Source organism: Rhinichthys klamathensis, unplaced genomic scaffold (genome assembly GCF_029890125.1).
Source record: "Rhinichthys klamathensis goyatoka isolate OS25496 unplaced genomic scaffold, OSU_Roscu_1.1 h1tg000720l_1, whole genome shotgun sequence".
Lineage (NCBI taxonomy): Eukaryota > Metazoa > Chordata > Actinopteri > Cypriniformes > Leuciscidae > Rhinichthys > Rhinichthys klamathensis.
In genome coordinates, this window is record NW_026607135.1 from 1 (window position 1) to 115,428 (window position 115,428).

At 40.8% G+C, this 115,428-nt stretch overlaps 174 non-coding genes across 174 annotated transcripts; all 174 read right to left on the minus strand.

Moving 5' to 3' along the window:
* Window positions 1-2,099: 2,099 nt before the first annotated feature.
* On the minus strand, window positions 2,100-2,193 carry trnai-uau (transfer RNA isoleucine (anticodon UAU)). The gene is made up of 2 exons: window positions 2,156-2,193; window positions 2,100-2,135 (listed from the first exon to the last, which is right to left on the minus strand). It is a non-coding gene; the product is annotated as a tRNA-Ile (tRNA).
* A 367-nt stretch (window positions 2,194-2,560) lies between these two features.
* trnai-uau (transfer RNA isoleucine (anticodon UAU)) lies at window positions 2,561-2,654 on the minus strand. The gene is made up of 2 exons: window positions 2,617-2,654; window positions 2,561-2,596 (listed from the first exon to the last, which is right to left on the minus strand). It is a non-coding gene; the product is annotated as a tRNA-Ile (tRNA).
* A 268-nt stretch (window positions 2,655-2,922) lies between these two features.
* Window positions 2,923-3,016, minus strand: trnai-uau (transfer RNA isoleucine (anticodon UAU)). The gene is made up of 2 exons: window positions 2,979-3,016; window positions 2,923-2,958 (listed from the first exon to the last, which is right to left on the minus strand). It is a non-coding gene; the product is annotated as a tRNA-Ile (tRNA).
* Window positions 3,017-3,382: 366 nt separating this feature from the next.
* Window positions 3,383-3,476, minus strand: trnai-uau (transfer RNA isoleucine (anticodon UAU)). Its single transcript has 2 exons — window positions 3,439-3,476; window positions 3,383-3,418 (listed from the first exon to the last, which is right to left on the minus strand). It is a non-coding gene; the product is annotated as a tRNA-Ile (tRNA).
* Window positions 3,477-3,743: 267 nt separating this feature from the next.
* On the minus strand, window positions 3,744-3,837 carry trnai-uau (transfer RNA isoleucine (anticodon UAU)). The gene is made up of 2 exons: window positions 3,800-3,837; window positions 3,744-3,779 (listed from the first exon to the last, which is right to left on the minus strand). It is a non-coding gene; the product is annotated as a tRNA-Ile (tRNA).
* A 367-nt stretch (window positions 3,838-4,204) lies between these two features.
* trnai-uau (transfer RNA isoleucine (anticodon UAU)) lies at window positions 4,205-4,298 on the minus strand. The gene is made up of 2 exons: window positions 4,261-4,298; window positions 4,205-4,240 (listed from the first exon to the last, which is right to left on the minus strand). It is a non-coding gene; the product is annotated as a tRNA-Ile (tRNA).
* A 267-nt stretch (window positions 4,299-4,565) lies between these two features.
* Window positions 4,566-4,659, minus strand: trnai-uau (transfer RNA isoleucine (anticodon UAU)). The gene is made up of 2 exons: window positions 4,622-4,659; window positions 4,566-4,601 (listed from the first exon to the last, which is right to left on the minus strand). It is a non-coding gene; the product is annotated as a tRNA-Ile (tRNA).
* A 367-nt stretch (window positions 4,660-5,026) lies between these two features.
* On the minus strand, window positions 5,027-5,120 carry trnai-uau (transfer RNA isoleucine (anticodon UAU)). The gene is made up of 2 exons: window positions 5,083-5,120; window positions 5,027-5,062 (listed from the first exon to the last, which is right to left on the minus strand). It is a non-coding gene; the product is annotated as a tRNA-Ile (tRNA).
* Window positions 5,121-5,487: 367 nt separating this feature from the next.
* Window positions 5,488-5,581, minus strand: trnai-uau (transfer RNA isoleucine (anticodon UAU)). Its single transcript has 2 exons — window positions 5,544-5,581; window positions 5,488-5,523 (listed from the first exon to the last, which is right to left on the minus strand). It is a non-coding gene; the product is annotated as a tRNA-Ile (tRNA).
* Window positions 5,582-5,849: 268 nt separating this feature from the next.
* trnai-uau (transfer RNA isoleucine (anticodon UAU)) lies at window positions 5,850-5,943 on the minus strand. Its single transcript has 2 exons — window positions 5,906-5,943; window positions 5,850-5,885 (listed from the first exon to the last, which is right to left on the minus strand). It is a non-coding gene; the product is annotated as a tRNA-Ile (tRNA).
* Window positions 5,944-6,309: 366 nt separating this feature from the next.
* trnai-uau (transfer RNA isoleucine (anticodon UAU)) lies at window positions 6,310-6,403 on the minus strand. Its single transcript has 2 exons — window positions 6,366-6,403; window positions 6,310-6,345 (listed from the first exon to the last, which is right to left on the minus strand). It is a non-coding gene; the product is annotated as a tRNA-Ile (tRNA).
* A 267-nt stretch (window positions 6,404-6,670) lies between these two features.
* Window positions 6,671-6,764, minus strand: trnai-uau (transfer RNA isoleucine (anticodon UAU)). Its single transcript has 2 exons — window positions 6,727-6,764; window positions 6,671-6,706 (listed from the first exon to the last, which is right to left on the minus strand). It is a non-coding gene; the product is annotated as a tRNA-Ile (tRNA).
* Window positions 6,765-7,131: 367 nt separating this feature from the next.
* On the minus strand, window positions 7,132-7,225 carry trnai-uau (transfer RNA isoleucine (anticodon UAU)). The gene is made up of 2 exons: window positions 7,188-7,225; window positions 7,132-7,167 (listed from the first exon to the last, which is right to left on the minus strand). It is a non-coding gene; the product is annotated as a tRNA-Ile (tRNA).
* A 268-nt stretch (window positions 7,226-7,493) lies between these two features.
* trnai-uau (transfer RNA isoleucine (anticodon UAU)) lies at window positions 7,494-7,587 on the minus strand. The gene is made up of 2 exons: window positions 7,550-7,587; window positions 7,494-7,529 (listed from the first exon to the last, which is right to left on the minus strand). It is a non-coding gene; the product is annotated as a tRNA-Ile (tRNA).
* Window positions 7,588-7,854: 267 nt separating this feature from the next.
* trnai-uau (transfer RNA isoleucine (anticodon UAU)) lies at window positions 7,855-7,948 on the minus strand. Its single transcript has 2 exons — window positions 7,911-7,948; window positions 7,855-7,890 (listed from the first exon to the last, which is right to left on the minus strand). It is a non-coding gene; the product is annotated as a tRNA-Ile (tRNA).
* Window positions 7,949-8,315: 367 nt separating this feature from the next.
* trnai-uau (transfer RNA isoleucine (anticodon UAU)) lies at window positions 8,316-8,409 on the minus strand. Its single transcript has 2 exons — window positions 8,372-8,409; window positions 8,316-8,351 (listed from the first exon to the last, which is right to left on the minus strand). It is a non-coding gene; the product is annotated as a tRNA-Ile (tRNA).
* Window positions 8,410-8,676: 267 nt separating this feature from the next.
* trnai-uau (transfer RNA isoleucine (anticodon UAU)) lies at window positions 8,677-8,770 on the minus strand. Its single transcript has 2 exons — window positions 8,733-8,770; window positions 8,677-8,712 (listed from the first exon to the last, which is right to left on the minus strand). It is a non-coding gene; the product is annotated as a tRNA-Ile (tRNA).
* Window positions 8,771-9,137: 367 nt separating this feature from the next.
* On the minus strand, window positions 9,138-9,231 carry trnai-uau (transfer RNA isoleucine (anticodon UAU)). Its single transcript has 2 exons — window positions 9,194-9,231; window positions 9,138-9,173 (listed from the first exon to the last, which is right to left on the minus strand). It is a non-coding gene; the product is annotated as a tRNA-Ile (tRNA).
* Window positions 9,232-9,498: 267 nt separating this feature from the next.
* trnai-uau (transfer RNA isoleucine (anticodon UAU)) lies at window positions 9,499-9,592 on the minus strand. The gene is made up of 2 exons: window positions 9,555-9,592; window positions 9,499-9,534 (listed from the first exon to the last, which is right to left on the minus strand). It is a non-coding gene; the product is annotated as a tRNA-Ile (tRNA).
* A 367-nt stretch (window positions 9,593-9,959) lies between these two features.
* trnai-uau (transfer RNA isoleucine (anticodon UAU)) lies at window positions 9,960-10,053 on the minus strand. The gene is made up of 2 exons: window positions 10,016-10,053; window positions 9,960-9,995 (listed from the first exon to the last, which is right to left on the minus strand). It is a non-coding gene; the product is annotated as a tRNA-Ile (tRNA).
* Window positions 10,054-10,331: 278 nt separating this feature from the next.
* Window positions 10,332-10,425, minus strand: trnai-uau (transfer RNA isoleucine (anticodon UAU)). Its single transcript has 2 exons — window positions 10,388-10,425; window positions 10,332-10,367 (listed from the first exon to the last, which is right to left on the minus strand). It is a non-coding gene; the product is annotated as a tRNA-Ile (tRNA).
* Window positions 10,426-10,792: 367 nt separating this feature from the next.
* Window positions 10,793-10,886, minus strand: trnai-uau (transfer RNA isoleucine (anticodon UAU)). The gene is made up of 2 exons: window positions 10,849-10,886; window positions 10,793-10,828 (listed from the first exon to the last, which is right to left on the minus strand). It is a non-coding gene; the product is annotated as a tRNA-Ile (tRNA).
* Window positions 10,887-11,616: 730 nt separating this feature from the next.
* Window positions 11,617-11,710, minus strand: trnai-uau (transfer RNA isoleucine (anticodon UAU)). The gene is made up of 2 exons: window positions 11,673-11,710; window positions 11,617-11,652 (listed from the first exon to the last, which is right to left on the minus strand). It is a non-coding gene; the product is annotated as a tRNA-Ile (tRNA).
* A 267-nt stretch (window positions 11,711-11,977) lies between these two features.
* On the minus strand, window positions 11,978-12,071 carry trnai-uau (transfer RNA isoleucine (anticodon UAU)). Its single transcript has 2 exons — window positions 12,034-12,071; window positions 11,978-12,013 (listed from the first exon to the last, which is right to left on the minus strand). It is a non-coding gene; the product is annotated as a tRNA-Ile (tRNA).
* A 367-nt stretch (window positions 12,072-12,438) lies between these two features.
* trnai-uau (transfer RNA isoleucine (anticodon UAU)) lies at window positions 12,439-12,532 on the minus strand. Its single transcript has 2 exons — window positions 12,495-12,532; window positions 12,439-12,474 (listed from the first exon to the last, which is right to left on the minus strand). It is a non-coding gene; the product is annotated as a tRNA-Ile (tRNA).
* Window positions 12,533-12,800: 268 nt separating this feature from the next.
* Window positions 12,801-12,894, minus strand: trnai-uau (transfer RNA isoleucine (anticodon UAU)). The gene is made up of 2 exons: window positions 12,857-12,894; window positions 12,801-12,836 (listed from the first exon to the last, which is right to left on the minus strand). It is a non-coding gene; the product is annotated as a tRNA-Ile (tRNA).
* Window positions 12,895-13,261: 367 nt separating this feature from the next.
* trnai-uau (transfer RNA isoleucine (anticodon UAU)) lies at window positions 13,262-13,355 on the minus strand. The gene is made up of 2 exons: window positions 13,318-13,355; window positions 13,262-13,297 (listed from the first exon to the last, which is right to left on the minus strand). It is a non-coding gene; the product is annotated as a tRNA-Ile (tRNA).
* Window positions 13,356-13,623: 268 nt separating this feature from the next.
* trnai-uau (transfer RNA isoleucine (anticodon UAU)) lies at window positions 13,624-13,717 on the minus strand. Its single transcript has 2 exons — window positions 13,680-13,717; window positions 13,624-13,659 (listed from the first exon to the last, which is right to left on the minus strand). It is a non-coding gene; the product is annotated as a tRNA-Ile (tRNA).
* A 367-nt stretch (window positions 13,718-14,084) lies between these two features.
* On the minus strand, window positions 14,085-14,178 carry trnai-uau (transfer RNA isoleucine (anticodon UAU)). The gene is made up of 2 exons: window positions 14,141-14,178; window positions 14,085-14,120 (listed from the first exon to the last, which is right to left on the minus strand). It is a non-coding gene; the product is annotated as a tRNA-Ile (tRNA).
* A 267-nt stretch (window positions 14,179-14,445) lies between these two features.
* trnai-uau (transfer RNA isoleucine (anticodon UAU)) lies at window positions 14,446-14,539 on the minus strand. The gene is made up of 2 exons: window positions 14,502-14,539; window positions 14,446-14,481 (listed from the first exon to the last, which is right to left on the minus strand). It is a non-coding gene; the product is annotated as a tRNA-Ile (tRNA).
* Window positions 14,540-15,113: 574 nt separating this feature from the next.
* On the minus strand, window positions 15,114-15,207 carry trnai-uau (transfer RNA isoleucine (anticodon UAU)). Its single transcript has 2 exons — window positions 15,170-15,207; window positions 15,114-15,149 (listed from the first exon to the last, which is right to left on the minus strand). It is a non-coding gene; the product is annotated as a tRNA-Ile (tRNA).
* Window positions 15,208-15,475: 268 nt separating this feature from the next.
* On the minus strand, window positions 15,476-15,569 carry trnai-uau (transfer RNA isoleucine (anticodon UAU)). Its single transcript has 2 exons — window positions 15,532-15,569; window positions 15,476-15,511 (listed from the first exon to the last, which is right to left on the minus strand). It is a non-coding gene; the product is annotated as a tRNA-Ile (tRNA).
* A 267-nt stretch (window positions 15,570-15,836) lies between these two features.
* On the minus strand, window positions 15,837-15,930 carry trnai-uau (transfer RNA isoleucine (anticodon UAU)). Its single transcript has 2 exons — window positions 15,893-15,930; window positions 15,837-15,872 (listed from the first exon to the last, which is right to left on the minus strand). It is a non-coding gene; the product is annotated as a tRNA-Ile (tRNA).
* A 367-nt stretch (window positions 15,931-16,297) lies between these two features.
* On the minus strand, window positions 16,298-16,391 carry trnai-uau (transfer RNA isoleucine (anticodon UAU)). Its single transcript has 2 exons — window positions 16,354-16,391; window positions 16,298-16,333 (listed from the first exon to the last, which is right to left on the minus strand). It is a non-coding gene; the product is annotated as a tRNA-Ile (tRNA).
* A 267-nt stretch (window positions 16,392-16,658) lies between these two features.
* Window positions 16,659-16,752, minus strand: trnai-uau (transfer RNA isoleucine (anticodon UAU)). The gene is made up of 2 exons: window positions 16,715-16,752; window positions 16,659-16,694 (listed from the first exon to the last, which is right to left on the minus strand). It is a non-coding gene; the product is annotated as a tRNA-Ile (tRNA).
* Window positions 16,753-17,119: 367 nt separating this feature from the next.
* trnai-uau (transfer RNA isoleucine (anticodon UAU)) lies at window positions 17,120-17,213 on the minus strand. The gene is made up of 2 exons: window positions 17,176-17,213; window positions 17,120-17,155 (listed from the first exon to the last, which is right to left on the minus strand). It is a non-coding gene; the product is annotated as a tRNA-Ile (tRNA).
* Window positions 17,214-17,481: 268 nt separating this feature from the next.
* Window positions 17,482-17,575, minus strand: trnai-uau (transfer RNA isoleucine (anticodon UAU)). Its single transcript has 2 exons — window positions 17,538-17,575; window positions 17,482-17,517 (listed from the first exon to the last, which is right to left on the minus strand). It is a non-coding gene; the product is annotated as a tRNA-Ile (tRNA).
* Window positions 17,576-17,942: 367 nt separating this feature from the next.
* On the minus strand, window positions 17,943-18,036 carry trnai-uau (transfer RNA isoleucine (anticodon UAU)). Its single transcript has 2 exons — window positions 17,999-18,036; window positions 17,943-17,978 (listed from the first exon to the last, which is right to left on the minus strand). It is a non-coding gene; the product is annotated as a tRNA-Ile (tRNA).
* A 269-nt stretch (window positions 18,037-18,305) lies between these two features.
* trnai-uau (transfer RNA isoleucine (anticodon UAU)) lies at window positions 18,306-18,399 on the minus strand. The gene is made up of 2 exons: window positions 18,362-18,399; window positions 18,306-18,341 (listed from the first exon to the last, which is right to left on the minus strand). It is a non-coding gene; the product is annotated as a tRNA-Ile (tRNA).
* A 267-nt stretch (window positions 18,400-18,666) lies between these two features.
* trnai-uau (transfer RNA isoleucine (anticodon UAU)) lies at window positions 18,667-18,760 on the minus strand. The gene is made up of 2 exons: window positions 18,723-18,760; window positions 18,667-18,702 (listed from the first exon to the last, which is right to left on the minus strand). It is a non-coding gene; the product is annotated as a tRNA-Ile (tRNA).
* Window positions 18,761-19,127: 367 nt separating this feature from the next.
* Window positions 19,128-19,221, minus strand: trnai-uau (transfer RNA isoleucine (anticodon UAU)). Its single transcript has 2 exons — window positions 19,184-19,221; window positions 19,128-19,163 (listed from the first exon to the last, which is right to left on the minus strand). It is a non-coding gene; the product is annotated as a tRNA-Ile (tRNA).
* Window positions 19,222-19,489: 268 nt separating this feature from the next.
* Window positions 19,490-19,583, minus strand: trnai-uau (transfer RNA isoleucine (anticodon UAU)). Its single transcript has 2 exons — window positions 19,546-19,583; window positions 19,490-19,525 (listed from the first exon to the last, which is right to left on the minus strand). It is a non-coding gene; the product is annotated as a tRNA-Ile (tRNA).
* A 367-nt stretch (window positions 19,584-19,950) lies between these two features.
* Window positions 19,951-20,044, minus strand: trnai-uau (transfer RNA isoleucine (anticodon UAU)). The gene is made up of 2 exons: window positions 20,007-20,044; window positions 19,951-19,986 (listed from the first exon to the last, which is right to left on the minus strand). It is a non-coding gene; the product is annotated as a tRNA-Ile (tRNA).
* Window positions 20,045-20,322: 278 nt separating this feature from the next.
* On the minus strand, window positions 20,323-20,416 carry trnai-uau (transfer RNA isoleucine (anticodon UAU)). The gene is made up of 2 exons: window positions 20,379-20,416; window positions 20,323-20,358 (listed from the first exon to the last, which is right to left on the minus strand). It is a non-coding gene; the product is annotated as a tRNA-Ile (tRNA).
* Window positions 20,417-20,783: 367 nt separating this feature from the next.
* On the minus strand, window positions 20,784-20,877 carry trnai-uau (transfer RNA isoleucine (anticodon UAU)). The gene is made up of 2 exons: window positions 20,840-20,877; window positions 20,784-20,819 (listed from the first exon to the last, which is right to left on the minus strand). It is a non-coding gene; the product is annotated as a tRNA-Ile (tRNA).
* Window positions 20,878-21,957: 1,080 nt separating this feature from the next.
* On the minus strand, window positions 21,958-22,051 carry trnai-aau (transfer RNA isoleucine (anticodon AAU)). The gene is made up of 2 exons: window positions 22,014-22,051; window positions 21,958-21,993 (listed from the first exon to the last, which is right to left on the minus strand). It is a non-coding gene; the product is annotated as a tRNA-Ile (tRNA).
* Window positions 22,052-22,418: 367 nt separating this feature from the next.
* Window positions 22,419-22,512, minus strand: trnai-uau (transfer RNA isoleucine (anticodon UAU)). Its single transcript has 2 exons — window positions 22,475-22,512; window positions 22,419-22,454 (listed from the first exon to the last, which is right to left on the minus strand). It is a non-coding gene; the product is annotated as a tRNA-Ile (tRNA).
* A 267-nt stretch (window positions 22,513-22,779) lies between these two features.
* trnai-uau (transfer RNA isoleucine (anticodon UAU)) lies at window positions 22,780-22,873 on the minus strand. Its single transcript has 2 exons — window positions 22,836-22,873; window positions 22,780-22,815 (listed from the first exon to the last, which is right to left on the minus strand). It is a non-coding gene; the product is annotated as a tRNA-Ile (tRNA).
* Window positions 22,874-23,240: 367 nt separating this feature from the next.
* trnai-uau (transfer RNA isoleucine (anticodon UAU)) lies at window positions 23,241-23,334 on the minus strand. Its single transcript has 2 exons — window positions 23,297-23,334; window positions 23,241-23,276 (listed from the first exon to the last, which is right to left on the minus strand). It is a non-coding gene; the product is annotated as a tRNA-Ile (tRNA).
* Window positions 23,335-23,602: 268 nt separating this feature from the next.
* On the minus strand, window positions 23,603-23,696 carry trnai-uau (transfer RNA isoleucine (anticodon UAU)). Its single transcript has 2 exons — window positions 23,659-23,696; window positions 23,603-23,638 (listed from the first exon to the last, which is right to left on the minus strand). It is a non-coding gene; the product is annotated as a tRNA-Ile (tRNA).
* A 367-nt stretch (window positions 23,697-24,063) lies between these two features.
* Window positions 24,064-24,157, minus strand: trnai-uau (transfer RNA isoleucine (anticodon UAU)). Its single transcript has 2 exons — window positions 24,120-24,157; window positions 24,064-24,099 (listed from the first exon to the last, which is right to left on the minus strand). It is a non-coding gene; the product is annotated as a tRNA-Ile (tRNA).
* A 268-nt stretch (window positions 24,158-24,425) lies between these two features.
* trnai-uau (transfer RNA isoleucine (anticodon UAU)) lies at window positions 24,426-24,519 on the minus strand. Its single transcript has 2 exons — window positions 24,482-24,519; window positions 24,426-24,461 (listed from the first exon to the last, which is right to left on the minus strand). It is a non-coding gene; the product is annotated as a tRNA-Ile (tRNA).
* A 267-nt stretch (window positions 24,520-24,786) lies between these two features.
* On the minus strand, window positions 24,787-24,880 carry trnai-uau (transfer RNA isoleucine (anticodon UAU)). The gene is made up of 2 exons: window positions 24,843-24,880; window positions 24,787-24,822 (listed from the first exon to the last, which is right to left on the minus strand). It is a non-coding gene; the product is annotated as a tRNA-Ile (tRNA).
* Window positions 24,881-25,247: 367 nt separating this feature from the next.
* trnai-uau (transfer RNA isoleucine (anticodon UAU)) lies at window positions 25,248-25,341 on the minus strand. The gene is made up of 2 exons: window positions 25,304-25,341; window positions 25,248-25,283 (listed from the first exon to the last, which is right to left on the minus strand). It is a non-coding gene; the product is annotated as a tRNA-Ile (tRNA).
* A 268-nt stretch (window positions 25,342-25,609) lies between these two features.
* trnai-uau (transfer RNA isoleucine (anticodon UAU)) lies at window positions 25,610-25,703 on the minus strand. The gene is made up of 2 exons: window positions 25,666-25,703; window positions 25,610-25,645 (listed from the first exon to the last, which is right to left on the minus strand). It is a non-coding gene; the product is annotated as a tRNA-Ile (tRNA).
* Window positions 25,704-26,070: 367 nt separating this feature from the next.
* Window positions 26,071-26,164, minus strand: trnai-uau (transfer RNA isoleucine (anticodon UAU)). Its single transcript has 2 exons — window positions 26,127-26,164; window positions 26,071-26,106 (listed from the first exon to the last, which is right to left on the minus strand). It is a non-coding gene; the product is annotated as a tRNA-Ile (tRNA).
* Window positions 26,165-26,442: 278 nt separating this feature from the next.
* trnai-uau (transfer RNA isoleucine (anticodon UAU)) lies at window positions 26,443-26,536 on the minus strand. Its single transcript has 2 exons — window positions 26,499-26,536; window positions 26,443-26,478 (listed from the first exon to the last, which is right to left on the minus strand). It is a non-coding gene; the product is annotated as a tRNA-Ile (tRNA).
* A 367-nt stretch (window positions 26,537-26,903) lies between these two features.
* trnai-uau (transfer RNA isoleucine (anticodon UAU)) lies at window positions 26,904-26,997 on the minus strand. Its single transcript has 2 exons — window positions 26,960-26,997; window positions 26,904-26,939 (listed from the first exon to the last, which is right to left on the minus strand). It is a non-coding gene; the product is annotated as a tRNA-Ile (tRNA).
* Window positions 26,998-27,266: 269 nt separating this feature from the next.
* On the minus strand, window positions 27,267-27,360 carry trnai-uau (transfer RNA isoleucine (anticodon UAU)). The gene is made up of 2 exons: window positions 27,323-27,360; window positions 27,267-27,302 (listed from the first exon to the last, which is right to left on the minus strand). It is a non-coding gene; the product is annotated as a tRNA-Ile (tRNA).
* A 267-nt stretch (window positions 27,361-27,627) lies between these two features.
* trnai-uau (transfer RNA isoleucine (anticodon UAU)) lies at window positions 27,628-27,721 on the minus strand. Its single transcript has 2 exons — window positions 27,684-27,721; window positions 27,628-27,663 (listed from the first exon to the last, which is right to left on the minus strand). It is a non-coding gene; the product is annotated as a tRNA-Ile (tRNA).
* Window positions 27,722-28,088: 367 nt separating this feature from the next.
* Window positions 28,089-28,182, minus strand: trnai-uau (transfer RNA isoleucine (anticodon UAU)). The gene is made up of 2 exons: window positions 28,145-28,182; window positions 28,089-28,124 (listed from the first exon to the last, which is right to left on the minus strand). It is a non-coding gene; the product is annotated as a tRNA-Ile (tRNA).
* Window positions 28,183-28,450: 268 nt separating this feature from the next.
* trnai-uau (transfer RNA isoleucine (anticodon UAU)) lies at window positions 28,451-28,544 on the minus strand. Its single transcript has 2 exons — window positions 28,507-28,544; window positions 28,451-28,486 (listed from the first exon to the last, which is right to left on the minus strand). It is a non-coding gene; the product is annotated as a tRNA-Ile (tRNA).
* Window positions 28,545-28,911: 367 nt separating this feature from the next.
* On the minus strand, window positions 28,912-29,005 carry trnai-uau (transfer RNA isoleucine (anticodon UAU)). Its single transcript has 2 exons — window positions 28,968-29,005; window positions 28,912-28,947 (listed from the first exon to the last, which is right to left on the minus strand). It is a non-coding gene; the product is annotated as a tRNA-Ile (tRNA).
* A 278-nt stretch (window positions 29,006-29,283) lies between these two features.
* trnai-uau (transfer RNA isoleucine (anticodon UAU)) lies at window positions 29,284-29,377 on the minus strand. The gene is made up of 2 exons: window positions 29,340-29,377; window positions 29,284-29,319 (listed from the first exon to the last, which is right to left on the minus strand). It is a non-coding gene; the product is annotated as a tRNA-Ile (tRNA).
* Window positions 29,378-29,744: 367 nt separating this feature from the next.
* Window positions 29,745-29,838, minus strand: trnai-uau (transfer RNA isoleucine (anticodon UAU)). The gene is made up of 2 exons: window positions 29,801-29,838; window positions 29,745-29,780 (listed from the first exon to the last, which is right to left on the minus strand). It is a non-coding gene; the product is annotated as a tRNA-Ile (tRNA).
* A 268-nt stretch (window positions 29,839-30,106) lies between these two features.
* Window positions 30,107-30,200, minus strand: trnai-uau (transfer RNA isoleucine (anticodon UAU)). Its single transcript has 2 exons — window positions 30,163-30,200; window positions 30,107-30,142 (listed from the first exon to the last, which is right to left on the minus strand). It is a non-coding gene; the product is annotated as a tRNA-Ile (tRNA).
* Window positions 30,201-30,567: 367 nt separating this feature from the next.
* Window positions 30,568-30,661, minus strand: trnai-uau (transfer RNA isoleucine (anticodon UAU)). Its single transcript has 2 exons — window positions 30,624-30,661; window positions 30,568-30,603 (listed from the first exon to the last, which is right to left on the minus strand). It is a non-coding gene; the product is annotated as a tRNA-Ile (tRNA).
* Window positions 30,662-30,930: 269 nt separating this feature from the next.
* trnai-aau (transfer RNA isoleucine (anticodon AAU)) lies at window positions 30,931-31,024 on the minus strand. The gene is made up of 2 exons: window positions 30,987-31,024; window positions 30,931-30,966 (listed from the first exon to the last, which is right to left on the minus strand). It is a non-coding gene; the product is annotated as a tRNA-Ile (tRNA).
* Window positions 31,025-31,391: 367 nt separating this feature from the next.
* trnai-uau (transfer RNA isoleucine (anticodon UAU)) lies at window positions 31,392-31,485 on the minus strand. Its single transcript has 2 exons — window positions 31,448-31,485; window positions 31,392-31,427 (listed from the first exon to the last, which is right to left on the minus strand). It is a non-coding gene; the product is annotated as a tRNA-Ile (tRNA).
* Window positions 31,486-31,752: 267 nt separating this feature from the next.
* Window positions 31,753-31,846, minus strand: trnai-uau (transfer RNA isoleucine (anticodon UAU)). The gene is made up of 2 exons: window positions 31,809-31,846; window positions 31,753-31,788 (listed from the first exon to the last, which is right to left on the minus strand). It is a non-coding gene; the product is annotated as a tRNA-Ile (tRNA).
* A 367-nt stretch (window positions 31,847-32,213) lies between these two features.
* Window positions 32,214-32,307, minus strand: trnai-uau (transfer RNA isoleucine (anticodon UAU)). The gene is made up of 2 exons: window positions 32,270-32,307; window positions 32,214-32,249 (listed from the first exon to the last, which is right to left on the minus strand). It is a non-coding gene; the product is annotated as a tRNA-Ile (tRNA).
* A 267-nt stretch (window positions 32,308-32,574) lies between these two features.
* On the minus strand, window positions 32,575-32,668 carry trnai-uau (transfer RNA isoleucine (anticodon UAU)). Its single transcript has 2 exons — window positions 32,631-32,668; window positions 32,575-32,610 (listed from the first exon to the last, which is right to left on the minus strand). It is a non-coding gene; the product is annotated as a tRNA-Ile (tRNA).
* Window positions 32,669-33,035: 367 nt separating this feature from the next.
* On the minus strand, window positions 33,036-33,129 carry trnai-uau (transfer RNA isoleucine (anticodon UAU)). Its single transcript has 2 exons — window positions 33,092-33,129; window positions 33,036-33,071 (listed from the first exon to the last, which is right to left on the minus strand). It is a non-coding gene; the product is annotated as a tRNA-Ile (tRNA).
* A 267-nt stretch (window positions 33,130-33,396) lies between these two features.
* Window positions 33,397-33,490, minus strand: trnai-uau (transfer RNA isoleucine (anticodon UAU)). Its single transcript has 2 exons — window positions 33,453-33,490; window positions 33,397-33,432 (listed from the first exon to the last, which is right to left on the minus strand). It is a non-coding gene; the product is annotated as a tRNA-Ile (tRNA).
* Window positions 33,491-33,857: 367 nt separating this feature from the next.
* On the minus strand, window positions 33,858-33,951 carry trnai-uau (transfer RNA isoleucine (anticodon UAU)). Its single transcript has 2 exons — window positions 33,914-33,951; window positions 33,858-33,893 (listed from the first exon to the last, which is right to left on the minus strand). It is a non-coding gene; the product is annotated as a tRNA-Ile (tRNA).
* Window positions 33,952-34,219: 268 nt separating this feature from the next.
* On the minus strand, window positions 34,220-34,313 carry trnai-uau (transfer RNA isoleucine (anticodon UAU)). The gene is made up of 2 exons: window positions 34,276-34,313; window positions 34,220-34,255 (listed from the first exon to the last, which is right to left on the minus strand). It is a non-coding gene; the product is annotated as a tRNA-Ile (tRNA).
* Window positions 34,314-34,680: 367 nt separating this feature from the next.
* trnai-uau (transfer RNA isoleucine (anticodon UAU)) lies at window positions 34,681-34,774 on the minus strand. The gene is made up of 2 exons: window positions 34,737-34,774; window positions 34,681-34,716 (listed from the first exon to the last, which is right to left on the minus strand). It is a non-coding gene; the product is annotated as a tRNA-Ile (tRNA).
* Window positions 34,775-35,042: 268 nt separating this feature from the next.
* trnai-uau (transfer RNA isoleucine (anticodon UAU)) lies at window positions 35,043-35,136 on the minus strand. Its single transcript has 2 exons — window positions 35,099-35,136; window positions 35,043-35,078 (listed from the first exon to the last, which is right to left on the minus strand). It is a non-coding gene; the product is annotated as a tRNA-Ile (tRNA).
* A 267-nt stretch (window positions 35,137-35,403) lies between these two features.
* On the minus strand, window positions 35,404-35,497 carry trnai-uau (transfer RNA isoleucine (anticodon UAU)). Its single transcript has 2 exons — window positions 35,460-35,497; window positions 35,404-35,439 (listed from the first exon to the last, which is right to left on the minus strand). It is a non-coding gene; the product is annotated as a tRNA-Ile (tRNA).
* A 367-nt stretch (window positions 35,498-35,864) lies between these two features.
* On the minus strand, window positions 35,865-35,958 carry trnai-uau (transfer RNA isoleucine (anticodon UAU)). Its single transcript has 2 exons — window positions 35,921-35,958; window positions 35,865-35,900 (listed from the first exon to the last, which is right to left on the minus strand). It is a non-coding gene; the product is annotated as a tRNA-Ile (tRNA).
* A 268-nt stretch (window positions 35,959-36,226) lies between these two features.
* On the minus strand, window positions 36,227-36,320 carry trnai-uau (transfer RNA isoleucine (anticodon UAU)). Its single transcript has 2 exons — window positions 36,283-36,320; window positions 36,227-36,262 (listed from the first exon to the last, which is right to left on the minus strand). It is a non-coding gene; the product is annotated as a tRNA-Ile (tRNA).
* Window positions 36,321-36,687: 367 nt separating this feature from the next.
* On the minus strand, window positions 36,688-36,781 carry trnai-uau (transfer RNA isoleucine (anticodon UAU)). Its single transcript has 2 exons — window positions 36,744-36,781; window positions 36,688-36,723 (listed from the first exon to the last, which is right to left on the minus strand). It is a non-coding gene; the product is annotated as a tRNA-Ile (tRNA).
* A 268-nt stretch (window positions 36,782-37,049) lies between these two features.
* trnai-uau (transfer RNA isoleucine (anticodon UAU)) lies at window positions 37,050-37,143 on the minus strand. The gene is made up of 2 exons: window positions 37,106-37,143; window positions 37,050-37,085 (listed from the first exon to the last, which is right to left on the minus strand). It is a non-coding gene; the product is annotated as a tRNA-Ile (tRNA).
* A 367-nt stretch (window positions 37,144-37,510) lies between these two features.
* trnai-uau (transfer RNA isoleucine (anticodon UAU)) lies at window positions 37,511-37,604 on the minus strand. The gene is made up of 2 exons: window positions 37,567-37,604; window positions 37,511-37,546 (listed from the first exon to the last, which is right to left on the minus strand). It is a non-coding gene; the product is annotated as a tRNA-Ile (tRNA).
* Window positions 37,605-37,873: 269 nt separating this feature from the next.
* trnai-aau (transfer RNA isoleucine (anticodon AAU)) lies at window positions 37,874-37,967 on the minus strand. Its single transcript has 2 exons — window positions 37,930-37,967; window positions 37,874-37,909 (listed from the first exon to the last, which is right to left on the minus strand). It is a non-coding gene; the product is annotated as a tRNA-Ile (tRNA).
* A 367-nt stretch (window positions 37,968-38,334) lies between these two features.
* On the minus strand, window positions 38,335-38,428 carry trnai-uau (transfer RNA isoleucine (anticodon UAU)). Its single transcript has 2 exons — window positions 38,391-38,428; window positions 38,335-38,370 (listed from the first exon to the last, which is right to left on the minus strand). It is a non-coding gene; the product is annotated as a tRNA-Ile (tRNA).
* A 267-nt stretch (window positions 38,429-38,695) lies between these two features.
* Window positions 38,696-38,789, minus strand: trnai-uau (transfer RNA isoleucine (anticodon UAU)). Its single transcript has 2 exons — window positions 38,752-38,789; window positions 38,696-38,731 (listed from the first exon to the last, which is right to left on the minus strand). It is a non-coding gene; the product is annotated as a tRNA-Ile (tRNA).
* Window positions 38,790-39,156: 367 nt separating this feature from the next.
* trnai-uau (transfer RNA isoleucine (anticodon UAU)) lies at window positions 39,157-39,250 on the minus strand. Its single transcript has 2 exons — window positions 39,213-39,250; window positions 39,157-39,192 (listed from the first exon to the last, which is right to left on the minus strand). It is a non-coding gene; the product is annotated as a tRNA-Ile (tRNA).
* A 367-nt stretch (window positions 39,251-39,617) lies between these two features.
* On the minus strand, window positions 39,618-39,711 carry trnai-uau (transfer RNA isoleucine (anticodon UAU)). The gene is made up of 2 exons: window positions 39,674-39,711; window positions 39,618-39,653 (listed from the first exon to the last, which is right to left on the minus strand). It is a non-coding gene; the product is annotated as a tRNA-Ile (tRNA).
* A 267-nt stretch (window positions 39,712-39,978) lies between these two features.
* Window positions 39,979-40,072, minus strand: trnai-uau (transfer RNA isoleucine (anticodon UAU)). The gene is made up of 2 exons: window positions 40,035-40,072; window positions 39,979-40,014 (listed from the first exon to the last, which is right to left on the minus strand). It is a non-coding gene; the product is annotated as a tRNA-Ile (tRNA).
* A 367-nt stretch (window positions 40,073-40,439) lies between these two features.
* On the minus strand, window positions 40,440-40,533 carry trnai-uau (transfer RNA isoleucine (anticodon UAU)). The gene is made up of 2 exons: window positions 40,496-40,533; window positions 40,440-40,475 (listed from the first exon to the last, which is right to left on the minus strand). It is a non-coding gene; the product is annotated as a tRNA-Ile (tRNA).
* Window positions 40,534-40,801: 268 nt separating this feature from the next.
* Window positions 40,802-40,895, minus strand: trnai-uau (transfer RNA isoleucine (anticodon UAU)). The gene is made up of 2 exons: window positions 40,858-40,895; window positions 40,802-40,837 (listed from the first exon to the last, which is right to left on the minus strand). It is a non-coding gene; the product is annotated as a tRNA-Ile (tRNA).
* Window positions 40,896-42,876: 1,981 nt separating this feature from the next.
* trnai-uau (transfer RNA isoleucine (anticodon UAU)) lies at window positions 42,877-42,970 on the minus strand. The gene is made up of 2 exons: window positions 42,933-42,970; window positions 42,877-42,912 (listed from the first exon to the last, which is right to left on the minus strand). It is a non-coding gene; the product is annotated as a tRNA-Ile (tRNA).
* A 268-nt stretch (window positions 42,971-43,238) lies between these two features.
* On the minus strand, window positions 43,239-43,332 carry trnai-uau (transfer RNA isoleucine (anticodon UAU)). Its single transcript has 2 exons — window positions 43,295-43,332; window positions 43,239-43,274 (listed from the first exon to the last, which is right to left on the minus strand). It is a non-coding gene; the product is annotated as a tRNA-Ile (tRNA).
* A 367-nt stretch (window positions 43,333-43,699) lies between these two features.
* On the minus strand, window positions 43,700-43,793 carry trnai-uau (transfer RNA isoleucine (anticodon UAU)). The gene is made up of 2 exons: window positions 43,756-43,793; window positions 43,700-43,735 (listed from the first exon to the last, which is right to left on the minus strand). It is a non-coding gene; the product is annotated as a tRNA-Ile (tRNA).
* Window positions 43,794-44,062: 269 nt separating this feature from the next.
* trnai-aau (transfer RNA isoleucine (anticodon AAU)) lies at window positions 44,063-44,156 on the minus strand. Its single transcript has 2 exons — window positions 44,119-44,156; window positions 44,063-44,098 (listed from the first exon to the last, which is right to left on the minus strand). It is a non-coding gene; the product is annotated as a tRNA-Ile (tRNA).
* Window positions 44,157-44,523: 367 nt separating this feature from the next.
* On the minus strand, window positions 44,524-44,617 carry trnai-uau (transfer RNA isoleucine (anticodon UAU)). Its single transcript has 2 exons — window positions 44,580-44,617; window positions 44,524-44,559 (listed from the first exon to the last, which is right to left on the minus strand). It is a non-coding gene; the product is annotated as a tRNA-Ile (tRNA).
* A 268-nt stretch (window positions 44,618-44,885) lies between these two features.
* Window positions 44,886-44,979, minus strand: trnai-uau (transfer RNA isoleucine (anticodon UAU)). The gene is made up of 2 exons: window positions 44,942-44,979; window positions 44,886-44,921 (listed from the first exon to the last, which is right to left on the minus strand). It is a non-coding gene; the product is annotated as a tRNA-Ile (tRNA).
* A 367-nt stretch (window positions 44,980-45,346) lies between these two features.
* Window positions 45,347-45,440, minus strand: trnai-uau (transfer RNA isoleucine (anticodon UAU)). The gene is made up of 2 exons: window positions 45,403-45,440; window positions 45,347-45,382 (listed from the first exon to the last, which is right to left on the minus strand). It is a non-coding gene; the product is annotated as a tRNA-Ile (tRNA).
* A 268-nt stretch (window positions 45,441-45,708) lies between these two features.
* trnai-uau (transfer RNA isoleucine (anticodon UAU)) lies at window positions 45,709-45,802 on the minus strand. The gene is made up of 2 exons: window positions 45,765-45,802; window positions 45,709-45,744 (listed from the first exon to the last, which is right to left on the minus strand). It is a non-coding gene; the product is annotated as a tRNA-Ile (tRNA).
* Window positions 45,803-46,169: 367 nt separating this feature from the next.
* trnai-uau (transfer RNA isoleucine (anticodon UAU)) lies at window positions 46,170-46,263 on the minus strand. The gene is made up of 2 exons: window positions 46,226-46,263; window positions 46,170-46,205 (listed from the first exon to the last, which is right to left on the minus strand). It is a non-coding gene; the product is annotated as a tRNA-Ile (tRNA).
* Window positions 46,264-46,532: 269 nt separating this feature from the next.
* trnai-aau (transfer RNA isoleucine (anticodon AAU)) lies at window positions 46,533-46,626 on the minus strand. Its single transcript has 2 exons — window positions 46,589-46,626; window positions 46,533-46,568 (listed from the first exon to the last, which is right to left on the minus strand). It is a non-coding gene; the product is annotated as a tRNA-Ile (tRNA).
* A 367-nt stretch (window positions 46,627-46,993) lies between these two features.
* trnai-uau (transfer RNA isoleucine (anticodon UAU)) lies at window positions 46,994-47,087 on the minus strand. Its single transcript has 2 exons — window positions 47,050-47,087; window positions 46,994-47,029 (listed from the first exon to the last, which is right to left on the minus strand). It is a non-coding gene; the product is annotated as a tRNA-Ile (tRNA).
* Window positions 47,088-47,354: 267 nt separating this feature from the next.
* trnai-uau (transfer RNA isoleucine (anticodon UAU)) lies at window positions 47,355-47,448 on the minus strand. Its single transcript has 2 exons — window positions 47,411-47,448; window positions 47,355-47,390 (listed from the first exon to the last, which is right to left on the minus strand). It is a non-coding gene; the product is annotated as a tRNA-Ile (tRNA).
* A 367-nt stretch (window positions 47,449-47,815) lies between these two features.
* trnai-uau (transfer RNA isoleucine (anticodon UAU)) lies at window positions 47,816-47,909 on the minus strand. The gene is made up of 2 exons: window positions 47,872-47,909; window positions 47,816-47,851 (listed from the first exon to the last, which is right to left on the minus strand). It is a non-coding gene; the product is annotated as a tRNA-Ile (tRNA).
* A 367-nt stretch (window positions 47,910-48,276) lies between these two features.
* Window positions 48,277-48,370, minus strand: trnai-uau (transfer RNA isoleucine (anticodon UAU)). The gene is made up of 2 exons: window positions 48,333-48,370; window positions 48,277-48,312 (listed from the first exon to the last, which is right to left on the minus strand). It is a non-coding gene; the product is annotated as a tRNA-Ile (tRNA).
* Window positions 48,371-48,637: 267 nt separating this feature from the next.
* On the minus strand, window positions 48,638-48,731 carry trnai-uau (transfer RNA isoleucine (anticodon UAU)). Its single transcript has 2 exons — window positions 48,694-48,731; window positions 48,638-48,673 (listed from the first exon to the last, which is right to left on the minus strand). It is a non-coding gene; the product is annotated as a tRNA-Ile (tRNA).
* A 367-nt stretch (window positions 48,732-49,098) lies between these two features.
* trnai-uau (transfer RNA isoleucine (anticodon UAU)) lies at window positions 49,099-49,192 on the minus strand. The gene is made up of 2 exons: window positions 49,155-49,192; window positions 49,099-49,134 (listed from the first exon to the last, which is right to left on the minus strand). It is a non-coding gene; the product is annotated as a tRNA-Ile (tRNA).
* A 268-nt stretch (window positions 49,193-49,460) lies between these two features.
* trnai-uau (transfer RNA isoleucine (anticodon UAU)) lies at window positions 49,461-49,554 on the minus strand. Its single transcript has 2 exons — window positions 49,517-49,554; window positions 49,461-49,496 (listed from the first exon to the last, which is right to left on the minus strand). It is a non-coding gene; the product is annotated as a tRNA-Ile (tRNA).
* Window positions 49,555-51,535: 1,981 nt separating this feature from the next.
* trnai-uau (transfer RNA isoleucine (anticodon UAU)) lies at window positions 51,536-51,629 on the minus strand. Its single transcript has 2 exons — window positions 51,592-51,629; window positions 51,536-51,571 (listed from the first exon to the last, which is right to left on the minus strand). It is a non-coding gene; the product is annotated as a tRNA-Ile (tRNA).
* A 268-nt stretch (window positions 51,630-51,897) lies between these two features.
* On the minus strand, window positions 51,898-51,991 carry trnai-uau (transfer RNA isoleucine (anticodon UAU)). The gene is made up of 2 exons: window positions 51,954-51,991; window positions 51,898-51,933 (listed from the first exon to the last, which is right to left on the minus strand). It is a non-coding gene; the product is annotated as a tRNA-Ile (tRNA).
* A 367-nt stretch (window positions 51,992-52,358) lies between these two features.
* Window positions 52,359-52,452, minus strand: trnai-uau (transfer RNA isoleucine (anticodon UAU)). Its single transcript has 2 exons — window positions 52,415-52,452; window positions 52,359-52,394 (listed from the first exon to the last, which is right to left on the minus strand). It is a non-coding gene; the product is annotated as a tRNA-Ile (tRNA).
* Window positions 52,453-52,721: 269 nt separating this feature from the next.
* Window positions 52,722-52,815, minus strand: trnai-aau (transfer RNA isoleucine (anticodon AAU)). The gene is made up of 2 exons: window positions 52,778-52,815; window positions 52,722-52,757 (listed from the first exon to the last, which is right to left on the minus strand). It is a non-coding gene; the product is annotated as a tRNA-Ile (tRNA).
* A 367-nt stretch (window positions 52,816-53,182) lies between these two features.
* trnai-uau (transfer RNA isoleucine (anticodon UAU)) lies at window positions 53,183-53,276 on the minus strand. Its single transcript has 2 exons — window positions 53,239-53,276; window positions 53,183-53,218 (listed from the first exon to the last, which is right to left on the minus strand). It is a non-coding gene; the product is annotated as a tRNA-Ile (tRNA).
* Window positions 53,277-53,544: 268 nt separating this feature from the next.
* trnai-uau (transfer RNA isoleucine (anticodon UAU)) lies at window positions 53,545-53,638 on the minus strand. The gene is made up of 2 exons: window positions 53,601-53,638; window positions 53,545-53,580 (listed from the first exon to the last, which is right to left on the minus strand). It is a non-coding gene; the product is annotated as a tRNA-Ile (tRNA).
* A 367-nt stretch (window positions 53,639-54,005) lies between these two features.
* Window positions 54,006-54,099, minus strand: trnai-uau (transfer RNA isoleucine (anticodon UAU)). Its single transcript has 2 exons — window positions 54,062-54,099; window positions 54,006-54,041 (listed from the first exon to the last, which is right to left on the minus strand). It is a non-coding gene; the product is annotated as a tRNA-Ile (tRNA).
* Window positions 54,100-54,367: 268 nt separating this feature from the next.
* Window positions 54,368-54,461, minus strand: trnai-uau (transfer RNA isoleucine (anticodon UAU)). The gene is made up of 2 exons: window positions 54,424-54,461; window positions 54,368-54,403 (listed from the first exon to the last, which is right to left on the minus strand). It is a non-coding gene; the product is annotated as a tRNA-Ile (tRNA).
* A 267-nt stretch (window positions 54,462-54,728) lies between these two features.
* Window positions 54,729-54,822, minus strand: trnai-uau (transfer RNA isoleucine (anticodon UAU)). The gene is made up of 2 exons: window positions 54,785-54,822; window positions 54,729-54,764 (listed from the first exon to the last, which is right to left on the minus strand). It is a non-coding gene; the product is annotated as a tRNA-Ile (tRNA).
* A 367-nt stretch (window positions 54,823-55,189) lies between these two features.
* On the minus strand, window positions 55,190-55,283 carry trnai-uau (transfer RNA isoleucine (anticodon UAU)). The gene is made up of 2 exons: window positions 55,246-55,283; window positions 55,190-55,225 (listed from the first exon to the last, which is right to left on the minus strand). It is a non-coding gene; the product is annotated as a tRNA-Ile (tRNA).
* Window positions 55,284-55,551: 268 nt separating this feature from the next.
* On the minus strand, window positions 55,552-55,645 carry trnai-uau (transfer RNA isoleucine (anticodon UAU)). The gene is made up of 2 exons: window positions 55,608-55,645; window positions 55,552-55,587 (listed from the first exon to the last, which is right to left on the minus strand). It is a non-coding gene; the product is annotated as a tRNA-Ile (tRNA).
* A 367-nt stretch (window positions 55,646-56,012) lies between these two features.
* Window positions 56,013-56,106, minus strand: trnai-uau (transfer RNA isoleucine (anticodon UAU)). Its single transcript has 2 exons — window positions 56,069-56,106; window positions 56,013-56,048 (listed from the first exon to the last, which is right to left on the minus strand). It is a non-coding gene; the product is annotated as a tRNA-Ile (tRNA).
* A 278-nt stretch (window positions 56,107-56,384) lies between these two features.
* trnai-uau (transfer RNA isoleucine (anticodon UAU)) lies at window positions 56,385-56,478 on the minus strand. The gene is made up of 2 exons: window positions 56,441-56,478; window positions 56,385-56,420 (listed from the first exon to the last, which is right to left on the minus strand). It is a non-coding gene; the product is annotated as a tRNA-Ile (tRNA).
* Window positions 56,479-56,845: 367 nt separating this feature from the next.
* On the minus strand, window positions 56,846-56,939 carry trnai-uau (transfer RNA isoleucine (anticodon UAU)). Its single transcript has 2 exons — window positions 56,902-56,939; window positions 56,846-56,881 (listed from the first exon to the last, which is right to left on the minus strand). It is a non-coding gene; the product is annotated as a tRNA-Ile (tRNA).
* Window positions 56,940-57,207: 268 nt separating this feature from the next.
* On the minus strand, window positions 57,208-57,301 carry trnai-uau (transfer RNA isoleucine (anticodon UAU)). Its single transcript has 2 exons — window positions 57,264-57,301; window positions 57,208-57,243 (listed from the first exon to the last, which is right to left on the minus strand). It is a non-coding gene; the product is annotated as a tRNA-Ile (tRNA).
* Window positions 57,302-57,668: 367 nt separating this feature from the next.
* On the minus strand, window positions 57,669-57,762 carry trnai-uau (transfer RNA isoleucine (anticodon UAU)). Its single transcript has 2 exons — window positions 57,725-57,762; window positions 57,669-57,704 (listed from the first exon to the last, which is right to left on the minus strand). It is a non-coding gene; the product is annotated as a tRNA-Ile (tRNA).
* A 269-nt stretch (window positions 57,763-58,031) lies between these two features.
* trnai-aau (transfer RNA isoleucine (anticodon AAU)) lies at window positions 58,032-58,125 on the minus strand. Its single transcript has 2 exons — window positions 58,088-58,125; window positions 58,032-58,067 (listed from the first exon to the last, which is right to left on the minus strand). It is a non-coding gene; the product is annotated as a tRNA-Ile (tRNA).
* A 367-nt stretch (window positions 58,126-58,492) lies between these two features.
* Window positions 58,493-58,586, minus strand: trnai-uau (transfer RNA isoleucine (anticodon UAU)). Its single transcript has 2 exons — window positions 58,549-58,586; window positions 58,493-58,528 (listed from the first exon to the last, which is right to left on the minus strand). It is a non-coding gene; the product is annotated as a tRNA-Ile (tRNA).
* Window positions 58,587-58,853: 267 nt separating this feature from the next.
* On the minus strand, window positions 58,854-58,947 carry trnai-uau (transfer RNA isoleucine (anticodon UAU)). Its single transcript has 2 exons — window positions 58,910-58,947; window positions 58,854-58,889 (listed from the first exon to the last, which is right to left on the minus strand). It is a non-coding gene; the product is annotated as a tRNA-Ile (tRNA).
* A 367-nt stretch (window positions 58,948-59,314) lies between these two features.
* trnai-uau (transfer RNA isoleucine (anticodon UAU)) lies at window positions 59,315-59,408 on the minus strand. The gene is made up of 2 exons: window positions 59,371-59,408; window positions 59,315-59,350 (listed from the first exon to the last, which is right to left on the minus strand). It is a non-coding gene; the product is annotated as a tRNA-Ile (tRNA).
* Window positions 59,409-59,775: 367 nt separating this feature from the next.
* On the minus strand, window positions 59,776-59,869 carry trnai-uau (transfer RNA isoleucine (anticodon UAU)). Its single transcript has 2 exons — window positions 59,832-59,869; window positions 59,776-59,811 (listed from the first exon to the last, which is right to left on the minus strand). It is a non-coding gene; the product is annotated as a tRNA-Ile (tRNA).
* A 267-nt stretch (window positions 59,870-60,136) lies between these two features.
* On the minus strand, window positions 60,137-60,230 carry trnai-uau (transfer RNA isoleucine (anticodon UAU)). Its single transcript has 2 exons — window positions 60,193-60,230; window positions 60,137-60,172 (listed from the first exon to the last, which is right to left on the minus strand). It is a non-coding gene; the product is annotated as a tRNA-Ile (tRNA).
* A 367-nt stretch (window positions 60,231-60,597) lies between these two features.
* trnai-uau (transfer RNA isoleucine (anticodon UAU)) lies at window positions 60,598-60,691 on the minus strand. The gene is made up of 2 exons: window positions 60,654-60,691; window positions 60,598-60,633 (listed from the first exon to the last, which is right to left on the minus strand). It is a non-coding gene; the product is annotated as a tRNA-Ile (tRNA).
* Window positions 60,692-60,959: 268 nt separating this feature from the next.
* On the minus strand, window positions 60,960-61,053 carry trnai-uau (transfer RNA isoleucine (anticodon UAU)). The gene is made up of 2 exons: window positions 61,016-61,053; window positions 60,960-60,995 (listed from the first exon to the last, which is right to left on the minus strand). It is a non-coding gene; the product is annotated as a tRNA-Ile (tRNA).
* Window positions 61,054-63,034: 1,981 nt separating this feature from the next.
* trnai-uau (transfer RNA isoleucine (anticodon UAU)) lies at window positions 63,035-63,128 on the minus strand. The gene is made up of 2 exons: window positions 63,091-63,128; window positions 63,035-63,070 (listed from the first exon to the last, which is right to left on the minus strand). It is a non-coding gene; the product is annotated as a tRNA-Ile (tRNA).
* A 268-nt stretch (window positions 63,129-63,396) lies between these two features.
* On the minus strand, window positions 63,397-63,490 carry trnai-uau (transfer RNA isoleucine (anticodon UAU)). The gene is made up of 2 exons: window positions 63,453-63,490; window positions 63,397-63,432 (listed from the first exon to the last, which is right to left on the minus strand). It is a non-coding gene; the product is annotated as a tRNA-Ile (tRNA).
* Window positions 63,491-63,857: 367 nt separating this feature from the next.
* On the minus strand, window positions 63,858-63,951 carry trnai-uau (transfer RNA isoleucine (anticodon UAU)). Its single transcript has 2 exons — window positions 63,914-63,951; window positions 63,858-63,893 (listed from the first exon to the last, which is right to left on the minus strand). It is a non-coding gene; the product is annotated as a tRNA-Ile (tRNA).
* Window positions 63,952-64,220: 269 nt separating this feature from the next.
* Window positions 64,221-64,314, minus strand: trnai-aau (transfer RNA isoleucine (anticodon AAU)). Its single transcript has 2 exons — window positions 64,277-64,314; window positions 64,221-64,256 (listed from the first exon to the last, which is right to left on the minus strand). It is a non-coding gene; the product is annotated as a tRNA-Ile (tRNA).
* Window positions 64,315-64,681: 367 nt separating this feature from the next.
* On the minus strand, window positions 64,682-64,775 carry trnai-uau (transfer RNA isoleucine (anticodon UAU)). The gene is made up of 2 exons: window positions 64,738-64,775; window positions 64,682-64,717 (listed from the first exon to the last, which is right to left on the minus strand). It is a non-coding gene; the product is annotated as a tRNA-Ile (tRNA).
* A 268-nt stretch (window positions 64,776-65,043) lies between these two features.
* Window positions 65,044-65,137, minus strand: trnai-uau (transfer RNA isoleucine (anticodon UAU)). The gene is made up of 2 exons: window positions 65,100-65,137; window positions 65,044-65,079 (listed from the first exon to the last, which is right to left on the minus strand). It is a non-coding gene; the product is annotated as a tRNA-Ile (tRNA).
* Window positions 65,138-65,504: 367 nt separating this feature from the next.
* trnai-uau (transfer RNA isoleucine (anticodon UAU)) lies at window positions 65,505-65,598 on the minus strand. The gene is made up of 2 exons: window positions 65,561-65,598; window positions 65,505-65,540 (listed from the first exon to the last, which is right to left on the minus strand). It is a non-coding gene; the product is annotated as a tRNA-Ile (tRNA).
* Window positions 65,599-65,866: 268 nt separating this feature from the next.
* trnai-uau (transfer RNA isoleucine (anticodon UAU)) lies at window positions 65,867-65,960 on the minus strand. Its single transcript has 2 exons — window positions 65,923-65,960; window positions 65,867-65,902 (listed from the first exon to the last, which is right to left on the minus strand). It is a non-coding gene; the product is annotated as a tRNA-Ile (tRNA).
* Window positions 65,961-66,227: 267 nt separating this feature from the next.
* trnai-uau (transfer RNA isoleucine (anticodon UAU)) lies at window positions 66,228-66,321 on the minus strand. Its single transcript has 2 exons — window positions 66,284-66,321; window positions 66,228-66,263 (listed from the first exon to the last, which is right to left on the minus strand). It is a non-coding gene; the product is annotated as a tRNA-Ile (tRNA).
* A 367-nt stretch (window positions 66,322-66,688) lies between these two features.
* Window positions 66,689-66,782, minus strand: trnai-uau (transfer RNA isoleucine (anticodon UAU)). Its single transcript has 2 exons — window positions 66,745-66,782; window positions 66,689-66,724 (listed from the first exon to the last, which is right to left on the minus strand). It is a non-coding gene; the product is annotated as a tRNA-Ile (tRNA).
* A 268-nt stretch (window positions 66,783-67,050) lies between these two features.
* trnai-uau (transfer RNA isoleucine (anticodon UAU)) lies at window positions 67,051-67,144 on the minus strand. The gene is made up of 2 exons: window positions 67,107-67,144; window positions 67,051-67,086 (listed from the first exon to the last, which is right to left on the minus strand). It is a non-coding gene; the product is annotated as a tRNA-Ile (tRNA).
* Window positions 67,145-67,511: 367 nt separating this feature from the next.
* trnai-uau (transfer RNA isoleucine (anticodon UAU)) lies at window positions 67,512-67,605 on the minus strand. Its single transcript has 2 exons — window positions 67,568-67,605; window positions 67,512-67,547 (listed from the first exon to the last, which is right to left on the minus strand). It is a non-coding gene; the product is annotated as a tRNA-Ile (tRNA).
* Window positions 67,606-67,883: 278 nt separating this feature from the next.
* trnai-uau (transfer RNA isoleucine (anticodon UAU)) lies at window positions 67,884-67,977 on the minus strand. The gene is made up of 2 exons: window positions 67,940-67,977; window positions 67,884-67,919 (listed from the first exon to the last, which is right to left on the minus strand). It is a non-coding gene; the product is annotated as a tRNA-Ile (tRNA).
* A 367-nt stretch (window positions 67,978-68,344) lies between these two features.
* trnai-uau (transfer RNA isoleucine (anticodon UAU)) lies at window positions 68,345-68,438 on the minus strand. Its single transcript has 2 exons — window positions 68,401-68,438; window positions 68,345-68,380 (listed from the first exon to the last, which is right to left on the minus strand). It is a non-coding gene; the product is annotated as a tRNA-Ile (tRNA).
* A 268-nt stretch (window positions 68,439-68,706) lies between these two features.
* On the minus strand, window positions 68,707-68,800 carry trnai-uau (transfer RNA isoleucine (anticodon UAU)). The gene is made up of 2 exons: window positions 68,763-68,800; window positions 68,707-68,742 (listed from the first exon to the last, which is right to left on the minus strand). It is a non-coding gene; the product is annotated as a tRNA-Ile (tRNA).
* A 367-nt stretch (window positions 68,801-69,167) lies between these two features.
* On the minus strand, window positions 69,168-69,261 carry trnai-uau (transfer RNA isoleucine (anticodon UAU)). Its single transcript has 2 exons — window positions 69,224-69,261; window positions 69,168-69,203 (listed from the first exon to the last, which is right to left on the minus strand). It is a non-coding gene; the product is annotated as a tRNA-Ile (tRNA).
* A 269-nt stretch (window positions 69,262-69,530) lies between these two features.
* On the minus strand, window positions 69,531-69,624 carry trnai-aau (transfer RNA isoleucine (anticodon AAU)). The gene is made up of 2 exons: window positions 69,587-69,624; window positions 69,531-69,566 (listed from the first exon to the last, which is right to left on the minus strand). It is a non-coding gene; the product is annotated as a tRNA-Ile (tRNA).
* Window positions 69,625-69,991: 367 nt separating this feature from the next.
* trnai-uau (transfer RNA isoleucine (anticodon UAU)) lies at window positions 69,992-70,085 on the minus strand. The gene is made up of 2 exons: window positions 70,048-70,085; window positions 69,992-70,027 (listed from the first exon to the last, which is right to left on the minus strand). It is a non-coding gene; the product is annotated as a tRNA-Ile (tRNA).
* Window positions 70,086-70,352: 267 nt separating this feature from the next.
* On the minus strand, window positions 70,353-70,446 carry trnai-uau (transfer RNA isoleucine (anticodon UAU)). The gene is made up of 2 exons: window positions 70,409-70,446; window positions 70,353-70,388 (listed from the first exon to the last, which is right to left on the minus strand). It is a non-coding gene; the product is annotated as a tRNA-Ile (tRNA).
* Window positions 70,447-70,813: 367 nt separating this feature from the next.
* trnai-uau (transfer RNA isoleucine (anticodon UAU)) lies at window positions 70,814-70,907 on the minus strand. Its single transcript has 2 exons — window positions 70,870-70,907; window positions 70,814-70,849 (listed from the first exon to the last, which is right to left on the minus strand). It is a non-coding gene; the product is annotated as a tRNA-Ile (tRNA).
* Window positions 70,908-71,274: 367 nt separating this feature from the next.
* Window positions 71,275-71,368, minus strand: trnai-uau (transfer RNA isoleucine (anticodon UAU)). The gene is made up of 2 exons: window positions 71,331-71,368; window positions 71,275-71,310 (listed from the first exon to the last, which is right to left on the minus strand). It is a non-coding gene; the product is annotated as a tRNA-Ile (tRNA).
* A 267-nt stretch (window positions 71,369-71,635) lies between these two features.
* Window positions 71,636-71,729, minus strand: trnai-uau (transfer RNA isoleucine (anticodon UAU)). The gene is made up of 2 exons: window positions 71,692-71,729; window positions 71,636-71,671 (listed from the first exon to the last, which is right to left on the minus strand). It is a non-coding gene; the product is annotated as a tRNA-Ile (tRNA).
* Window positions 71,730-72,096: 367 nt separating this feature from the next.
* trnai-uau (transfer RNA isoleucine (anticodon UAU)) lies at window positions 72,097-72,190 on the minus strand. The gene is made up of 2 exons: window positions 72,153-72,190; window positions 72,097-72,132 (listed from the first exon to the last, which is right to left on the minus strand). It is a non-coding gene; the product is annotated as a tRNA-Ile (tRNA).
* A 268-nt stretch (window positions 72,191-72,458) lies between these two features.
* On the minus strand, window positions 72,459-72,552 carry trnai-uau (transfer RNA isoleucine (anticodon UAU)). Its single transcript has 2 exons — window positions 72,515-72,552; window positions 72,459-72,494 (listed from the first exon to the last, which is right to left on the minus strand). It is a non-coding gene; the product is annotated as a tRNA-Ile (tRNA).
* Window positions 72,553-74,533: 1,981 nt separating this feature from the next.
* On the minus strand, window positions 74,534-74,627 carry trnai-uau (transfer RNA isoleucine (anticodon UAU)). Its single transcript has 2 exons — window positions 74,590-74,627; window positions 74,534-74,569 (listed from the first exon to the last, which is right to left on the minus strand). It is a non-coding gene; the product is annotated as a tRNA-Ile (tRNA).
* Window positions 74,628-74,895: 268 nt separating this feature from the next.
* Window positions 74,896-74,989, minus strand: trnai-uau (transfer RNA isoleucine (anticodon UAU)). The gene is made up of 2 exons: window positions 74,952-74,989; window positions 74,896-74,931 (listed from the first exon to the last, which is right to left on the minus strand). It is a non-coding gene; the product is annotated as a tRNA-Ile (tRNA).
* Window positions 74,990-75,356: 367 nt separating this feature from the next.
* Window positions 75,357-75,450, minus strand: trnai-uau (transfer RNA isoleucine (anticodon UAU)). The gene is made up of 2 exons: window positions 75,413-75,450; window positions 75,357-75,392 (listed from the first exon to the last, which is right to left on the minus strand). It is a non-coding gene; the product is annotated as a tRNA-Ile (tRNA).
* Window positions 75,451-75,719: 269 nt separating this feature from the next.
* trnai-aau (transfer RNA isoleucine (anticodon AAU)) lies at window positions 75,720-75,813 on the minus strand. The gene is made up of 2 exons: window positions 75,776-75,813; window positions 75,720-75,755 (listed from the first exon to the last, which is right to left on the minus strand). It is a non-coding gene; the product is annotated as a tRNA-Ile (tRNA).
* A 367-nt stretch (window positions 75,814-76,180) lies between these two features.
* trnai-uau (transfer RNA isoleucine (anticodon UAU)) lies at window positions 76,181-76,274 on the minus strand. The gene is made up of 2 exons: window positions 76,237-76,274; window positions 76,181-76,216 (listed from the first exon to the last, which is right to left on the minus strand). It is a non-coding gene; the product is annotated as a tRNA-Ile (tRNA).
* Window positions 76,275-76,541: 267 nt separating this feature from the next.
* trnai-uau (transfer RNA isoleucine (anticodon UAU)) lies at window positions 76,542-76,635 on the minus strand. Its single transcript has 2 exons — window positions 76,598-76,635; window positions 76,542-76,577 (listed from the first exon to the last, which is right to left on the minus strand). It is a non-coding gene; the product is annotated as a tRNA-Ile (tRNA).
* Window positions 76,636-77,002: 367 nt separating this feature from the next.
* trnai-uau (transfer RNA isoleucine (anticodon UAU)) lies at window positions 77,003-77,096 on the minus strand. Its single transcript has 2 exons — window positions 77,059-77,096; window positions 77,003-77,038 (listed from the first exon to the last, which is right to left on the minus strand). It is a non-coding gene; the product is annotated as a tRNA-Ile (tRNA).
* A 268-nt stretch (window positions 77,097-77,364) lies between these two features.
* Window positions 77,365-77,458, minus strand: trnai-uau (transfer RNA isoleucine (anticodon UAU)). The gene is made up of 2 exons: window positions 77,421-77,458; window positions 77,365-77,400 (listed from the first exon to the last, which is right to left on the minus strand). It is a non-coding gene; the product is annotated as a tRNA-Ile (tRNA).
* A 367-nt stretch (window positions 77,459-77,825) lies between these two features.
* Window positions 77,826-77,919, minus strand: trnai-uau (transfer RNA isoleucine (anticodon UAU)). Its single transcript has 2 exons — window positions 77,882-77,919; window positions 77,826-77,861 (listed from the first exon to the last, which is right to left on the minus strand). It is a non-coding gene; the product is annotated as a tRNA-Ile (tRNA).
* A 268-nt stretch (window positions 77,920-78,187) lies between these two features.
* Window positions 78,188-78,281, minus strand: trnai-uau (transfer RNA isoleucine (anticodon UAU)). The gene is made up of 2 exons: window positions 78,244-78,281; window positions 78,188-78,223 (listed from the first exon to the last, which is right to left on the minus strand). It is a non-coding gene; the product is annotated as a tRNA-Ile (tRNA).
* A 367-nt stretch (window positions 78,282-78,648) lies between these two features.
* Window positions 78,649-78,742, minus strand: trnai-uau (transfer RNA isoleucine (anticodon UAU)). Its single transcript has 2 exons — window positions 78,705-78,742; window positions 78,649-78,684 (listed from the first exon to the last, which is right to left on the minus strand). It is a non-coding gene; the product is annotated as a tRNA-Ile (tRNA).
* Window positions 78,743-79,010: 268 nt separating this feature from the next.
* Window positions 79,011-79,104, minus strand: trnai-uau (transfer RNA isoleucine (anticodon UAU)). The gene is made up of 2 exons: window positions 79,067-79,104; window positions 79,011-79,046 (listed from the first exon to the last, which is right to left on the minus strand). It is a non-coding gene; the product is annotated as a tRNA-Ile (tRNA).
* A 729-nt stretch (window positions 79,105-79,833) lies between these two features.
* On the minus strand, window positions 79,834-79,927 carry trnai-uau (transfer RNA isoleucine (anticodon UAU)). Its single transcript has 2 exons — window positions 79,890-79,927; window positions 79,834-79,869 (listed from the first exon to the last, which is right to left on the minus strand). It is a non-coding gene; the product is annotated as a tRNA-Ile (tRNA).
* Window positions 79,928-80,400: 473 nt separating this feature from the next.
* trnai-uau (transfer RNA isoleucine (anticodon UAU)) lies at window positions 80,401-80,494 on the minus strand. The gene is made up of 2 exons: window positions 80,457-80,494; window positions 80,401-80,436 (listed from the first exon to the last, which is right to left on the minus strand). It is a non-coding gene; the product is annotated as a tRNA-Ile (tRNA).
* A 367-nt stretch (window positions 80,495-80,861) lies between these two features.
* trnai-uau (transfer RNA isoleucine (anticodon UAU)) lies at window positions 80,862-80,955 on the minus strand. Its single transcript has 2 exons — window positions 80,918-80,955; window positions 80,862-80,897 (listed from the first exon to the last, which is right to left on the minus strand). It is a non-coding gene; the product is annotated as a tRNA-Ile (tRNA).
* A 268-nt stretch (window positions 80,956-81,223) lies between these two features.
* Window positions 81,224-81,317, minus strand: trnai-uau (transfer RNA isoleucine (anticodon UAU)). The gene is made up of 2 exons: window positions 81,280-81,317; window positions 81,224-81,259 (listed from the first exon to the last, which is right to left on the minus strand). It is a non-coding gene; the product is annotated as a tRNA-Ile (tRNA).
* A 367-nt stretch (window positions 81,318-81,684) lies between these two features.
* Window positions 81,685-81,778, minus strand: trnai-uau (transfer RNA isoleucine (anticodon UAU)). The gene is made up of 2 exons: window positions 81,741-81,778; window positions 81,685-81,720 (listed from the first exon to the last, which is right to left on the minus strand). It is a non-coding gene; the product is annotated as a tRNA-Ile (tRNA).
* Window positions 81,779-115,428: the final 33,650 nt, after the last annotated feature.

Genomic DNA, 115,428 nt, shown 5'->3' on the forward strand with positions numbered 1-115,428 from the left:
ATGCGCTCTTCGCTCACATGCTCTGATCGGAACAAAGGAATATTAAAGTAATTAATCATTAGTTTATTTCTTACACACTGCCCATACACTACCCATCATTTAATCCCATATCAACACAGTATGTTATGTCTATTTTATCTAGGCTATTTAAAAAAAAAAAAATATATATATATATATATATATATATATATATATATGTGTGTGTATATACGGTATATCACGTTTTTAAGTAGGCTAAAGGCAGAGAGCTGTGTGCATTCTTCTTCCCTTTGCCACATCATATCTCTGTGAGATGGGCTTTTCAGCTGTTTCAGTTTCACTGAAAACAGTACACATCTCAGCTGAACATTGAGCATGACTTTTGAGAAATTGTGCAATTCAAAACAGGCTCATTGCAGCCACTAATGCAGGGATAAATAGACCTGTCTTGCCAAATGGATTTCTATTCTTTTCTTTTTTTTAACAGATTGCAAAGTGGCACTTTTATTTCTTTTCTATTTTTGAACTTCGATACCAATTTTGACACAGCCGCATTTTATTTTCTCTATTTTTTAAAGACTTTTTTTTTTACTTAACTTGATTTAAACCTTTTTGCGTTTTCGGCGACTAAAACTTGACTAAAACCTTTTTTTGTTTTCGTCAACTAAAACTTGACTAAAACTATTACGTTTTTAAGTGACTAAAATGTGACTAAAACTAAAAAGCATTTTCGTCCAAAAGACTAAGACTAAGACTAAAACTAAAAGGGCTGCCAAAAACAACACTGGTTCAAACATTATGGACCATGGCAAGCAGACTTTGGGGGAAAAAGGAGAACTAAAACGAGGATCAATATCAGCATGGCGTTTTCGAGATGCTGAGAGCTACACGTCCGTGACAAACTGCGACTTGACAGAGCTCTTACATGTACTTTATTAGACAGGTGTGAGCAAATAAAACTAATCAATGTTATATAGTTCAACATGATTAAATATTAGAATATGATCTGTATGTTATTCTAATGTTGATCTGGCTTACTGCTAGTCTCATACAGCCAACGAACTAACACATAGAATAACATTATAACATTATAACACTCAAATGCTGTTTAGTGTGATAGTGTAGACCAAGTGAAACAGCGCTGCGTTACCTCACAAGCTTCATTTGTCAAATAAACTGACCTGTGTGAGTAGTAATTCAGCACTTGCGGGTAGTTTGGTCGAATTAAATGTCCTTATTCCTTTATATCCGCGGGACTCGCATATGGCGATGATATCTGTCTCTTATTAGCAATCGAGCCCTGCTTCATACCACAGTCATGATAAAAACATCAATGTAAGTTATTCACTCATCCATAAGCATTATTAGATCCATAAGCTTGACGACAAGTTCCATAATTCAACTGGAATTTTGCGTCATCAACCTACGCCTTTGTTAATGTAAGAGGTTAGCGACCCGTAGCGGCGAAAAAAATTACATATTGTATCTTTAACAAGATTAGAAAATTCTTCCTCTCCTATAGCAATGAATGAATCGATTTTTTTGCAGCACGGGTATAAATATGGAAGTGGATGCACGCACTAGTTGTTTTTCGTTGAGGAGCCGAGCGTAACTCAGAGTCAGCGGTGGTCCAGCAATAGTGGCGATGGGACTACATCTCCGTTAGGGTGAGGGTCGAACTCACAACCTCGGCATTGCTCTGCTGCGTACTGCCTTATAAGTACCGCGCGCTGACCGATTGCGCCACTGGAGCTTCTGACGCAGAGGCATATTATCAAACACACTGTGGGGAATCAGAAACAAAATGGTCCTTTTTAAAGCTAGGCTACTAAGCTTGATCACACAAGCCCCTACCTATAAGAATCTCTTGCCCAATGATTAACACACATTCTACCTAATATGTACTTCAATTGAACAAACCTATCCAATGTAATGCTGGGCTATCCATTAGCCCTTGAACTCTCTTTTAATGAACGATGACCATGCAGTTATATTCAAGCCGTTTGCATTACTTTCTGAGAATTCTTCTAATTGTTTACAGCCATGCAATGCTCAAACAATCTTTCTAGCTAGAATTTGAAAACTTGCGCTGCTATAATCTCTCTGGCTTTCTAAAACCATGCTCCAGGTGAGGCTCGAACTCACAACCTCGGCATTGCTCTGCTGCGTACTGCCTTATAAGTACCGCGCGCTGACCGATTGCGCCACTGGAGCTTCTGACACAGAGGCATATTATCAAACACAATGTGGGGAATCAGAAACAAAATGGTCCTTTTTAAAGCTAGGCTACTAAGCTTGATCACACAAGCCCCTACCCATAAGAATCTCTTGCCCAATGATTAACACACATTCTACCTAATATGTACTTCAATTGAACAAACCTATCCAATGTAATGCTGGGCTATCCATTAGCCCTTGAACTCTCTTTTAATGAACGATGACCATGCAGTTATATTCAAGCCGTTTGCATTACTTTCTGAGAATTCTTCTAATTGTTTACAGCCATGCAATGCTCAAACAATCTTTCTAGCTAGAATTTGAAAACTTGCGCTGCTATAATCTCTCTGGCTTTCTAAAACCATGCTCCAGGTGAGGCTCGAACTCACAACCTCGGCATTGCTCTGCTGCGTACTGCCTTATAAGTACCACGCGCTGAGCGATTGCGCCACTGGAGCTTCTAGACTGCAACATCTACCAAAATCCATGTGGGGATTATAGCCACTGGAGCTATAATCATGAGGGTGATTCAGTTTGAAAAAAATCTTTCAAGTTAGCCCTTTAATACTTTACTAGTTTAAGACATACATAGAACATTAAATGGGTTTTATGCATTATTCCATGATCATTCTTCTAATGGATGACGGCAATGTGATGTTCAGACGATCTTTTAAGTTAGACATTAAAATCTTTCAATTCCATAGCGTCTCTTGCTTTCTAAAACCGTGCTCCAGGTGAGGCTCGAACTCACAACCTCGGCATTGCTCTGCTGCGTACTGCCTTATAAGTACCGCGCGCTGACCGATTGCGCCACTGGAGCTTCTGACACAGAGTCATATTATCAAACACAATGTGGGGAATCAGAAACAAAATGATCCATTTTAAAGCTAGGCTACTAAGCTTGATCACATAAGCCCCTACCTATAAGCCTCTCTTGCCCAATGATTAACACACATTCTACCTAATATGTACTTCAATTGAACAAACCTATCCAATGTAATGCTGGGCTATCCATTAGCCCTTGAACTCTCTTTTAATGAACGATGACCATGCAGTTATATTCAAGCCGTTTGCATTACTTTCTGAGAATTCTTCTAATTGTTTCCAGCCATGCAATGCTCAAACAATCTTTCTAGCTAGAATTTGAAAACTTGCGCTGCTATAATCCTCTGGCTTTCTAAAACCATGCTCCAGGTGAGGCTCGAACTCACAACCTCGGCATTGCTCTGCTGCGTACTGCCTTATAAGTACCGCGCGCTGACCGATTGCGCCACTGGAGCTTCTAGACTGCAACATCTACCAAAATCCATGTGGGGATTAGAGCCACTGGAGCTATAATCATGAGGGTGATTCAGTTTGAAAAAATCTTTCAAGTTAGCCCTTTAATACTTTACTAGTTTAAGACATACATAGAACATTAAATGGTTTTTATGCATTATTCCGTGATCATTCTTCTAATGGATGACGGCAATGTGATGTTCAGACGATCTTTTAAGTTAGACATTGAAATCTTTCAATTCCATAGCGTCTCTTGCTTTCTAAAACCGTGCTCCAGGTGAGGCTCGAACTCACAACCTCGGCATTGCTCTGCTGCGTACTGCCTTATAAGTACCGCGCGCTGACCGATTGCGCCACTGGAGCTTCTGACACAGAGTCATATTATCAAACACAATGTGGGGAATCAGAAACAAAATGATCCATTTTAAAGCTAGGCTACTAAGCTTGATCACATAAGCCCCTACCTATAAGCCTCTCTTGCCCAATGATTAACACACATTCTACCTAATATGTACTTCAATTGAACAAACCTATCCAATGTAATGCTGGGCTATCCATTAGCCCTTGAACTCTCTTTTAATTAACGATGACCATGCAGTTATATTCAAGCCGTTTGCATTACTTTCTGAGAATTCTTCTAATTGTTTCCAACCATGCAATGCTCAAACAATCTTTCTAGCTAGAATTTGAAAACTTGCGCTGCTATAATCTCTCTGGCTTTCTAAAACCATGCTCCAGGTGAGGCTCGAACTCACAACCTCGGCATTGCTCTGCTGCGTACTGCCTTATAAGTACCGCGCGCTGACCGATTGCGCCACTGGAGCTTCTAGACTGCAACATCTACCAAAATCCATGTGGGGATTATAGCCAATGGAGCTATAATCATGAGGGTGATTCAGTTTGAAAAAATCTTTCAAGTTAGCCCTTTAATAGTTTACTAGTTTAAGACATACATAGAACATTAAATGGGTTTTATGCATTATTCCGTGATCATTCTTCTAATGGATGACGGCATTGTGATGTTCAGACGATCTTTTAAGTTAGACATTGAAATCTTTCAATTCCATAGCGTCTCTTGCTTTCTAAAACCGTGCTCCAGGTGAGGGTCGAACTCACAACCTCGGCATTGCTCTGCTGCGTACTGCCTTATAAGTACCGCTCGCTGACCGATTGCGCCACTGGAGCTTCTGACACAGAGGCATATTATCAAACACAATGTGGGGAATCAGAAACAAAATGGTCCTTTTTAAAGCTAGGCTACTAAGCTTGATCACACAAGCCCCTACCTATAAGAATCTCTTGCCCAATGATTAACACACATTCTACCTAATATGTACTTCAATTGAACAAAGCTATCCAATGTAATGCTGGGCTATCCATTAGCCCTTGAACTCTCTTTTAATGAACGATGACCATGCAGTTATATTCAAGCCGTTTGCATTACTTTCTGAGAATTCTTCTAATTGTTTACAGCCATGCAATGCTCAAACAATCTTTCTAGCTAGAATTTGAAAACTTGCGCTGCTATAATCTCTCTGGCTTTCTAAAACCATGCTCCAGGTGAGGCTCGAACTCACAACCTCGGCATTGCTCTGCTGCGTACTGCCTTATAAGTACCGCGCGCTGACCGATTGCGCCACTGGAGCTTCTGACACAGAGGCATATTATCAAACACAATGTGGGGAATCAGAAACAAAATGGTCCTTTTTAAAGCTAGGCTACTAAGCTTGATCACACAAGCCCCTACCCATAAGAATCTCTTGCCCAATGATTAACACACATTCTACCTAATATGTACTTCAATTGAACAAACCTATCCAATGTAATGCTGGGCTATCCATTAGCCCTTGAACTCTCTTTTAATGAACGATGACCATGCAGTTATATTCAAGCCGTTTGCATTACTTTCTGAGAATTCTTCTAATTGTTTACAGCCATGCAATGCTCAAACAATCTTTCTAGCTAGAATTTGAAAACTTGCGCTGCTATAATCTCTCTGGCTTTCTAAAACCATGCTCCAGGTGAGGCTCGAACTCACAACCTCGGCATTGCTCTGCTGCGTACTGCCTTATAAGTACCACGCGCTGAGCGATTGCGCCACTGGAGCTTCTAGACTGCAACATCTACCAAAATCCATGTGGGGATTATAGCCACTGGAGCTATAATCATGAGGGTGATTCAGTTTGAAAAAAATCTTTCAAGTTAGCCCTTTAATACTTTACTAGTTTAAGACATACATAGAACATTAAATGGGTTTTATGCATTATTCCATGATCATTCTTCTAATGGATGACCGCAATGTGATGTTCAGACGATCTTTTAAGTTAGACATTAAAATCTTTCAATTCCATAGCGTCTCTTGCTTTCTAAAACCGTGCTCCAGGTGAGGCTCGAACTCACAACCTCGGCATTGCTCTGCTGCGTACTGCCTTATAAGTACCGCGCGCTGACCGATTGCGCCACTGGAGCTTCTGACACAGAGTCATATTATCAAACACAATGTGGGGAATCAGAAACAAAATGATCCATTTTAAAGCTAGGCTACTAAGCTTGATCACATAAGCCCCTACCTATAAGCCTCTCTTGCCCAATGATTAACACACATTCTACCTAATATGTACTTCAATTGAACAAACCTATCCAATGTAATGCTGGGCTATCCATTAGCCCTTGAACTCTCTTTTAATGAACGATGACCATGCAGTTATATTCAAGCCGTTTGCATTACTTTCTGAGAATTCTTCTAATTGTTTCCAGCCATGCAATGCTCAAACAATCTTTCTAGCTAGAATTTGAAAACTTGCGCTGCTATAATCCTCTGGCTTTCTAAAACCATGCACCAGGTGAGGCTCGAACTCACAACCTCGGCATTGCTCTGCTGCGTACTGCCTTATAAGTACCGCGCGCTGACCGATTGCGCCACTGGAGCTTCTAGACTGCAACATCTACCAAAATCCATGTGGGGATTAGAGCCACTGGAGCTATAATCATGAGGGTGATTCAGTTTGAAAAAATCTTTCAAGTTAGCCCTTTAATACTTTACTAGTTTAAGACATACATAGAACATTAAATGGTTTTTATGCATTATTCCGTGATCATTCTTCTAATGGATGACGGCAATGTGATGTTCAGACGATCTTTTAAGTTAGACATTGAAATCTTTCAATTCCATAGCGTCTCTTGCTTTCTAAAACCGTGCTCCAGGTGAGGCTCGAACTCACAACCTCGGCATTGCTCTGCTGCGTACTGCCTTATACGTTCCGCGCGCTGACCGATTGCGCCACTGGAGCTTCTGACACAGAGTCATATTATCAAACACAATGTGGGGAATCAGAAACAAAATGATCCATTTTAAAGCTAGGCTACTAAGCTTGATCACATAAGCCCCTACCTATAAGCCTCTCTTGCCCAATGATTAACACGCATTCTACCTAATATGTACTTCAATTGAACAAACCTATCCAATGCAATGCTGGGCTATCCATTAGCCCTTGAACTCTCTTTTAATGAACGATGACCATGCAGTTATATTCAAGCCGTTTGCATTACTTTCTGAGAATTCTTCTAATTGTTTCCAGCCATGCAATGCTCAAACAATCTTTCTAGCTAGAATTTGAAAACTTGCGCTGCTATAATCTCTCTGGCTTTCTAAAACCATGCTCCTGGTGAGGCTCGAACTCACAACCTCGACATTGCTCTGCTGCGTACTGCCTTATAAGTACCGCGCGCTGACCGATTGCGCCACTGGAGCTTCTAGACTGCAACATCTACCAAAATCCATGTGGGGATTATAGCCACTGGAGCTATAATCATGAGGGTGATTCAGTTTGAAAAAAATCTTTCAAGTTAGCCATTTAATACTTTACTAGTTTAAGACATACATAGAACATTAAATGGGTTTTATGCATTATTCCGTGATCATTCTTCTAATGGATGATGGCAATGTGATGTTCAGACGATCTTTTAAGTTAGACATTGAAATCTTTCAATTCCATAGCGTCTCTTGCTTTCTAAAACCATGCTCCAGGTGAGGCTCGAACTCACAACCTCGGCATTGCTCTGCTGCGTACTGCCTTATAAGTACCGCGCGCTGACCGATTGCGCCACTGGAGCTTCTAGACTGCAACATCTACCAAAATCCATGTGGGGATTATAGCCAATGGAGCTATAATCATGAGGGTGATTCAGTTTGAAAAAATCTTTCAAGTTAGCCCTTTAATAGTTTACTAGTTTAAGACATACATAGAACATTAAATGGGTTTTATGCATTATTCCGTGATCATTCTTCTAATGGATGACGGCATTTTGATGTTCAGACGATCTTTTAAGTTAGACATTGAAATCTTTCAATTCCATAGCGTCTCTTGCTTTCTAAAACCGTGCTCCAGGTGAGGGTCGAACTCACAACCTCGGCATTGCTCTGCTGCGTACTGCCTTATAAGTACCGCTCGCTGACCGATTGCGCCACTGGAGCTTCTGACACAGAGGCATATTATCAAACACAATGTGGGGAATCAGAAACAAAATGGTCCTTTTTAAAGCTAGGCTACTAAGCTTGATCACACAAGCCCCTACCTATAAGAATCTCTTGCCCAATGATTAACACACATTCTACCTAATATGTACTTCAATTGAACAAACCTATCCAATGTAATGCTGGGCTATCCATTAGCCCTTGAACTCTCTTTTAATGAACGATGAACATGCAGTTATATTCAAGCCGTTTGCATTACTTTCTGAGAATTCTTCTAATTGTTTACAGCCATGCAATGCTCAAACAATCTTTCTAGCTAGAATTTGAAAACTTGCGCTGCTATAATCTCTCTGGCTTTCTAAAACCATGCTCCAGGTGAGGCTCGAACTCACAACCTCGGCATTGCTCTGCTGCGTACTGCCTTATAAGTACCGCGCGCTGACCGATTGTGCCACTGGAGCTTCTAGACTGCAATATCTACCAAAATCCATGTGGGGATTATAGCCAATGGAGCTATAATCATGAGGGTGATTCAGTTTGAAAAAATCTTTCAAGTTAGCCCTTTAATAGTTTACTAGTTTAAGACATACATAGAACATTAAATGGGTTTTATGCATTATTCCGTGATCATTCTTCTAATGGATGACGACATTGTGATGTTCAGACGATCTTTTAAGTTAGACATTGAAATCTTTCAATTCCACAGCGTCTCTTGCTTTCTAAAACCGTGCTCCAGGTGAGGGTCGAACTCACAACCTCGGCATTGCTCTGCTGCGTACTGCCTTATAAGTACCACTCGCTGACCGATTGCGCCACTGGAGCTTCTGACACAGAGTCATATTATCAAACACAATGTGGGGAATCAGAAACAAAATGATCCATTTTAAAGCTAGGCTACTAAGCTTGATCACATAAGCCCCTACCTATAAGCCTCTCTTGCCCAATGATTAACACACATTCTACCTAATATGTACTTCAATTGAACAAACCTATCCAATGTAATGCTGGGCTATCCATTAGCCCTTGAACTCTCTTTTAATGAACGATGACCATGCAGTTATATTCAAACCGTTTGCATTACTTTCTGAGAATTCTTCTAATTGTTTCCAGCCATGCAATGCTCAAACAATCTTTCTAGCTAGAATTTGAAAACTTGCGCTGCTATAATCTCTCTGGCTTTCTAAAACCATGCTCCAGGTGAGGCTCGAACTCACAACCTCGGCATTGCTCTGCTGCGTACTGCCTTATAAATACCGCGCGCTGACCGATTGCGCCACTGGAGCTTCTAAACTGCAACATCTACCAAAATCCATGTGGGGATTATAGCCAATGGAGCTATAATCATGAGGGTGATTCAGTTTGAAAAAATCTTTCAAGTTAGCCCTTTAATACTTTACTAGTTTAAGACATACATAGAACATTAAATGGGTTTTATACATTATTCCGTGATCATTCTTCTAATGGATGACGGCATTGTGATGTTCAGACGATCTTTTAAGTTAGACATTGAAATCTTTCAATTCCATAGCGTCTCTTGCTTTCTAAAACCGTGCTCCAGGTGAGGGTCGAACTCACAACCTCGGCATTGCTCTGCTGCGTACTGCCTTATAAGTACCGCGCGCTGACCGATTGCGCCACTGGAGCTTCTGACACAGAGGCATATTATCAAACACAATGTGGGGAATCAGAAACAAAATGGTCCTTTTTAAAGCTAGGCTACTAAGCTTGATCACACAAGCCCCTACCCATAAGAATCTCTTGCCCAATGATTAACACACATTCTACCTAATATGTACTTCAATTGAACAAACCTATCCAATGTAATGCTGGGCTATCCATTAGCCCTTGAACTCTCTTTTAATGAACGATGACCATGCAGTTATATTCAAGCCGTTTGCATTACTTTCTGAGAATTCTTCTAATTGTTTACAGCCATGCAATGCTCAAACAATCTTTCTAGCTAGAATTTGAAAACTTGCGCTGCTATAATCTCTCTGGCTTTCTAAAACCATGCTCCAGGTGAGGCTCGAACTCACAACCTCGGCATTGCTCTGCTGCGTACTGCCTTATAAGTACCGCGCGCTGACCGATTGCGCCACTGGAGCTTCTAGACTGCAACATCTACCAAAATCCACCAAAATCCATGTGGGGATTATAGCCACTGGAGCTATAATCATGAGGGTGATTCAGTTTGAAAAAAATCTTTCAAGTTAGCCCTTTAATACTTTACTAGTTTAAGACATACATAGAACATTAAATGGGTTTTATGCATTATTCCATGATCATTCTTCTAATGGATGACGGCAATGTGATGTTCAGACGATCTTTTAAGTTAGACATTAAAATCTTTCAATTCCATAGCGTCTCTTGCTTTCTAAAACCGTGCTCCAGGAGAGGCTCGAACTCACAACCTCGGCATTGCTCTGCTGCGTACTGCCTTATAAGTACCACGCGCTGACCGATTGCGCCACTGGAGCTTCTGACACAGAGTCATATTATCAAACACAATGTGGGGAATCAGAAACAAAATGATCCATTTTAAAGCTAGTTTACTAAGCTTGATCACATAAGCCCCTACCTATAAGCCTCTCTTGCCCAATGATTAACACACATTCTACCTAATATGTACTTCAATTGAACAAACCTATCCAATGTAATGCTGGGCTATCCATTAGCCCTTGAACTCTCTTTTAATGAACGATGACCATGCAGTTATATTCAAGCCGTTTGCATTAGTTTCTGAGAATTCTTCTAATTGTTTCCAGCCATGCAATGCTCAAACAATCTTTCTAGCTAGAATTTGAAAACTTGCGCTGCTATAATCTCTCTGGCTTTCTAAAACCATGCTCCAGGTGAGGCTCGAACTCACAACCTCGGCATTGCTCTGCTGCGTACTGCCTTATAAGTACCGCGCGCTGACCGATTGCGCCACTGGAGCTTCTAGACTGCAAACATCTACCAAAATCCATGTGGGGATTATAGCCACTGGAGCTATAATCATGTGGGTGATTCAGTTTGAAAAAAATCTTTCAAGTTAGCCCTTTAATACTTTACTAGTTTAAGACATACATAGAACATTAAATGGGTTTTATGCATTATTCCGTGATCATTCTTCTAATGGATGACGGCAATGTGATGTTCAGACGATCTTTTAAGTTAGACATTGAAATCTTTCAATTCCATAGCGTCTCTTGCTTTCTAAAACCGTGCTCCAGGTGAGGCTCGAACTCACAACCTCGGCATTGCTCTGCTGCGTACTGCCTTATTAGTACCGCGCTCTGACCGATTGCGCCACTGGAGCTTCTGACACAGAGTCATATTATCAAACACAATGTGGGGAATCAGAAACAAAATGATCCATTTTAAAGCTAGGCTACTAAGCTTGATCACATAAGCCCCTACCTATAAGCCTCTCTTGCCCAATGATTAACACACATTCTACCTAATATGTACTTCAATTGAACAAACCTATCCAATGTAATGCTGGGCTATCCATTAGCCCTTGAACTCTCTTTTAATGAACGATGACCATGCAGTTATATTCAAGCCGTTTGCATTACTTTCTGAGAATTCTTCTAATTGTTTCCAGCCATGCAATGCTCAAACAATCTTTCTAGCTAGAATTTGAAAACTTGCGCTGCTATAATCTCTCTGGCTTTCTAAAACCATGCTCCAGGTGAGGCTCGAACTCACAACCTCGGCATTGCTCTGCTGCGTACTGCCTTATAAGTACCGCGCGCTGACCGATTGTGCCACTGGAGCTTCTAGACTGCAATATCTACCAAAATCCATGTGGGGATTATAGCCAATGGAGCTATAATCATGAGGGTGATTCAGTTTGAAAAAATCTTTCAAGTTAGCCCTTTAATAGTTTACTAGTTTAAGACATACATAGAACATTAAATGGGTTTTATGCATTATTCCGTGATCATTCTTCTAATGGATGACGACATTGTGATGTTCAGACGATCTTTTAAGTTAGACATTGAAACCTTTCAATTCCACAGCGTCTCTTGCTTTCTGAAACCGTGCTCCAGGTGAGGGTCGAACTCACAACCTCGGCATTGCTCTGCTGCGTACTGCCTTATAAGTACCACTCGCTGACCGATTGCGCCACTGGAGCTTCTGACACAGAGTCATATTATCAAACACAATGTGGGGAATCAGAAACAAAATGATCCATTTTAAAGCTAGGCTACTAAGCTTGATCACATAAGCCCCTACCTATAAGCCTCTCTTGCCCAATGATTAACACACATTCTACCTAATATGTACTTCAATTGAACAAACCTATCCAATGTAATGCTGGGCTATCCATTAGCCCTTGAACTCTCTTTTAATGAACGATGACCATGCAGTTATATTCAAACCGTTTGCATTACTTTCTGAGAATTCTTCTAATTGTTTCCAGCCATGCAATGCTCAAACAATCTTTCTAGCTAGAATTTGAAAACTTGCGCTGCTATAATCTCTCTGGCTTTCTAAAACCATGCTCCAGGTGAGGCTCGAACTCACAACCTCGGCATTGCTCTGCTGCGTACTGCCTTATAAATACCGCGCGCTGACCGATTGCGCCACTGGAGCTTCTAGACTGCAACATCTACCAAAATCCATGTGGGGATTATAGCCACTGGAGCTATAATCATGAGGGTGATTCAGTTTGAAAAAAATCTTTCAAGTTAGCCATTTAATACTTTACTAGTTTAAGACATACATAGAACATTAAATGGGTTTTATGCATTATTCCATGATCATTCTTCTAATGGATGACGGCAATGTGATGTTCAGACGATCTTTTAAGTTAGACATTAAAATCTTTCAATTCCATAGCGTCTCTTGCTTTCTAAAACCATGCTCCAGGTGAGGCTCGAACTCACAACCTCGGCATTGCTCTGCTGCGTACTGCCTTATAAGTACCGCGCGCTGACCGATTGCGCCACTGGAGCTTCTGACACAGAGGCATATTATCAAACACAATGTGGGGAATCAGAAACAAAATAATCAATTTTAAAGCTAGGCTACTAAGCTTGATCACACAAGCCCCTACCTATAAGAATCTCTTGCCCAATGATTAACACGCATTCTACCTAATATGTACTTCAATTGAACAAACCTATCCAATGTAATGCTGGGCTATCCATTAGCCCTTGAACTCTCTTTTAATGAACGATGACCATGCAGTTATATTCAAGCCGTTTGCATTACTTTCTGAGAATTCTTCTAATTGTTTCCAGCCATGCAATGCTCAAACAATCTTTCTAGCTAGAATTTGAAAACTTGCGCTGCTATAATCTCTCTGGCTTTCTAAAACCATGCTCCAGGTGAGGCTCGAACTCACAACCTCGGCATTGCTCTGCTGCGTACTGCCTTATAAGTACCGCGCGCTGACCGATTGCGCCACTGGAGCTTCTAGACTGCAACATCTACCAAAATCCATGTGGGGATTATAGCCACTGGAGCTATAATCATGAGGGTGATTCAGTTTGAAAAAAATCTTTCAAGTTAGCCCTTTAATACTTTACTAGTTTAAGACATACATAGAACATTAAATGGGTTCTATGGATTATTCCATGATCATTCTTCTAATGGATGACGGCAATGTGATGTTCAGACGATCTTTTAAGTTAGACATTAAAATCTTTCAATTCCATAGCGTCTCTTGCTTTCTAAAACCGTGCTCCAGGAGAGGCTCGAACTCACAACCTCGGCATTGCTCTGCTGCGTACTGCCTTATAAGTACCGCGCGCTGACCGATTGCGCCACTGGAGCTTCTGACACAGAGGCATATTATCAAACACAATGTGGGGAATCAGAAACAAAATAATCAATTTTAAAGCTAGGCTACTAAGCTTGATCACACAAGCCCCTACCTATAAGCCTCTCTTGCCCAATGATTAACACACATTCTACCTAATATGTACTTCAATTGAACAAACCTATCCAATGTAATGCTGGGCTATCCATTAGCCCTTGAACTCTCTTTTAATGAACGATGACCATGCAGTTATATTCAAGCCGTTTGCATTACTTTCTGAGAATTCTTCTAATTGTTTCCAGCCATGCAATGCTCAAACAATCTTTCTAGCTAGAATTTGAAAACTTGCGCTGCTATAATCTCTCTGGCTTTCTAAAACCATGCTCCAGGTGAGGCTCGAACTCACAACCTCGGCATTGCTCTGCTGCGTACTGCCTTATAAGTACCGCGCGCTGACCGATTGCGCCACTGGAGCTTCTAGACTGCAACATCTACCAAAATCCATGTGGGGATTATAGCCAATGGAGCTATAATCATGAGGGTGATTCAGTTTGAAAAAATCTTTCAAGTTAGCCCTTTAATAGTTTACTAGTTTAAGACATACATAGAACATTAAATGGGTTTTATGCATTATTCCGTGATCATTCTTCTAATGGATGACGGCATTGTGATGTTCAGACGATCTTTTAAGTTAGACATTGAAATCTTTCAATTCCATAGCGTCTCTTGCTTTCTAAAACCGTGCTCCAGGTGAGGGTCGAACTCACAACCTCGGCATTGCTCTGCTGCGTACTGCCTTATAAGTACCGCTCGCTGACCGATTGCGCCACTGGAGCTTCTGACACAGAGGCATATTATCAAACACAATGTGGGGAATCAGAAACAAAATGGTCCTTTTTAAAGCTAGGCTACTAAGCTTGATCACACAAGCCCCTACCTATAAGAATCTCTTGCCCAATGATTAACACACATTCTACCTAATATGTACTTCAATTGAACAAACCTATCCAATGTAATGCTGGGCTATCCATTAGCCCTTGAGCTTCTGACACAGAGTCATATTATCAAACACAATGTGGGGAATCAGAAACAAAATGATCCATTTTAAAGCTAGGCTACTAAGCTTGATCACATAAGCCCCTACCTATAAGCCTCTCTTGCCCAATGATTAACACACATTCTACCTAATATGTACTTCAATTGAACAAACCTATCCAATGTAATGCTGGGCTATCCATTAGCCCTTGAACTCTCTTTTAATGAACGATGACCATGCAGTTATATTCAAGCCGTTTGCATTACTTTCTGAGAATTCTTCTAATTGTTTCCAGCCATGCAATGCTCAAACAATCTTTCTAGCTAGAATTTGAAAACTTGCGCTGCTATAATCTCTCTGGCTTTCTAAAACCATGCTCCTGGTGAGGCTCGAACTCACAACCTCGGCATTGCTCTGCTGCGTACTGCCTTATAAGTACCGCGCGCTGACCGATTGCGCCACTGGAGCTTCTAGACTGCAACATCTACCAAAATCCATGTGGGGATTATAGCCACTGGAGCTATAATCATGAGGGTGATTCAGTTTGAAAAAAATCTTTCAAGTTAGCCATTTAATACTTTACTAGTTTAAGACATACATAGAACATTAAATGGGTTTTATGCATTATTCCGTGATCATTCTTCTAATGGATGATGGCAATGTGATGTTCAGACGATCTTTTAAGTTAGACATTGAAATCTTTCAATTCCATAGCGTCTCTTGCTTTCTAAAACCATGCTCCAGGTGAGGCTCGAACTCACAACCTCGGCATTGCTCTGCTGCGTACTGCCTTATAAGTACCGCGCGCTGACCGATTGCGCCACTGGAGCTTCTAGACTGCAACATCTACCAAAATCCATGTGGGGATTATAGCCAATGGAGCTATAATCATGAGGGTGATTCAGTTTGAAAAAATCTTTCAAGTTAGCCCTTTAATAGTTTACTAGTTTAAGACATACATAGAACATTAAATGGGTTTTATGCATTATTCCGTGATCATTCTTCTAATGGATGACGGCATTGTGATGTTCAGACGATCTTTTAAGTTAGACATTGAAATCTTTCAATTCCATAGCGTCTCTTGCTTTCTAAAACCGTGCTCCAGGTGAGGGTCGAACTCACAACCTCGGCATTGCTCTGCTGCGTACTGCCTTATAAGTACCGCTCGCTGACCGATTGCGCCACTGGAGCTTCTGACACAGAGGCATATTATCAAACACAATGTGGGGAATCAGAAACAAAATGGTCCTTTTTAAAGCTAGGCTACTAAGCTTGATCACACAAGCCCCTACCTATAAGAATCTCTTGCCCAATGATTAACACACATTCTACCTAATATGTACTTCAATTGAACAAACCTATCCAATGTAATGCTGGGCTATCCATTAGCCCTTGAACTCTCTTTTAATGAACGATGAACATGCAGTTATATTCAAGCCGTTTGCATTACTTTCTGAGAATTCTTCTAATTGTTTACAGCCATGCAATGCTCAAACAATCTTTCTAGCTAGAATTTGAAAACTTGCGCTGCTATAATCTCTCTGGCTTTCTAAAACCATGCTCCAGGTGAGGCTCGAACTCACAACCTCGGCATTGCTCTGCTGCGTACTGCCTTATAAGTACCGCGCGCTGACCGATTGTGCCACTGGAGCTTCTAGACTGCAATATCTACCAAAATCCATGTGGGGATTATAGCCAATGGAGCTATAATCATGAGGGTGATTCAGTTTGAAAAAATCTTTCAAGTTAGCCCTTTAATAGTTTACTAGTTTAAGACATACATAGAACATTAAATGGGTTTTATGCATTATTCCGTGATCATTCTTCTAATGGATGACGACATTGTGATGTTCAGACGATCTTTTAAGTTAGACATTGAAATCTTTCAATTCCACAGCGTCTCTTGCTTTCTAAAACCGTGCTCCAGGTGAGGGTCGAACTCACAACCTCGGCATTGCTCTGCTGCGTACTGCCTTATAAGTACCACTCGCTGACCGATTGCGCCACTGGAGCTTCTGACACAGAGTCATATTATCAAACACAATGTGGGGAATCAGAAACAAAATGATCCATTTTAAAGCTAGGCTACTAAGCTTGATCACATAAGCCCCTACCTATAAGCCTCTCTTGCCCAATGATTAACACACATTCTACCTAATATGTACTTCAATTGAACAAACCTATCCAATGTAATGCTGGGCTATCCATTAGCCCTTGAACTCTCTTTTAATGAACGATGACCATGCAGTTATATTCAAACCGTTTGCATTACTTTCTGAGAATTCTTCTAATTGTTTCCAGCCATGCAATGCTCAAACAATCTTTCTAGCTAGAATTTGAAAACTTGCGCTGCTATAATCTCTCTGGCTTTCTAAAACCATGCTCCAGGTGAGGCTCGAACTCACAACCTCGGCATTGCTCTGCTGCGTACTGCCTTATAAGTACCGCGCGCTGACCGATTGCGCCACTGGAGCTTCTAGACTGCAACATCTACCAAAATCCATGTGGGGATTATAGCCACTGGAGCTATAATCATGAGGGTGATTCAGTTTGAAAAAAATCTTTCAAGTTAGCCCTTTAATACTTTACTAGTTTAAGACATACATAGAACATTAAATGGGTTCTATGCATTATTCCATGATCATTCTTCTAATGGATGACGGCAATGTGATGTTCAGACGATCTTTTAAGTTAGACATTAAAATCTTTCAATTCCATAGCGTCTCTTGCTTTCTAAAACCGTGCTCCAGGAGAGGCTCGAACTCACAACCTCGGCATTGCTCTGCTGCGTACTGCCTTATAAGTACCGCGCGCTGACCGATTGCGCCACTGGAGCTTCTGACACAGAGTCATATTATCAAACACAATGTGGGGAATCAGAAACAAAATGATCCATTTTAAAGCTAGGCTACTAAGCTTGATCACATAAGCCCCTACCTATAAGCCTCTCTTGCCCAATGATTAACACACATTCTACCTAATATGTACTTCAATTGAACAAACCTATCCAATGTAATGCTGGGCTATCCATTAGCCCTTGAACTCTCTTTTAATGAACGATGACCATGCAGTTATATTCAAGCCGTTTGCATTACTTTCTGAGAATTCTTCTAATTGTTTCCAGCCATGCAATGCTCAAACAATCTTTCTAGCTAGAATTTGAAAACTTGCGCTGCTATAATCTCTCTGGCTTTCTAAAACCATGCTCCAGGTGAGGCTCGAACTCACAACCTCGGCATTGCTCTGCTGCGTACTGCCTTATAAGTACCGCGCGCTGACCGATTGCGCCACTGGAGCTTCTAGACTGCAAACATCTACCAAAATCCATGTGGGGATTATAGCCACTGGAGCTATAATCATGTGGGTGATTCAGTTTGAAAAAAATCTTTCAAGTTAGCCCTTTAATACTTTACTAGTTTAAGACATACATAGAACATTAAATGGGTTTTATGCATTATTCCGTGATCATTCTTCTAATGGATGACGGCAATGTGATGTTCAGACGATCTTTTAAGTTAGACATTGAAATCTTTCAATTCCATAGCGTCTCTTGCTTTCTAAAACCGTGCTCCAGGTGAGGCTCGAACTCACAACCTCGGCATTGCTCTGCTGCGTACTGCCTTATAAGTACCGCGCGCTGACCGATTGCGCCACTGGAGCTTCTAGACTGCAACATCTACCAAAATCCATGTGGGGATTATAGCCAATGGAGCTATAATCATGAGGGTGATTCAGTTTGAAAAAATCTTTCAAGTTAGCCCTTTAATAGTTTACTAGTTTAAGACATACATAGAACATTAAATGGGTTTTATGCATTATTCCGTGATCATTCTTCTAATGGATGACGGCATTGTGATGTTCAGACGATCTTTTAAGTTAGACATTGAAATCTTTCAATTCCATAGCGTCTCTTGCTTTCTAAAACCGTGCTCCAGGTGAGGGTCGAACTCACAACCTCGGCATTGCTCTGCTGCGTACTGCCTTATAAGTACCGCTCGCTGACCGATTGCGCCACTGGAGCTTCTGACACAGAGGCATATTATCAAACACAATGTGGGGAATCAGAAACAAAATGGTCCTTTTTAAAGCTAGGCTACTAAGCTTGATCACACAAGCCCCTACCTATAAGAATCTCTTGCCCAATGATTAACACACATTCTACCTAATATGTACTTCAATTGAACAAACCTATCCAATGTAATGCTGGGCTATCCATTAGCCCTTGAACTCTCTTTTAATGAACGATGACCATGCAGTTATATTCAAGCCGTTTGCATTACTTTCTGAGAATTCTTCTAATTGTTTACAGCCATGCAATGCTCAAACAATCTTTCTAGCTAGAATTTGAAAACTTGCGCTGCTATAATCTCTCTGGCTTTCTAAAACCATGCTCCAGGTGAGGCTCGAACTCACAACCTCGGCATTGCTCTGCTGCGTACTGCCTTATAAGTACCGCGCGCTGACCGATTGCGCCACTGGAGCTTCTAGACTGCATCATCTACCAAAATCCATCTCGGGATTATAGCCACTGGAGCTATAATCATGAGGGTGATTCAGTTTGAAAAAAATCTTTCAAGTTAGCCCTTTAATACTTTACTAGTTTAAGACATACATAGAACATTAAATGGGTTTTATGCATTATTCCATGATCATTCTTCTAATGGATGACGGCAATGTGATGTTCAGACGATCTTTTAAGTTAGACATTAAAATCTTTCAATTCCATAGCGTCTCTTGCTTTCTAAAACCGTGCTCCAGGTGAGGGTCGAACTCACAACCTCGGCATTGCTCTGCTGCGTACTGCCTTATAAGTACCACTCGCTGACCGATTGCGCCACTGGAGCTTCTGACACAGAGGCATATTATCAAACACAATGTGGGGAATCAGAAACAAAATGGTCCTTTTTAAAGCTAGGCTACTAAGCTTGATCACACAAGCCCCTACCCATAAGAATCTCTTGCCCAATGATTAACACACATTCTACCTAATATGTACTTCAATTGAACAAACCTATCCAATGTAATGCTGGGCTATCCATTAGCCCTTGAACTCTCTTTTAATGAACGATGACCATGCAGTTATATTCAAGCCGTTTGCATTACTTTCTGAGAATTCTTCTAATTGTTTACAGCCATGCAATGCTCAAACAATCTTTCTAGCTAGAATTTGAAAACTTGCGCTGCTATAATCTCTCTGGCTTTCTAAAACCATGCTCCAGGTGAGGCTCGAACTCACAACCTCAGCATTGCTCTGCTGCGTACTGCCTTATAAGTACCGCGCGCTGACCGATTGCGCCACTGGAGCTTCTAGACTGCAACATCTACCAAAATCCACCAAAATCCATGTGGGGATTATAGCCACTGGAGCTATAATAATGAGGGTGATTCAGTTTGAAAAAAATCTTTCAAGTTAGCCCTTTAATACTTTACTAGTTTAAGACATACATAGAACATTAAATGGGTTCTATGCATTATTCCATGATCATTCTTCTAATGGATGACGGCAATGTGATGTTCAGACGATCTTTTAAGTTAGACATTAAAATCTTTCAATTCCATAGCGTCTCTTGCTTTCTAAAACCGTGCTCCAGGAGAGGCTCGAACTCACAACCTCGGCATTGCTCTGCTGCGTACTGCCTTATAAGTACCGCGCGCTGACCGATTGCGCCACTGGAGCTTCTGACACAGAGGCATATTATCAAACACAATGTGGGGAATCAGAAACAAAATGGTCCTTTTTAAAGCTAGGCTACTAAGCTTGATCACACAAGCCCCTACCCATAAGAATCTCTTGCCCAATGATTAACACACATTCTACCTAATATGTACTTCAATTGAACAAACCTATCCAATGTAATGCTGGGCTATCCATTAGCCCTTGAACTCTCTTTTAATGAACGATGACCATGCAGTTATATTCAAGCCGTTTGCATTACTTTCTGAGAATTCTTCTAATTGTTTACAGCCATGCAATGCTCAAACAATCTTTCTAGCTAGAATTTGAAAACTTGCGCTGCTATAATCTCTCTGGCTTTCTAAAACCATGCTCCAGGTGAGGCTCGAACTCACAACCTCGGCATTGCTCTGCTGCGTACTGCCTTATAAGTACCGCGCGCTGACCGATTGCGCCACTGGAGCTTCTAGACTGCAACATCTACCAAAATCCATGTGGGGATTATAGCCACTGGAGCTATAATCATGAGGGTGATTCAGTTTGAAAAAAATCTTTCAAGTTAGCCCTTTAATACTTTACTAGTTTAAGACATACATAGAACATTAAATGGGTTCTATGCATTATTCCATGATCATTCTTCTAATGGATGACGGCAATGTGATGTTCAGACGATCTTTTAAGTTAGACATTAAAATCTTTCAATTCCATAGCGTCTCTTGCTTTCTAAAACCGTGCTCCAGGAGAGGCTCAAACTCACAACCTCGGCATTGCTCTGCTGCGTACTGCCTTATTAGTACCGCGCGCTGACCGATTGCGCCACTGGAGCTTCTGACACAGAGTCATATTATCAAACACAATGTGGGGAATCAGAAACAAAATGATCCATTTTAAAGCTAGGCTACTAAGCTTGATCACATAAGCCCCTACCTATAAGCCTCTCTTGCCCAATGATTAACACACATTCTACCTAATATGTACTTCAATTGAACAAACCTATCCAATGTAATGCTGGGCTATCCATTAGCCCTTGAACTCTCTTTTAATGAACGATGACCATGCAGTTATATTCAAGCCGTTTGCATTACTTTCTGAGAATTCTTCTAATTGTTTCCAGCCATGCAATGCTCAAACAATCTTTCTAGCTAGAATTTGAAAACTTGCGCTGCTATAATCTCTCTGGCTTTCTAAAACCATGCTCGAACTCACAACCTCGGCATTGCTCTGCTGCGTACTGCCTTATAAGTACCGCGCGCTGACCGATTGCGCCACTGGAGCTTCTAGACTGCAAACATCTACCAAAATCCATGTGGGGATTATAGCCACTGGAGCTATAATCATGTGGGTGATTCAGTTTGAAAAAAATCTTTCAAGTTAGCCCTTTAATACTTTACTAGTTTAAGACATACATAGAACATTAAATGGGTTTTATGCATTATTCCGTGATCATTCTTCTAATGGATGACGGCAATGTGATGTTCAGACGATCTTTTAAGTTAGACATTGAAATCTTTCAATTCCATAGCGTCTCTTGCTTTCTAAAACCGTGCTCCAGGTGAGGCTCGAACTCACAACCTCGGCATTGCTCTGCTGCGTACTGCCTTATTAGTACCGCGCGCTGACCGATTGCGCCACTGGAGCTTCTGACACAGAGTCATATTATCAAACACAATGTGGGGAATCAGAAACAAAATGATCCATTTTAAAGCTAGGCTACTAAGCTTGATCACATAAGCCCCTACCTATAAGCCTCTCTTGCCCAATGATTAACACACATTCTACCTAATATGTACTTCAATTGAACAAACCTATCCAATGTAATGCTGGGCTATCCATTAGCCCTTGAACTCTCTTTTAATGAACGATGACCATGCAGTTATATTCAAGCCGTTTGCATTACTTTCTGAGAATTCTTCTAATTGTTTCCAGCCATGCAATGCTCAAACAATCTTTCTAGCTAGAATTTGAAAACTTGCGCTGCTATAATCTCTCTGGCTTTCTAAAACCATGCTCCAGGTGAGGCTCGAACTCACAACCTCGGCATTGCTCTGCTGCGTACTGCCTTATAAGTACCGCGCGCTGACCGATTGTGCCACTGGAGCTTCTAGACTGCAATATCTACCAAAATCCATGTGGGGATTATAGCCAATGGAGCTATAATCATGAGGGTGATTCAGTTTGAAAAAATCTTTCAAGTTAGCCCTTTAATAGTTTACTAGTTTAAGACATACATAGAACATTAAATGGGTTTTATGCATTATTCCGTGATCATTCTTCTAATGGATGACGACATTGTGATGTTCAGACGATCTTTTAAGTTAGACATTGAAATCTTTCAATTCCACAGCGTCTCTTGCTTTCTAAAACCGTGCTCCAGGTGAGGGTCGAACTCACAACCTCGGCATTGCTCTGCTGCGTACTGCCTTATAAGTACCACTCGCTGACCGATTGCGCCACTGGAGCTTCTGACACAGAGTCATATTATCAAACACAATGTGGGGAATCAGAAACAAAATGATCCATTTTAAAGCTAGGCTACTAAGCTTGATCACATAAGCCCCTACCTATAAGCCTCTCTTGCCCAATGATTAACACACATTCTACCTAATATGTACTTCAATTGAACAAACCTATCCAATGTAATGCTGGGCTATCCATTAGCCCTTGAACTCTCTTTTAATGAACGATGACCATGCAGTTATATTCAAACCGTTTGCATTACTTTCTGAGAATTCTTCTAATTGTTTCCAGCCATGCAATGCTCAAACAATCTTTCTAGCTAGAATTTGAAAACTTGCGCTGCTATAATCTCTCTGGCTTTCTAAAACCATGCTCCAGGTGAGGCTCGAACTCACAACCTCGGCATTGCTCTGCTGCGTACTGCCTTATAAATACCGCGCGCTGACCGATTGCGCCACTGGAGCTTCTAGACTGCAACATCTACCAAAATCCATGTGGGGATTATAGCCACTGGAGCTATAATCATGAGGGTGATTCAGTTTGAAAAAAATCTTTCAAGTTAGCCATTTAATACTTTACTAGTTTAAGACATACATAGAACATTAAATGGGTTTTATGCATTATTCCATGATCATTCTTCTAATGGATGACGGCAATGTGATGTTCAGACGATCTTTTAAGTTAGACATTAAAATCTTTCAATTCCATAGCGTCTCTTGCTTTCTAAAACCATGCTCCAGGTGAGGCTCGAACTCACAACCTCGGCATTGCTCTGCTGCGTACTGCCTTATAAGTACCGCGCGCTGACCGATTGCGCCACTGGAGCTTCTGACACAGAGGCATATTATCAAACACAATGTGGGGAATCAGAAACAAAATAATCAATTTTAAAGCTAGGCTACTAAGCTTGATCACACAAGCCCCTACCTATAAGAATCTCTTGCCCAATGATTAACACGCATTCTACCTAATATGTACTTCAATTGAACAAACCTATCCAATGTAATGCTGGGCTATCCATTAGCCCTTGAACTCTCTTTTAATGAACGATGACCATGCAGTTATATTCAAGCCGTTTGCATTACTTTCTGAGAATTCTTCTAATTGTTTCCAGCCATGCAATGCTCAAACAATCTTTCTAGCTAGAATTTGAAAACTTGCGCTGCTATAATCTCTCTGGCTTTCTAAAACCATGCTCCTGGTGAGGCTCGAACTCACAACCTCGGCATTGCTCTGCTGCGTACTGCCTTATAAGTACCGCGCGCTGACCGATTGCGCCACTGGAGCTTCTAGACTGCAACATCTACCAAAATCCATGTGGGGATTATAGCCACTGGAGCTATAATCATGAGGGTGATTCAGTTTGAAAAAAATCTTTCAAGTTAGCCCTTTAATACTTTACTAGTTTAAGACATACATAGAACATTAAATGGGTTTTATGCATTATTCCGTGATCATTCTTCTAATGGATGATGGCAATGTGATGTTCAGACGATCTTTTAAGTTAGACATTGAAATCTTTCAATTCCATAGCGTCTCTTGCTTTCTAAAACCGTGCTCCAGGTGAGGCTCGAACTCACAACCTCGGCATTGCTCTGCTGCGTACTTCCTTATAAGTACCGCGCACTGACCGATTGCGCCACTGGAGCTTCTAAACTGCAACATCTACCAAAATCCATGTGGGGATTATAGCCAATGGAGCTATAATCATGAGGGTGATTCAGTTTGAAAAAATCTTTCAAGTTAGCCCTTTAATAGTTTACTAGTTTAAGACATACATAGAACATTAAATGGGTTTTATGCATTATTCCGTGATCATTCTTCTAATGGATGACGGCATTGTGATGTTCAGACGATCTTTTAAGTTAGACATTGAAATCTTTCAATTCCATAGCGTCTCTTGCTTTCTAAAACCGTGCTCCAGGTGAGGGTCGAACTCACAACCTCGGCATTGCTCTGCTGCGTACTGCCTTATAAGTACCGCTCGCTGACCGATTGCGCCACTGGAGCTTCTGACACAGAGGCATATTATCAAACACAATGTGGGGAATCAGAAACAAAATGGTCCTTTTTAAAGCTAGGCTACTAAGCTTGATCACACAAGCCCCTACCTATAAGAATCTCTTGCCCAATGATTAACACACATTCTACCTAATATGTACTTCAATTGAACAAACCTATCCAATGTAATGCTGGGCTATCCATTAGCCCTTGAACTCTCTTTTAATGAACGATGACCATGCAGTTATATTCAAGCCGTTTGCATTACTTTCTGAGAATTCTTCTAATTGTTTACAGCCATGCAATGCTCAAACAATCTTTCTAGCTAGAATTTGAAAACTTGCGCTGCTATAATCTCTCTGGCTTTCTAAAACCATGCTCCAGGTGAGGCTCGAACTCACAACCTCGGCATTGCTCTGCTGCGTACTGCCTTATAAGTACCGCGCGCTGACCGATTGCGCCACTGGAGCTTCTAGACTGCATCATCTACCAAAATCCATGTGGGGATTATAGCCACTGGAGCTATAATCATGAGGGTGATTCAGTTTGAAAAAAATCTTTCAAGTTAGCCCTTTAATACTTTACTAGTTTAAGACATACATAGAACATTAAATGGGTTTTATGCATTATTCCATGATCATTCTTCTAATGGATGACGGCAATGTGATGTTCAGACGATCTTTTAAGTTAGACATTAAAATCTTTCAATTCCATAGCGTCTCTTGCTTTCTAAAACCGTGCTCCAGGTGAGGGTCGAACTCACAACCTCGGCATTGCTCTGCTGCGTACTGCCTTATAAGTACCACTCGCTGACCGATTGCGCCACTGGAGCTTCTGACACAGAGGCATATTATCAAACACAATGTGGGGAATCAGAAACAAAATGGTCCTTTTTAAAGCTAGGCTACTAAGCTTGATCACACAAGCCCCTACCCATAAGAATCTCTTGCCCAATGATTAACACACATTCTACCTAATATGTACTTCAATTGAACAAACCTATCCAATGTAATGCTGGGCTATCCATTAGCCCTTGAACTCTCTTTTAATGAACGATGACCATGCAGTTATATTCAAGCCGTTTGCATTACTTTCTGAGAATTCTTCTAATTGTTTACAGCCATGCAATGCTCAAACAATCTTTCTAGCTAGAATTTGAAAACTTGCGCTGCTATAATCTCTCTGGCTTTCTAAAACCATGCTCCAGGTGAGGCTCGAACTCACAACCTCGGCATTGCTCTGCTGCGTACTGCCTTATAAGTACCGCGCGCTGACCGATTGCGCCACTGGAGCTTCTAGACTGCAACATCTACCAAAATCCACCAAAATCCATGTGGGGATTATAGCCACTGGAGCTATAATCATGAGGGTGATTCAGTTTGAAAAAAATCTTTCAAGTTAGCCCTTTAATACTTTACTAGTTTAAGACATACATAGAACATTAAATGGGTTTTATGCATTATTCCATGATCATTCTTCTAATGGATGACGGCAATGTGATGTTCAGACGATCTTTTAAGTTAGACATTAAAATCTTTCAATTCCATAGCGTCTCTTGCTTTCTAAAACCGTGCTCCAGGAGAGGCTCGAACTCACAACCTCGGCATTGCTCTGCTGCGTACTGCCTTATAAGTACCACGCGCTGACCGATTGCGCCACTGGAGCTTCTGACACAGAGTCATATTATCAAACACAATGTGGGGAATCAGAAACAAAATGATCCATTTTAAAGCTAGGCTACTAAGCTTGATCACATAAGCCCCTACCTATAAGCCTCTCTTGCCCAATGATTAACACACATTCTACCTAATATGTACTTCAATTGAACAAACCTATCCAATGTAATGCTGGGCTATCCATTAGCCCTTGAACTCTCTTTTAATGAACGATGACCATGCAGTTATATTCAAGCCGTTTGCATTACTTTCTGAGAATTCTTCTAATTGTTTCCAGCCATGCAATGCTCAAACAATCTTTCTAGCTAGAATTTGAAAACTTGCGCTGCTATAATCTCTCTGGCTTTCTAAAACCATGCTCCAGGTGAGGCTCGAACTCACAACCTCGGCATTGCTCTGCTGCGTACTGCCTTATAAGTACCGCGCGCTGACCGATTGCGCCACTGGAGCTTCTAGACTGCAAACATCTACCAAAATCCATGTGGGGATTATAGCCACTGGAGCTATAATCATGTGGGTGATTCAGTTTGAAAAAAATCTTTCAAGTTAGCCCTTTAATACTTTACTAGTTTAAGACATACATAGAACATTAAATGGGTTTTATGCATTATTCCGTGATCATTCTTCTAATGGGTGACGGCAATGTGATGTTCAGACGATCTTTTAAGTTAGACATTGAAATCTTTCAATTCCCTAGCGTCTCTTGCTTTCTAAAACCGTGCTCCAGGTGAGGCTCGAACTCACAACCTCGGCATTGCTCTGCTGCGTACTGCCTTATAAGTACCGCGAGCTGACCGATTGCGCCACTGGAGCTTCTAGACTGCAACATCTACCAAAATCCATGTGGGGATTATAGCCAATGGAGCTATAATCATGAGGGTGATTCAGTTTGAAAAAATCTTTGAAGTTAGCCCTTTAATAGTTTACTAGTTTAAGACATACATAGAACATTAAATGGGTTTTATGCATTATTCCGTGATCATTCTTCTAATGGATGACGGCATTGTGATGTTCAGACGATCTTTTAAGTTAGACATTGAAATCTTTCAATTCCATAGCGTCTCTTGCTTTCTAAAACCGTGCTCCAGGTGAGGGTCGAACTCACAACCTCGGCATTGCTCTGCTGCGTACTGCCTTATAAGTACCGCTCGCTGACCGATTGCGCCACTGGAGCTTCTGACACAGAGGCATATTATCAAACACAATGTGGGGAATCAGAAACAAAATGGTCCTTTTTAAAGCTAGGCTACTAAGCTTGATCACACAAGCCCCTACCTATAAGAATCTCTTGCCCAATGATTAACACACATTCTACCTAATATGTACTTCAATTGAACAAACCTATCCAATGTAATGCTGGGCTATCCATTAGCCCTTGAACTCTCTTTTAATGAACGATGACCATGCAGTTATATTCAAGCCGTTTGCATTACTTTCTGAGAATTCTTCTAATTGTTTACAGCCATGCAATGCTCAAACAATCTTTCTAGCTAGAATTTGAAAACTTGCGCTGCTATAATCTCTCTGGCTTTCTAAAACCATGCTCCAGGTGAGGCTCGAACTCACAACCTCGGCATTGCTCTGCTGCGTACTGCCTTATAAGTACCGCGCGCTGACCGATTGCGCCACTGGAGCTTCTAGACTGCATCATCTACCAAAATCCATGTGGGGATTATAGCCACTGGAGCTATAATCATGAGGGTGATTCAGTTTGAAAAAAATCTTTCAAGTTAGCCCTTTAATACTTTACTAGTTTAAGACATACATAGAACATTAAATGGGTTTTATGCATTATTCCATGATCATTCTTCTAATGGATGACGGCAATGTGATGTTCAGACAATCTTTTAAGTTAGACATTAAAATCTTTCAATTCCATAGCGTCTCTTGCTTTCTAAAACCGTGCTCCAGGTGAGGGTCGAACTCACAACCTCGGCATTGCTCTGCTGCGTACTGCCTTATAAGTACCACTCGCTGACCGATTGCGCCACTGGAGCTTCTGACACAGAGGCATATTATCAAACACAATGTGGGGAATCAGAAACAAAATGGTCCTTTTTAAAGCTAGGCTACTAAGCTTGATCACACAAGCCCCTACCCATAAGAATCTCTTGCCCAATGATTAACACACATTCTACCTAATATGTACTTCAATTGAACAAACCTATCCAATGTAATGCTGGGCTATCCATTAGCCCTTGAACTCTCTTTTAATGAACGATGACCATGCAGTTATATTCAAGCCGTTTGCATTACTTTCTGAGAATTCTTCTAATTGTTTACAGCCATGCAATGCTCAAACAATCTTTCTAGCTAGAATTTGAAAACTTGCGCTGCTATAATCTCTCTGGCTTTCTAAAACCATGCTCCAGGTGAGGCTCGAACTCACAACCTCAGCATTGCTCTGCTGCGTACTGCCTTATAAGTACCGCGCGCTGACCGATTGCGCCACTGGAGCTTCTAGACTGCAACATCTACCAAAATCCACCAAAATCCATGTGGGGATTATAGCCACTGGAGCTATAATCATGAGGGTGATTCAGTTTGAAAAAAATCTTTCAAGTTAGCCCTTTAATACTTTACTAGTTTAAGACATACATAGAACATTAAATGGGTTCTATGCATTATTCCATGATCATTCTTCTAATGGATGACGGCAATGTGATGTTCAGACGATCTTTTAAGTTAGACATTAAAATCTTTCAATTCCATAGCGTCTCTTGCTTTCTAAAACCGTGCTCCAGGAGAGGCTGGAACTCACAACCTCGGCATTGCTCTGCTGCGTACTGCCTTATAAGTACCGCGCGCTGACCGATTGCGCCACTGGAGCTTCTGACACAGAGGCATATTATCAAACACAATGTGGGGAATCAGAAACAAAATGGTCCTTTTTAAAGCTAGGCTACTAAGCTTGATCACACAAGCCCCTACCCATAAGAATCTCTTGCCCAATGATTAACACACATTCTACCTAATATGTACTTCAATTGAACAAACCTATCCAATGTAATGCTGGGCTATCCATTAGCCCTTGAACTCTCTTTTAATGAACGATGACCATGCAGTTATATTCAAGCCGTTTGCATTACTTTCTGAGAATTCTTCTAATTGTTTACAGCCATGCAATGCTCAAACAATCTTTCTAGCTAGAATTTGAAAACTTGCGCTGCTATAATCTCTCTGGCTTTCTAAAACCATGCTCCAGGTGAGGCTCGAACTCACAACCTCGGCATTGCTCTGCTGCGTACTGCCTTATAAGTACCGCGCGCTGACCGATTGCGCCACTGGAGCTTCTAGACTGCAACATCTACCAAAATCCATGTGGGGATTATAGCCACTGGAGCTATAATCATGAGGGTGATTCAGTTTGAAAAAAATCTTTCAAGTTAGCCCTTTAATACTTTACTAGTTTAAGACATACATAGAACATTAAATGGGTTCTATGCATTATTCCATGATCATTCTTCTAATGGATGACGGCAATGTGATGTTCAGACGATCTTTTAAGTTAGACATTAAAATCTTTCAATTCCATAGCGTCTCTTGCTTTCTAAAACCGTGCTCCAGGAGAGGCTCAAACTCACAACCTCGGCATTGCTCTGCTGCGTACTGCCTTATAAGTACCGCGCGCTGACCGATTGCGCCACTGGAGCTTCTGACACAGAGTCATATTATCAAACACAATGTGGGGAATCAGAAACAAAATGATCCATTTTAAAGCTAGGCTACTAAGCTTGATCACATAAGCCCCTACCTATAAGCCTCTCTTGCCCAATGATTAACACACATTCTACCTAATATGTACTTCAATTGAACAAACCTATCCAATGTAATGCTGGGCTATCCATTAGCCCTTGAACTCTCTTTTAATGAACGATGACCATGCAGTTATATTCAAGCCGTTTGCATTACTTTCTGAGAATTCTTCTAATTGTTTCCAGCCATGCAATGCTCAAACAATCTTTCTAGCTAGAATTTGAAAACTTGCGCTGCTATAATCTCTCTGGCTTTCTAAAACCATGCTCCAGGTGAGGCTCGAACTCACAACCTCGGCATTGCTCTGCTGCGTACTGCCTTATAAGTACCGCGCGCTGACCGATTGCGCCACTGGAGCTTCTAGACTGCAAACATCTACCAAAATCCATGTGGGGATTATAGCCACTGGAGCTATAATCATGTGGGTGATTCAGTTTGAAAAAAATCTTTCAAGTTAGCCCTTTAATACTTTACTAGTTTAAGACATACATAGAACATTAAATGGGTTTTATGCATTATTCCGTGATCATTCTTCTAATGGATGACGGCAATGTGATGTTCAGACGATCTTTTAAGTTAGACATTGAAATCTTTCAATTCCATAGCGTCTCTTGCTTTCTAAAACCGTGCTCCAGGTGAGGCTCGAACTCACAACCTCGGCATTGCTCTGCTGCGTACTGCCTTATTAGTACCGCGCGCTGACCGATTGCGCCACTGGAGCTTCTGACACAGAGTCATATTATCAAACACAATGTGGGGAATCAGAAACAAAATGATCCATTTTAAAGCTAGGCTACTAAGCTTGATCACATAAGCCCCTACCTATAAGCCTCTCTTGCCCAATGATTAACACACATTCTACCTAATATGTACTTCAATTGAACAAACCTATCCAATGTAATGCTGGGCTATCCATTAGCCCTTGAACTCTCTTTTAATGAACGATGACCATGCAGTTATATTCAAGCCGTTTGCATTACTTTCTGAGAATTCTTCTAATTGTTTCCAGCCATGCAATGCTCAAACAATCTTTCTAGCTAGAATTTGAAAACTTGCGCTGCTATAATCTCTCTGGCTTTCTAAAACCATGCTTCAGGTGAGGCTCGAACTCACAACCTCGGCATTGCTCTGCTGCGTACTGCCTTATAAGTACCGCGCGCTGACCGATTGCGCCACTGGAGCTTCTAGACTGCAACATCTACCAAAATCCATGTGGGGATTATAGCCAATGGAGCTATAATCATGAGGGTGATTCAGTTTGAAAAAATCTTTCAAGTTAGCCCTTTAATAGTTTACTAGTTTAAGACATACATAGAACATTAAATGGGTTTTATGCATTATTCCGTGATCATTCTTCTAATGGATGACGGCATTGTGATGTTCAGACGATCTTTTAAGTTAGACATTGAAATCTTTCAATTCCATAGCGTCTCTTGCTTTCTAAAACCGTGCTCCAGGTGAGGGTCGAACTCACAACCTCGGCATTGCTCTGCTGCGTACTGCCTTATAAGTACCGCTCGCTGACCGATTGCGCCACTGGAGCTTCTGACACAGAGGCATATTATCAAACACAATGTGGGGAATCAGAAACAAAATGGTCCTTTTTAAAGCTAGGCTACTAAGCTTGATCACACAAGCCCCTACCTATAAGAATCTCTTGCCCAATGATTAACACACATTCTACCTAATATGTACTTCAATTGAACAAACCTATCCAATGTAATGCTGGGCTATCCATTAGCCCTTGAACTCTCTTTTAATGAACGATGACCATGCAGTTATATTCAAGCCGTTTGCATTACTTTCTGAGAATTCTTCTAATTGTTTCCAGCCATGCAATGCTCAAACAATCTTTCTAGCTAGAATTTGAAAACTTGCGCTGCTATAATCTCTCTGGCTTTCTAAAACCATGCTCCAGGTGAGGCTCGAACTCACAACCTCGGCATTGCTCTGCTGCGTACTGCCTTATAAGTACCGCGCGCTGACCGATTGCGCCACTGGAGCTTCTAGACTGCAACATCTACCAAAATCCATGTGGGGATTATAGCCAATGGAGCTATAATCATGAGGGTGATTCAGTTTGAAAAAATCTTTCAAGTTAGCCCTTTAATAGTTTACTAGTTTAAGACATACATAGAACATTAAATGGGTTTTATGCATTATTCCGTGATCATTCTTCTAATGGATGACGGCATTGTGATGTTCAGACGATCTTTTAAGTTAGACATTGAAATCTTTCAATTCCATAGCGTCTCTTGCTTTCTAAAACCGTGCTCCAGGTGAGGGTCGAACTCACAACCTCGGCATTGCTCTGCTGCGTACTGCCTTATAAGTACCGCTCGCTGACCGATTGCGCCACTGGAGCTTCTGACACAGAGGCATATTATCAAACACAATGTGGGGAATCAGAAACAAAATGGTCCTTTTTAAAGCTAGGCTACTAAGCTTGATCACACAAGCCCCTACCTATAAGAATCTCTTGCCCAATGATTAACACACATTCTACCTAATATGTACTTCAATTGAACAAACCTATCCAATGTAATGCTGGGCTATCCATTAGCCCTTGAACTCTCTTTTAATGAACGATGACCATGCAGTTATATTCAAGCCGTTTGCATTACTTTCTGAGAATTCTTCTAATTGTTTACAGCCATGCAATGCTCAAACAATCTTTCTAGCTAGAATTTGAAAACTTGCGCTGCTATAATCTCTCTGGCTTTCTAAAACCATGCTCCAGGTGAGGCTCGAACTCACAACCTCGGCATTGCTCTGCTGCGTACTGCCTTATAAGTACCGCGCGCTGACCGATTGTGCCACTGGAGCTTCTAGACTGCAATATCTACCAAAATCCATGTGGGGATTATAGCCAATGGAGCTATAATCATGAGGGTGATTCAGTTTGAAAAAATCTTTCAAGTTAGCCCTTTAATAGTTTACTAGTTTAAGACATACATAGAACATTAAATGGGTTTTATGCATTATTCCGTGATCATTCTTCTAATGGATGACGACATTGTGATGTTCAGACGATCTTTTAAGTTAGACATTGAAATCTTTCAATTCCACAGCGTCTCTTGCTTTCTAAAACCGTGCTCCAGGTGAGGGTCGAACTCACAACCTCGGCATTGCTCTGCTGCGTACTGCCTTATAAGTACCACTCGCTGACCGATTGCGCCACTGGAGCTTCTGACACAGAGTCATATTATCAAACACAATGTGGGGAATCAGAAACAAAATGATCCATTTTAAAGCTAGGCTACTAAGCTTGATCACATAAGCCCCTACCTATAAGCCTCTCTTGCCCAATGATTAACACACATTCTACCTAATATGTACTTCAATTGAACAAACCTATCCAATGTAATGCTGGGCTATCCATTAGCCCTTGAACTCTCTTTTAATGAACGATGACCATGCAGTTATATTCAAACCGTTTGCATTACTTTCTGAGAATTCTTCTAATTGTTTCCAGCCATGCAATGCTCAAACAATCTTTCTAGCTAGAATTTGAAAACTTGCGCTGCTATAATCTCTCTGGCTTTCTAAAACCATGCTCCAGGTGAGGCTCGAACTCACAACCTCGGCATTGCTCTGCTGCGTACTGCCTTATAAATACCGCGCGCTGACCGATTGCGCCACTGGAGCTTCTAGACTGCAACATCTACCAAAATCCATGTGGGGATTATAGCCACTGGAGCTATAATCATGAGGGTGATTCAGTTTGAAAAAAATCTTTCAAGTTAGCCATTTAATACTTTACTAGTTTAAGACATACATAGAACATTAAATGGGTTTTATGCATTATTCCATGATCATTCTTCTAATGGATGACGGCAATGTGATGTTCAGACGATCTTTTAAGTTAGACATTAAAATCTTTCAATTCCATAGCGTCTCTTGCTTTCTAAAACCATGCTCCAGGTGAGGCTCGAACTCACAACCTCTGCATTGCTCTGCTGCGTACTGCCTTATAAGTACCGCGCGCTGACCGATTGCGCCACTGGAGCTTCTGACACAGAGGCATATTATCAAACACAATGTGGGGAATCAGAAACAAAATAATCAATTTTAAAGCTAGGCTACTAAGCTTGATCACACAAGCCCCTACCTATAAGAATCTCTTGCCCAATGATTAACACGCATTCTACCTAATATGTACTTCAATTGAACAAACCTATCCAATGTAATGCTGGGCTATCCATTAGCCCTTGAACTCTCTTTTAATGAACGATGACCATGCAGTTATATTCAAGCCGTTTGCATTACTTTCTGAGAATTCTTCTAATTGTTTCCAGCCATGCAATGCTCAAACAATCTTTCTAGCTAGAATTTGAAAACTTGCGCTGCTATAATCTCTCTGGCTTTCTAAAACCATGCTCCTGGTGAGGCTCGAACTCACAACCTCAGCATTGCTCTGCTGCGTACTGCCTTATAAGTACCGCGCGCTGACCGATTGCGCCACTGGAGCTTCTAGACTGCAACATCTACCAAAATCCATGTGGGGATTATAGCCACTGGAGCTATAATCATGAGGGTGATTCAGTTTGAAAAAAATCTTTCAAGTTAGCCCTTTAATACTTTACTAGTTTAAGACATACATAGAACATTAAATGGGTTTTATGCATTATTCCGTGATCATTCTTCTAATGGATGATGGCAATGTGATGTTCAGACGATCTTTTAAGTTAGACATTGAAATCTTTCAATTCCATAGCGTCTCTTGCTTTCTAAAACCGTGCTCCAGGTGAGGCTCGAACTCACAACCTCGGCATTGCTCTGCTGCGTACTTCCTTATAAGTACCGCGCACTGACCGATTGCGCCACTGGAGCTTCTAAACTGCAACATCTACCAAAATCCATGTGGGGATTATAGCCAATGGAGCTATAATCATGAGGGTGATTCAGTTTGAAAAAATCTTTCAAGTTAGCCCTTTAATAGTTTACTAGTTTAAGACATACATAGAACATTAAATGGGTTTTATACATTATTCCGTGATCATTCTTCTAATGGATGACGGCATTGTGATGTTCAGACGATCTTTTAAGTTAGACATTGAAATCTTTCAATTCCATAGCGTCTCTTGCTTTCTAAAACCGTGCTCCAGGTGAGGGTCGAACTCACAACCTCGGCATTGCTCTGCTGCGTACTGCCTTATAAGTACCACTCGCTGACCGATTGCGCCACTGGAGCTTCTGACACAGAGGCATATTATCAAACACAATGTGGGGAATCAGAAACAAAATGGTCCTTTTTAAAGCTAGGCTACTAAGCTTGATCACACAAGCCCCTACCTATAAGAATCTCTTGCCCAATGATTAACACACATTCTACCTAATATGTACTTCAATTGAACAAACCTATCCAATGTAATGCTGGGCTATCCATTAGCCCTTGAACTCTCTTTTAATGAACGATGACCATGCCGTTATATTCAAGCCGTTTGCATTACTTTCTGAGAATTCTTCTAATTGTTTCCAGCCATGCAATGCTCAAACAATCTTTCTAGCTAGAATTTGAAAACTTGCGCTGCTATAATCTCTCTGGCTTTCTAAAACCATGCTCCAGGTGAGGCTCGAACTCACAACCTCGGCATTGCTCTGCTGCGTACTGCCTTATAAGTACCGCGCGCTGACCGATTGCGCCACTGGAGCTTCTAGACTGCATCATCTACCAAAATCCATGTGGGGATTATAGCCACTGGAGCTATAATCATGAGGGTGATTCAGTTTGAAAAAAATCTTTCAAGTTAGCCCTTTAATACTTTACTAGTTTAAGACATACATAGAACATTAAATGGGTTTTATGCATTATTCCATGATCATTCTTCTAATGGATGACGGCAATGTGATGTTCAGACGATCTTTTAAGTTAGACATTAAAATCTTTCAATTCCATAGCGTCTCTTGCTTTCTAAAACCGTGCTCCAGGAGAGGCTCGAACTCACAACCTCGGCATTGCTCTGCTGCGTACTGCCTTATAAGTACCGCGCGCTGACCGATTGCGCCACTGGAGCTTCTGACACAGAGGCATATTATCAAACACAATGTGGGGAATCAGAAACAAAATGGTCCTTTTTAAAGCTAGGCTACTAAGCTTGATCACACAAGCCCCTACCCATAAGAATCTCTTGCCCAATGATTAACACACATTCTACCTAATATGTACTTCAATTGAACAAACCTATCCAATGTAATGCTGGGCTATCCATTAGCCCTTGAACTCTCTTTTAATGAACGATGACCATGCAGTTATATTCAAGCCGTTTGCATTACTTTCTGAGAATTCTTCTAATTGTTTACAGCCATGCAATGCTCAAACAATCTTTCTAGCTAGAATTTGAAAACTTGCGCTGCTATAATCTCTCTGGCTTTCTAAAACCATGCTCCAGGTGAGGCTCGAACTCACAACCTCGGCATTGCTCTGCTGCGTACTGCCTTATAAGTACCGCGCGCTGACCGATTGCGCCACTGGAGCTTCTAGACTGCAACATCTACCAAAATCCATGTGGGGATTATAGCCACTGGAGCTATAATCATGAGGGTGATTCAGTTTGAAAAAAATCTTTCAAGTTAGCCCTTTAATACTTTACTAGTTTAAGACATACATAGAACATTAAATGGGTTCTATGCATTATTCCATGATCATTCTTCTAATGGATGACGGCAATGTGATGTTCAGACGATCTTTTAAGTTAGACATTAAAATCTTTCAATTCCATAGCGTCTCTTGCTTTCTAAAACCGTGCTCCAGGAGAGGCTCGAACTCACAACCTCGGCATTGCTCTGCTGCGTACTGCCTTATAAGTACCGCGCGCTGACCGATTGCGCCACTGGAGCTTCTGACACAGAGTCATATTATCAAACACAATGTGGGGAATCAGAAACAAAATGATCCATTTTAAAGCTAGGCTACTAAGCTTGATCACATAAGCCCCTACCTATAAGCCTCTCTTGCCCAATGATTAACACACATTCTACCTAATATGTACTTCAATTGAACAAACCTATCCAATGTAATGCTGGGCTATCCATTAGCCCTTGAACTCTCTTTTAATGAACGATGACCATGCAGTTATATTCAAGCCGTTTGCATTACTTTCTGAGAATTCTTCTAATTGTTTCCAGCCATGCAATGCTCAAACAATCTTTCTAGCTAGAATTTGAAAACTTGCGCTGCTATAATCTCTCTGGCTTTCTAAAACCACGCTCCAGGTGAGGCTCGAACTCACAACCTCGGCATTGCTCTGCTGCGTACTGCCTTATAAGTACCGCGCGCTGACCGATTGCGCCACTGGAGCTTCTAGACTGCAAACATCTACCAAAATCCATGTGGGGATTATAGCCACTGGAGCTATAATCATGTGGGTGATTCAGTTTGAAAAAAATCTTTCAAGTTAGCCCTTTAATACTTTACTAGTTTAAGACATACATAGAACATTAAATGGGTTTTATGCATTATTCCGTGATCATTCTTCTAATGGATGACAGCAATGTGATGTTCAGACGATCTTTTAAGTTAGACATTGAAATCTTTCAATTCCATAGCGTCTCTTGCTTTCTAAAACCGTGCTCCAGGTGAGGCTCGAACTCACAACCTCGGCATTGCTCTGCTGCGTACTGCCTTATTAGTACCGCGCGCTGACCGATTGCGCCACTGGAGCTTCTGACACAGAGTCATATTATCAAACACAATGTGGGGAATCAGAAACAAAATGATCCATTTTAAAGCTAGGCTACTAAGCTTGATCACATAAGCCCCTACCTATAAGCCTCTCTTGCCCAATGATTAACACACATTCTACCTAATATGTACTTCAATTGAACAAACCTATCCAATGTAATGCTGGGCTATCCATTAGCCCTTGAACTCTCTTTTAATGAACGATGACCATGCAGTTATATTCAAGCCGTTTGCATTACTTTCTGAGAATTCTTCTAATTGTTTCCAGCCATGCAATGCTCAAACAATCTTTCTAGCTAGAATTTGAAAACTTGCGCTGCTATAATCTCTCTGGCTTTCTAAAACCATGCTCCAGGTGAGGCTCGAACTCACAACCTCGGCATTGCTCTGCTGCGTACTGCCTTATAAGTACCGCGCGCTGACCGATTGCGCCACTGGAGCTTCTAGACTGCAACATCTACCAAAATCCATGTGGGGATTATAGCCAATGGAGCTATAATCATGAGGGTGATTCAGTTTGAAAAAATCTTTCAAGTTAGCCCTTTAATAGTTTACTAGTTTAAGACATACATAGAACATTAAATGGGTTTTATGCATTATTCCGTGATCATTCTTTTAATGGATGACGGCATTGTGATGTTCAGACGATCTTTTAAGTTAGACATTGAAATCTTTCAATTCCATAGCGTCTCTTGCTTTCTAAAACCGTGCTCCAGGTGAGGGTCGAACTCACAACCTCGGCATTGCTCTGCTGCGTACTGCCTTATAAGTACCGCTCGCTGACCGATTGCGCCACTGGAGCTTCTGACAAAGAGGCATATTATCAAACACAATGTGGGGAATCAGAAACAAAATGGTCCTTTTTAAAGCTAGGCTACTAAGCTTGATCACACAAGCCCCTACCTATAAGAATCTCTTGCCCAATGATTAACACACATTCTACCTAATATGTACTTCAATTGAACAAACCTATCCAATGTAATGCTGGGCTATCCATTAGCCCTTGAACTCTCTTTTAATGAACGATGACCATGCAGTTATATTCAAGCCGTTTGCATTACTTTCTGAGAATTCTTCTAATTGTTTCCAGCCATGCAATGCTCAAACAATCTTTCTAGCTAGAATTTGAAAACTTGCGCTGCTATAATCTCTCTGGCTTTCTAAAACCATGCTCCAGGTGAGGCTCGAACTCACAACCTCGGCATTGCTCTGCTGCGTACTGCCTTATAAGTACCGCGCGCTGACCGATTGCGCCACTGGAGCTTCTGACACAGAGTCATATTATCAAACACAATGTGGGGAATCAGAAACAAAATGATCCATTTTAAAGCTAGGCTACTAAGCTTGATCACATAAGCCCCTACCTATAAGCCTCTCTTGCCCAATGATTAACACACATTCTACCTAATATGTACTTCAATTGAACAAACCTATCCAATGTAATGCTGGGCTATCCATTAGCCCTTGAACTCTCTTTTAATGAACGATGACCATGCAGTTATATTCAAGCCGTTTGCATTACTTTCTGAGAATTCTTCTAATTGTTTCCAGCCATGCAATGCTCAAACAATCTTTCTAGCTAGAATTTGAAAACTTGCGCTGCTATAATCTCTCTGGCTTTCTAAAACCATGCTCCTGGTGAGGCTCGAACTCACAACCTCGGCATTGCTCTGCTGCGTACTGCCTTATAAGTACCGCGCGCTGACCGATTGCGCCACTGGAGCTTCTAGACTGCAACATCTACCAAAATCCATGTGGGGATTATAGCCACTGGAGCTATAATCATGTGGGTGATTCAGTTTGAAAAAATCTTTCAAGTTAGCCCTTTAATAGTTTACTAGTTTAAGACATACATAGAACATTAAATGGGTTTTATGCATTATTCCGTGATCATTCTTCTAATGGATGACGGCATTGTGATGTTCAGACGATCTTTTAAGTTAGACATTGAAATCTTTCAATTCCATAGCGTCTCTTGCTTTCTAAAACCGTGCTCCAGGTGAGGGTCGAACTCACAACCTCGGCATTGCTCTGCTGCGTACTGCCTTATAAGTACCGCTCGCTGACCGATTGCGCCACTGGAGCTTCTGACACAGAGGCATATTATCAAACACAATGTGGGGAATCAGAAACAAAATGGTCCTTTTTAAAGCTAGGCTACTAAGCTTGATCACACAAGCCCCTACCTATAAGAATCTCTTGCCCAATGATTAACACACATTCTACCTAATATGTACTTCAATTGAACAAACCTATCCAATGTAATGCTGGGCTATCCATTAGCCCTTGAACTCTCTTTTAATGAACGATGACCATGCAGTTATATTCAAGCCGTTTGCATTACTTTCTGAGAATTCTTCTAATTGTTTACAGCCATGCAATGCTCAAACAATCTTTCTAGCTAGAATTTGAAAACTTGCGCTGCTATAATCTCTCTGGCTTTCTAAAACCATGCTCCAGGTGAGGCTCGAACTCACAACCTCGGCATTGCTCTGCTGCGTACTGCCTTATAAGTACCGCGCGCTGACCGATTGCGCCACTGGAGCTTCTAGACTGCATCATCTACCAAAATCCATGTGGGGATTATAGCCACTGGAGCTATAATCATGAGGGTGATTCAGTTTGAAAAAAATCTTTCAAGTTAGCCCTTTAATACTTTACTAGTTTAAGACATACATAGAACATTAAATGGGTTTTATGCATTATTCCATGATCATTCTTCTAATGGATGACGGCAATGTGATGTTCAGACGATCTTTTAAGTTAGACATTAAAATCTTTCAATTCCATAGCGTCTCTTGCTTTCTAAAACCGTGCTCCAGGTGAGGGTCGAACTCACAACCTCGGCATTGCTCTGCTGCGTACTGCCTTATAAGTACCACTCGCTGACCGATTGCGCCACTGGAGCTTCTGACACAGAGGCATATTATCAACAGAGCCGGACAGTAACGGAGTACATTTACTTGAGTACAGTACTTAAGTACAATTTTGAGGGATCTGTACTTTACTCGAGTATCATTTTTGGGGAGTACTCATGACTTTACTCAAGTACATTTGAGAGGCAAATATTGTACTCTTTACTCCAATACATTTCTATCCATAACCGTGAGTACCCGAGTAAAAAAAAAAAAAAAAAAATCTCGGAAACCCTCAATTTGTTGTTTCCCTCTCAAACGTGATTGGATTGTGCAGGCGCCACTGATTGGGACAGCCTATCAGCAATCACTTTCAGCTTTCCGCCAAAGTCAACTCCATGGTCAGATTTTATATTACACATTAATGTAAGCCAAGCATTTGGTTTGATGTTCTTGAGTATGTGGTGTGTTTAACACAGTCAGGTTCAAATGTGGCAGTGGCGTAGCCACGAGGGATTTCTGATTTCTTAAAAAAAAACTTTAGGAGGCAAAATATATTTTTACTGATTATGTGAATTACACTGCGCAAACCAAAGTAGGCTACTACCCAGCAAATGAAGAAGGGTTGGCGCTCAGTCTCCACAGTACATAAAATATTAATTTTGTTTTATTTTATTTTTCGGGTTTGCATTTATGAGGAAAAAACAATGTTATGGACGTGTTCTCCGTTACGGACGTGAGCGCTCTGAAAGCGGCTTGAAAAATGCTTTAAAACTTTCACAGAGACATCAAACAGAAAACACAAAACCTTTCTTTAACCTGAATTTCCTTTTGCATTAATTTTATCTTAATTTTAATCAATGTTTCTTCAACCAGTTGCCTGGGTTTAATAAATAAGAAGTAAATAGCAGACGATAGATAAGAAATGGAGGCGCCGGCACGTGAACTGGATCTCGTCTCGTCTCGTCTCCTCATATAAGGTAGCCTACTTGCCTCTCACAGACATGTCTACTTTTAAACAGAAAAATTCAAAACGAAAGAAAACAGACTACAGACTGCTCTCTGCTTATGTAATCCGTATGAAATGTGCATTTCTCTCTGGCGCGTTCACTACTGAATATCGCGAGTCAGCATCGTCAACTTCATCTTAGCCGACACTGACAAAGAAAACACTTGTTTATTAACAAGTGTTTATTAATAAACAATTAAAATATCTCCTTGCTATATTTTACATATTCATAATCATTCCTTTTGCCGGTTCTTTGTGACAGCTTTTAGGTGGTTTATTGGCAGCGCCACCCTTACATGTGGTGTGTGTGTGTGTTGTCCCCGCATTTAAAGATGGGACCCCCCCAAAAATTAAATTAAATTAGATTTAGAATTAGATTTTACTTTCAATTCCTTTTACATTCTCCAAGGTATTAACTTTAACATTTTTCATAACTCCATGTAGGACGTTTCTGTGCATAAATGTAAGCACTGTGGCAGTAGATTACTAATGCAATATTTAGAAAATCTACTCTTGTACTCTTGATACTCAAGTACTTTTAAAAACAAGTACTTTAGTACTTTTACTTAAGTAGACATCTGACTGTAGTACTTTTACTTGTACTTGAGTAAAATTTAGCAAGGGGTATCTGTACTTTTACTCAAGTAACAAAGCTCTGTACTCTGTCCGCCTCTGATTATCAAACACAATGTGGGGAATCAGAAACAAAATGGTCCTTTTTAAAGCTAGGCTACTAAGCTTGATCACACAAGCCCCTACCCATAAGAATCTCTTGCCCAATGATTAACACACATTCTACCTAATATGTACTTCAATTGAACAAACCTATCCAATGTAATGCTGGGCTATCCATTAGCCCTTGAACTCTCTTTTAATGAACGATGACCATGCAGTTATATTCAAGCCGTTTGCATTACTTTCTGAGAATTCTTCTAATTGTTTACAGCCATGCAATGCTCAAACAATCTTTCTAGCTAGAATTTGAAAACTTGCGCTGCTATAATCTCTCTGGCTTTCTAAAACCATGCTCCAGGTGAGGCTCGAACTCACAACCTCGGCATTGCTCTGCTGCGTACTGCCTTATAAGTACCGCGCGCTGACCGATTGCGCCACTGGAGCTTCTAGACTGCAACATCTACCAAAATCCATGTGGGGATTATAGCCACTGGAGCTATAATCATGAGGGTGATTCAGTTTGAAAAAAATCTTTCAAGTTAGCCCTTTAATACTTTACTAGTTTAAGACATACATAGAACATTAAATGGGTTCTATGCATTATTCCATGATCATTCTTCTAATGGATGACGGCAATGTGATGTTCAGACGATCTTTTAAGTTAGACATTAAAATCTTTCAATTCCATAGCGTCTCTTGCTTTCTAAAACCGTGCTCCAGGAGAGGCTCGAACTCACAACCTCGGCATTGCTCTGCTGCGTACTGCCTTATAAGTACCGCGCGCTGACCGATTGCGCCACTGGAGCTTCTGACACAGAGTCATATTATCAAACACAATGTGGGGAATCAGAAACAAAATGATCCATTTTAAAGCTAGGCTACTAAGCTTGATCACATAAGCCCCTACCTATAAGCCTCTCTTGCCCAATGATTAACACACATTCTACCTAATATGTACTTCAATTGAACAAACCTATCCAATGTAATGCTGGGCTATCCATTAGCCCTTGAACTCTCTTTTAATGAACGATGACCATGCAGTTATATTCAAGCCGTTTGCATTACTTTCTGAGAATTCTTCTAATTGTTTCCAGCCATGCAATGCTCAAACAATCTTTCTAGCTAGAATTTGAAAACTTGCGCTGCTATAATCTCTCTGGCTTTCTAAAACCACGCTCCAGGTGAGGCTCGAACTCACAACCTCGGCATTGCTCTGCTGCGTACTGCCTTATAAGTACCGCGCGCTGACCGATTGCGCCACTGGAGCTTCTAGACTGCAAACATCTACCAAAATCCATGTGGGGATTATAGCCACTGGAGCTATAATCATGTGGGTGATTCAGTTTGAAAAAAATCTTTCAAGTTAGCCCTTTAATACTTTACTAGTTTAAGACATACATAGAACATTAAATGGGTTTTATGCATTATTCCGTGATCATTCTTCTAATGGATGACAGCAATGTGATGTTCAGACGATCTTTTAAGTTAGACATTGAAATCTTTCAATTCCATAGCGTCTCTTGCTTTCTAAAACCGTGCTCCAGGTGAGGCTCGAACTCACAACCTCGGCATTGCTCTGCTGCGTACTGCCTTATTAGTACCGCGCGCTGACCGATTGCGCCACTGGAGCTTCTGACACAGAGTCATATTATCAAACACAATGTGGGGAATCAGAAACAAAATGATCCATTTTAAAGCTAGGCTACTAAGCTTGATCACATAAGCCCCTACCTATAAGCCTCTCTTGCCCAATGATTAACACACATTCTACCTAATATGTACTTCAATTGAACAAACCTATCCAATGTAATGCTGGGCTATCCATTAGCCCTTGAACTCTCTTTTAATGAACGATGACCATGCAGTTATATTCAAGCCGTTTGCATTACTTTCTGAGAATTCTTCTAATTGTTTCCAGCCATGCAATGCTCAAACAATCTTTCTAGCTAGAATTTGAAAACTTGCGCTGCTATAATCTCTCTGGCTTTCTAAAACCATGCTCCAGGTGAGGCTCGAACTCACAACCTCGGCATTGCTCTGCTGCGTACTGCCTTATAAATACCGCGCGCTGACCGATTGCGCCACTGGAGCTTCTAGACTGCAACATCTACCAAAATCCATGTGGGGATTATAGCCACTGGAGCTATAATCATGAGGGTGATTCAGTTTGAAAAAAATCTTTCAAGTTAGCCCTTTAATACTTTACTAGTTTAAGACATACATAGAACATTAAATGGGTTTTATGCATTATTCCATGATCATTCTTCTAATGGATGACGGCAATGTGATGTTCAGACGATCTTTTAAGTTAGACATTAAAATCTTTCAATTCCATAGCGTCTCTTGCTTTCTAAAACCGTGCTCCAGGAGAGGCTCGAACTCACAACCTCGGCATTGCTCTGCTGCGTACTGCCTTATAAGTACCGCGCGCTGACCGATTGCGCCACTGGAGCTTCTGACACAGAGGCATATTATCAAACACAATGTGGGGAATCAGAAACAAAATGGTCCTTTTTAAAGCTAGGCTACTAAGCTTGATCACACAAGCCCCTACCCATAAGAATCTCTTGCCCAATGATTAACACACATTCTACCTAATATGTACTTCAATTGAACAAACCTATCCAATGTAATGCTGGGCTATCCATTAGCCCTTGAACTCTCTTTTAATGAACGATGACCATGCAGTTATATTCAAGCCGTTTGCATTACTTTCTGAGAATTCTTCTAATTGTTTACAGCCATGCAATGCTCAAACAATCTTTCTAGCTAGAATTTGAAAACTTGCGCTGCTATAATCTCTCTGGCTTTCTAAAACCATGCTCCAGGTGAGGCTCGAACTCACAACCTCGGCATTGCTCTGCTGCGTACTGCCTTATAAGTACCGCGCGCTGACCGATTGCGCCACTGGAGCTTCTAGACTGCAACATCTACCAAAATCCATGTGGGGATTATAGCCACTGGAGCTATAATCATGAGGGTGATTCAGTTTGAAAAAAATCTTTCAAGTTAGCCCTTTAATACTTTACTAGTTTAAGACATACATAGAACATTAAATGGGTTCTATGCATTATTCCATGATCATTCTTCTAATGGATGACGGCAATGTGATGTTCAGACGATCTTTTAAGTTAGACATTAAAATCTTTCAATTCCATAGCGTCTCTTGCTTTCTAAAACCGTGCTCCAGGAGAGGCTCGAACTCACAACCTCGGCATTGCTCTGCTGCGTACTGCCTTATAAGTACCGCGCGCTGACCGATTGCGCCACTGGAGCTTCTGACACAGAGTCATATTATCAAACACAATGTGGGGAATCAGAAACAAAATGATCCATTTTAAAGCTAGGCTACTAAGCTTGATCACATAAGCCCCTACCTATAAGCCTCTCTTGCCCAATGATTAACACACATTCTACCTAATATGTACTTCAATTGAACAAACCTATCCAATGTAATGCTGGGCTATCCATTAGCCCTTGAACTCTCTTTTAATGAACGATGACCATGCAGTTATATTCAAGCCGTTTGCATTACTTTCTGAGAATTCTTCTAATTGTTTCCAGCCATGCAATGCTCAAACAATCTTTCTAGCTAGAATTTGAAAACTTGCGCTGCTATAATCTCTCTGGCTTTCTAAAACCACGCTCCAGGTGAGGCTCGAACTCACAACCTCGGCATTGCTCTGCTGCGTACTGCCTTATAAGTACCGCGCGCTGACCGATTGCGCCACTGGAGCTTCTAGACTGCAAACATCTACCAAAATCCATGTGGGGATTATAGCCACTGGAGCTATAATCATGTGGGTGATTCAGTTTGAAAAAAATCTTTCAAGTTAGCCCTTTAATACTTTACTAGTTTAAGACATACATAGAACATTAAATGGGTTTTATGCATTATTCCGTGATCATTCTTCTAATGGATGACAGCAATGTGATGTTCAGACGATCTTTTAAGTTAGACATTGAAATCTTTCAATTCCATAGCGTCTCTTGCTTTCTAAAACCGTGCTCCAGGTGAGGCTCGAACTCACAACCTCGGCATTGCTCTGCTGCGTACTGCCTTATTAGTACCGCGCGCTGACCGATTGCGCCACTGGAGCTTCTGACACAGAGTCATATTATCAAACACAATGTGGGGAATCAGAAACAAAATGATCCATTTTAAAGCTAGGCTACTAAGCTTGATCACATAAGCCCCTACCTATAAGCCTCTCTTGCCCAATGATTAACACACATTCTACCTAATATGTACTTCAATTGAACAAACCTATCCAATGTAATGCTGGGCTATCCATTAGCCCTTGAACTCTCTTTTAATGAACGATGACCATGCAGTTATATTCAAGCCGTTTGCATTACTTTCTGAGAATTCTTCTAATTGTTTCCAGCCATGCAATGCTCAAACAATCTTTCTAGCTAGAATTTGAAAACTTGCGCTGCTATAATCTCTCTGGCTTTCTAAAACCATGCTCCAGGTGAGGCTCGAACTCACAACCTCGGCATTGCTCTGCTGCGTACTGCCTTATAAGTACCGCGCGCTGACCGATTGCGCCACTGGAGCTTCTAGACTGCAACATCTACCAAAATCCATGTGGGGATTATAGCCAATGGAGCTATAATCATGAGGGTGATTCAGTTTGAAAAAATCTTTCAAGTTAGCCCTTTAATAGTTTACTAGTTTAAGACATACATAGAACATTAAATGGGTTTTATGCATTATTCCGTGATCATTCTTTTAATGGATGACGGCATTGTGATGTTCAGACGATCTTTTAAGTTAGACATTGAAATCTTTCAATTCCATAGCGTCTCTTGCTTTCTAAAACCGTGCTCCAGGTGAGGGTCGAACTCACAACCTCGGCATTGCTCTGCTGCGTACTGCCTTATAAGTACCGCTCGCTGACCGATTGCGCCACTGGAGCTTCTGACAAAGAGGCATATTATCAAACACAATGTGGGGAATCAGAAACAAAATGGTCCTTTTTAAAGCTAGGCTACTAAGCTTGATCACACAAGCCCCTACCTATAAGAATCTCTTGCCCAATGATTAACACACATTCTACCTAATATGTACTTCAATTGAACAAACCTATCCAATGTAATGCTGGGCTATCCATTAGCCCTTGAACTCTCTTTTAATGAACGATGACCATGCAGTTATATTCAAGCCGTTTGCATTACTTTCTGAGAATTCTTCTAATTGTTTCCAGCCATGCAATGCTCAAACAATCTTTCTAGCTAGAATTTGAAAACTTGCGCTGCTATAATCTCTCTGGCTTTCTAAAACCATGCTCCAGGTGAGGCTCGAACTCACAACCTCGGCATTGCTCTGCTGCGTACTGCCTTATAAGTACCGCGCGCTGACCGATTGCGCCACTGGAGCTTCTGACACAGAGTCATATTATCAAACACAATGTGGGGAATCAGAAACAAAATGATCCATTTTAAAGCTAGGCTACTAAGCTTGATCACATAAGCCCCTACCTATAAGCCTCTCTTGCCCAATGATTAACACACATTCTACCTAATATGTACTTCAATTGAACAAACCTATCCAATGTAATGCTGGGCTATCCATTAGCCCTTGAACTCTCTTTTAATGAACGATGACCATGCAGTTATATTCAAGCCGTTTGCATTACTTTCTGAGAATTCTTCTAATTGTTTCCAGCCATGCAATGCTCAAACAATCTTTCTAGCTAGAATTTGAAAACTTGCGCTGCTATAATCTCTCTGGCTTTCTAAAACCATGCTCCTGGTGAGGCTCGAACTCACAACCTCGGCATTGCTCTGCTGCGTACTGCCTTATAAGTACCGCGCGCTGACCGATTGCGCCACTGGAGCTTCTAGACTGCAACATCTACCAAAATCCATGTGGGGATTATAGCCACTGGAGCTATAATCATGTGGGTGATTCAGTTTGAAAAAATCTTTCAAGTTAGCCCTTTAATAGTTTACTAGTTTAAGACATACATAGAACATTAAATGGGTTTTATGCATTATTCCGTGATCATTCTTCTAATGGATGACGGCATTGTGATGTTCAGACGATCTTTTAAGTTAGACATTGAAATCTTTCAATTCCATAGCGTCTCTTGCTTTCTAAAACCGTGCTCCAGGTGAGGGTCGAACTCACAACCTCGGCATTGCTCTGCTGCGTACTGCCTTATAAGTACCGCTCGCTGACCGATTGCGCCACTGGAGCTTCTGACACAGAGGCATATTATCAAACACAATGTGGGGAATCAGAAACAAAATGGTCCTTTTTAAAGCTAGGCTACTAAGCTTGATCACACAAGCCCCTACCTATAAGAATCTCTTGCCCAATGATTAACACACATTCTACCTAATATGTACTTCAATTGAACAAACCTATCCAATGTAATGCTGGGCTATCCATTAGCCCTTGAACTCTCTTTTAATGAACGATGACCATGCAGTTATATTCAAGCCGTTTGCATTACTTTCTGAGAATTCTTCTAATTGTTTACAGCCATGCAATGCTCAAACAATCTTTCTAGCTAGAATTTGAAAACTTGCGCTGCTATAATCTCTCTGGCTTTCTAAAACCATGCTCCAGGTGAGGCTCGAACTCACAACCTCGGCATTGCTCTGCTGCGTACTGCCTTATAAGTACCGCGCGCTGACCGATTGCGCCACTGGAGCTTCTAGACTGCATCATCTACCAAAATCCATGTGGGGATTATAGCCACTGGAGCTATAATCATGAGGGTGATTCAGTTTGAAAAAAATCTTTCAAGTTAGCCCTTTAATACTTTACTAGTTTAAGACATACATAGAACATTAAATGGGTTTTATGCATTATTCCATGATCATTCTTCTAATGGATGACGGCAATGTGATGTTCAGACGATCTTTTAAGTTAGACATTAAAATCTTTCAATTCCATAGCGTCTCTTGCTTTCTAAAACCGTGCTCCAGGTGAGGGTCGAACTCACAACCTCGGCATTGCTCTGCTGCGTACTGCCTTATAAGTACCACTCGCTGACCGATTGCGCCACTGGAGCTTCTGACACAGAGGCATATTATCAACAGAGCCGGACAGTAACGGAGTACATTTACTTGAGTACAGTACTTAAGTACAATTTTGAGGGATCTGTACTTTACTCGAGTATCATTTTTGGGGAGTACTCATGACTTTACTCAAGTACATTTGAGAGGCAAATATTGTACTCTTTACTCCAATACATTTCTATCCATAACCGTGAGTACCCGAGTAAAAAAAAAAAAAAAAAAATCTCGGAAACCCTCAATTTGTTGTTTCCCTCTCAAACGTGATTGGATTGTGCAGGCGCCACTGATTGGGACAGCCTATCAGCAATCACTTTCAGCTTTCCGCCAAAGTCAACTCCATGGTCAGATTTTATATTACACATTAATGTAAGCCAAGCATTTGGTTTGATGTTCTTGAGTATGTGGTGTGTTTAACACAGTCAGGTTCAAATGTGGCAGTGGCGTAGCCACGAGGGATTTCTGATTTCTTAAAAAAAAACTTTAGGAGGCAAAATATATTTTTACTGATTATGTGAATTACACTGCGCAAACCAAAGTAGGCTACTACCCAGCAAATGAAGAAGGGTTGGCGCTCAGTCTCCACAGTACATAAAATATTAATTTTGTTTTATTTTATTTTTCGGGTTTGCATTTATGAGGAAAAAACAATGTTATGGACGTGTTCTCCGTTACGGACGTGAGCGCTCTGAAAGCGGCTTGAAAAATGCTTTAAAACTTTCACAGAGACATCAAACAGAAAACACAAAACCTTTCTTTAACCTGAATTTCCTTTTGCATTAATTTTATCTTAATTTTAATCAATGTTTCTTCAACCAGTTGCCTGGGTTTAATAAATAAGAAGTAAATAGCAGACGATAGATAAGAAATGGAGGCGCCGGCACGTGAACTGGATCTCGTCTCGTCTCGTCTCCTCATATAAGGTAGCCTACTTGCCTCTCACAGACATGTCTACTTTTAAACAGAAAAATTCAAAACGAAAGAAAACAGACTACAGACTGCTCTCTGCTTATGTAATCCGTATGAAATGTGCATTTCTCTCTGGCGCGTTCACTACTGAATATCGCGAGTCAGCATCGTCAACTTCATCTTAGCCGACACTGACAAAGAAAACACTTGTTTATTAACAAGTGTTTATTAATAAACAATTAAAATATCTCCTTGCTATATTTTACATATTCATAATCATTCCTTTTGCCGGTTCTTTGTGACAGCTTTTAGGTGGTTTATTGGCAGCGCCACCCTTACATGTGGTGTGTGTGTGTGTTGTCCCCGCATTTAAAGATGGGACCCCCCCAAAAATTAAATTAAATTAGATTTAGAATTAGATTTTACTTTCAATTCCTTTTACATTCTCCAAGGTATTAACTTTAACATTTTTCATAACTCCATGTAGGACGTTTCTGTGCATAAATGTAAGCACTGTGGCAGTAGATTACTAATGCAATATTTAGAAAATCTACTCTTGTACTCTTGATACTCAAGTACTTTTAAAAACAAGTACTTTAGTACTTTTACTTAAGTAGACATCTGACTGTAGTACTTTTACTTGTACTTGAGTAAAATTTAGCAAGGGGTATCTGTACTTTTACTCAAGTAACAAAGCTCTGTACTCTGTCCGCCTCTGATTATCAAACACAATGTGGGGAATCAGAAACAAAATGGTCCTTTTTAAAGCTAGGCTACTAAGCTTGATCACACAAGCCCCTACCCATAAGAATCTCTTGCCCAATGATTAACACACATTCTACCTAATATGTACTTCAATTGAACAAACCTATCCAATGTAATGCTGGGCTATCCATTAGCCCTTGAACTCTCTTTTAATGAACGATGACCATGCAGTTATATTCAAGCCGTTTGCATTACTTTCTGAGAATTCTTCTAATTGTTTACAGCCATGCAATGCTCAAACAATCTTTCTAGCTAGAATTTGAAAACTTGCGCTGCTATAATCTCTCTGGCTTTCTAAAACCATGCTCCAGGTGAGGCTCGAACTCACAACCTCGGCATTGCTCTGCTGCGTACTGCCTTATAAGTACCGCGCGCTGACCGATTGCGCCACTGGAGCTTCTAGACTGCAACATCTACCAAAATCCATGTGGGGATTATAGCCACTGGAGCTATAATCATGAGGGTGATTCAGTTTGAAAAAAATCTTTCAAGTTAGCCCTTTAATACTTTACTAGTTTAAGACATACATAGAACATTAAATGGGTTCTATGCATTATTCCATGATCATTCTTCTAATGGATGACGGCAATGTGATGTTCAGACGATCTTTTAAGTTAGACATTAAAATCTTTCAATTCCATAGCGTCTCTTGCTTTCTAAAACCGTGCTCCAGGAGAGGCTCGAACTCACAACCTCGGCATTGCTCTGCTGCGTACTGCCTTATAAGTACCGCGCGCTGACCGATTGCGCCACTGGAGCTTCTGACACAGAGTCATATTATCAAACACAATGTGGGGAATCAGAAACAAAATGATCCATTTTAAAGCTAGGCTACTAAGCTTGATCACATAAGCCCCTACCTATAAGCCTCTCTTGCCCAATGATTAACACACATTCTACCTAATATGTACTTCAATTGAACAAACCTATCCAATGTAATGCTGGGCTATCCATTAGCCCTTGAACTCTCTTTTAATGAACGATGACCATGCAGTTATATTCAAGCCGTTTGCATTACTTTCTGAGAATTCTTCTAATTGTTTCCAGCCATGCAATGCTCAAACAATCTTTCTAGCTAGAATTTGAAAACTTGCGCTGCTATAATCTCTCTGGCTTTCTAAAACCACGCTCCAGGTGAGGCTCGAACTCACAACCTCGGCATTGCTCTGCTGCGTACTGCCTTATAAGTACCGCGCGCTGACCGATTGCGCCACTGGAGCTTCTAGACTGCAAACATCTACCAAAATCCATGTGGGGATTATAGCCACTGGAGCTATAATCATGTGGGTGATTCAGTTTGAAAAAAATCTTTCAAGTTAGCCCTTTAATACTTTACTAGTTTAAGACATACATAGAACATTAAATGGGTTTTATGCATTATTCCGTGATCATTCTTCTAATGGATGACAGCAATGTGATGTTCAGACGATCTTTTAAGTTAGACATTGAAATCTTTCAATTCCATAGCGTCTCTTGCTTTCTAAAACCGTGCTCCAGGTGAGGCTCGAACTCACAACCTCGGCATTGCTCTGCTGCGTACTGCCTTATTAGTACCGCGCGCTGACCGATTGCGCCACTGGAGCTTCTGACACAGAGTCATATTATCAAACACAATGTGGGGAATCAGAAACAAAATGATCCATTTTAAAGCTAGGCTACTAAGCTTGATCACATAAGCCCCTACCTATAAGCCTCTCTTGCCCAATGATTAACACACATTCTACCTAATATGTACTTCAATTGAACAAACCTATCCAATGTAATGCTGGGCTATCCATTAGCCCTTGAACTCTCTTTTAATGAACGATGACCATGCAGTTATATTCAAGCCGTTTGCATTACTTTCTGAGAATTCTTCTAATTGTTTCCAGCCATGCAATGCTCAAACAATCTTTCTAGCTAGAATTTGAAAACTTGCGCTGCTATAATCTCTCTGGCTTTCTAAAACCATGCTCCAGGTGAGGCTCGAACTCACAACCTCGGCATTGCTCTGCTGCGTACTGCCTTATAAATACCACGCGCTGACCGATTGCGCCACTGGAGCTTCTAGACTGCAACATCTACCAAAATCCATGTGGGGATTATAGCCACTGGAGCTATAATCATGAGGGTGATTCAGTTTGAAAAAAATCTTTCAAGTTAGCCATTTAATACTTTACTAGTTTAAGACATACATAGAACATTAAATGGGTTTTATGCATTATTCCATGATCATTCTTCTAATGGATGACGGCAATGTGATGTTCAGACGATCTTTTAAGTTAGACATTAAAATCTTTCAATTCCATAGCGTCTCTTGCTTTCTAAAACCATGCTCCAGGTGAGGCTCGAACTCACAACCTCTGCATTGCTCTGCTGCGTACTGCCTTATAAGTACCGCGCGCTGACCGATTGCGCCACTGGAGCTTCTGACACAGAGGCATATTATCAAACACAATGTGGGGAATCAGAAACAAAATAATCAATTTTAAAGCTAGGCTACTAAGCTTGATCACACAAGCCCCTACCTATAAGAATCTCTTGCCCAATGATTAACACGCATTCTACCTAATATGTACTTCAATTGAACAAACCTATCCAATGTAATGCTGGGCTATCCATTAGCCCTTGAACTCTCTTTTAATGAACGATGACCATGCAGTTATATTCAAGCCGTTTGCATTACTTTCTGAGAATTCTTCTAATTGTTTCCAGCCATGCAATGCTCAAACAATCTTTCTAGCTAGAATTTGAAAACTTGCGCTGCTATAATCTCTCTGGCTTTCTAAAACCATGCTCCTGGTGAGGCTCGAACTCACAACCTCAGCATTGCTCTGCTGCGTACTGCCTTATAAGTACCGCGCGCTGACCGATTGCGCCACTGGAGCTTCTAGACTGCAACATCTACCAAAATCCATGTGGGGATTATAGCCACTGGAGCTATAATCATGAGGGTGATTCAGTTTGAAAAAAATCTTTCAAGTTAGCCCTTTAATACTTTACTAGTTTAAGACATACATAGAACATTAAATGGGTTTTATGCATTATTCCGTGATCATTCTTCTAATGGATGATGGCAATGTGATGTTCAGACGATCTTTTAAGTTAGACATTGAAATCTTTCAATTCCATAGCGTCTCTTGCTTTCTAAAACCGTGCTCCAGGTGAGGCTCGAACTCACAACCTCGGCATTGCTCTGCTGCGTACTTCCTTATAAGTACCGCGCACTGACCGATTGCGCCACTGGAGCTTCTAAACTGCAACATCTACCAAAATCCATGTGGGGATTATAGCCAATGGAGCTATAATCATGAGGGTGATTCAGTTTGAAAAAATCTTTCAAGTTAGCCCTTTAATAGTTTACTAGTTTAAGACATACATAGAACATTAAATGGGTTTTATACATTATTCCGTGATCATTCTTCTAATGGATGACGGCATTGTGATGTTCAGACGATCTTTTAAGTTAGACATTGAAATCTTTCAATTCCATAGCGTCTCTTGCTTTCTAAAACCGTGCTCCAGGTGAGGGTCGAACTCACAACCTCGGCATTGCTCTGCTGCGTACTGCCTTATAAGTACCGCTCGCTGACCGATTGCGCCACTGGAGCTTCTGACACAGAGGCATATTATCAAACACAATGTGGGGAATCAGAAACAAAATGGTCCTTTTTAAAGCTAGGCTACTAAGCTTGATCACACAAGCCCCTACCTATAAGAATCTCTTGCCCAATGATTAACACACATTCTACCTAATATGTACTTCAATTGAACAAACCTATCCAATGTAATGCTGGGCTATCCATTAGCCCTTGAACTCTCTTTTAATGAACGATGACCATGCCGTTATATTCAAGCCGTTTGCATTACTTTCTGAGAATTCTTCTAATTGTTTACAGCCATGCAATGCTCAAACAATCTTTCTAGCTAGAATTTGAAAACTTGCGCTGCTATAATCTCTCTGGCTTTCTAAAACCATGCTCCAGGTGAGGCTCGAACTCACAACCTCGGCATTGCTCTGCTGCGTACTGCCTTATAAGTACCGCGCGCTGACCGATTGCGCCACTGGAGCTTCTAGACTGCATCATCTACCAAAATCCATGTGGGGATTATAGCCACTGGAGCTATAATCATGAGGGTGATTCAGTTTGAAAAAAATCTTTCAAGTTAGCCCTTTAATACTTTACTAGTTTAAGACATACATAGAACATTAAATGGGTTTTATGCATTATTCCATGATCATTCTTCTAATGGATGACGGCAATGTGATGTTCAGACGATCTTTTAAGTTAGACATTAAAATCTTTCAATTCCATAGCGTCTCTTGCTTTCTAAAACCGTGCTCCAGGTGAGGGTCGAACTCACAACCTCGGCATTGCTCTGCTGCGTACTGCCTTATAAGTACCACTCGCTGACCGATTGCGCCACTGGAGCTTCTGACACAGAGGCATATTATCAAACACAATGTGGGGAATCAGAAACAAAATGGTCCTTTTTAAAGCTAGGCTACTAAGCTTGATCACACAAGCCCCTACCCATAAGAATCTCTTGCCCAATGATTAACACACATTCTACCTAATATGTACTTCAATTGAACAAACCTATCCAATGTAATGCTGGGCTATCCATTAGCCCTTGAACTCTCTTTTAATGAACGATGACCATGCAGTTATATTCAAGCCGTTTGCATTACTTTCTGAGAATTCTTCTAATTGTTTACAGCCATGCAATGCTCAAACAATCTTTCTAGCTAGAATTTGAAAACTTGCGCTGCTATAATCTCTCTGGCTTTCTAAAACCATGCTCCAGGTGAGGCTCGAACTCACAACCTCGGCATTGCTCTGCTGCGTACTGCCTTATAAGTACCGCGCGCTGACCGATTGCGCCACTGGAGCTTCTAGACTGCAACATCTACCAAAATCCACCAAAATCCATGTGGGGATTATAGCCACTGGAGCTATAATCATGAGGGTGATTCAGTTTGAAAAAAATCTTTCAAGTTAGCCCTTTAATACTTTACTAGTTTAAGACATACATAGAACATTAAATGGGTTCTATGCATTATTCCATGATCATTCTTCTAATGGATGACGGCAATGTTACGTTCAGACGATCTTTTAAGTTAGACATTAAAATCTTTCAATTCCATAGCGTCTCTTGCTTTCTAAAACCGTGCTCCAGGAGAGGCTCGAACTCACAACCTCGGCATTGCTCTGCTGCGTACTGCCTTATAAGTACCGCGCGCTGACCGATTGCGCCACTGGAGCTTCTGACACAGAGGCATATTATCAAACACAATGTGGGGAATCAGAAACAAAATGGTCCTTTTTAAAGCTAGGCTACTAAGCTTGATCACACAAGCCCCTACCCATAAGAATCTCTTGCCCAATGATTAACACACATTCTACCTAATATGTACTTCAATTGAACAAACCTATCCAATGTAATGCTGGGCTATCCATTAGCCCTTGAACTCTCTTTTAATGAACGATGACCATGCAGTTATATTCAAGCCGTTTGCATTACTTTCTGAGAATTCTTCTAATTGTTTACAGCCATGCAATGCTCAAACAATCTTTCTAGCTAGAATTTGAAAACTTGCGCTGCTATAATCTCTCTGGCTTTCTAAAACCATGCTCCAGGTGAGGCTCGAACTCACAACCTCGGCATTGCTCTGCTGCGTACTGCCTTATAAGTACCGCGCGCTGACCGATTGCGCCACTGGAGCTTCTAGACTGCAACATCTACCAAAATCCATGTGGGGATTATAGCCACTGGAGCTATAATCATGAGGGTGATTCAGTTTGAAAAAAATCTTTCAAGTTAGCCCTTTAATACTTTACTAGTTTAAGACATACATAGAACATTAAATGGGTTCTATGCATTATTCCATGATCATTCTTCTAATGGATGACGGCAATGTGATGTTCAGACGATCTTTTAAGTTAGACATTAAAATCTTTCAATTCCATAGCGTCTCTTGCTTTCTAAAACCGTGCTCCAGGAGAGGCTCGAACTCACAACCTCGGCATTGCTCTGCTGCGTACTGCCTTATAAGTACCGCGCGCTGACCGATTGCGCCACTGGAGCTTCTGACACAGAGTCATATTATCAAACACAATGTGGGGAATCAGAAACAAAATGATCCATTTTAAAGCTAGGCTACTAAGCTTGATCACATAAGCCCCTACCTATAAGCCTCTCTTGCCCAATGATTAACACACATTCTACCTAATATGTACTTCAATTGAACAAACCTATCCAATGTAATGCTGGGCTATCCATTAGCCCTTGAACTCTCTTTTAATGAACGATGACCATGCAGTTATATTCAAGCCGTTTGCATTACTTTCTGAGAATTCTTCTAATTGTTTCCAGCCATGCAATGCTCAAACAATCTTTCTAGCTAGAATTTGAAAACTTGCGCTGCTATAATCTCTCTGGCTTTCTAAAACCACGCTCCAGGTGAGGCTCGAACTCACAACCTCGGCATTGCTCTGCTGCGTACTGCCTTATAAGTACCGCGCGCTGACCGATTGCGCCACTGGAGCTTCTAGACTGCAAACATCTACCAAAATCCATGTGGGGATTATAGCCACTGGAGCTATAATCATGTGGGTGATTCAGTTTGAAAAAAATCTTTCAAGTTAGCCCTTTAATACTTTACTAGTTTAAGACATACATAGAACATTAAATGGGTTTTATGCATTATTCCGTGATCATTCTTCTAATGGATGACAGCAATGTGATGTTCAGACGATCTTTTAAGTTAGACATTGAAATCTTTCAATTCCATAGCGTCTCTTGCTTTCTAAAACCGTGCTCCAGGTGAGGCTCGAACTCACAACCTCGGCATTGCTCTGCTGCGTACTGCCTTATTAGTACCGCGCGCTGACCGATTGCGCCACTGGAGCTTCTGACACAGAGTCATATTATCAAACACAATGTGGGGAATCAGAAACAAAATGATCCATTTTAAAGCTAGGCTACTAAGCTTGATCACATAAGCCCCTACCTATAAGCCTCTCTTGCCCAATGATTAACACACATTCTACCTAATATGTACTTCAATTGAACAAACCTATCCAATGTAATGCTGGGCTATCCATTAGCCCTTGAACTCTCTTTTAATGAACGATGACCATGCAGTTATATTCAAGCCGTTTGCATTACTTTCTGAGAATTCTTCTAATTGTTTCCAGCCATGCAATGCTCAAACAATCTTTCTAGCTAGAATTTGAAAACTTGCGCTGCTATAATCTCTCTGGCTTTCTAAAACCATGCTCCAGGTGAGGCTCGAACTCACAACCTCGGCATTGCTCTGCTGCGTACTGCCTTATAAGTACCGCGCGCTGACCGATTGCGCCACTGGAGCTTCTAGACTGCAACATCTACCAAAATCCATGTGGGGATTATAGCCAATGGAGCTATAATCATGAGGGTGATTCAGTTTGAAAAAATCTTTCAAGTTAGCCCTTTAATAGTTTACTAGTTTAAGACATACATAGAACATTAAATGGGTTTTATGCATTATTCCGTGATCATTCTTTTAATGGATGACGGCATTGTGATGTTCAGACGATCTTTTAAGTTAGACATTGAAATCTTTCAATTCCATAGCGTCTCTTGCTTTCTAAAACCGTGCTCCAGGTGAGGGTCGAACTCACAACCTCGGCATTGCTCTGCTGCGTACTGCCTTATAAGTACCGCTCGCTGACCGATTGCGCCACTGGAGCTTCTGACAAAGAGGCATATTATCAAACACAATGTGGGGAATCAGAAACAAAATGGTCCTTTTTAAAGCTAGGCTACTAAGCTTGATCACACAAGCCCCTACCTATAAGAATCTCTTGCCCAATGATTAACACACATTCTACCTAATATGTACTTCAATTGAACAAACCTATCCAATGTAATGCTGGGCTATCCATTAGCCCTTGAACTCTCTTTTAATGAACGATGACCATGCAGTTATATTCAAGCCGTTTGCATTACTTTCTGAGAATTCTTCTAATTGTTTCCAGCCATGCAATGCTCAAACAATCTTTCTAGCTAGAATTTGAAAACTTGCGCTGCTATAATCTCTCTGGCTTTCTAAAACCATGCTCCAGGTGAGGCTCGAACTCACAACCTCGGCATTGCTCTGCTGCGTACTGCCTTATAAGTACCGCGCGCTGACCGATTGCGCCACTGGAGCTTCTGACACAGAGTCATATTATCAAACACAATGTGGGGAATCAGAAACAAAATGATCCATTTTAAAGCTAGGCTACTAAGCTTGATCACATAAGCCCCTACCTATAAGCCTCTCTTGCCCAATGATTAACACACATTCTACCTAATATGTACTTCAATTGAACAAACCTATCCAATGTAATGCTGGGCTATCCATTAGCCCTTGAACTCTCTTTTAATGAACGATGACCATGCAGTTATATTCAAGCCGTTTGCATTACTTTCTGAGAATTCTTCTAATTGTTTCCAGCCATGCAATGCTCAAACAATCTTTCTAGCTAGAATTTGAAAACTTGCGCTGCTATAATCTCTCTGGCTTTCTAAAACCATGCTCCTGGTGAGGCTCGAACTCACAACCTCGGCATTGCTCTGCTGCGTACTGCCTTATAAGTACCGCGCGCTGACCGATTGCGCCACTGGAGCTTCTAGACTGCAACATCTACCAAAATCCATGTGGGGATTATAGCCACTGGAGCTATAATCATGTGGGTGATTCAGTTTGAAAAAATCTTTCAAGTTAGCCCTTTAATAGTTTACTAGTTTAAGACATACATAGAACATTAAATGGGTTTTATGCATTATTCCGTGATCATTCTTCTAATGGATGACGGCATTGTGATGTTCAGACGATCTTTTAAGTTAGACATTGAAATCTTTCAATTCCATAGCGTCTCTTGCTTTCTAAAACCGTGCTCCAGGTGAGGGTCGAACTCACAACCTCGGCATTGCTCTGCTGCGTACTGCCTTATAAGTACCGCTCGCTGACCGATTGCGCCACTGGAGCTTCTGACACAGAGGCATATTATCAAACACAATGTGGGGAATCAGAAACAAAATGGTCCTTTTTAAAGCTAGGCTACTAAGCTTGATCACACAAGCCCCTACCTATAAGAATCTCTTGCCCAATGATTAACACACATTCTACCTAATATGTACTTCAATTGAACAAACCTATCCAATGTAATGCTGGGCTATCCATTAGCCCTTGAACTCTCTTTTAATGAACGATGACCATGCAGTTATATTCAAGCCGTTTGCATTACTTTCTGAGAATTCTTCTAATTGTTTACAGCCATGCAATGCTCAAACAATCTTTCTAGCTAGAATTTGAAAACTTGCGCTGCTATAATCTCTCTGGCTTTCTAAAACCATGCTCCAGGTGAGGCTCGAACTCACAACCTCGGCATTGCTCTGCTGCGTACTGCCTTATAAGTACCGCGCGCTGACCGATTGCGCCACTGGAGCTTCTAGACTGCATCATCTACCAAAATCCATGTGGGGATTATAGCCACTGGAGCTATAATCATGAGGGTGATTCAGTTTGAAAAAAATCTTTCAAGTTAGCCCTTTAATACTTTACTAGTTTAAGACATACATAGAACATTAAATGGGTTTTATGCATTATTCCATGATCATTCTTCTAATGGATGACGGCAATGTGATGTTCAGACGATCTTTTAAGTTAGACATTAAAATCTTTCAATTCCATAGCGTCTCTTGCTTTCTAAAACCGTGCTCCAGGTGAGGGTCGAACTCACAACCTCGGCATTGCTCTGCTGCGTACTGCCTTATAAGTACCACTCGCTGACCGATTGCGCCACTGGAGCTTCTGACACAGAGGCATATTATCAACAGAGCCGGACAGTAACGGAGTACATTTACTTGAGTACAGTACTTAAGTACAATTTTGAGGGATCTGTACTTTACTCGAGTATCATTTTTGGGGAGTACTCATGACTTTACTCAAGTACATTTGAGAGGCAAATATTGTACTCTTTACTCCAATACATTTCTATCCATAACCGTGAGTACCCGAGTAAAAAAAAAAAAAAAAAAATCTCGGAAACCCTCAATTTGTTGTTTCCCTCTCAAACGTGATTGGATTGTGCAGGCGCCACTGATTGGGACAGCCTATCAGCAATCACTTTCAGCTTTCCGCCAAAGTCAACTCCATGGTCAGATTTTATATTACACATTAATGTAAGCCAAGCATTTGGTTTGATGTTCTTGAGTATGTGGTGTGTTTAACACAGTCAGGTTCAAATGTGGCAGTGGCGTAGCCACGAGGGATTTCTGATTTCTTAAAAAAAAACTTTAGGAGGCAAAATATATTTTTACTGATTATGTGAATTACACTGCGCAAACCAAAGTAGGCTACTACCCAGCAAATGAAGAAGGGTTGGCGCTCAGTCTCCACAGTACATAAAATATTAATTTTGTTTTATTTTATTTTTCGGGTTTGCATTTATGAGGAAAAAACAATGTTATGGACGTGTTCTCCGTTACGGACGTGAGCGCTCTGAAAGCGGCTTGAAAAATGCTTTAAAACTTTCACAGAGACATCAAACAGAAAACACAAAACCTTTCTTTAACCTGAATTTCCTTTTGCATTAATTTTATCTTAATTTTAATCAATGTTTCTTCAACCAGTTGCCTGGGTTTAATAAATAAGAAGTAAATAGCAGACGATAGATAAGAAATGGAGGCGCCGGCACGTGAACTGGATCTCGTCTCGTCTCGTCTCCTCATATAAGGTAGCCTACTTGCCTCTCACAGACATGTCTACTTTTAAACAGAAAAATTCAAAACGAAAGAAAACAGACTACAGACTGCTCTCTGCTTATGTAATCCGTATGAAATGTGCATTTCTCTCTGGCGCGTTCACTACTGAATATCGCGAGTCAGCATCGTCAACTTCATCTTAGCCGACACTGACAAAGAAAACACTTGTTTATTAACAAGTGTTTATTAATAAACAATTAAAATATCTCCTTGCTATATTTTACATATTCATAATCATTCCTTTTGCCGGTTCTTTGTGACAGCTTTTAGGTGGTTTATTGGCAGCGCCACCCTTACATGTGGTGTGTGTGTGTGTTGTCCCCGCATTTAAAGATGGGACCCCCCCAAAAATTAAATTAAATTAGATTTAGAATTAGATTTTACTTTCAATTCCTTTTACATTCTCCAAGGTATTAACTTTAACATTTTTCATAACTCCATGTAGGACGTTTCTGTGCATAAATGTAAGCACTGTGGCAGTAGATTACTAATGCAATATTTAGAAAATCTACTCTTGTACTCTTGATACTCAAGTACTTTTAAAAACAAGTACTTTAGTACTTTTACTTAAGTAGACATCTGACTGTAGTACTTTTACTTGTACTTGAGTAAAATTTAGCAAGGGGTATCTGTACTTTTACTCAAGTAACAAAGCTCTGTACTCTGTCCGCCTCTGATTATCAAACACAATGTGGGGAATCAGAAACAAAATGGTCCTTTTTAAAGCTAGGCTACTAAGCTTGATCACACAAGCCCCTACCCATAAGAATCTCTTGCCCAATGATTAACACACATTCTACCTAATATGTACTTCAATTGAACAAACCTATCCAATGTAATGCTGGGCTATCCATTAGCCCTTGAACTCTCTTTTAATGAACGATGACCATGCAGTTATATTCAAGCCGTTTGCATTACTTTCTGAGAATTCTTCTAATTGTTTACAGCCATGCAATGCTCAAACAATCTTTCTAGCTAGAATTTGAAAACTTGCGCTGCTATAATCTCTCTGGCTTTCTAAAACCATGCTCCAGGTGAGGCTCGAACTCACAACCTCGGCATTGCTCTGCTGCGTACTGCCTTATAAGTACCGCGCGCTGACCGATTGCGCCACTGGAGCTTCTAGACTGCAACATCTACCAAAATCCATGTGGGGATTATAGCCACTGGAGCTATAATCATGAGGGTGATTCAGTTTGAAAAAAATCTTTCAAGTTAGCCCTTTAATACTTTACTAGTTTAAGACATACATAGAACATTAAATGGGTTCTATGCATTATTCCATGATCATTCTTCTAATGGATGACGGCAATGTGATGTTCAGACGATCTTTTAAGTTAGACATTAAAATCTTTCAATTCCATAGCGTCTCTTGCTTTCTAAAACCGTGCTCCAGGAGAGGCTCGAACTCACAACCTCGGCATTGCTCTGCTGCGTACTGCCTTATAAGTACCGCGCGCTGACCGATTGCGCCACTGGAGCTTCTGACACAGAGTCATATTATCAAACACAATGTGGGGAATCAGAAACAAAATGATCCATTTTAAAGCTAGGCTACTAAGCTTGATCACATAAGCCCCTACCTATAAGCCTCTCTTGCCCAATGATTAACACACATTCTACCTAATATGTACTTCAATTGAACAAACCTATCCAATGTAATGCTGGGCTATCCATTAGCCCTTGAACTCTCTTTTAATGAACGATGACCATGCAGTTATATTCAAGCCGTTTGCATTACTTTCTGAGAATTCTTCTAATTGTTTCCAGCCATGCAATGCTCAAACAATCTTTCTAGCTAGAATTTGAAAACTTGCGCTGCTATAATCTCTCTGGCTTTCTAAAACCACGCTCCAGGTGAGGCTCGAACTCACAACCTCGGCATTGCTCTGCTGCGTACTGCCTTATAAGTACCGCGCGCTGACCGATTGCGCCACTGGAGCTTCTAGACTGCAAACATCTACCAAAATCCATGTGGGGATTATAGCCACTGGAGCTATAATCATGTGGGTGATTCAGTTTGAAAAAAATCTTTCAAGTTAGCCCTTTAATACTTTACTAGTTTAAGACATACATAGAACATTAAATGGGTTTTATGCATTATTCCGTGATCATTCTTCTAATGGATGACAGCAATGTGATGTTCAGACGATCTTTTAAGTTAGACATTGAAATCTTTCAATTCCATAGCGTCTCTTGCTTTCTAAAACCGTGCTCCAGGTGAGGCTCGAACTCACAACCTCGGCATTGCTCTGCTGCGTACTGCCTTATTAGTACCGCGCGCTGACCGATTGCGCCACTGGAGCTTCTGACACAGAGTCATATTATCAAACACAATGTGGGGAATCAGAAACAAAATGATCCATTTTAAAGCTAGGCTACTAAGCTTGATCACATAAGCCCCTACCTATAAGCCTCTCTTGCCCAATGATTAACACACATTCTACCTAATATGTACTTCAATTGAACAAACCTATCCAATGTAATGCTGGGCTATCCATTAGCCCTTGAACTCTCTTTTAATGAACGATGACCATGCAGTTATATTCAAGCCGTTTGCATTACTTTCTGAGAATTCTTCTAATTGTTTCCAGCCATGCAATGCTCAAACAATCTTTCTAGCTAGAATTTGAAAACTTGCGCTGCTATAATCTCTCTGGCTTTCTAAAACCATGCTCCAGGTGAGGCTCGAACTCACAACCTCGGCATTGCTCTGCTGCGTACTGCCTTATAAATACCGCGCGCTGACCGATTGCGCCACTGGAGCTTCTAGACTGCAACATCTACCAAAATCCATGTGGGGATTATAGCCACTGGAGCTATAATCATGAGGGTGATTCAGTTTGAAAAAAATCTTTCAAGTTAGCCATTTAATACTTTACTAGTTTAAGACATACATAGAACATTAAATGGGTTTTATGCATTATTCCATGATCATTCTTCTAATGGATGACGGCAATGTGATGTTCAGACGATCTTTTAAGTTAGACATTAAAATCTTTCAATTCCATAGCGTCTCTTGCTTTCTAAAACCATGCTCCAGGTGAGGCTCGAACTCACAACCTCTGCATTGCTCTGCTGCGTACTGCCTTATAAGTACCGCGCGCTGACCGATTGCGCCACTGGAGCTTCTGACACAGAGGCATATTATCAAACACAATGTGGGGAATCAGAAACAAAATAATCAATTTTAAAGCTAGGCTACTAAGCTTGATCACACAAGCCCCTACCTATAAGAATCTCTTGCCCAATGATTAACACGCATTCTACCTAATATGTACTTCAATTGAACAAACCTATCCAATGTAATGCTGGGCTATCCATTAGCCCTTGAACTCTCTTTTAATGAACGATGACCATGCAGTTATATTCAAGCCGTTTGCATTACTTTCTGAGAATTCTTCTAATTGTTTCCAGCCATGCAATGCTCAAACAATCTTTCTAGCTAGAATTTGAAAACTTGCGCTGCTATAATCTCTCTGGCTTTCTAAAACCATGCTCCTGGTGAGGCTCGAACTCACAACCTCAGCATTGCTCTGCTGCGTACTGCCTTATAAGTACCGCGCGCTGACCGATTGCGCCACTGGAGCTTCTAGACTGCAACATCTACCAAAATCCATGTGGGGATTATAGCCACTGGAGCTATAATCATGAGGGTGATTCAGTTTGAAAAAAATCTTTCAAGTTAGCCCTTTAATACTTTACTAGTTTAAGACATACATAGAACATTAAATGGGTTTTATGCATTATTCCGTGATCATTCTTCTAATGGATGATGGCAATGTGATGTTCAGACGATCTTTTAAGTTAGACATTGAAATCTTTCAATTCCATAGCGTCTCTTGCTTTCTAAAACCGTGCTCCAGGTGAGGCTCGAACTCACAACCTCGGCATTGCTCTGCTGCGTACTTCCTTATAAGTACCGCGCACTGACCGATTGCGCCACTGGAGCTTCTAAACTGCAACATCTACCAAAATCCATGTGGGGATTATAGCCAATGGAGCTATAATCATGAGGGTGATTCAGTTTGAAAAAATCTTTCAAGTTAGCCCTTTAATAGTTTACTAGTTTAAGACATACATAGAACATTAAATGGGTTTTATACATTATTCCGTGATCATTCTTCTAATGGATGACGGCATTGTGATGTTCAGACGATCTTTTAAGTTAGACATTGAAATCTTTCAATTCCATAGCGTCTCTTGCTTTCTAAAACCGTGCTCCAGGTGAGGGTCGAACTCACAACCTCGGCATTGCTCTGCTGCGTACTGCCTTATAAGTACCGCTCGCTGACCGATTGCGCCACTGGAGCTTCTGACACAGAGGCATATTATCAAACACAATGTGGGGAATCAGAAACAAAATGGTCCTTTTTAAAGCTAGGCTACTAAGCTTGATCACACAAGCCCCTACCTATAAGAATCTCTTGCCCAATGATTAACACACATTCTACCTAATATGTACTTCAATTGAACAAACCTATCCAATGTAATGCTGGGCTATCCATTAGCCCTTGAACTCTCTTTTAATGAACGATGACCATGCCGTTATATTCAAGCCGTTTGCATTACTTTCTGAGAATTCTTCTAATTGTTTACAGCCATGCAATGCTCAAACAATCTTTCTAGCTAGAATTTGAAAACTTGCGCTGCTATAATCTCTCTGGCTTTCTAAAACCATGCTCCAGGTGAGGCTCGAACTCACAACCTCGGCATTGCTCTGCTGCGTACTGCCTTATAAGTACCGCGCGCTGACCGATTGCGCCACTGGAGCTTCTAGACTGCATCATCTACCAAAATCCATGTGGGGATTATAGCCACTGGAGCTATAATCATGAGGGTGATTCAGTTTGAAAAAAATCTTTCAAGTTAGCCCTTTAATACTTTACTAGTTTAAGACATACATAGAACATTAAATGGGTTTTATGCATTATTCCATGATCATTCTTCTAATGGATGACGGCAATGTGATGTTCAGACGATCTTTTAAGTTAGACATTAAAATCTTTCAATTCCATAGCGTCTCTTGCTTTCTAAAACCGTGCTCCAGGTGAGGGTCGAACTCACAACCTCGGCATTGCTCTGCTGCGTACTGCCTTATAAGTACCACTCGCTGACCGATTGCGCCACTGGAGCTTCTGACACAGAGGCATATTATCAAACACAATGTGGGGAATCAGAAACAAAATGGTCCTTTTTAAAGCTAGGCTACTAAGCTTGATCACACAAGCCCCTACCCATAAGAATCTCTTGCCCAATGATTAACACACATTCTACCTAATATGTACTTCAATTGAACAAACCTATCCAATGTAATGCTGGGCTATCCATTAGCCCTTGAACTCTCTTTTAATGAACGATGACCATGCAGTTATATTCAAGCCGTTTGCATTACTTTCTGAGAATTCTTCTAATTGTTTACAGCCATGCAATGCTCAAACAATCTTTCTAGCTAGAATTTGAAAACTTGCGCTGCTATAATCTCTCTGGCTTTCTAAAACCATGCTCCAGGTGAGGCTCGAACTCACAACCTCGGCATTGCTCTGCTGCGTACTGCCTTATAAGTACCGCGCGCTGACCGATTGCGCCACTGGAGCTTCTAGACTGCAACATCTACCAAAATCCACCAAAATCCATGTGGGGATTATAGCCACTGGAGCTATAATCATGAGGGTGATTCAGTTTGAAAAAAATCTTTCAAGTTAGCCCTTTAATACTTTACTAGTTTAAGACATACATAGAACATTAAATGGGTTCTATGCATTATTCCATGATCATTCTTCTAATGGATGACGGCAATGTTACGTTCAGACGATCTTTTAAGTTAGACATTAAAATCTTTCAATTCCATAGCGTCTCTTGCTTTCTAAAACCGTGCTCCAGGAGAGGCTCGAACTCACAACCTCGGCATTGCTCTGCTGCGTACTGCCTTATAAGTACCGCGCGCTGACCGATTGCGCCACTGGAGCTTCTGACACAGAGGCATATTATCAAACACAATGTGGGGAATCAGAAACAAAATGGTCCTTTTTAAAGCTAGGCTACTAAGCTTGATCACACAAGCCCCTACCCATAAGAATCTCTTGCCCAATGATTAACACACATTCTACCTAATATGTACTTCAATTGAACAAACCTATCCAATGTAATGCTGGGCTATCCATTAGCCCTTGAACTCTCTTTTAATGAACGATGACCATGCAGTTATATTCAAGCCGTTTGCATTACTTTCTGAGAATTCTTCTAATTGTTTACAGCCATGCAATGCTCAAACAATCTTTCTAGCTAGAATTTGAAAACTTGCGCTGCTATAATCTCTCTGGCTTTCTAAAACCATGCTCCAGGTGAGGCTCGAACTCACAACCTCGGCATTGCTCTGCTGCGTACTGCCTTATAAGTACCGCGCGCTGACCGATTGCGCCACTGGAGCTTCTAGACTGCAACATCTACCAAAATCCATGTGGGGATTATAGCCACTGGAGCTATAATCATGAGGGTGATTCAGTTTGAAAAAAATCTTTCAAGTTAGCCCTTTAATACTTTACTAGTTTAAGACATACATAGAACATTAAATGGGTTCTATGCATTATTCCATGATCATTCTTCTAATGGATGACGGCAATGTGATGTTCAGACGATCTTTTAAGTTAGACATTAAAATCTTTCAATTCCATAGCGTCTCTTGCTTTCTAAAACCGTGCTCCAGGAGAGGCTCGAACTCACAACCTCGGCATTGCTCTGCTGCGTACTGCCTTATAAGTACCGCGCGCTGACCGATTGCGCCACTGGAGCTTCTGACACAGAGTCATATTATCAAACACAATGTGGGGAATCAGAAACAAAATGATCCATTTTAAAGCTAGGCTACTAAGCTTGATCACATAAGCCCCTACCTATAAGCCTCTCTTGCCCAATGATTAACACACATTCTACCTAATATGTACTTCAATTGAACAAACCTATCCAATGTAATGCTGGGCTATCCATTAGCCCTTGAACTCTCTTTTAATGAACGATGACCATGCAGTTATATTCAAGCCGTTTGCATTACTTTCTGAGAATTCTTCTAATTGTTTCCAGCCATGCAATGCTCAAACAATCTTTCTAGCTAGAATTTGAAAACTTGCGCTGCTATAATCTCTCTGGCTTTCTAAAACCACGCTCCAGGTGAGGCTCGAACTCACAACCTCGGCATTGCTCTGCTGCGTACTGCCTTATAAGTACCGCGCGCTGACCGATTGCGCCACTGGAGCTTCTAGACTGCAAACATCTACCAAAATCCATGTGGGGATTATAGCCACTGGAGCTATAATCATGTGGGTGATTCAGTTTGAAAAAAATCTTTCAAGTTAGCCCTTTAATACTTTACTAGTTTAAGACATACATAGAACATTAAATGGGTTTTATGCATTATTCCGTGATCATTCTTCTAATGGATGACAGCAATGTGATGTTCAGACGATCTTTTAAGTTAGACATTGAAATCTTTCAATTCCATAGCGTCTCTTGCTTTCTAAAACCGTGCTCCAGGTGAGGCTCGAACTCACAACCTCGGCATTGCTCTGCTGCGTACTGCCTTATTAGTACCGCGCGCTGACCGATTGCGCCACTGGAGCTTCTGACACAGAGTCATATTATCAAACACAATGTGGGGAATCAGAAACAAAATGATCCATTTTAAAGCTAGGCTACTAAGCTTGATCACATAAGCCCCTACCTATAAGCCTCTCTTGCCCAATGATTAACACACATTCTACCTAATATGTACTTCAATTGAACAAACCTATCCAATGTAATGCTGGGCTATCCATTAGCCCTTGAACTCTCTTTTAATGAACGATGACCATGCAGTTATATTCAAGCCGTTTGCATTACTTTCTGAGAATTCTTCTAATTGTTTCCAGCCATGCAATGCTCAAACAATCTTTCTAGCTAGAATTTGAAAACTTGCGCTGCTATAATCTCTCTGGCTTTCTAAAACCATGCTCCAGGTGAGGCTCGAACTCACAACCTCGGCATTGCTCTGCTGCGTACTGCCTTATAAGTACCGCGCGCTGACCGATTGCGCCACTGGAGCTTCTAGACTGCAACATCTACCAAAATCCATGTGGGGATTATAGCCAATGGAGCTATAATCATGAGGGTGATTCAGTTTGAAAAAATCTTTCAAGTTAGCCCTTTAATAGTTTACTAGTTTAAGACATACATAGAACATTAAATGGGTTTTATGCATTATTCCGTGATCATTCTTTTAATGGATGACGGCATTGTGATGTTCAGACGATCTTTTAAGTTAGACATTGAAATCTTTCAATTCCATAGCGTCTCTTGCTTTCTAAAACCGTGCTCCAGGTGAGGGTCGAACTCACAACCTCGGCATTGCTCTGCTGCGTACTGCCTTATAAGTACCGCTCGCTGACCGATTGCGCCACTGGAGCTTCTGACAAAGAGGCATATTATCAAACACAATGTGGGGAATCAGAAACAAAATGGTCCTTTTTAAAGCTAGGCTACTAAGCTTGATCACACAAGCCCCTACCTATAAGAATCTCTTGCCCAATGATTAACACACATTCTACCTAATATGTACTTCAATTGAACAAACCTATCCAATGTAATGCTGGGCTATCCATTAGCCCTTGAACTCTCTTTTAATGAACGATGACCATGCAGTTATATTCAAGCCGTTTGCATTACTTTCTGAGAATTCTTCTAATTGTTTCCAGCCATGCAATGCTCAAACAATCTTTCTAGCTAGAATTTGAAAACTTGCGCTGCTATAATCTCTCTGGCTTTCTAAAACCATGCTCCAGGTGAGGCTCGAACTCACAACCTCGGCATTGCTCTGCTGCGTACTGCCTTATAAGTACCGCGCGCTGACCGATTGCGCCACTGGAGCTTCTGACACAGAGTCATATTATCAAACACAATGTGGGGAATCAGAAACAAAATGATCCATTTTAAAGCTAGGCTACTAAGCTTGATCACATAAGCCCCTACCTATAAGCCTCTCTTGCCCAATGATTAACACACATTCTACCTAATATGTACTTCAATTGAACAAACCTATCCAATGTAATGCTGGGCTATCCATTAGCCCTTGAACTCTCTTTTAATGAACGATGACCATGCAGTTATATTCAAGCCGTTTGCATTACTTTCTGAGAATTCTTCTAATTGTTTCCAGCCATGCAATGCTCAAACAATCTTTCTAGCTAGAATTTGAAAACTTGCGCTGCTATAATCTCTCTGGCTTTCTAAAACCATGCTCCTGGTGAGGCTCGAACTCACAACCTCGGCATTGCTCTGCTGCGTACTGCCTTATAAGTACCGCGCGCTGACCGATTGCGCCACTGGAGCTTCTAGACTGCAACATCTACCAAAATCCATGTGGGGATTATAGCCACTGGAGCTATAATCATGTGGGTGATTCAGTTTGAAAAAATCTTTCAAGTTAGCCCTTTAATAGTTTACTAGTTTAAGACATACATAGAACATTAAATGGGTTTTATGCATTATTCCGTGATCATTCTTCTAATGGATGACGGCATTGTGATGTTCAGACGATCTTTTAAGTTAGACATTGTAATCTTTCAATTCCATAGCGTCTCTTGCTTTCTAAAACCGTGCTCCAGGTGAGGGTCGAACTCACAACCTCGGCATTGCTCTGCTGCGTACTGCCTTATAAGTACCGCTCGCTGACCGATTGCGCCACTGGAGCTTCTGACACAGAGGCATATTATCAAACACAATGTGGGGAATCAGAAACAAAATGGTCCTTTTTAAAGCTAGGCTACTAAGCTTGATCACACAAGCCCCTACCTATAAGAATCTCTTGCCCAATGATTAACACACATTCTACCTAATATGTACTTCAATTGAACAAACCTATCCAATGTAATGCTGGGCTATCCATTAGCCCTTGAACTCTCTTTTAATGAACGATGACCATGCAGTTATATTCAAGCCGTTTGCATTACTTTCTGAGAATTCTTCTAATTGTTTACAGCCATGCAATGCTCAAACAATCTTTCTAGCTAGAATTTGAAAACTTGCGCTGCTATAATCTCTCTGGCTTTCTAAAACCATGCTCCAGGTGAGGCTCGAACTCACAACCTCGGCATTGCTCTGCTGCGTACTGCCTTATAAGTACCGCGCGCTGACCGATTGCGCCACTGGAGCTTCTAGACTGCATCATCTACCAAAATCCATGTGGGGATTATAGCCACTGGAGCTATAATCATGAGGGTGATTCAGTTTGAAAAAAATCTTTCAAGTTAGCCCTTTAATACTTTACTAGTTTAAGACATACATAGAACATTAAATGGGTTTTATGCATTATTCCATGATCATTCTTCTAATGGATGACGGCAATGTGATGTTCAGACGATCTTTTAAGTTAGACATTAAAATCTTTCAATTCCATAGCGTCTCTTGCTTTCTAAAACCGTGCTCCAGGTGAGGGTCGAACTCACAACCTCGGCATTGCTCTGCTGCGTACTGCCTTATAAGTACCACTCGCTGACCGATTGCGCCACTGGAGCTTCTGACACAGAGGCATATTATCAACAGAGCCGGACAGTAACGGAGTACATTTACTTGAGTACAGTACTTAAGTACAATTTTGAGGGATCTGTACTTTACTCGAGTATCATTTTTGGGGAGTACTCATGACTTTACTCAAGTACATTTGAGAGGCAAATATTGTACTCTTTACTCCAATACATTTCTATCCATAACCGTGAGTACCCGAGTAAAAAAAAAAAAAAAAAAATCTCGGAAACCCTCAATTTGTTGTTTCCCTCTCAAACGTGATTGGATTGTGCAGGCGCCACTGATTGGGACAGCCTATCAGCAATCACTTTCAGCTTTCCGCCAAAGTCAACTCCATGGTCAGATTTTATATTACACATTAATGTAAGCCAAGCATTTGGTTTGATGTTCTTGAGTATGTGGTGTGTTTAACACAGTCAGGTTCAAATGTGGCAGTGGCGTAGCCACGAGGGATTTCTGATTTCTTAAAAAAAAACTTTAGGAGGCAAAATATATTTTTACTGATTATGTGAATTACACTGCGCAAACCAAAGTAGGCTACTACCCAGCAAATGAAGAAGGGTTGGCGCTCAGTCTCCACAGTACATAAAATATTAATTTTGTTTTATTTTATTTTTCGGGTTTGCATTTATGAGGAAAAAACAATGTTATGGACGTGTTCTCCGTTACGGACGTGAGCGCTCTGAAAGCGGCTTGAAAAATGCTTTAAAACTTTCACAGAGACATCAAACAGAAAACACAAAACCTTTCTTTAACCTGAATTTCCTTTTGCATTAATTTTATCTTAATTTTAATCAATGTTTCTTCAACCAGTTGCCTGGGTTTAATAAATAAGAAGTAAATAGCAGACGATAGATAAGAAATGGAGGCGCCGGCACGTGAACTGGATCTCGTCTCGTCTCGTCTCCTCATATAAGGTAGCCTACTTGCCTCTCACAGACATGTCTACTTTTAAACAGAAAAATTCAAAACGAAAGAAAACAGACTACAGACTGCTCTCTGCTTATGTAATCCGTATGAAATGTGCATTTCTCTCTGGCGCGTTCACTACTGAATATCGCGAGTCAGCATCGTCAACTTCATCTTAGCCGACACTGACAAAGAAAACACTTGTTTATTAACAAGTGTTTATTAATAAACAATTAAAATATCTCCTTGCTATATTTTACATATTCATAATCATTCCTTTTGCCGGTTCTTTGTGACAGCTTTTAGGTGGTTTATTGGCAGCGCCACCCTTACATGTGGTGTGTGTGTGTGTTGTCCCCGCATTTAAAGATGGGACCCCCCCAAAAATTAAATTAAATTAGATTTAGAATTAGATTTTACTTTCAATTCCTTTTACATTCTCCAAGGTATTAACTTTAACATTTTTCATAACTCCATGTAGGACGTTTCTGTGCATAAATGTAAGCACTGTGGCAGTAGATTACTAATGCAATATTTAGAAAATCTACTCTTGTACTCTTGATACTCAAGTACTTTTAAAAACAAGTACTTTAGTACTTTTACTTAAGTAGACATCTGACTGTAGTACTTTTACTTGTACTTGAGTAAAATTTAGCAAGGGGTATCTGTACTTTTACTCAAGTAACAAAGCTCTGTACTCTGTCCGCCTCTGATTATCAAACACAATGTGGGGAATCAGAAACAAAATGGTCCTTTTTAAAGCTAGGCTACTAAGCTTGATCACACAAGCCCCTACCCATAAGAATCTCTTGCCCAATGATTAACACACATTCTACCTAATATGTACTTCAATTGAACAAACCTATCCAATGTAATGCTGGGCTATCCATTAGCCCTTGAACTCTCTTTTAATGAACGATGACCATGCAGTTATATTCAAGCCGTTTGCATTACTTTCTGAGAATTCTTCTAATTGTTTACAGCCATGCAATGCTCAAACAATCTTTCTAGCTAGAATTTGAAAACTTGCGCTGCTATAATCTCTCTGGCTTTCTAAAACCATGCTCCAGGTGAGGCTCGAACTCACAACCTCGGCATTGCTCTGCTGCGTACTGCCTTATAAGTACCGCGCGCTGACCGATTGCGCCACTGGAGCTTCTAGACTGCAACATCTACCAAAATCCATGTGGGGATTATAGCCACTGGAGCTATAATCATGAGGGTGATTCAGTTTGAAAAAAATCTTTCAAGTTAGCCCTTTAATACTTTACTAGTTTAAGACATACATAGAACATTAAATGGGTTCTATGCATTATTCCATGATCATTCTTCTAATGGATGACGGCAATGTGATGTTCAGACGATCTTTTAAGTTAGACATTAAAATCTTTCAATTCCATAGCGTCTCTTGCTTTCTAAAACCGTGCTCCAGGAGAGGCTCGAACTCACAACCTCGGCATTGCTCTGCTGCGTACTGCCTTATAAGTACCGCGCGCTGACCGATTGCGCCACTGGAGCTTCTGACACAGAGTCATATTATCAAACACAATGTGGGGAATCAGAAACAAAATGATCCATTTTAAAGCTAGGCTACTAAGCTTGATCACATAAGCCCCTACCTATAAGCCTCTCTTGCCCAATGATTAACACACATTCTACCTAATATGTACTTCAATTGAACAAACCTATCCAATGTAATGCTGGGCTATCCATTAGCCCTTGAACTCTCTTTTAATGAACGATGACCATGCAGTTATATTCAAGCCGTTTGCATTACTTTCTGAGAATTCTTCTAATTGTTTCCAGCCATGCAATGCTCAAACAATCTTTCTAGCTAGAATTTGAAAACTTGCGCTGCTTTAATCTCTCTGGCTTTCTAAAACCACGCTCCAGGTGAGGCTCGAACTCACAACCTCGGCATTGCTCTGCTGCGTACTGCCTTATAAGTACCGCGCGCTGACCGATTGCGCCACTGGAGCTTCTAGACTGCAAACATCTACCAAAATCCATGTGGGGATTATAGCCACTGGAGCTATAATCATGTGGGTGATTCAGTTTGAAAAAAATCTTTCAAGTTAGCCCTTTAATACTTTACTAGTTTAAGACATACATAGAACATTAAATGGGTTTTATGCATTATTCCGTGATCATTCTTCTAATGGATGACAGCAATGTGATGTTCAGACGATCTTTTAAGTTAGACATTGAAATCTTTCAATTCCATAGCGTCTCTTGCTTTCTAAAACCGTGCTCCAGGTGAGGCTCGAACTCACAACCTCGGCATTGCTCTGCTGCGTACTGCCTTATTAGTACCGCGCGCTGACCGATTGCGCCACTGGAGCTTCTGACACAGAGTCATATTATCAAACACAATGTGGGGAATCAGAAACAAAATGATCCATTTTAAAGCTAGGCTACTAAGCTTGATCACATAAGCCCCTACCTATAAGCCTCTCTTGCCCAATGATTAACACACATTCTACCTAATATGTACTTCAATTGAACAAACCTATCCAATGTAATGCTGGGCTATCCATTAGCCCTTGAACTCTCTTTTAATGAACGATGACCATGCAGTTATATTCAAGCCGTTTGCATTACTTTCTGAGAATTCTTCTAATTGTTTCCAGCCATGCAATGCTCAAACAATCTTTCTAGCTAGAATTTGAAAACTTGCGCTGCTATAATCTCTCTGGCTTTCTAAAACCATGCTCCAGGTGAGGCTCGAACTCACAACCTCGGCATTGCTCTGCTGCGTACTGCCTTATAAGTACCGCGCGCTGACCGATTGCGCCACTGGAGCTTCTAGACTGCAACATCTACCAAAATCCATGTGGGGATTATAGCCAATGGAGCTATAATCATGAGGGTGATTCAGTTTGAAAAAATCTTTCAAGTTAGCCCTTTAATAGTTTACTAGTTTAAGACATACATAGAACATTAAATGGGTTTTATGCATTATTCCGTGATCATTCTTCTAATGGATGACGGCATTGTGATGTTCAGACGATCTTTTAAGTTAGACATTGAAATCTTTCAATTCCATAGCGTCTCTTGCTTTCTAAAACCGTGCTCCAGGTGAGGGTCGAACTCACAACCTCGGCATTGCTCTGCTGCGTACTGCCTTATAAGTACCACTCGCTGACCGATTGCGCCACTGGAGCTTCTGACACAGAGGCATATTATCAAACACAATGTGGGGAATCAGAAACAAAATGGTCCTTTTTAAAGCTAGGCTACTAAGCTTGATCACACAAGCCCCTACCTATAAGAATCTCTTGCCCAATGATTAACACACATTCTACCTAATATGTACTTCAATTGAACAAACCTATCCAATGTAATGCTGGGCTATCCATTAGCCCTTGAACTCTCTTTTAATGAACGATGACCATGCAGTTATATTCAAGCCGTTTGCATTACTTTCTGAGAATTCTTCTAATTGTTTACAGCCATGCAATGCTCAAACAATCTTTCTAGCTAGAATTTGAAAACTTGCGCTGCTATAATCTCTCTGGCTTTCTAAAACCATGCTCCAGGTGAGGCTCGAACTCACAACCTCGGCATTGCTCTGCTGCGTACTGCCTTATAAGTACCGCGCGCTGACCGATTGCGCCACTGGAGCTTCTAGACTGCATCATCTACCAAAATCCATGTGGGGATTATAGCCACTGGAGCTATAATCATGAGGGTGATTCAGTTTGAAAAAAATCTTTCAAGTTAGCCCTTTAATACTTTACTAGTTTAAGACATACATAGAACATTAAATGGGTTTTATGCATTATTCCATGATCATTCTTCTAATGGATGACGGCAATGTGATGTTCAGACGATCTTTTAAGTTAGACATTAAAATCTTTCAATTCCATAGCGTCTCTTGCTTTCTAAAACCGTGCTCCAGGTGAGGGTCGAACTCACAACCTCGGCATTGCTCTGCTGCGTACTGCCTTATAAGTACCACTCGCTGACCGATTGCGCCACTGGAGCTTCTGACACAGAGGCATATTATCAAACACAATGTGGGGAATCAGAAACAAAATGGTCCTTTTTAAAGCTAGGCTACTAAGCTTGATCACACAAGCCCCTACCTATAAGAATCTCTTGCCCAATGATTAACACACATTCTACCTAATATGTACTTCAATTGAACAAACCTATCCAATGTAATGCTGGGCTATCCATTAGCCCTTGAACTCTCTTTTAATGAACGATGACCATGCAGTTATATTCAAGCCGTTTGCATTACTTTCTGAGAATTCTTCTAATTGTTTACAGCCATGCAATGCTCAAACAATCTTTCTAGCTAGAATTTGAAAACTTGCGCTGCTATAATCTCTCTGGCTTTCTAAAACCATGCTCCAGGTGAGGCTCGAACTCACAACCTCGGCATTGCTCTGCTGCGTACTGCCTTATAAGTACCGCGCGCTGACCGATTGCGCCACTGGAGCTTCTAGACTGCAACATCTACCAAAATCCATGTGGGGATTATAGCCACTGGAGCTATAATCATGAGGGTGATTCAGTTTGAAAAAAATCTTTCAAGTTAGCCCTTTAATACTTTACTAGTTTAAGACATACATAGAACATTAAATGGGTTTTATGCATTATTCCATGATCATTCTTCTAATGGATGACGGCAATGTGATGTTCAGACGATCTTTTAAGTTAGACATTAAAATCTTTCAATTCCATAGCGTCTCTTGCTTTCTAAAACCGTGCTCCAGGTGAGGGTCGAACTCACAACCTCGGCATTGCTCTGCTGCGTACTGCCTTATAAGTACCACTCGCTGACCGATTGCGCCACTGGAGCTTCTGACACAGAGGCATATTATCAAACACAATGTGGGGAATCAGAAACAAAATGGTCCTTTTTAAAGCTAGGCTACTAAGCTTGATCACACAAGCCCCTACCTATAAGAATCTCTTGCCCAATGATTAACACACATTCTACCTAATATGTACTTCAATTGAACAAACCTATCCAATGTAATGCTGGGCTATCCATTAGCCCTTGAACTCTCTTTTAATGAACGATGACCATGCAGTTATGTTCAAGCCGTTTGCATTACTTTCTGAGAATTCTTCTAATTGTTTACAGCCATGCAATGCTCAAACAATCTTTCTAGCTAGAATTTGAAAACTTGTGCTGCTATAATCTCTCTGGCTTTCTAAAACCATGCTCCAGGTGAGGCTCGAACTCACAACCTCGGCATTGCTCTGCTGCGTACTGCCTTATAAGTACCGCGCGCTGACCGATTGCGCCACTGGAGCTTCTAGACTGCAATATCTACCAAAATCCATGTGGGGATTATAGCCACTGGAGCTATAATCATGAGGGTGATTCAGTTTGAAAAAAATCTTTCAAGTTAGCCCTTTAATACTTTACTAGTTTAAGACATACATAGAACATTAAATGGGTTTTATGCATTATTCCGTGATCATTCTTCTAATGGATGACGGCAATGTGATGTTCAGACGATCTTTTAAGTTAGACATTGAAATCTTTCAATTCCATAGCGTCTCTTGCTTTCTAAAACCATGCTCCAGGTAAGGCTCGAACTCACAACCTCGGCATTGCTCTGCTGCGTACTGCCTTATAAGTACCGCGCGCTGACCGATTGCGCCACTGGAGCTTCTGACACAGAGTCATATTATCAAACACAATGTGGGGAATCAGAAACAAAATGATCCATTTTAAAGCTAGGCTACTAAGCTTGATCACATAAGCCCCTACCTATAAGCCTCTCTTGCCCAATGATTAACACACATTCTACCTAATATGTACTTCAATTGAACAAACCTATCCAATGTAATGCTGGGCTATCCATTAGCCCTTGAACTCTCTTTTAATGAACGATGACCATGCAGTTATATTCAAGCCGTTTGCATTACTTTCTGAGAATTCTTCTAATTGTTTCCAGCCATGCAATGCTCAAACAATCTTTATAGCTAGAATTTGAAAACTTGCGCTGCTATAATCTCTCTGGCTTTCTAAAACCATGCTCCTGGTGAGGCTCAAACTCACAACCTCAGCATTGCTCTGCTGCGTACTGCCTTATAAGTACCGCGCGCTGACCGATTGCGCCACTGGAGCTTCTAGACTGCAACATCTACCAAAATCCATGTGGGGATTATAGCCACTGGAGCTATAATCATGAGGGTGATTCAGTTTGAAAAAAATCTTTCAAGTTAGCCCTTTAATACTTTACTAGTTTAAGACATACATAAAACATTAAATGGGTTTTATGCATTATTCCGTGATCATTCTTCTAATGGATGATGGCAATGTGATGTTCAGACGATCTTTTAAGTTAGACATTGAAATCTTTCAATTCCATAGCGTCTCTTGCTTTCTAAAACCGTGCTCCAGGTGAGGCTCGAACTCACAACCTCGGCATTGCTCTGCTGCGTACTGCCTTATAAGTACCGCGCGCTGACCGATTGCGCCACTGGAGCTTCTGACACAGAGGCATATTATCAAACACAATGTGGGGAATCAGAAACAAAATGATCCATTTTAAAGCTAGGCTACTAATCCTAGCTTTAAAATGATAATATGATAATATGACACAGAGTCATATTATCAAACACAATGTGGGGAATCAGAAACAAAATGATCCATTTTAAAGCTAGGCTATTAAGCTTGATCACATAAGCCCCTACCTATAAGCCTCTCTTGCCCAATGATTAACACACATTCTACCTAATATGTACTTCAATTGAACAAACCTATCCAATGTAATGCTGGGCTATCCATTAGCCCTTGAACTCTCTTTTAATGAACGATGACCATGCAGTTATATTCAAGCCGTTTGCATTACTTTCTGAGAATTCTTCTAATTGTTTACAGCCATGCAATGCTCAAACAATCTTTCTAGCTAGAATTTGAAAACTTGCGCTGCTATAATCTCTCTGGCTTTCTAAAACCATGCTCCAGGTGAGGCTCGAACTCACAACCTCGGCATTGCTCTGCTGCGTACTGCCTTATAAGTACCGCGCGCTGACCGATTGCGCCACTGGAGCTTCTGACACAGAGTCATATTATCAAACACAATGTGGGGAATCAGAAACAAAATGATCCATTTTAAAGCTAGGCTACTAAGCTTGATCACATAAGCCCCTACCTATAAGCCTCTCTTGCCCAATGATTAACACACATTCTACCTAATATGTACTTCAATTGAACAAACCTATCCAATGTAATGCTGGGCTATCCATTAGCCCTTGAACTCTCTTTTAATGAACGATGACCATGCAGTTATATTCAAGCCGTTTGCATTACTTTCTGAGAATTCTTCTAATTGTTTCCAGCCATGCAATGCTCAAACAATCTTTCTAGCTAGAATTTGAAAACTTGCGCTGCTATAATCTCTCTGGCTTTCTAAAACCATGCTCCAGGTGAGGCTCGAACTCACAACCTCGGCATTGCTCTGCTGCGTACTGCCTTATAAGTACCGCGCGCTGACCGATTGCGCCACTGGAGCTTCTAGACTGTAACATCTACCAAAATCCATGTGGGGATTATAGCCACTGGAGCTATAATCATGAGGGTGATTCAGTTTGAAAAAAATCTTTCAAGTTAGCCCTTTAATACTTTACTAGTTTAAGACATACATAGAACATTAAATGGGTTTTATGCATTATTCCGTGATCATTCTTCTAATGGATGACGGCATTGTGATGTTCAGATGATCTTTTAAGTTAGACATTGAAATCTTTCAATTCCATAGCGTCTCTTGCTTTCTAAAACCGTGCTCCAGGTGAGGCTCGAACTCACAACCTCGGCATTGCTCTGCTGTGTACTGCCTTATAAGTACCGCGCGCTGACCGATTGCGCCACTGGAGCTTCTGACACAGAGTCATATTATCAAACACAATGTGGGGAATCAGAAACAAAATGGTCCTTTTTAAAGCTAGGCTACTAAGCTTGATCACACAAGCCCCTACCTATAAGAATCTCTTGCCCAATGATTAACACACATTCTACCTAATATGTACTTCAATTGAACAAACCTATCCAATGTAATGCTGGGCTATCCATTAGCCCTTGAACTCTCTTTTAATGAACGATGACCATGCAGTTATATTCGAGCCGTTTGCATTACTTTCTGAGAATTCTTCTAATTGCTTACAGCCATGCAATGCTCAAACAATCTTTCTAGCTAGAATTTTAAAACTTTTGCTGCTATAATCTCTCTGGCTTTCTAAAACCATGCTCCAGGTGAGGCTCAAACTCACAACCTCGGCAATGCTCTGCTAAGTACTGCCGTATAAGTACCGTGCGCTGACCGATTGCACCACTGGAGCTTCTAGCCACCAGCATCTACCAAAATCCATGTGGGGATTATAGCCACTGGAGGTATAATCATGAGGGTGATTCAGTTTGAAAAAAATCTTTCAAGTTAGCCCTTTAATACTTTACTAGTTTAAGACATACATATAACATTAAATGGGTTTTATGCATTATTCCATGATCATTCTTCTAATGGATGACGGCAATGTGATGTTCAGACGATCTTTTAAGTTAGACATTAAAATCTTTCAATTCCATAGCGTCTCTTGCTTTCTAAAACCGTGCTCCAGGTGAGGCTCAAACTCACAACCTCGGCATTGCTCTGCTGCGTACTGCCTTATAAGTACCCCACGCTGACCGATTGCGCCACTGGAGCTTCTGACACAGAGGCATATTATCAAACACAATGTGGGGAATCAGAAACAAAATGATCCATTTTAAAGCTAGGCTACTAAGCTTGATCACACAAGCCCCTACCTATAAGAATATCTTGCCCAATGATTAACACACATTCTACCTAATATGTACTTCAATTGAACAAACCTATCCAATGTAATGCTGGGCTATCCATTAGCCCTTGAACTCTCGTTTAATGAACGATGACCATGCAGTTATATTCAAGCCTTTTGCATTACTTTCTGAGAATTCTTCTAATTGTTTACAGCCATGCAATGCTCAAACAATCTTTCTAGCTAGAATTTGAAAACTTTTGCTCTTATAATCTCTATTGCTTTCTAAAACCATGCTCCAGGTGAGGCTCAAACTCACAACCTCAGCATTGCTTTGCTGCGTACTGTCTTATAAGTACCGGGCGCTGACCGATTGTGCCACTGGAGCTTCTAGACTGCCACATCTACTAAAATCCATGTGGGGATTATAGCCACTGGAGCTATAATCATGAGGGTGATTCAGTTTGAAAAAAATCTTTCAAGTTAGCCCTTTAATACTTTACTAGTTTAAGACATACATAGAACATTAAATGGGTTTTATGCATTATTCCATGATCATTCTTCTAATGGATGACGGCAATGTGATGTTCAGACGATCTTTTAAGTTAGACATTAAAATATTTCAATTCCATGGCGTCTCTTGCTTTCTAAAACCATGCTCCAGGTGAGGCTCAAACTCACAACCTCGGCATTGCTCTGCTGCGTACTGCCTTATAAGTACCCCACGCTGACCGATTGCGCCACTGGAGCTTCTGACAGAGGCATATTATCAAACACAATGTGGGGAATCAGAAACAAAATGATCCATTTTAAAGCTAGGCTACTAAGCTTGATCACACAAGCCCCTACCTGTAAGCCTCTCTTGCCGAATGATTAACACACATTCTACCTGTTATATACTTCAATTGAACAAACCTTTCCAATGTAATGCTGGGCTATCCATTAGCCCTTGAACTCTTTTTTAATGAACGATGACCATGCAGTTATATTCAAGCCGTTTGCATTACTTTCTGAGAATTCTTCTAATTGTTTACAGCCATGCAATGCTCAAAGAATCTTTCTAGCTAGAATTTGAAAACTTTGGCTGCTATAATCTCTATTGCTTTCTAAAACCATAATCCAGGTGAGGCTCAAACTCACAACCTCAGCATTGCTCTGCTGCGTACTGCCTTATAAGTACCGCGCGCTGACCGATTGCGCCACTGGAGCTTCTAGACTGCAACATCTACCAAAATCCATGTGGGGATTATAGCCACTGGAGCTATAATCATGAGGGTGATTCAGTTTGAAAAAAATCTTTCAAGTTAGCCCTTTAATACTTTACTAGTTTAAGACATACATAGAACATTAAATGGGTTTTATGCATTATTCCGTGATCATTCTTCTAATGGATGACGGCATTGTGATGTTCAGATGATCTTTTAAGTTAGACATTGAAATCTTTCAATTCCATAGCGTCTCTTGCTTTCTAAAACCGTGCTCCAGGTGAGGCTCGAACTCACAACCTCGGCATTGCTCTGCTGTGTAATGTAATGTTGTTTTACAGTGTACTGCTGGGTAATGTAATGTTTATTTACAGTAACCAGGAAAATTAGACATGAATTTCCATTTGATTTATTAAAATAAATTTAAAAAAATCAAAAAGGCTTTGCCTTCTCATTTCAGAACACCACTGATACGGATTGTGCCTTTCCATTGAAGATGTCCATTTAAGTCTCCTTTGAGGGAAGATTAGCACACATGCTACAGATTGTGCAGCTCAACGGTTGATGACTATATCCAATGTCATATCAGATCATTTTCTGAAAAGAAACAGATACATAAACAGATAATGCTTTGCTGTACACCTCTATTTTGCATGATAGAATAACATTTACTTTAGAAATGAACAAATACAATATTATTTTAGCATTATTCTAAGTCAGTATTTCCTGACTGAGAGTGTAAAAATGCTACCCTGCGTATTGCATTTCTTCGAGGTAATCATGCTAAAAAAAACCTGCAGCAAAACAATCCAAAGTTTTGAGGACATACTGTTCATTGTATCCAGATACATAAACATTTTAGTCCACATTATGTTATCCATTTTTCATCTTTTCTCTGGCAAATGTGATTCCACACTACTTGATTTATGTTGAGGTCAGGGCTGATGGTATTATGATACTGGTTGTTACATCTCCAGATGTCTGCTTTAAGCAGGCTTTATAAATAAAGTTTTCAGTCATTTTTTAGACAGATGTAATGTAGAATAAAATATATTTATATTTTTAAATATATATATTTAAAATATATTTATATAATATATATATATATTTATAAAATATATATATTTAAAATATATTTATATAATAAAATATATTTATATTTTATAGCATTAATCTTTGTAATAGTACAAAAATGTATCACAGAAACTATTGATAGACATCAGTGTACTTTATAGCACTTTCTGCCATGTGCAATATTTAATAGACTTCTTTCAGTGATAACTTGTGCATTGATGACTTTCCCTAGTTTGACCATTACTTTTTTTGCAATTATTTGTGACTGGACAAGGAAGGAGATGATCTGAAATACAGTATTTAGTACAATAGCAAACTCAGGAATAACAACCAGGTTCAACCCAAACAATAACCGACCAAGGACTGAACTGAACAGAGAGTAGCCTATCCTGTTACGTCCAAAGACGTATTGCTGTTTTTTTTCTCTTTCCCTGTGTGTGCTACTCTTTTCTTTTTCCCCACTCTCTCTTTCTCTCTCGCTCTCGCAGGTGGCTCTGCCTTGATTGGACGAGTTCGAGGCGTACCCACGGATTTGCAGACTGGAGTGGAGCATCCCATTGAAATATACCAGGGATGCTAAACCTACCCGTCACTGATAAAACCTGTTAACCAATAAAATGAGCTGCTGGGCGGTATTTCCGCTGAACTGGTTTGGGGGGGAAATCACGCAAATGCTTGTCATCAATTATTATTTACTTTTGAAAAGCATCCTCATTTTGATCTTAGTCATTTTGTCCCTAGTGTTCTCATCCGTTTATAGTGTTCCTTTAGTTTCTTTATTGTGGCAATTGTTTTGCCCTTTTTCTGTAAATATTGTATACCTAATTTTTCCTTTATTACTGAAGTGGTAGGGGTTGGGTGCCATTTTTATTTTATTTTTATTTATCTTTTCTCCTGTGTTTGGGATAGCCAGGAAGTGAGATAAGACCACTATATTTTTTTGTTTTTATTTTTTTTTGTTTATTTAGTTGTAATTTGGTTTGGTCAGTGGCCGTTTTGTTTGTTGTTTTGGCCTTGCCCAAACCCGAAGATTTAGCTTCATTCTTGTCCTTGATAAAACTGAAAAAAATATATAAAAAACTGGGGGAAAAAGACATAGTTGAATCGGGTTTTCAGAACTTTCTATTTATGTCACCTCCCTGGCCCTAGACCAGGGTCATAACAATACATAGTAAATAAGGGAAAGAAAGAGAAACAACAAGGATTAACTAATCAGTAACCATAGAAACTAGAACTCATACAGACAGGAGAGGAACTAACTAAACAGACCATAATCGTGACCACGACAACAGGACCTGAGCTGATGACGCGAGACAAATAATTGTTTTAGAGGTCAAGCATGCAGTGTACAGACAGGGGCATTAAATGAGTGCAGGGTCCTATGACCCATTTTTCATCTACTATTTTTCATGTACATGCAAATTACAGAGCATAAAAATAAGCATATCTGCCTTGTTTGATATCAACATTGAAAATCACATGCAAATATCATTGCTGTATAGATAACATACATGTAACTGACTGTGTCATCAACTGCCAAACATTTAATAAATCCAGCTTGATTCTTTATGGCATTTTATGGTGAGTTTCTACCATTGCCACTATCCAAAAGCACAATGCTCACCATAATGGTGAGTTCAAAATTATCAAAATAAAAACACATCTGTTTTCCCAAATTGTTTTGAACTAAGCTGTATTTTTATTTTTTGTTTTGTTTTGTGCATAGTGCAAGTAGCGTAATTAATAAAAAATATGTAATTTTACATGGAAAAGTTAATTATTTTATTTTATTGACAAAGTATTTTAGTTTTTCTTGTATATTTTCAATCAAATCAGATAACATTTTAAGCTGGCATATTGTCATGCTATAACATACCCCTCATATTTTACATATTTTATATGTCCCATCTCACTTCCAATTAAATAAAGACAAAAGTATACACTGTAATAATGAAACATTACGTGTGAAATTAATGTGGAAAATAATTATTTGAACCCCAAGTTGATTTACACAAGATGAGTTAGGTTGTGCCCCACTCTCCCCTACATTAGTTATATATAGCCCTGTTATATGTTTCGTTTGTCCCTATTAATATCATATAGATAATATTGAATGGGCACGAATGCAATTTAAGCCCTCTAAATCAAGGAGCATCTCGATAGTTAAAGGAAAGGTAGTAGATAAAACATTCTTCATTAATGGTGAGGCAATACCAACAGTTTCTGAGAAGCCAGTGAAGAGTCTTGGGAGATGGTACGATGGGGATCTAAAGGACACAGTTCGGGTGGGAGAAGTTAGACGACAAGCAGTGGAAGGGTTGAAGAGCATAAACAGCTGTGCTCTACCAGGCAAACTAAAACTCTGGTGCTTTCAGTTTGGTCTACTGCTGAGGTTACTGTGGCTACTGACTGTGTACGAGGTTTCTTTGACAACAGTGGATAAGCTGGAAGCGTTAATAAGTTCATACATCAGGAAATGGTTGGGAGTTCCACGCTGCCTCAGCAGAGTGGGACTTTATAGTAAAGAAGTATTGCAGCTGCCAGTCTCTGCTTTAACCGAGGAGTTTAAGTGTGCCAAGGTCAGACTGGAAATGACTTTAGTAGAGTCACGCGACAAAGGTGTAAGGGAGGCAGCCCCTGTGTTAAAAACTGGTAGAAAGTGGTCAGCAAAGAAATCTGTAGTAGAGGCAAAGGCTGACCTTCAAATTGGGGATATCGTGGGACAGGTACAGCATGGAAGAGGGGGTTTTGGGCTCAGTTTAGCTCCTCCTAAATGGCACAAGGCAGGCCCAGCTCAAAGGAGGAAGCTGGTAGTCAACGAGGTGTGAAAGCAGGAGGAGAGGATGAGGTGTATAAAGGCCATTTCCCAGGCCAAGCAGGGAGAGTGGATGAGATGGGAGAGTGTGTAACAACGCAAGATGGGCTGGCAAGACCTTTGGTCAATGGAAGAGAGTAGGATCAGTTTCCTTATTAGGTCAACATATGATGTTCTCTTACGAGAGGTTCTCTCGTATTGCGTAAGCTAGCTTACGCTACGGGAAAGATTCATCTTTTCTGAGAAATTGAAGCCAAAAATTATCCTATAATTTTGTATCCATTGTCAACGCAGTTCAGCTGCAGCAGACCATGAGTGGGCTAGCTAGCAGCTCATTGGTTCGCTCACAGAGAACTGCTTAAGCCTATGAGGAGACGCGAATGAACTCTCGGCCAATGAGAGTCTGACATGCTCTCATTACGTCAGAGCCCGCAGAAACGGGCGTGGTCAGAGAGAATAATACTGGCGTCCTAGGCTGTAAACTCTGATTTTCATCTCTTCAGCGAGGCTACACGCATCTGCTGATCCTGAGAGAAGCCGCCGTCGTCGAAAAGGCAACTCTAGCGAGCATCTGGGAGACTGAGGAAGCCGGCCGTCTTCGCCACCTTCAGCCGTCCTGCGAGCTAGCGCCATCCGACGGATTTGTATCCTTTTTACAAAAAGCATCCTGTACATTTTGTATCTAAAAGAGCCGAGCGTCTTTTCAAAGATGTCTCGTAAATCTTCCTGCGGTTCTTGCCGCGCTCCCCTCGAGAATGGAGACCGCCACATCATCTGCGCTCTCTGCCTCGGATTGGAGCACGTTGAGCTCGCCCTCGCCGATGGCGGCTGCGATCTCTGCGAAGACATGCCGTTGTCGACCCTGCGGGCTCGACTTCAGGCCACTAAAGTTGCTTCCGCGCAGCCTCTGAATTCGCCGTGGAAGAAGAAACGCCGCTCTCAGAGGCCGCCGGAACCCCAGCCAGAAGCGTTCATCCCGCCGGAGCCTGTCGCCTCCCGCTCTCCTTCTCCGCCGCTTCCGGACATACAATTGCCGCCGAGTGGCCGCTCTGTCGCCTCCGATGATGCCGCGGACATCAAGGAGACATGTTCGCTTCTCGCCTCAGACAGTGAAGAATGGTCCGGTTCTCACGCCTCCTCGGCCCGAGAATCCTCCGGGACCCGCGCTAGAATCGAGGAGGAATTAGTGCGCCTCCTCTCACAGGCTGTTGAACGCCTCGGGCTCGACTGGTCCCCTCCCCCCGAGCAGACCATCAACCATATGGACGGCAGCTACTTCCGCCAGCGCTCGACTCCCGCCACTAAACGGGCCGCGCCCTTCCTGCCTGAACTGCACGCGGAACTCACGAAGTCCTGGAACGCCCCGCTCTCTGTTAGAACTCGTTCCGACTCTTCCACCCCGCTTCGCGTTGTGGACGGAGCCGCAGAGAAGGGTTATCTCTCCATTCCCCTGTAGAGGACCTGGTCGCCGCACATCTATGCCCGCCCTCCGCGAGATGGCGCTCATCACCTGTGCTCCCCTCTAAAGCCTGCAGAGCGACTTCAAGCTTTCACGCCCGCGCTTACTCAGCCGCCGGCCAAGCAGCCTCTACACTTCACTCCATGTCCGTCCTTCAGATACTACAGGGTGACATACTTCGTGAATGGGACGAGAGCGGAAAAAATCCCCCTTCAGTCGCGGATTTGAGGAGCGCCACGGACATTGCCCTTCACGCTACAAAATCTGCTGCTTAAGCCCTGGGGAAATGCATGGCCGCCATTTGTGTGTCTGAGAGACATTTGTGGCTCACACTCGCCAACATGGGAGATTCTGAGCGCGCCGCCTTTCTCAACGCCCCGCTCTCTCCATCCGGCCTCTTCGGATCTGCTGTCACGGGTATCGTCGACCGATTTTCCGAAGTGCAGAAAGCCTCCCAGGCCATGAATCTCTTTCTGCCTCGTCGCGCTAGCTCCTCTGCAGGTCGCTCACGTGACCTGCCTCCTGCACGAGCCCCACCCCAGCGCCCAGCTCAGCACAGTCAGACTTCTCAGTGACGCCAGGGCGGCCGCCCTCGTTCTCGCTCTGACAGCCGCCACAGACCGCCGCCTCCTCGGGGGCCTCGGCCTAGGATCGCGCTGAAACCCGATCACTCGAAGTCTGCCTAGCACAGCTGAGAAAAAGACGGCGCTCTCCCGCCGCGGCCAGACCGCCGTCAAAGTTTCGCCCTCTGTTAGTCCCCGCTCACGCGGCTACTACAGCAGTGTACTCCGCCATTACCAAGCCGGTCTCCCTTCCCGCTTGCATGAGCACAAACGCCGTTTTCACGGCGACCCAGAGAAATCTCATAAAGAGCATAAAAGCCTCCTGTGTAGAAAATGTGCCCACAACACTGTGTTCACTCATACACAAAAGCACTCCAGTTCCTGTCTACTCTCACAAAGCGGTTCCAACCCGATCGAGTTTCAGAGTGCATAAGCGCGCCCACGAGCCCGTGTGCGTGTCCCACCTCTGCTCACTCTGTTACACGGCCCATAAACTCCTCTCCGAGTGTAAGTCCCGCTGTTATAAACACTATGAGCGCGCTCACGCAGCCCGCTATGTGCAGCGACGGGGACCATGTAGCCATTCACCCTCTAGCGTTACGCTTCAAAGCGTGGGAAGCTATTCCGGGAATTTCCCAGTGGGTGCTAAACACAATAAGGCTAGGCTATCGCTTACAGTTTCACCGCCGCCCTCCACGTTTTCGAGTGCGGCTAGAAACTATTGTGAACCCAGAAGCAGTGACGCTGCTCCGTTCAGAGATAGCAAAGCTATTGTGCAAAAGGGCTATAGAGAGAGTTCCTCTGTCTATGAGCGAGTTGGGGTTTTACGGCCGTTATTTTCTGGTTCCCAAGAAAGACGGCGGCCTCAGACCAATCTTAGACCTCAGATTTCTGAACAAAGTTCTCATGAAGAGACCGTTCAAAATGCTCACTATCAGAAAACTCCTCGCGCATGTGCGCCAGGGGGACTGGTTCGTTTCACTAGATCTGAAAGATGCTTACTTTCAGATTCAGATAAATCCCCTTCACAGGCCATTCTTACATTTCGCCTTCGAAGGCCAGGTTTATCAATACACCGTCCTTCCGTTCAGCCTATCCTTAGCACCCCGTACGTTCACGAAGTGCATGGATGCGGCGCTCGCCCCCCTGCGGAGTCAGGGGCTGCGAATACTGAACTATTTGGACGACTGGCTGATTTTGGCACAATCACAGAGAGAGCTACTGTCTCATCGTACAGTTCTCCTCGACCATCTGAAAGCTTTGGGCCTCTCTGTCAACTGGACAAAGAGCGCACTACAACCCAGTCAGACTATCTCCTTCTTGGGTATAGAGCTAGACTCGGTCACGATGACGGCTCGTCTGTCAACACAGCGCGCGCGCCGTGTTCAGCGTCTCGCCGCATCTTTTCAGATGAACAGACTCACACCTCTGAAAACTTTTCAGAAGGCGTTGGGTTACATGGCTTCAGCCTCCGCGGTGCTCCAGCTGGGGTTACTGCGCATGCGCCCGCTTCAGCTCTGGTTGAAGAGCCGTGTGTCTCACCGTGCGTGGACCACGGGCCGCCAGCTGATAAATGTAACGCAGACCTGTATCACAGCTCTGCAGCCATGGACTGTGGCAGAATGGTTTCAGCGGGGCGTTTCCATGGGGACCCTTTCTCGCCGAAAAGTCATCTCGACAGACGCATCCAACACGGGTTGGGGTGCGGTCTGTGAGGGCTCACCGGCCTTCGGCCCCTGGTCAGCTCAGGAGAGCCTCCTCCACATAAACTGTTTGAAGATGCTGGCGGTCGAGAACGCGCTCACGCGCTTTCTTCCACACATTCACGGTCACCACGTGCTGATCCGTTCGGACAATACAGCCGTGGTCTCCTATCTAAACCGTCAGGGCGGAGTCAGATCCAGGAATCTCTTCCGGCTGACAGAACGCATCTTAGTTTGGTCTCAGTGTCACCTGCTCTCGCTCAGAGCGACGCACGTGCCGGGCCATCTGAACGACGGTCCAGACAGTCTGTCCAGGAACCCCATTCCCCCCGGAATGGTCCCTGCACACTCTTACAGTCCAAAAGCTGTGGCGAATATTCGGCAGAGCAGAGGTGGACCTCTTCGCCTCAGAAGAGAACACCCACTGCCCAATATTTTTCTCAAAGAGCGAGGGCACGCTAGCCCAGACCTGGCCCAGCCGCCCGCTTTATGCATTCCCTCCGGTTTCTCTGCTACCACAGGTGCTTCAGAGAATCAGGGAAACACGCCACTCGGTGCTCCTCATAGCCCCGCGTTGGGAGGGTCAGACTTGGTTTCCGGGGCTCACTCAGCTGTCACAGACAGCCCCGTGGCCCATTCCAGTCAGAGCAGATCTCCTCTCCCAAGCTCGCGGCACGATCTGGCATCCCCACCCAGAGCGCTGGGCGCTACATGCGTGGGTGATCAACAACTACCCGTTGCTTTGCCAGAGGGAGTGTTAAATACGATCATGCAGGCTAGAGCGGCTTCTACTAGAAGGCTCTATGCGTCTAAATGGTCTGTGTTCTCTAAATGGTGCACCGACAGAAATTTGGACCCATGGTCATGCGAGGTTCCTTCCTTGCTAGTTTTTCTCCAAGAGATGTTGGACAAGGGCAGGTCCCCGTCCACTCTCAAGGTGTATGTGGCAGCCGTCGCAGCATTCGTTGAACCCCGGCGCGGCCAGTCACTGGGCAAAGATGGCTTGGTCATCCGCTTCCTCAGGGGAGCTAGAAGGATGAATCCCCCACGCCCCCCTTCGGTGCCGATTTGGGACCTTTCCATAGTTCTCGAAGCTATGAAAGCCCCCCCATTCGAACCGCTAAACACCGTGGACCTCAAATACCTTTCGCTCAAAACCATTTTTCTGCTCGCGCTCGCGCTCGCGTCAGTAAAACGTGTGGGAGACCTTCACGCGCTGTCCGTTGGCGCTTCCTGTCTCGAGTTTGGGCCCAATGACTCCTTAGTCGTTCTCAAACCTAGACATGGTTATGTCCCAAAAGCGATTGGTACCCCGTTCAGGGCACAAGTTATTTCCCTATCGGCTCTGCCTGCATCCGATAGCGAATCTGACTCTAATCTCCTGTGTCCGGTCAGGGCCCTGAGATTATACATTACTCGCACTGCTCCGGTCAGACGATCCGAGCAGCTTTTTGTTTCGTTCGGTGGGCGCACCAAGGGGTCGGCCGCCTCGAAACAGACTCTATCCAAATGGATAGTTGATGCCATTGCAGCCACATACGCATCAAAAGACCTGCCATGCCCTCTGGGCATCAGGGCTCATTCCACTAGAGGCATGGCCTCATCGTGGGCATGGTCCAGCGGAATTTCCATTCATGACATTTGTGTGGCAGCGGGATGGGCTTCCCCCTCCACCTTTGTCAGATTTTACAATCTGGAAGTTCCCGCCTTGCAGGCTAAACTACTAGCAGTCTAGTATGTTACAGCTCTTCTGGTTGAGCTGCACTATAGGGAGTTATTCACACAGACCGGTTTCGCTCTGTCCCTCTCTATCATGTGCTTATGTACTACACAATCTCCGGCCCGCTCTGCTGGCCTTTGTCACATGTACATATATTTATTCCCACTCATAAGGGTTCCATGTGGTCTCCCCTGGGACTCATAGTGGATGCTTAGCACGCACGGCGTTGACCAGGTGTTCCCGTAGCGTAAGCTAGCTTACGCAATACGAGAGAACCTCTCGTAAGAGAACGAATCGGTTACCTAACGTAACCTCGGTTCTCTCTAGATGAGGGAACGAGTATTGCGTTCCTGGCCGTGCTTGTGCTACTAGCGTTCTCGCTTCATTCTATGAAAACCAGAGTTTACAGCCTAGGACGCCAGTATTATACTCTCTGACCACGCCCGTTTCGGCGCGCTCTGACGTAATGAGAGCATGTCAGACTCTCATTGGCCGAGAGATCATTCGCGTCTCCTCATAGGCTTAAGCAGTTCTCTGTGAGCGAACCAATGAGCTGCTAGCTAGCCCGCTCATGGTCTGCTGCAGCTGAACTGCGTTGACAATGGATACAAAATTATAGGATAATTTTTGGCTTCAATTTCTCAGAAAAGATTAATCTTTCCCGTAGCGTAAGCTAGCTTACGCAATACTCGTTCCCTCATCTAGAGAGAACCGAGGTTACGTTAGGTAACCGATTCGTTCTCCCATCACCGCAGAACCTAAACCTCTGGGTAGGAGAGGATCCCTCTTGTCCTTTGTGTTCATCACCTGCCACATTAAGGCACATTTTGACAGGATGTAAGGTGGCTCTTAGCCAAGGTCGATTTACTTGGCGCCATGACCAATTACTGCGATGTTTGGCTTTAGCATTGGAAGGCAAGCGTAGTATGACCAATAAGTTGCCGCCTGTTCTAGCAAAACATTACACGCAGAAGACAATATTCCTCCGCCCAGGCGAGCACCCACCAAGAAAAGGTGTTAACACCAATTCTCGCCCAGGACAGCTGGAAGCTGCTAGGGACTGGAAGATGCTGGCTGATCTTGATCAACAGCTTATTTTTCCACCTGAGATTGCCACCACTAACCCAGATATTGTTTTGTGGTCTGGATCAGCACACATTGTTCAACTGATAGAGTTAACAGTGCCATTTAAGGATGCGGTAGATGAGGCATATGAGAGGAAGAAACTGCAGTATGCTCATCTGGCTACTGAAGCAGAACAGCGAGGATGGAGAGTCCAGGTTTATCTAGTGGAAGTGGGTTGTCGAGGTTTTGTGGCAACCTGGTTCCTCAGAGACGTCGGATTCAGTGGCCAAGAGTTGCGTCGCACAGTAAAGAACTTATCTGAAGCAGCAGAAAGGAGCAGCAACTGGCTGTGGTTGAGACGGAAAGATTCTAGCTGGCTGTGTACAGGCAGCCACGCTGCGGTTTCGTAGAATTCTTGAAAAACTTGAGTCTGTTGGTTTATTTGTATAGGTTGTATAGTATTTACAGTCATTACGTTCCTGTGTATATTGCGTGAATGACGGGTGGTTGGGCAGATATTGTGTTTTGCGGTAGGTGGTATGCCATACGGAACCGTTGTCACTGAAACTGCATATTAACGCACCAGTGGGGCTCGACAGCCTTAGTCAAACGGGTTGGCGCGTATGGTTGGGTTGCGGAGAGATTGTGAGATTGTGGTTAGGTCTCAGCAGCAGGAGGGATGTAGAGGTCAGTAAGCTGGGTTGAGTTGAGTGGGGGACGGAGGGGGGTGACTCTGGGACGCCAGAGTCACTGTCGAGCCCTCTTGAGGTGTCATGGGCTAGTCGACGAAACACTGAGGACAGAAGGTGCCCACTTGAAGACCCTGGAGATGTCCCCTACTCGGCTCAATCCAGACGGTTGTCGTGCTAGTCCACTAGGGAGACCACACTGTAGTTGCAGCCGTCGTGTGTGCTGACGCGCCAAGTACACTGCAGCCGTTAACGCCGGACAGAAGGGGAGTCACACCACCATATGGAAAGAAGCGTAAATGGATGGAGAAGCATAGTTTACTGTAAAGCTACGTCTTAGTGTTGCTTATCTTGGCGAAAGCCAAATACAAATCAGCATGAAGTTTTAACATCTACTCTCGTGTAATGGAAATCACTGTGATACTGTCAGGATTACGTTCTAGTCTGTTTAGTTTTGTTTGTGTTTCAGTTTCATTCTTTTTCTGTTTGCTACTTAGTTTCCTTAGTTACTGATTACATTCACCTGTTGTGCATTTAGTTTCCTCATTACTCCCTGTGGATTTAAGCCCTTATTTTCCTCTGCATGGTTGTCTATATGTCTCCTGAGATTTGTGATTCATTTAGATATCCCATTCGTTGTGCGTTTGTAGCCAATACCTGTTACAAGTTTGAAGGAAAAAAAGTAGGTTAGGTTAATTTGTAATAATTTATTGTGAAGAAATTTACTGGAAACTACATTGAGCACTAGTTTTGACTCTACAAGGGCATTTCGATATGATTTGTTCAATATTCACTGTTGGAATAAATCTAGAATATTTTATATATTTCTGGGGACATCTCTGACTTGACCTGCATATAGCCTATTCACCTTCACCCTTTTGTAAATGTACAACAGCGCTGTGCTGGCATTCTAAGAATTACAGAGTGATTCAGAGTGGTATCATCAAATATAAACAAGTTCAATCTAAAAATGGGGAAAATATAAGAATTGTGCAATTGTTTACTCTGCAGATAAGGACCATTTGAAATCTAGTTACTGTTTACAAAAGTCGTGCATGACACCGCAGACTAAAACTCATTATGAGGCAATATGACCACTGCTGTGTTCGCAGCAGAATCTTGATTGCAACAACAGCCCAATCTAAACTCAGTCTTAAATGCTTGACATGCGAACAGTTGTTTTCCTCTCTGTACATGCACTCTTCGCCAACTGTAAGTGATTGCAGTTATTGCTGACAAAGGTCACCAGGCTCATTTAGACTGTATTTTACTACTTAAAGTTGAGTATGTCCTCGGGGCAAATGTGATTGTTTTGAGTATTCTTAATGAAGAACAATAATCTGCAAACACTCTGATGGAGCCATTATCTTGCAAAAGAAATCAACATTCACATATCATTCACATGGTCTTGATCAAGCTTTTACTAGTAAACTCTGTATTTTCTGTTAGCAACATGTAGTAATAATGGAGGCATTTTAAAATCGGAACATTATGAGAATGGGACCCAACCCAAAAACACTTAACCTAAGAGTTCAAAGATAAAACTCAACATGAACAGACTTGAATAGCCATATAACTTTATTTTTTGCACTAATCAGTAATGGTTTACAGAAGCTGGGCCTCGCTGCCTCTAGCAGCCGTTTCACAGTCTGATGGTTCTTGATTGGATGCTCTGATATCATTTGCCAGATGGTTAGACAGAAAAGAGTCTGTGATGGGTGAATGTGGTCCTTAAGGAATGATCCAATCTTCATCTACATCGATTAGATGTCCTGGGTGTTTGGCAGAATCTGCTACAATTTGTATTTCAGAATGAAACATCTGCCTTTAGAAGCTGTGATAAAACCAGTTGTTGAAGTTGGCCAGAATATTTGTTAGCTTGCCAAGCCTTTTGTGGAGAAAAAGAGGCACTGCCATTCTTTTTCGAGTGTGAAGCTTGTGATGGATATTTTAATGAATAAAATAGTAAACTGTATATCAAACTAATCATACATTCTACATAAAATCATACATTCATACACTCCAACATCTAAACCTTACTTCCCCTTTTAGGCCTAACATTCTAACACTTTGAAACACAATGTACAAAAACGTTCTGTTCTTTGAATATTGTGTCCATGGAAAATTCTGAATTGCTGACCATGACAATTGTCACGAATCCCCGGTCATGATCCTGGCATTCTTGCTGCTCTGAGATTGCTGGTGGGCGTGGTCTCCAGTTCTCCTGTCTACTCACCTGAGGCTCATCATGTCAATCAAGCACACCTGTTCCTCATCGGGCAATCTACTCTCCTATAAAAGCCAGATCAACTTTCCAGTCCTCGCTGGATTGTTGTATCATGCAGTATGAGTACATGCCAGCCTTCCTTTGTTTTGCACTATCTGAACTTTGTTTGATTTTTGAGGAATTGAGAGCTAACTCGTTTTTTTTCCCTGTCTTGATCACAGAAGTTCCAGCCTGAACCTTGGATTCAGATCATTCACCAGCACCACGGAACACAGAGCACTGGAACCCGGACCACAAACCATCTTCCCTACCAGAACATAACCATTCAGTTCACATCTCTGTTATGACTCACTTGTTGTTTAATAAATTCACCAAAAATTGAATAAAAGACTCTAGTCTGCGTTTGAGTTCTGCCCCCCGGACCTGACAACAATATAAAAAATATATACTGTCTGCATTGTCTCATGACATATTGAGTAATGTAAGGAACTCAGCTTTTTGGAATATTAATAATCAATAATAACTTGTTATTATTAATTATGAATATTTGGGTCAGTTAATTGGATTAACTTGATGTGGCTGAATTAATATTACAATCAATTAATCAGTTCCAACGAACTCTTTTGATTATTAATTTATTCTAAGAAAAGGGTATCTTCCATGGCCACAGAAGAATAATTATTTCTTAGCATGTACAGCACTTTGAGCAAGTAGCAAAAACCGCGATCGTAAAAGTGACTTTGATTTGCAAGCAGTCAACCAGAACCAAATACATAAAGTGCATAAGTTTTATTAACTAAATCATAAACACGAATAAACTAAACAACATACACACATGAATACATAAATAGGTGAGTGATAGAACGAAACCGGAAACGGAACTATTGAGAAGTTCCATGTAAATATGAGAAGAACATCAGCTTTTTATTTTCAAAGCATCAAATCAAAAGTATACTTGCATGCCTGGGTAGCGTACACTATTATCAAAGTTGTCGAAAATTGAAGTTGTTGATGATTCTGCGAGTGTCAGATGTTGAAGAAGTCTCAATCATTTTCTTCTTCGATGGATGAAGAAGATATGATGAACTTGCATGATTGGTTTGACTCTGTTCTCATGGCTGGAGTGCAAACCGTGGCCTGCCATGCCCTGGTCTGGGAGGACACGCAGAGAAAAGGGTGTGAGTTGCGACGGACTTCTTCTGCCTTAGGAGAAGTCGTTGTGCCCCCTTAGGTTGTCCTTTTCCGTTGGTAAGGTTGCAGTTTCTGGATTGAAGAAAAACAGTCTGACTCCCTTTGGGAGTATGCAAGCACGGCCTTCTGAGAGCCTGGGTTTTCAGTGAAAGGGAGGGGGGGGGGGTTTCACGGGCCCCCCACCCCTTTTCCAATATCAGCAGAAGCAGTTGTTGTGACCAGATGCGAAAAACCAAGAGAAGAAGGGGCGAGCGGGGGGGGGAGCGTCATTTATACCCTTGGAGGAGTCCAACCTCTTCATGTTGGCTCGGCCAATCAGAGAGTTGGAAATCACGAGCGGGAGTTCTGGTTTTATTGCTCTTTGTTTTAAGAAAGAGCTCCTTGTGTGTGTGTGTGTGGGGGGGGGGGGGGGGTTACAGTCTACAGACATTTCGATCTTCAAGGATGGTAAAACATAATAAAAATACACTTTACTTTATATTTCGTTACATATTCTTGTTGTTCAGACCAAACGCATTCTGGAGGTATCAAGAACGCTATGTAACAGTTATGGGAGTAGCCAGTTATTTTTAAAATGCATAATGAAGGCATTTATATTTTACTTCATGCTACGATAAAATCATAGTTATTCCAATCTGACATGGACAAACAGACACATAAAAACACATCGAATATATCTGGTTAAATGTCTTTAAAAAGATAACTTCTTTCTCCTTAGCAAGAATCATATTCTTTGGGACATTCCAATGGGTCGTAAAATTGCTTGTAACTGGACACCACTTGGGGGGTATGGGGGGTGCTCGTGTGTGTGTGTGTGTGGGGGGGGGGGGGACTTTTCAACTGTGAGGTTGAAGATGCCCACCTGGGAGACTCCAGAATCTCTACAGTAATCAAATGAACTTCTCTATTTTTCTAATGATTTGAGATTTAAGTTTGCTCCTACCTAGTAACAGAAGGGTTTGCATGTGAAGAACCAATCAAATTGTAGGGAAATTATGTAAAGTTTCATGTCATTTTTGCCATGCTCTTATTCAAGAAAAACTGTTGTATTCCTTTTGCTGGTGGGGTTCTCTGAGAATTGCTCGAGATCCTCCGGCCGTGATTAAAGTCGATTGTAGACGAGACCCAGGTAGACTTAGATCAGGTGTGAAATAGAGAAAAATCTACCACAAGCTATAGGTTACTTTTTTCTGGTTATTTAACTATAATTGAATCCAGATCATTTACTTGAGAAGCAAGTTTACTTGAGACTTTTCAGAGAATGTATCTTTAATGTCAGTATATTTTTTCTTACTACAAGTGAACAAAATATGTCAGTGAAGAATACGAGACAATTAGTCATATTTAGGATAGGATCTAAAACATAACACATGCAGTGTTGCTTAATTTATCGTGTTTTAAGGAATTTTAGAATTTTTTTTAATTATTTTTCTTTATTGCAGTGTGTTGACTGAACAGCAGGAATATTAAGTGTCAATGAAGACAGCTGACTGCTGATTGGCACGTGCCTTCAGATGAATGTCTCCATGAGTGTCCTCATGGCCCCATGTAATTGATCCAGTCAGGGCCGGCGCTAGCCATTTGGGTGCCCTAAGCACAAATGCTTGGTGGTGCCCCCCCCCACTCCCAATCACCAACCCAAGGAATAACAAGCATTCAGAATTTCTTAGTTAGGTTCTCTTTACTTCCAAAATAACTGCTGCAAATAAATCATTTTACATTAACAATGGCACCAAATATGAAAAGAAATAAATAATATAAAGGTTAAAATTATAAATAAATACCAAAAACCACCACAATTACTAAAAACACAGATTTGGAACATGAATGATATATGTGTGTACTGTGCATATTTTGTATATATATAAATAAATACACATTTGCATGTATGTATTTAAGAAATATTTGTTATTTATATATAAAATATTTAAATGTATTTATAATATAAATTATATATAATTATATACAGTACATACATGCAAATATTTCTTAAATATATACATGTGTGTGTATTTATATATACAAAATAATTATACACAGTACACACACATATATCATGTAGACACAAACTTTTATTTTGGATGCGATTAATCTTTTCCCAGCCCTAATAATTTGACAACTCTGTGAATATGAAAATATACATACACTGAGATTGTTTTTTTTTTTTTTTATCTAATTGCAGTTTCACCAACAGATGTCGCCCTTGGGCCTTGGCCTATGAACCTCTTGAAAATTATCCGCATAGAACAACAACGAAAAAACGTATCTAAGCGGTCTTCCTCTTCTTCTCAAACAAACGAACTGTATCTTAAACAGCCCAAGTTTCAAAATTCGAGAAACCCCCGGACCCCCGTTAAAATAAAAGATTCAACATGCAGGGCTAAAAAAGCCCCGGATCATTTGCACTACTAGCGACGCCCCCCTGGACATGCATTCACGACGCAAGGGCGCCCGCGCTACAAAACTAACATTTTTATTTAAAACATTGTCTACCTGCAAGCGACGCGCGAGTATCATCCCGCTGTCTATTCTTTTTCCTTTTTTCCGCCCCCGACTCTTGGTGCCTTTTCGAGGCCATGTCTGAGGTCGGTGTCTGCCAAATTTTACATTGATTGAGGCATAATCGAACAGACCACTGGGAGGTGGGGAAGGGGGGGCACCAGAGGGAGACTGGCACAGGAGATTCACCTTTTTCTCGACTAATTTGGTCTAGGCCTATATTACTTTTGTATTGCTTTTGTATATTAACATGCTTTAGACATTTTTTATTTGTTATTTATACTAGTAGCCTATTGTGATGATTTTTCACGACCCAGATTTTTTGGTGCCCCCCCAAGCACTTGGTGCCCTACGCGCAGTGCGTGATGTGCGTGTGCGGAGCGCCGGCCCTGGATCCAGTGGATGACATCTAGCACCAATTACTATATTCTGTACTATATTCACGCTGTTTGGGTCATGCCCCTTTGGAATGTGGTCAGAACAACCAAACATCTTCGCAATTTTTGCACATTTCATAATCAATTTTTACCCGAACACAATTTCTTTATTAAAAAGGGTTTTTTTTTAAGTACAAAATAAATAAAGTATGTCTATATTGTTTTTACTGGAATAATGAACCAATAATTTTATACATAATCTGATACAGACATAAGCAAATATTTAGTCTACTTTCCCATTACGTCTCAAACTGATACTAGAACGAACAGCCTGCGTATTTAACTGATAAAACTGAAAAAGGAAATTAAAATGAAAAAATCTTACCAATGCTGAGTGGAAAAATATGAGCGTACATGAGTCTTACTCAGCCTTGGCTTTGTTCACACTGGTGTTTTGACACTTGTAAGTAATTTATTCTTAGCTACACTTCATTTGTTTTCTGTGTACACTGCTGAATAGCAAATACCGTATATCCTTTTCATCTCCCTCCCACCAGACAAGAACCGCACTATTTATTAAAGCTGTATGCAGTTCTCAACACCACGGCAAATCGACGTGGCCTTAAAAAACATAGTTGGTATAATTTGAATTTGTAAAACTAACCATAAACTCAATGGGAAAAGAAGGATTTGTTCAATGGAAATATTTATTTACAAACACCCACACATGTTCAATGATGATGATGATGTGATGGTCAGATTTTCAGAGACAAAATGTCATCGAATGACATAGTCATCAGTTGTAACAGTATGAAAACAACAAATATACAACACACCATGGCTGACGTGTCTCGCTGGGATGACACCAGGGTCACCTTCAGACGGGGGAAAACCACTGAAACATTCACTGAATTTACCTAACCATTTACATTTATCGTTACTGTTCAAAGTGACTTATAAAGAATACAAGTGATTCTTTTTTTTAGGTTGATCTAATATTATTTAATAATATTAATAATTATAATAAAATAATAGGCTATAATTGAATAAAATCAGTTCAATTATATGTTACCACATGAAGAACAGATTTATCTGACCCAAAAACAAAAATATATGTTTTACAGTATTGTTTGAGACCCTGTGATGAGGGAAACCCAATAAACCCCACCAGCAGAAAAAATCTGAGCCCCTGTGCAGATTATGTTGGGGTTTTTTGTTGTTGTTGTTTTGTACTGGCGTTACCTTAGCTCACTTCCAAAACAAGTTTTCTTGCCGCCTATCTCTCTCAATCTTCTTGGGTCTTTATCTCTATGAGGCTTAGAGGCATGAAAGTAAAACAGTGAAATAGGATCAGTGGGATGCAGTGGTGGCAGATGGATGAGCTAGTGTCCAGTCAGGTGGACATACGAGATTGGAGGCGACAGGAGGAGTTGGGCTCCATGATTTAAAGATGAGTGTTAAAGTAGGATTCCAAGAAGTATTCTCCAGAGGTATCACTTATTATTGCACTGTCGAGAAGAACACCTAGGAACAAACTTGTGAAGTTGAAAAAAGGACAGACAGAAAAAAAAGTGTGAGAGAGGGAGAACTAGTCAGAGTTAATTTCGCCAAATGAAGTTGCCAAAATAGTGACTATTTTCAAACAGGTTTTCCGAACACTCCCTCTTCTTCCGTTGTTTAACAAACAGTTTGTCATGTTTTAGCAGTGCTTAAATGCTCCATGGCTAAGCCAATCTTTGTCATCCTGTCATTTTCCTCCAGAGCGATTAGTCACCCGACATATACGACAATAACGTAGACCGGACAAGAAATGTACTTCATGAGCATGATTAAATGATTTCAATATTTTTTATATAATTTAAAATAAAATATGATGGGAAACTGCAGTAACCTTTTTTTTTCCGGCTTTCTCACATTGTCACAACTTTCATGTTGTTTTTGTTAAATGTTGATTTTAGACTATAAAATGTATATATAGAATACTGAATATATAATTTTGCACTTTAAACTAAAAGTAATATTTTCGCCAACTAAAATTTTATTTGGTTAGAGTAAAATTGCCTGAAAATAATACAATATTGACTAAATATATTCTTATCAAAATGAAAAATATATATATAACAACAAAAAAAAAGTAAAAATGAACACTGAATCTGGGAAATAAAAACATTTTTAACAGGAAAAAATACAAGGCACAAACTTGGACACAGATCATAAAACGCACAACTTGAATTATAATAACAACCCATAAGCAATGGACATCTTGACCTATTTCACTGCAGATTCCCACCTCATTACTGGCATGCATGTACAGAATGCTCAAAAGCTCATTTAGCCTCTGGGTCATCTGAGGGCCACTTTCTCTGAAAGCAAAGACAGCTGACCTCCTGCTGCTTTATACACCTCTGAGAGAAATACCAATTACCGACCATATCACCGTCCATATCACACCGCCGTCAACACCCTAAGCCTCATGACATCAGCATGTTAACTCCATTTTCCATTATACCCTGGGCTACACAAGCACACACATAAGCCCACACTACCATAGGTGCCATGTTTATGATGCTATTGTGGCCCCGGGGTCTCAAAGGATTCTTCAAAAGCGTGAATGGGGGAGAGAGGGAATTAGAGCAGATAGAACAGAAGTACTTCATCTCCCGTATGTCTAAACACACCACTGTGAAAGGAGCTACGAAAAACCCAACGCTAATCAAAGTGCATCAACAGTACGTGCTGCATTAATGCACACTGCAAATTGCCCTGAGAAATTATAGATTTGAAAATAGGCTCTTTCACTGCCACTAGAAACAAAGGGGAGAGAAATGAAAGAGGGCTATTTTCTGAGAATGAGGCTTTTTTTTGGTTGCTGGCAGTGGGCAGGAAGGGTCTTGGTTTGATTTATGATTGGCATAAAACAGTGGCAAATTCACACGAAGTACCTGATATTTCATTACAGTGCTATACGTTTAACCCCTGTGGTGACTTTAAATGAAACATGCTGTTGACATTCTATAGTCAAAATGAAAGGGGAAAAAATAAGAGAATTTATGGAAATGCAAATTGAAGGTATAGGAAATTGTGCATTGCTGTTGTGCTCAAGGGGGGGGGGGGGGGGGGGGGGGGCATTTGTGGAGCTTCCTGTGTTCCACTGTAAATGTTTCTCTTTGTAAGCTTTGGATAGGGGGGCTTAATGCAGCTTTATGCACAACTTTCTGCCTGCATGGAGAGGTTCTTGGTTCTAGGTTCGACTCCAGCGGCTTCAAATGCCTGTTTGCTGCTAAATGGTGGCTTTTTTTTTTTTTTTTTGCTGTATACAATTAATTTGTTTGACAGAAACTTCCCATAATAAGCCTTATCTGACTGGGTTCTTCTGTGCTCTAAATCACTCACAAATCTTTTGACAGTTCGATAATCTCTATTCAGTTTGTGCAAAACATTAGTTGTTTTCATGCATTTTGCAAGACATTTCATGCTTTTCATCTTCAGAAAGATCTTTCTTTCTCCCCATATTGTATGAGAACTGTGACTTGCTTAATAATGTGGAACATTATTTCTGTATTTTGAATTACGCATTGCATAGCCCAACATCACTAATATTTATGAACAACAGCAGAACTGATATTTTTCTGACAATCTTTTTTTTATGTTATTTTGAAGGGCATTATGATAAATACTTTGATTGTTTACGTATACCTGCAGCATTTAGCTGTATTAATCATAATTGTACAATGGATGTTTATGTTGAAATATAATTAAATAACGGTTTGTTTTTTCAAAACATCTATTGTGTGTCATTATATGTGTTGAGATGGCTTGCGTGATTTATGTTTCACACTTCAACATAGTGAGCATTGATGCTCCCTGGTTTTCAAGGGTGGATTGTGGGACTTTTTAGGGAGCAAACGTTTCAGTGCATAGGAAGGATTTTCATATTGAGACTGCCCTTTAAATGGCAGACTCCCTGATCAGTGCCCTAGGGAGCTGATTTAGACGCATCGCATATATGATTTACATTATTGAGCGTATACTGAATAAGTTGCTAAATCAACACAGGCAGCATATAAAACTAAATGGTGCAATCAGCAGGCACAATTAATTATGAATTCCTCCTCTGTCTGCTTTACAATACCCCTGCCAAAAGGTCAAAAGGTTTTTTTTCATCTTCCAACTAAAAAACATTAGTTATTATGACTAGACAGTGAGACAATTAGCTGTCACAATATTCTAATGCAGAGCACAAATAGTTTTCTAGAAATTAACGTCAGCACTCTTTCTCTACCTTAGCCTCCCCTTCTATTAAAACAAATGAAATGACTTTGTAGTGAATATGAGTCATCATGGACGTCTGCACCCCATCTCTCTCTCTCTCTCTCTCTCTCTCTCTCTCTCTCTCTCTCTCTCTCTCTCTCTCTCTCTCTCTCTCTCTCTCTCTCTCTCTCTCTCTTTATTCTACAACTAAGATATTATTGTAGTCATCTATTTATTTAAAATCTGACAGAAAAAATATTTTCCTCTGTTACAGTAAAAATAAGAACAACTTTCTTTTTTTTTTCATTGAACACACAGGGATGTTAAATGTTAAAGGGATAGTTTGTCATAGGTGTATATGACATTCTTCTTTCAGACGAATACAATCGGAGTTATATTAAAAAATGTCCTGGCTCTTTCAATCGCTCAAATCACTCACACATGGACCGTCGTCCATACGAACATAGATATTGGGCTGCACGCAGAGGTCCATAGACCCTCCTGATGACAAAAACTACGTAACGAGGACCGTGCTCGAACCATCGCGGAACGCAGGCGGCCGAAGTATAGCTGGGGCTTTATATTACATTAATGCATAAATATGCTATCTGTGACCAGACTAGACCAGTTACTCATTTTGGGTCATGCCATACCAGTTGAGAACCACTGCTATTAATTATTTATGGTTTGTCATCATCAGGTTTACTTGCTCAAAAATAAGTTGACCATGTCCAGACTCCAGACTTGCGATAAGAAAGTTTCAATTCGCTGTAACACATTGTTGCATCTTCCTTGACCTTGTAGGTTAGTTTAATAATGTCATGATCTTGAAAATCCACCTGGCTGATTCTAGTAACATTATTGCTTGTCTTTCTAATGTAGTAGGCTATATCAATAATACACTTTCCTTGAATCAGTTTCCTGATAAACAGTTCATAATAAGGAACAGACATTTCTAGACCAACAAAGGTGGAGATGTAGAAGATGTGATATTGTGTTTGAAGGGGCCAACTTTCAAGAGGAGAAGAAATGACCACTTCTGATGAAAGCAGAATGGGTGGCTTTTTTACTGAAAAAGGATGGGTAAAAAATGTGTTTATGGATTTACACTCCCTATCCATTAAAGCATAATGACATTTAGCCTTTATGAAAAAAGACCACCACAGAAATTTGTGAAATCTGCTGTGAACGAAAATCTATTTGGTTTTCATTTTCACATTAGGAATTGTTGCTGGGGATCGAATTAATTGAAAATTCCAATAGCCATTGGTTATTTCAAACCATGGTAAACATACTGTAACCTTGATGATGGACTGACTCAGAAGTGCCACTGAATTTTCCTTTTTAATTTTAATGAATTTTAATTTTTAAATTAGTAAATGTCAACTGTTGAGATGAATTACCATGGAAATACAGATTTAACAGAACTGACATTCAACATCACATTATTACAATCATTGTAAAAAAAAATTAAAAGATTGTTTAAAAGTGCTTCTGACAACAACACAGTGAAGAATGGGAGACCTAAAACATTTATTTATTCAATTAAGCACAGTGTGATAAGCACCAGATGACAAAAATATTTCAATATTTTAATTACGTAATCAAAGGCCTGTATGTACGTCCTTTGTTTCCTCTGAGCTGATGTGAGTACAAGCATTTATAGCACGGACCAAATGAGCCTTCAATGCTGAGAGGAAGATGGCATGAAAAAAGAGCAAACAAAAAACTGAGATGTTTGAGTTTCAAGACTTGACATCAAAAGAAAGATTCAAGGAAAAGAGAATGGGATATTGAGAGAGGGCGAGTGATTATTACGCCTCTCTGGGGTTTTTGCTGACTTTATTTTAACACCATTATCAGTCATCGTTCATACATTCTCTCTCCTTTATTTGTTTCAAGTCTTAATCTCATTTTAATTCCTGAAGATTTCCGTTGACAGACCATGACTGACAATATTAGACAGCCACAATTAACCAGAGACAGAGAGGACCAATGCAAGTGATCAAAGCGGATATTCTTCCAATCTCCTGTCAGCTCCTGAGCCTGATGAAAGAGCTCAGAACATTGTCACCGGCTCTTCCCTGTTTGACCTGAAAGTTGAAGTGCAGCAGAAAAATTCACCCTTACTTTCAGAATGTCATTGAGTGATTGCCTAACGATGTTATAGCCCTGTTCTTTCCTAACACCACTTTTTCCAGCATTTCTGTCTGAGACTCAGTGGGAATGCTTTTCAGCCCAACACTCAAGGGTATGGTTTATATTTTTAGCTCATTTTTATTCCTGGCCAAGTGTTTCAAGGCTGGCTCTTTGTGTTCAGCAGTGCATTCAAGATCTTACCTTGTGCAAACATTTCAAAAAAGAAGTTTGAATGTCTGCAGATCAGGCTTTGTGCTGTGAATCAACAGAGATTTCATTCTGCAATTTCTTAGCTGTTTGCTATAATTCTCTGTCATGTTCTTTTTAACTTAAATCCATATTTAACGACAATTTGAGTTATTGTACAATATCCAGGTTTTTTTAGTAGCATGGCGCTAGCAACGGCAATGTCATGGGTTCGAATCCCAGGGATAGCAAGAACTGATAAAATGTGTACCTAGAATGCAACATAAGTCGCTTTGGAGCGTCTGCCGAATGTATAAATGTAAATTGAATATGTTGTTGTTTATGTGTTTTTGTACTAAAATTGTTTTCAAGAACAGACCATTTTACTAGAATCATTTCAGGATGCAAGCACCAGTGAAATCATGAATCTTTCAAAGGCAAATATATTATACTGTAGTTTTAAATGGCTTAAAGAACAGATTCAATTGTGGGTAATAATCTTTGGAAAATCCTCTCAACCAAATGGTTGAGATGTCCCCAAATCTGAGGGGAAAAGACCATTTCAATTTGCTCAAATTTTTGTCTCACTGCTGTCTAGAAAAATATTAGAGAATAACCTTGAGAATAAAGGGTTAAAATATATATATTTTAAAAAGACATAAAGATCTCTTGTTTTTTTTTTCATTTCTATTTGAATATGATTATAATATTACCAAGTCATGTGTAAACAACCATTGTGTTAAGTTCAAATTAAAAATAAATCTTAATACACTAAATTAGATAAGATTCTGACCTCCCAGCTCTCACCACAGCTGCAGACTCAGTTCATACTTTGCCTTGTTTAAAATTCAATTTTATTTATGGCATGTATTTCACAGCTTTAATGAACTGTGCTGCCCTTTCCATATCATTTTCGCAGTAAACATACGATGACATTCACAAAAAAATGTGCAATAACTGAGAAAATTGACATCAAATAGAGATAAAACATACACTTGTTTGTTTCTGTAAAAAGCAAACAATTGCTATGTTCACATAATCATTATTCAGAAATGACAACTATGTGACACTTTACTTATCCATACAACAGCAGACAGGAGTGGATCAAATAATGTAACCAAAGTCAATCCTCTTATCTAACTCGCAATAATGGCAGTAACTTTTCCAACAGAATTTTTAGGGGTGGGCGATATGGCAAAAATATCATATCACGATTTTTTTCAGGAAAATCACAGTTCACGATTTTATCACGATTCGTTTTCATGTTGGTTTTACTATTTTGCAAGTGACTGAGCATTACAGACAAACTAATGTCCCTATTTTAAAAACAAAGGTACAAAATATAACAGTACCAAAATATAAAATAAAAACGAGTGGCAGACATTTAGGCCAAAGTGGCGAAGATGAAAAAAAATGTCATTGTTTTCTTTGTTATTAAAAGATAAGAACAAAGATACACATTACATACACAAATAATATGCATATTAAATAAACAGTGCTTTATTTTTTCAGCTACAGTAGGTGTATTTAACCGAAACATTCAAGAAAGAAATTAAATGGAAAAAATGTAATAATGCAAATAATACACTATATAGACTTCACTGTATGAATTATACATTGATACTTATTAAACCTACTATTAAAGTTCTCAGAGCAGTGAGGGATTTTCCCTTTGTTTGTTGTTGTTAGGGATAGTTCCCCAAAAAATTAAAATTATCATCATTTACTCTCTCAAGTTGTTTTAAACCCAAATAAAGTTTCTTTCTTTAAACAGGAATCATGACTATGAGAATTTCAAGATAATAGACATGAAACATAAACATTAAACAAAACCCAAAACTAAATGTGACATTATCATTACAAATGAAAATGACTGTTTTCTATTTTAATGTATTTATATAATGTAAACATTTAATTTATTCCTGTGATGGCAAAGCAGAATTTTTAGCATCTATTACTCCAGTCTTCAGTGTCACATGATCCTTCAGAAATGCTGGTTTGGTGCTTAAGAAACATTTTAGTGGAAACTGTTGAATTTTTTTTTACATGATTCTGTGATGAATGTAAAAAGCAAAAGAAAAGCATTTATTTGAAATTTATTTGTAAATGACATATGACAACATGTTTTACATTGCTTAAACTTAAAAATAAGTTAGTTAGTAATTTAAGTCATTTTAAGTCATTTTCAACTTTTTTATATACGTTATACAAACTCATTTTTTGAATTCAGTTTGATGTAATTTAAGTTTAAATTACTTAAACATCCAAGTTGATTGTACTTAAAAAACAGTGTAACTTCCACTAAATTCTTCATTTAAAGATTGATAATGATTTATTTACACATTTTAATTTACTGGCATGGTGAATTGCTATTACTATTATTAATAAATAATTAATATATTGGAATTGGCATTGACATTTCGTTTATCAAGATATTTATTTATTAAGATATATATATACACTCACCGGCCACTTTATTAGGTACCCCATGCTAGTAACGGGTTGGACCCCCTTTTGCCTTCAGAACTGCCTCAATTCTTCGTGGCATAGATTCAACAAAGTGCTGGAAGCATTCCTCAGGGAGTTTGGTCCATATTGACATGATGGCATCACACAGTTGCCGCAGATTTGTCGGCTGCACATCCATGATGCGAATCTCCCGTTCCACCACATCCCAAAGATGCTCTATTGGGTTGAGATCTGGTGACTGTGGAGGCCATTTTAGTACAGTGAACTCATTGTCATGTTCAAGAAACCAATTTGAAATGATTAGAGCTTTGTGACATGGTGGAAGTAGCCATCAGAGGATGGGTACATGGTGGCCATAAAGGGATGGACATGGTCAGAAACAATGCTCAGGTAGGCCGTGGCATTTAAACGATGCCCAATTGGCACTAAGGGGCCTAAAGTGTGCCAGGAAAACATCCCCCACACCATTACACCACCACCACCAGCCTGCACAGTGGTAACAAGGCATGATGGTTCCATGTTCTCATTCTGTTTACGCCAAATTCTGACTCTAACATCTGAATGTCTCAACAGAAATCGAGACTCATCAGACCAGGCAACATTTTTCCAGTCTTCAACTGTTCAATTTTGGTGAGCTCTTGCAAATTGTAGCCTCTTTTTCCTATTTGTAGTGGAGATGAGTGGTACCCGGTGGAGTCTTCTGCTGTTGTAGCCCATCCGCCTCAAGGTTGTGCGTGTTGTGGCTTCACAAATGCTTTGCTGCATACCTCGGTTGTAACGAGTGGTTATTTCAGTCACTGTTGCCCTTCTATCAGCTCGAACCAGTCTGGCCATTCTCCTCTGACCTCTGGCATCAACAAGGCATTTCCGCCCACAGAACTGCCGCTCACTGGATGTTTTTTCTTTTTCGGACCATTCTCTGTAAACCCTAGAGATGGTTGTGCGTGAAAATCCCAGTAGATTAGCAGTTTCTGAAATACTCAGACCAGCCCTTCTGGCACCAACAATCATGCCACGTTCAAAGTCACTCAAATCACCTTTCTTCCCCATACTGATGCTCGGTTTGAACTGCAGGAGATTGTCTTGACCATGTCTACATGCCTAAATGCACTGAGTTGCCGCCATGTGATTGGCTGCTTAGAAATTAAGTGTTAACGAGCAGTGGGACAGGTGTACCTAATAAAGTGGCCGGTGAGTGTATATATACCGTAATTCCTCAAATAAAGGCCGGGGCCTTTATTTACCTGAACTGCAGATGGTAGCCGACTTTTATTTGAAGCAGGCTTTAATTAGAGGCAGGCCTTTATTTCTAATTCGCGATCCCCGCCCGCCCGCCAGCCAAGTTTCCATGGTGACGCGTCATGCTTGGCACGTGTTCACCACAGCCAAAATAGCGCTATATGACAGATGTAGCGCTTTTATTTCTAAATATTAACAAACTTGCTTACCATGTCATCAACTATCTTCTATTCTGACTCTCAAATCCGTGTAAGTGAGTTTGTTTTGTCGTTTAAAACCCTTTATAAATGATCTTGATCTGTAACGTGAGATGGGCACCGCAGTTCGGAGATTCCTGTTGTATTTGTTAAGTTACAGCGCGTGAATTCTTCAGTTTCTCCCGAAATGAAAGTAAGTGGCCGGTGAACTGGGAGAAGAATAGAGTAAACTTTTATAGTTACTTACACTGTGTATCTGATATGAATAAAACACGTCGCCAAATATATTTGAATGGATTGTTATTGCTGCTTCCATAGACACCATTGTGTATTTTACAAACTATAAATTTATTGTTTTGCTATAAATCATATCTATTTAAATGTCTGAAACCTAAAATAAACATGTGGTTAAAAACACTTAATAGTTGTGATATATGACAAGCGCTGAGCGCGTCCGTCTTTGAGTGTACATTCATTTAAAGTGTACCTATTCACACTATTTTTTCCCCGGCCTTAATTTGAGACCGGCCTTTATTTGTCCGCGTTGACCACGCCCCCGGCCACTATCAGAGGCCCGGCGTTTATTTGAATACCGGTCTTTATTTGAGGAATTACGGTATATATATATAAAAAATGGGCATAAATTGATGTTTTAATGCAAGATTTATTAATATGGCACACTTAGTTCTCCATATAGTCCTCAGATTAGTGACACGCTTACTGTATGTCAAACACTTAACAATGACAAACTAGTTGTCGACTGTTCCACTCACACCGCACATACTAACCAATCTCGCTCTTCCTCAAAATTTGGTTGTGATTCGTGAATTCACTATAGTTAATGCAATTCTCCTGTTCAAAACTAACCAAACTGTGTCTGGACATAAGCACATTACACTCCAAACAGGACTTATGACTGTATTATTCATCTGTAAACATAGTAATGAGGGTTTAGTTCATCATTCATGAAGTCTAGTGCATCATCAGAAAGATGCATTATGGGACATGCAAGAGCCTTGATTCTCTCAATGTGAAAGCTAGGACAGAATTGGTGTGGAAAATTCAAATAGCTCTAGTGACATCAAAACGCATAACTCCCTCCAAGCATAAAATTGAACAAGTCATTATGTAGTACTGTATACGGCCCGTTAAATAGCAGAAATACAGGATTGGGAAGAGCAACCAATTCTAAAGAGTCGCATGAGTGAGAGGAATGTGGTTCCTTCCTGCTTGTCATATAGTTATAAATCATATATTCATTCTAACTCAGATGTTTAAAGCAACCTGAGAAAACTATAACACTGAGAAGTTGATTTAGTGGTATTTCCAGCTGTGAAAGGCTTTGTAGAAAAGTAGCGAAATCAATTTTGTTTTGCTATTCCATTTGTTTTCCCACTCATTGCTCTGTTATCAGAGATATGACAGAACTCACAAGAGCTAAATCAATAGAAGGATACATCAAACTTCACAGAAGAATTAAATTGTTTATTTGGCATCCTTTCTTTGATCTGAAGTTCATTTCACCCACCGCTTTTCAGCAGACCATGACCTGACTTTGTTTGTTTATTCCATTTGATTTTTTTAAAGAAGGCTTCTAACTTGACATAAAGTCCTGTAAACTATGCACATGTCAGAAAGATAAAGAGCATGTAAAGCTCTGTATGTCATGCCTGTTTCTCTGATGCCCGAAAAGACAACGAATAATGTACAGCATAAGACACCTATTCTTCTAGGGGGAATAAAATGAAAAAGACTCATGCAAAGATAAAAACAAATAGATTAGAAAATCATATTTCATGTTTTTAAGAAAATCACATCTCAGTTTTTTTTCTAGCTTTTCCCTGGCTCTACTGTATATATCAATTATATTGATCTCATTCACCAAATAAAATAGTAATAGGTTTATTTCAAGTAAACTGTCAGCTTGAATGACAACTAATTGATGCATGTTATTTGAGTTCTGTGTTGGACAAACACTAACTCAATCCTTCAAATGTTGACTACCATCTGCTGGTCATGGTAGTATATTACAAGACAACCTCTCTTGCCAAAAGCCAGACCACAAAAATAGAGCAAATGAGAACAAACAAACAAAACAATAAAAAGAAATACATCTTTAGTTGACATAATAATGCAACAATGATACAATAAGGATACATTGTTACATAAACTATGCCATTTCAATTTCATATTGTCTGCTTAAAAAAGCAGTGTGATTTTTATATTGTATTTACTCGTATTGTAACTGAATGTTGCATGTTTTGTGGTTTCAAGCACCCCAGGGCAGTATTTGTATGCCTGGTCTGTCAAATTCAATTTAATAATGTGAGCACAGAGTTTTTACTGTCCATTCTCTATTTTCTGTCATTGAGGTATTGCAAAAAACAAAATTATTATATTTTAATTGTCACTATAATTAAATTATATTTTAATTTATGCTGATTTTGCATCCATTCTGCTGATTAATAGCATGAGTTATTACTGATTATGAGTTTAAACCACTTTTTTGCAGCTGAATTCTTGTTATATTTGCATGTAGCACAAGAAGAGTTAATCTGATTTATCAGAATCAGATGTCTATGACAGACAGTCTGGCACACTAAGTAAAAGATAAATTAACCATTTAAAAATATATTTTTAAAAACTTTTTAAAATAAAATACATTTTTTTAAAGTGCCTACGGTAGGTCAAGTACATCAGAAATATTTCATTCTATTCTAGAAGATGTTTCATCAGTGCCCAATTATTTGCAAGGTTATTAAAAAGTGGATAAAAAGAGCTTACTTACCTCCAAAGGTTTTGTCTTTGGGCCAATGTAACATTCTCAATGTTCTGCTAGCCGTGGCATTGAGGCCTTTTCGTTTCATTTCATATAATATCCATATTATAATTACTCTTAAACTACTATCCCTTACGAAAATAAGTTTATTCCAGTGTGCTACTAGATGTAGGAGACCGGGGATGGTTGTAACACCATCAATTCCACCAATTAGGGATAAGATATGAGTCATGTGATCACTTCAGTATTTCCCTACTTCCTCCCCGATCCATCATGGTGATTGTCAAGGCTGGAAACAGGCACATGCAGAATATACAGAGAAAAAACTGATTTTGAGGTCAAAAAGAAAAATTGACCAAGACTATATTTTGTTTAGTATCTGTATTATTGCAGATAAAACTGTATGACTTATATTAGATTAAATAGTATTTTCTTAGGCAATATGTGATGCCTTTCCCCCCTGCTAATTTCAAACCACTATGCCAATACAGCTAGCTAAACATTGGCTGACAGGGGTGGGGTGGGATGTAACACTTATTTAAAAGGTGTTACAACCATCCCCTTTCTAAGAATATAACTAAGAGTTTTCTTGATTTTAATGTTTTTAAAGAATAACTAGGGCATGGAAAAAAAGAAAGACTGACAGAGGTGTCTCTGCCAGTGTTTTATATGAAGTGGTTTGCATGGAGCAATTTAACAACTCAAAGCCAAAGAAGGTTTGGGTGAAATGCACCCTATGCAGTTTCTGGGCCCATCAAGCCTGCACTGCACAGTATCACAGAAAGATCCTAACTTTAGAATCCTATCTGATCTGTTTGGTAACCATGGCAATTTCAGTTAGAACCTCATTTAGAACAAAAGCTATTACAGAATGACATTCTTAAGTGCATCATTTTATACAGATAGGAAAAGGGTATTACAGAAGCATCCTAACTGTCTTAACTTTAGGACAACCCCACTGGTGTCCTAACTTCAGAATTATGTGAAAGCCAACAGTACAAGAGTAATACAAGATAAAGAACAGCTGTAACGGTCACCAGCTGGAGTGCCCTTGAGAGCCACCAGAGGGCACTCCAAATCAGACTATTGTCATTCCCTCACAAACTACATTTTCCAATACTCACTGCCCGGACTCTTCGTCCATTATCACATTCGCCTGTGTCTCATTATCTTGTTTAGCTCACCCCATAAGCCTGATTTTCTCATTCATTATCTGCGAAGTCTTGTTTAGTGTTACACTCCAATTCCGAGCATTCTCCCTGGTTTCATGTCTCTGGTTTTGGATTTCCATGGTTTTGGATTTCTTGTCTGTTCCGTGGATTACTCTTTTGCCCGTGTTCCCTGCCTTGTTGAGTTTGTTTGTATGGA